This window comes from Podarcis filfolensis (assembly GCF_964270895.1).
Source record: "Podarcis filfolensis genome assembly, chromosome: 4".
NCBI lineage: Eukaryota > Metazoa > Chordata > Lepidosauria > Squamata > Lacertidae > Podarcis > Podarcis filfolensis.
In genome coordinates, this window is record NC_139607.1 from 87,346,803 (window position 1) to 87,468,698 (window position 121,896).

Genomic DNA, 121,896 nt, shown 5'->3' on the forward strand with positions numbered 1-121,896 from the left:
AATTCATCCATTGGGCTTAATTAATCCATATAGCCACTTGCACTTGGTTCCCTACTTCCCATAATAATACATTGCAACAGTAAACCTGTAAACAGTAAACAGCAAACCTGCTTCCTTGGAGGTTTTTAAGCAAAGGTCAGGTGGCCATCTGTCATGGATGCTTTAGCTGAGATTCCTGCATTGCAGGGGGTTGGACTAGATGATCCTTGGGTCTCTTCCAACTCTAAGATCCAATGATTAGGACTCACTGTTTCAAGAACTCTTTAACCAGTAAGTTATCAGCTTGAAGGTTACAATCCTATACAGTCATACCTCGGGTTACAGACACTTCAGGTCGCGCATTTTTGGGTTGTGCACCGCGCACAGTGTACCAGAACAGGTTACTTCCGGGTTTCAGCACTTGCACATGCGCAGCAACACTAAATCGCGCTTTGCACATGCGCAGAAGTGCCAAATCGCAACCTGCGCGTGCACAGACACGGTGGGTTGCAAACGTGCCTCCCGCACGGATCATGTTTGCAACCCGAGCATCCACTATACTCACCTAGGAACAAGCCTCATTGAACTCAATGAGACATTTGAATGAGCATATAAGAAACTGGCAACAGCAAATTTCAGGCACTCATGTCCTTTTTATGGCCTTGTTGCCCATTGTGTGTGAGAATAGGGTGCAGGATTGATGGGCATTTGGTCTGATCCTGCAGGGCTCTTCTTCTGCTCTTATATAAGGTTTGTTATGATAATTTATGCAAAAGTGACATTTAATATAAAAGGCATTTTTGTACACAATGCATAGGGTTTCATCCATATAATACCCCGCCCCTCCCAGCCAAAAATTAAGCAAAAAATAAGTGTTATGGCAAAGTGCTTTCATGGATGCGAAGTGCATACTGACAAATAACAGACGATCTCTGAAAACAAGGAATCGGAGTGATGAAATCTTGCATATGGTCTCAACTATTAGATGCCTGTGTTGGGGGGAACGAGAGCCAGGTTTGAGACAGCTGAGAGGCGGAGATCTTGCACAGGCATATGTCCAAAATGGCTTGGATGACAATAATATGTATTTTTTAAAGACACAAATCCCAGCGAAGGGAATGCTAGGGAAGGACCTGTAAGCACCAAAGGGTTGTCTGTCCCATGTCTAATTTTTGCCTCAGAACCGTGCAGAAGGAGAAACTTCTCATGTCGTAGAATGTTCCTGCCCCACAACAAACCCACCAAGAAAAAGATTCCCACACGGGGGGGGGGGGGGACACAGCATCTCCAAGAGAAAGGTAGGCTAAATCAGGGTTGAAAACCACGGCAAATACAACAGGAAATGGGAACAGAAGATACGGTACTGGGTGCGAATCAGTGAACACATAGGTAATAAGAAAAGAACTGTGGAATATTATTTTGATATATGATGACAGCGGAAAGACTCTTCTGTGGACAAAGATGGAAAGACTTATTGTTTTAAGGTGCAGGAATGTTGTTGAAGTTACTGGAGACAAAGCTGATACATGAAAGCTGACTCGCACAGGGATTCTTCCCCATTTTTGTTCCATTTACAGATGTGCATAATGTCAGCTTCTCATACTGGACTCAAGTAAGACATGTCATCATACTGAGGCCAATATTATATCTTGTTACTGGTACCAAAATCTCTTAACAAACCTGTGGGTGGCCGTATGTTTTTATACCTATGCAGTTTGTTTCAACTCGGACTCTCAGACAAGTGTTGGTAATATGCAAATGTATCCCCATGTAATCAGGTAATCAATTAGTTGTTTGAATGCCAGATAATGAATCCAGCGACGGACCTACATTTTGGGCGCCCTGAAGCCCAAACAGTTATGGGGGCCCCTTCACAACCAGCAACCAGAACTGGGTAATCTTCAGTTACGTTGTTCCATGACAGATCACCACATTTTATTTCCTTTTTTAATTAACTACAACAACTCGGGTTTTGATTGAAATTGCTAATACTGGGTTATCTCACCGTTCAAAATCACTGCTGTGAATAAATAGTTCCTATGCCTTATAGTTTTCAAGTTATTGGGGGGGTGAAAATTAGGGAAATGTTATATACACACATGACTAAAGTCGCTTCTGGGGCCCCTCTGGGATTAGGGCCCCCCAAATTTAAGCTTCTTTAGTTTCACAGTAGATCTGCCCCTAAATGAATCAACTTAAAGCTCTTTAGTTGGTTGGCAGCCATGCTGAGAACTCTTTTAAGAGGTATGCCACACAGAAAAAGAGTCAACAATATCTCTTTTGGAAGCCTTATTGATATTCTCCTAGGTCAGCCTGCAAGATCTATCCTGAAAGTGATTTGCAGTCTGTTAAAAGTCAAGGGCAGTTTTACTGCTGACGTTCCCCATCTGCCTAAATTCAAGGAGGATTGCTCAAGCTAATGAGGTCTGATTTATTTATTCACTGTTGCACTGGCAGATTTGCCACGGAGATCTCCCCCCCTGCTTCTTCTCCCATTTATATTTTTAGCTCATTGTGCCACTCACTGCTGCCTGGTTATCAGAAGCCTGATCTGTAAAACAAGCCCCTGTTTTGCTAACTGTGAAAAACGAATTTAAATTTCCAGTAACCCGGCAAAAGGGTTACATTTCCAGCACTGGTGCTATCAATATACCGTATTTTTCGCTCTATAGGAGGCACCCAACCATAGGACGCACCTTGTTTTAGAGGGGGAGAACAAGAAAAGAAAAATCTCCCCCTCTCTGCTCAGCGCCCCTTCAGCGAAGCGGCAGGAGAAACGGAGCCCCTTCCATTTCTCCTCCCACTTCACTGAAGGGGCGCTGTGCAGCTCTCCCTCTCTGCTGAAGCCAGGAGAGTCTTGCTTTCCCGGCTTCAGCGAAAGGAACCCGAAGCTTATGGAGCACAGCGCGAGTTCCCGCTGGGCTCCAAAGGCTTCAGGTGGCTATCCCTGAAGCCTGGAGAGCGAGAGGGGTCGGTGCGCACTGACCCCTCTCGCTCTCCAGGCTTCAGCGAAAACAACGTGAAGCCTCCGGAGTGCGGAGGGAGCACTCCCTCTGCGCTTTGGAGGCTTCACATTGCTATCGCTGAAGCCAAGGAGCCTGCAATCGCTCCATAGGACGCACACACATTTCCCCTTAATTTTTTGGAGGGGGAAAAGTACGTCCTATAGAGCGAAAAATACGGTAAGCTTCCAATCTTAAGCAGTTCTCTCAAGGGCTAATCATGCTTTTCTACAGTCAATATGGTTTTTATAAAACCACAATTCTTCCTTCGGCTTTGTGGAGAGGAGGCCTAATTGGGGGGGGGGGGAATCGTTGCAGGACAGTCTGTACATAAATGCAGATAGCCTAACACGTTTAAAGTTTGTTAAAGTCCCAAACCTACTTTGTAAGACGGGTTTTCAACCTTTTTGGGTCCACAGCTCCCTTGACCAACTACAGTGGTACCTCAGGTTAAGAACCTAATTCGTTCTGGAGGTCCGTTCTTAACCTGAAACTGTTCTTAACCTGAGGTACCACTTTAGCTAATGGGGCCTTCCGCTGCCACTGCACCAACATGGCGCAATTTCTGTTCTCATCCTGAAGCAAAGTTATTAACCTGAGGTACTAGTGCTGGGTTAGCAGAGTCTGTAACCTGAAGCGTCTGTAACCTGAAGCATCTGTAACCCGAGGTACCACTGTACATTCTTTGTGTGGCACCCCTGTGGGGCTCAGGAGCCCAGTTATGTCACCCCTTGCCTGTAGAGCTGGCAGCCCCTCACCATTTTTCAAACACCCTCCCTTGTGGAGTGTTCCCTCAGCCTCTGCACCCCTCTCCCTTGGGAGTCCTCTGCTGCCCCAGTCTCTGAGCGACCCCTCTTCCCTAAAGAGAGGTGCCTCCTCACGCTGCCCCACAGGGGCCTGGGAAGCACCCCCTCGGCTAGCCCCAGAGGCACCATTCACCTGCGGAGCTTGTAGCCAGGGCTGCTGCAACAAACAGCTGTGCAAGCCTTTGGGAGGCAGAGACGTGAGAGGGCATCAGAGCAGGGAGGGAAGGGAAAAGGGACTGTGATAAGAATTTAAAAGTCTTAGATATGTAATAAATGTTAATAAATGTACCAACCAAGCACGTATGTAGATCAGCACAGGAAGACCGACCTGAAACCATTTTTTATTCCCAAAATGACCAGATGTTTTCTCTGCAAGGTCAAAGGAAAATGGAAAAGCCTCCCCATTGTCTTTTCCTTCACATATCCTGTCTTAAGGGTATGTATGTGTTTGAATAGGGTGAGCCTGTGACCTGGCTCAGGAACTAAGTATTTATCATTACAAAAGACTGGCCAGGCTTCCCAGGGTATCTAGTCAAGTGAGCGTTAATAGGTAACCTGTCAGACGAGATAAACAACGCACTCAGATTTCTGCTGTGTACCGCCTTTTCTGTGATATAGGTATGATGTATCTGGGGGGTGGTCTTAGGTTACACCCCTTCTGTGATGTATGTATGATGTATGGAGGGGTGGTCTTGAGCTCCAGGGCAGGGAATTTAAAATGTCTATATAAGGGCAGGCACACCTTGGTTCTGGGTCCTCCTCCTTTCCTGTCTGCGAGGGGAGCACCCTGTTGCAACAGATCAATAAAGATCAGGCTTACTAGCTGCTTTGCTTCTCAATATTCTCTGGTTGGCCTCTGTTATTTTCTCCTACCAATAGGGAACCTACGTAAGGACTCTATATGGGCTCTTGGATACCCCATAAGGGGGAAAGGGCAGATTTTGTTTAGAACAGGACAGAGGCCAGTGTTGCCCATGGCACCCCTGACCATCATTCAAGGCACCCCAGGGTGCCATGGCACACTGGTTGAAAACCACTGTTGCAAGGCATTGGCCCCACTGAGCTCAAAGGAAAGATGTATAGGATTGCACTTTTTTTTGTTTGCTTCTTGATGACTAGTTGGACAGCAGTTCTGGCCCTGACCTTCCAAAACAAGTTCCCAAGCCTGGCATGTAGCAGAGAAAAACCCCTCTTCTGTTTTCTGCCCTGGCATCAGATTATCATGTGACCGAGAGATTTGCACAGCTCCCCGGTGCTTGCTGGTTGTCTCTTTAGCTTTGATTCTTCCCATCGATGCCCAGCCTCCACCTTGCACAACAGAGAAAACCGTTGGAACCTCTTTGTGTAGCAGGAAAACCCCAAGGTCATTTCAGTATCTTTGCTCTTAGACCAGACAGCAAACACAAGGCCCCAGAGCGTCAGTGTTGCAATCTGTTGCAAATGGACTAAATTACGCCTCATTTGCATACCGTTGCCATTGGTGTTATTTCTTTTTTTTTTTTTTTTTTTTAAATAATATTTATTAAAATTTTTCAAAAATACAAAAAATATCACTTTACGGGACTCCCCCCTTCCCCCACCCCTACCATATTCCCCTTTCATATTGTTGGCCAAACAAGTTCCCCATCCAAATTGAAACTTAATTTGTTTTACAATAAAAAAAAGAAAAAAAACCCAGTGTTCTTTCCCCAAGACCCACCCCATGTCATTCCACAATTTCCATTTTTTAATAAAAGAAGCACCCCAGATAATAGAAACAGAAAAGGTAGAAAATAAAAAAAAATATAATGACTAATAGACCAATTCAGCAAAAAATAACCAAGTTGGCAAGCCTTTGGAGTTTTAGTTCTCCCCCCCCTGTCCCCGGTTTAATTTCCCCCTGACCATCAACCCCTGGTATCTGCCTGGAATTCTTAAGGCCATAAATCACAACTTTTCCCCAACTCCTTGCTGGCTTTTTCTTTTTAAAATTAAAAATAAATTTTTTTGAAAATCAAAATTATTATTATTATCATTATTTTTCAAAACTTTAACTTCAGTCTTTAATAAAACTGTAATAGAACTCCCTCCATTGTTCTTTCCAGGTTGTAGTCTGATTTCCCTTTGTTCCGCTGCTAAAACGTTGTAGTTCGAAAGTTTGGTAAGTCTGCAGGGATGGTTGTTATTCAGGGGCAAAACCTTACGTTCAGTCCCTTCCTTTCTTCAATAGAAAAATCTATTGTCTCCTTTAAAAAAACAAAAAAGAAAACACCCTGAAGACGAGATGTTATTTCCGTTTTGCAGCTTTCCCAGAAGATAACCAGTCCTGTAAAGTTCCATTTGGTGTTTTTCCACTTTCCCGATCCTTGTAATGTCCCAAAGCTCCTCAAGGGGGATTGTTGTAACTTTGTTTCCTCTAATCCAAAAGTCAATTTGTTATCCATATTCGCCATTTTGTATCCAAATTTTAACAAGTTGTAGCAAATTGTATCAAATTTAACCAGCCAAGTTCTCATAATAAAATCCACTCCGCTTTTCGACTTTGACAGCTATTTTGACAGCTGTCAAAATCTCCGACTCCTTTCACCAGGCTCTCTCTTCAGTCGCCCCGGTTCCCAGGGGGGGGGGTTGCGTTTCCCTTCTCCAGTTCCTCCTCCAGCACAGTTCTTGTAGTTCCCCATCGTGAAATTTTGGATTTTTATCAGCAATGCAAGCCTTTTTGGGTCTTGGTTTCCCCGTCCTTGTTTTGGAAAGTTTACAATAGGGAGGGGACTGACTTCCTTTTTGGATCCCCCCCGCTCGTATCCAATTCGAAAAAAAAATTTTTTTCCTCCTTTTGAACCCGATTTCCAAATTTACTCACGGGTTGTTGTTGAAAAGTCCGAATTTTCAATGGAAGAAGTCAGCGCTCTCCGCCGGATGGCATGCGGCTTCGCTCAGCAGGGGAAGCAGAAAACTCAAGGCACCACGCTTCTCCCCGGCACCCGATCCGTAGCCTTTAAAAAGGCTCCTTCACGAGTCGGGAGGGCGCTAACGGTGCAAGCCGAGTCTCCATGTCCACGGCCTCCGTGGCCGTGGTTTCTAAGGGTCCCCGCATCGCCGGTGCGGTAGAACCCAGCCCCTGCCGAGCAGACTCCCTCCGGAGCTCGGAGGGAGTCCGCCATTCGGCGATGGCGCCAACCCGGAAGTCCCCATTGGTGTTATTTCTTTTTCTTTTTCCCCTAGTAGAGAATTCGCATTGAGTGTGCACAGAGCATAACAGGCCCGGCTGCAGCTACGGAGAGCCGACTCTCTTCCTAGGGAATTAATTAATGTTTGACTTGAGCTTCAAACAAAGTGAAGCACTCGTTCCTAACGCTTTTGATAACCTGTTGAGATTGCTGAATACTGTTATTAAATTCCTGCTAAACCAGAGTATAATTCATACCAATGCTTGAGGAGTATAGCCAAACAGGCTGGACTCAGTGTAAGGTTTTTGCTTTTGCTTTTTATTTATTTTTTTAAAAAGCAGATATTTGATGTCTCAGTTCTGCTTTGAGCATCGTATCCTTTGGGACTTTCGAAAAGAAAACGAAACAGAAAAAGGCAGGAGAAATGGTCACAGCAAGAAATTATTCTTCTTCTCTTAAAATCCCCTGAGCAAAGAACTAGGCTGAAAATGTTATTTCCTACACTAGTACACTAGAGATATTATTGTACAACAAGCAGTATTCACCAAGTTATTTTCTGCTTTGTTTATGTTTCCCCTCCATAAAAGATGCATTGAAATGAAATAGATAGTTCATTATGTCACTTTTGGCAATAGCGGATAGTGAGACAAATAACATAGGTTTTAGCAGAAGCAAAACTGTAGCAGAACGGAAACAAGGGTGGTTGCAATGGGCACGAGATGGAAATTGCTACCTCCTTGCATCGTTACCCACTGGTGTTTGTGGAGGGCCAGACTACCAGAACAAACCTAGAGCACCCTTGAGCTAATCCTGTAATGGAGGGGCGGGGGGAGAGAAGGTCACCACCCTGTTGGCATCTGTGTCTGACAAAGGGGAAAACACACAGGCAAGTGAATGATAGTTGGATGGAATAATATGAACCATTCATGCACACCAAAGGCTTTTTCAATTACACAGGAGGAAGATTTAGGTGTCGTGGTGGACAGTTTTACAGAGCAGTACCGCTGGTGCTCTGTGACAATCGAACAAAGCAAGAAAGGAGCAGCTAGAATGATGGGTGGCAGACAGTTATATAGATGAATTGTTTGACCTCGCCTTGGAATCTGTATTCACAGGCCTTTGGGGAGGACGTAGGAAAGAGGTCTCATCATTTGACGGCTTTCGCCCAAAGGTGTGAACAGGTCTGTACTGAAATATATAGTTTACATGTGAAATACAAAGTACATGTGAAAAGGATCTAGGGGTCTTAGTACACGACAGGCTGAACACGAGTCAACAGTGTGGTGCAGCAGCAAAAAAAAAAATCTTAATTCAATTCTAGGCTGCGTCAACAGAAGTCTAGCGTCCAGATCAAGGGAATAAATAGGGCTGCCCTATTCTGCCTTGGCCAGACCACACCTGGAATACTGTGTCCAGTTCTGGGTGCCACAATTTAAGAAGGATATTGACAAGCTGGAACGTGTGCAGAGGAGGGTGACCAAGGTGATGAAGGGAACTGTTGGAGGAACTGGGTATGTTCAGCCTGGAAAAGAATAGGAGATGTGAGAGCCGTCTTCAAATATCTAAAGGGTTGTCGCTGTTGGAAAATTCATGGAACTGTTGCGTGTCACATGTCTGTTTACATTCCAGCACAGTCTGCTGGGGACTTCCATTTGTGAATAGCTTTTATTTTTCTCTGTCTCTCCGAGAAGACAAAGAGAGAGAGAGACGACATGTTTCTTTGTCCTGATTTATGATTAATAAATCCGCAGTTGTAGTATGCTTCCACAAGCCTCACGCCTATTCTGTATGTGCAGTTCGCTCTGCTGATATAGTGTGTCCTGGCTTTGAAGCCTGGGTCGCTGAGCAGAAGCCGATGGGTCTTCACTGCAGGACGGCTGGAAGGAGACGACCCAACTGGGGCTAGCTAGCTGGCCTTGAGATCTTCTGCATGCTGACAGTCACATGGAAGATGGTGCAAGTTTGCTTTCTCCTGAACCAATGCCCTGTCTTCGACTATTGCTTGGACTGCTGCTTCAAGTCTGGATAACCTTGCCCTTCCTGTCACCTAGCCTCAGCATAGTGACTCACTACCTGTTGTTGAGCCTGTACCTATTCTCTCCTCGATAAAGATATCTTCCTTGATCTTAGGTAAATGCCTCTGTTGTCGTGGTCTGAGTGGGAGCCAGGACAAATAAACAGGTTGTCTGGAAGTGACCCATGTCTGCTTTGGCCCCAAGTGCAAGAAACTGTCGGCATTACTGCAGGAAAAGCAGATGATAAACAGCAGTCTTGAAAAATGTTTTTAACAGCCCTCCACCTACTAGGGATGTCAGAGAATTCTGGCAGAAATGGAAATTGCCAGTGTTTGCTTATTCATCCCCTCTCAGGGACAAAAATAATTCCAGCGTATTTACTCTTGTCGCTGCTGCAAACGACACAGAACTGATTATGTTTCCTGCCCAATTGCACCATATTTCCTTTTTGCTGAAATGGACAGGGTGGAACAACGTGATCGCAATGTAACTTACACAATTAATTGCATACGTTACATAATTTCGCCCCGGTGTACAGCGAGACGAATAATGTAGCTTTTGGTGGAAGACGAACTGCAGCAGAATGGAAACACTGCTGCATGCAACAGGTACAGGGCAGAATGGAAAATGATAGCTTCTTAGACTCCTACCTGAACTGCTTATAGTCATTATCAACGTCTTCATTTGTATTCTGGCTATTTTCCAGTCACACCACCATCTTGGCTCGCAAGATATTTACACTTGGTGATAAAGCTGCAACAGCCACCCTTGTATATTTATGAGATTTGTCCTTCCTCTCCAGAGCCTGCAAAGCATGTTTGTATTGATTTCCTTCATTTCCTTTCCTTTTTGCATATGCTCCTGGAACACAGGAAGATAGGAAGCTGCCTTATACCAAGTTGGACCATTTATCATAAGAACATAAGAAGAACCTGCTGGAGCAAGCCAATGGCCCACCAAGTCCAGTATCCTATTCTCACAGTGCCCAACCAGAAGCAGAACTTCTGCACCAGAGCACTCTCCCCTCGCCTGGTTTCTGGCAACTGGTATTCAGAAGCATACTGCCTTCAACCCTGGAGAAACAGCATAGTTGTCATCAGTGGCAGATTAATGGGCATGCACAGGGTGCACAGAATTAGGCCCTCCACCCTTGCTGCAGCCCTCCACCCTTGCTAACTGAGAGGATGCCTTTGAAACATGGCAACAAAGAATTGCCATTGACGAATTCTAGCACAGTGGTACCTCTGGTTACGAACTTAATTTGTTCCATAGGTCTGTTCTTAACCTGAAACCGTTCTTAACCTGAGGTACCACTTTAGCTAATGGGGCCTCCCACTGCCGCTGCGCCGTCACCGCACAATTTCTGTTCTCATCCTGAGGTAAAGTTCTTAACCCGAGGTACTACTTCCGGGTTAGCGGAGTCTGTAACCCGAAGTGTTTGTAACCCGAGGTACCACTGTATTCTAGTTGTGTTGTTTCCACTCCTCAGTTCTCCTACGCCTCAGTTAAAGTCAGTGGAGCCTGATCTGTTAGGGTAGTGGCCACCAGCCAAGTGCACATAAAGGCCTTTATGATAGCTCAGACTCTGATCATTAAAAAAAAAAAAAGTAAACCTCGAGAAAGAAAAGAAAGTTATGAAGCATTATGTGCAGGCAATCTTCTAAGCCAGCGGTCACCAACACGACACAGGAGAGGCAGGAGTGTAATGTTTCTTCTGACTGTGCAGCCCAGACCACTTTCTGGAGTTGGAAGGGTCTGTTGTCTTCCAGCTCCAATTGGCTACGATGTTCACTTCTCCCCTCCTTTCTGGGGGTAAGGATTTCGCCTGGGCAGTTGTTGTGGGACAAAGCTGGAGAGCTCTGCAAGGAGAGGTCGCTTGCAAACGTGGGTAGATCGGACAAAACTGCATACAAAAATGTATATGGCAGGAAAGATGTGCACTGAGATGCTGACAACTTTTCACGAGGACTTCTCCTCCCCCCCCCCCAAAAAAAATTAAATCACTAACTGATGTGGAAATGTGGCAAACTGAACTTAAGCCTGGGAAAAATGCAAAACTGAGGCTAACCCCAAAATTGCCAGATATGTCTATCTGAGGGCCTTGCTTCTAAGTAGAACTTCCAAGCAGAACTTATTTTCCAAGCAGGCCTTTGCACATGAGCATGCTGTAAAGCTGTGGAGTGACAATACCATACCGCTAGGCCCCAGAGCTTGCTCAGACAGTATTTCATTGTTGCTTTCTATACACTGTGAGCCTAGTCACTGGATTATTTTTCCACGTCTTCTGAAGCCATTCAGTATTGGAAAGATTCCAGATCTGATTAGCCAGAGAAACCTTGGGCCCATCAATGTAGTTTGTCTTTCTACATCTGTTTTTGGTAGTGCTGTCCGCTTGTTGTGGTGAATAGCATTTTGCTATTCCCCAGCCAGTCAGTTTGCCAGTCCCTAGCAGCTTGCAGAAAGTTTGCTTTGTTTTGTTTTTTGAAAAAGACAACCCCAGTTGGAAGGGTGGATTCGCCCTCCCCAATTAAAAAAAAAACAATTTTTAACCAAGACACACACACACACACACACACACACACACCCTTTCTTCATCATCTCCCTTTCTATGATCGCGTTGTTGTTGGTTGTTGAATGTTGCTGCTGATCCTTCAGGTTCTGGCAGACTGGGGCTGGGGGTTTATTTTATGAAAACACCATGCTTTCAAAACACACACACACACACACACAGTGTGGCTGAAGGAGAGGAGGGAGGAAGTGAGATGTTAAGGTTGCAGGGATCAAAGGGACAACCAAAGTTGTTAACTTTTTTTTTAGGGTTGAAATTGTTGAGGATTCAAACATTGCAGATTTTGGATAAAATGGATTGTTTCAAGAGGTGGCAAAAAGATATATCTAGATTTGTCTGGCAGGGCAAAAAGCCCAGAATAAAATTTAAGATACTAACTGATGCAAAAGAAAGAGGGGGGTTTGCCCTGCCGGACTTAAAGTTGTATTATGAATCAGCGGCTTTCTGCTGGCTGAAAAGTTGGCTGCTTCTTGAAAACACAGACATTTTAGATTTGGAAGGGTTCAATAACAGATTTGGCTGGCATGCATATATATGGTATGACAAGGTTAAAATTCATCAAGGTTTCAAAAACCATATTGTTAGGAAAGCATTATATAATGTTTGGATTCGTTACAAAGATTTGTTGGAAAACAAAACCCCCAGGTGGTTGTCACCAATGGAAGCTAAGGAAGTGAAAAAACTTAATATGGAATCCAAATGGCCAAAATATTGGGAAATTATAGAACATGAGGAGGGAAAAGTGAAATTGCAGAGCTATGAGAAATTGAAGTCAAAAGTAAGAGACTGGCTTCATTACTATCAGATAAATGAAGTTTTTAAATTGGACAGGAAAATTGGCTTCCAGGTGGAGAGGTCGAAATTAGAAACAGAGCTTTTAGAACCCAGTACTAAGAATTTGTCAAGAATGTATAACTTGCTGTTGAAATGGAATACACAGGATGAGACGGTTAAATCAGCTATGATTAAATGGGCACAAGACATTGGACATGATATTATGTTTGCTGACTGGGAACAGTTATGGACCACCGGTATAAAATTCACGGCATGTAATGCCTTAAGAGAGAACATTATGAAAATGATATATAGGTGGTACATGACCCCAGTCAAGCTGGCAAAAATTTACCATACGCCCAATAACAAATGTTGGAAATGTAAGGAAACTGAAGGTACCTTTTACCACCTTTGGTGGACGTGCCCTAGGATTAAGGTCTTCTGGGAAATGATTTATAATGAAATGAAAAAGGTGCTTAAATGCACTTTCGTGAAGAAACCAGAAGCTTTCCTCCTGGGCATGGTAGGTCAATTGGTGTCAAGGAAAGATAGGACGTTTTTTATGTATGCTACAACAGCAGCAAGAGTACTTTTAGCAAAGTATTGGAAGACACAAGAACTACCCACACTGGAAGAGTGGCAGACCAAGGTGATCGACTACATGGGACTGGCGGAGATGACTGGCAGAATCCGTGACCAAGGGAAAGAGACGGTGGAAGAAGATTGGAAGAAATTTAAAGTTTATCTTAAGAATTGTTGTAAAATTAATGAATGTTAAAATGTCTTGGGTAAAGCAAAATAGAATTGCAGTGACAAACATGGATATGAGAAAAAAGATGTAAAGAAAGTGCTATAAGAAATTGAAATTAGGGGTTGCTGGAATGATTTAAAACAGGGATGCAGAAAGGGGAGGTATGGGGAAGTCGCTGAAAGAAGGTTTTAGGAAAGAAAGGTCAAGAAATTATACGTGTTTATATGTTTGTTTGTTTATGTATTGTGTTGTATTGTCTTTTAATTTGTGTTGAAAAATCAATAAAAAAATTATAAAAAAAAGAAAAAAAGAAATTGTTGAGGATTTTACCTCAGGAAATAAACTGGATTAAACCGACCGGTGGAAATGGACTTTCGACATGCCTTCCATAGGCACTTCAGGCTTTCTGACTGCTCTTCTTTGAAAAAAATGAAGAAGGGGCTGCAGTTCTGCTTCAAGCAGCTGCTTCCTTCTCATGCGTGTGTATTGCTCTGCAGGGTCCTGCAGTTTTGCAGCCTTTGGAGGTAATCAGAAAGAGAGATGCATCCACACACATACGTGGAGCCTGGAGACACTGGCTAACCAGGTCCATGGAAAGATCCTGCCGGGAACATTGTAGCAGGAACCCCCCCCCCCATCATTCAGTTTGTACAAACTTCACACACACTCACACTCACACACTACATACGCTACACTTCTGTTATAAATTCATAGAAAATCAACCATACATCGGATTTGCACTATTCCACTTTTATTTTACTCCATGAAGGAAGGACTACAAAATGGGGAAGGTTTGATACAGGCCAGCCATAATCCCTTCACCATCCCAGCACATCCACAGGAGCCCTGCCCAGTTGCTATGCCAACCCTGATGGTCCTAGACAGAAGACAATCAAGATCACAAAGAACTTGCATATGGGAGTGGATTCAGCATGGACTGAAACAAAGGACAATGATCAGATCTTCCCTCTGGGGGCAGGAAACTGCCAACTCCCCTTTGTCTCCTGGAAGTGACTCGTGGGGAGGGGGAGAGAAGGGAATCAGCCAGGTGACAGGACACTCAGGTTACCACCACAACTCCTCCCTCAACCCCTCCTTTCTGTAATGTATGCATGATGTTTCTGGGGGTGGGCTTGACCTACAGGGTGGGAATTTCAAAAGTTTTTATAAGGTCTTGCACACCATCTTTCTGGGTCTTTCCTCTCACCTGCAAGTGAGGGGAGCACCCTGTCGCGACAGTCTTTCTTCAATAAAGACCAAGCCTACAGGCTGCTGATTTGCTTCAATTTACTCTGGTTGGTGTCTTTACTTTTTGTCCAAGGGAGCCCTCAGATTTTTCCGGTAACAACATTAAGGGGACTAAGCTAGTCCCACTACTCCACAGACTGCATGCCACTGATCTACAGATATTCAGTTAACTTCTCCTGACTCCTTCCTCTCATTTCTTTCTGCTTCTGTCTGCAGCATCTTCCACACACAGCCCATCTCCTGCCAGGTATATAGCTGTGTTTTGACAGCGGTCATAAAGCTCTTGACGCACCACCACTCGTTTTCTTTATATGGCCAAGCCAGTTCGCAGCACTGAACCAGTTGCAGAAGCAATAAGTACCATGGTCTCTGTAGGATTGCCAACTCGTTGGTTTTAACCCAGCTCGAGTCCTGACCTAGATCGGTTGCCTCCCAAAGGGTTTTATTTTTAGTTCAGGATCTGTGCAAGTCGATGAGGGATTTAAAATAGTGAGCGCCCCTGTGCGTACGTATGCATGCGAGAACCACTGAGTAACATTCAAAAAACTTCCGATTAATTAACAGCGCAATCCTAGGCGGGTTTATTCAGAAGTAGGAGAAAATTGATGCCGTTCTCACTGAAAGGCAAACCTACCTAAACTGTGCTTTCTGAACCACAATGTGACCCAAAATGCAGCTGTCCTTGGAAATTTGCGCTTTGTCAAATTTCAAACTTCTAACGCAGTGTGATGTGTTTATATATATATAAAAGGCCTATTGTTACAAAGGTTGGGTGCCTGCCCCTCTCTCTGCCAAGCGGTGACAAAAGTCCATGGGGTCCCAGGGACACACACAGGGTCTGTATCCCTTGGGAGAACAGAAGACACGGCAGAGACTGTCGTTCTTTAATAAATATGGTTTATTCACTTATTTACACCTTCAGTCTGCATTGAGGAAGTCCAGACCTTACGGCATGGTCAGTTCAAGAGGAAGTAGCAGAAGAATCCTTGTGCTTCCCTCACCAAGATGGATCTCTCCCCATCTTCCTCCTCCTCCCTCCCAGAAACCCCCTTGCCCTCCCCCAGAGCAGTTACCCTGGCAACCTCCCAAATCCCCAGTCTCTGTTCATACCTGGGGGCAAAAGGGAAGTTCCCTTGTATTGTTAATGGCCTCTATTGTTCTCTTGATAGCCATAGCTTGTAGCTTGGCCAGGTTGGTTCGCATAAGCCAGCCCAGGAATTCCCTGTCTGGCACAGTTCTGCAGTTTATGTTTTTAATCCCTACTCCAATTAATAAAAATCCTAGCATTTATTCATTGCTAGGGTTTGGGGGGATTCCCCCCCCCCACTCAGCCTATAACAATATACTGTGTAAAGTGTGCCTAAAAATGCATATTTCTACTTACAGGTAGGTAGCTGCATTGGTCTGCTATAGTCAAAACAAAATAAAATAAAAAAATTCCTTCCAGTAGCACCTTAGAGACTAAGTTAGTTATTGGTATGAACAGGTACCTGAAGAAGTGTGCATGCACATGAAAGCTCATACCAATAACTAGCTTAGTTGGTCTCTAAGGTGCTACTGGAAGTAATTTTTTAATTATTTTATTTTATTTATTTTATTTTGTTTTAAAAATGCATATGTTAGTGGAAATAACATACCAAATTGCACTGCATATGGGGAAATTGCTTTTCAAAAATGTGTACGCTAGTATATTGGGAGAAACTCTTGCTGTAATATTGATGGGTTTTTCTGGAGGGCTTTTAACAAGGAAATAAATTGCAAAGTGATTGTGGAAATGTGAAGAATTTAACTCAAGACTGGGGGTGGGGGGAAGAAAGCGAAAGAAGTCAAATTTGACAGATTTACTCAGAAGTAAGACTCTCTGTGTTCAATTATACCTACTCACAGGAAAGTGAGCACAGGGTTGCAGCCTTCAAATGTTAAGCTTATACATACATATCCCTGGTCCTATTTTCTTATCGTTAGTGGCATTTGATAATGATAATGACACCAGTGGCAATTGATAATGACAAAGGTCTCAATGCTACCAGTCAGATATCTTTGACCTGTGAGTCAACCAAATATTTAAAGTGAACTCTGAATCAGATGAGGTGCTGGGTATATTTGCATGACGGATTTTCAGTGATATGTCTGTCACTTCACATTTTTTAAAAATGCATCTGAAAGTGCTCACGAATTTGTCATTTGCTATTTAGCATGTATTTATTCAGGGTTATGCAACTTGTTTTTGTGTCTTTCGGTTGGTGCGCAGAATGGTTCCATGCGACCGTCAGTCATGGTGGAACCAAAGGGATCTGCTGCAGCTCGATGTGGAACCTTAACTGATCAGAAAGACTGGTGTGTTGAGTTCAGTGGAGCTTATCACCATTTAGGATGGCAGCCATAATAGAGTTAGCTCCAGAAGGTCTCAGATTCAACACCCAGCACCCCTAATTAAAAGGAGCATGTTGCAGGAGATGGAAAGTCCTCTGCTGGAGACTCTGGGCAGCTGCTGTCACTGAGAGTATTCAGTACTGGGCTAGCTGGACAAATATTTCAAGGCAGGAGTAAGGAACTGGCTCCAGAAAGCAGGCCAGATCCTTATGTCTCCACCCTCTGTGGCCAAACTTTGACAGGTGGCCAGGACCACTTACCTGTCCATCAGTGGATTACAGTTACAGTTACAGTTTTATAGGGACAAGGAGGACCAATCAGGATAAGGACAGGCATCTTCCACCTTCAGAGTGGGGCTTTGTGCCCACCCCACCCTTGCCATCTGTTCTGGGGGTTTCCCTGTCCTCCAGAGCAGAGTTAAGGGGGCACATGGGGCGAGGAGAAGCCTTGCTGCTCAGGTGGAAGGTCCTTGTGCTAATGGGCCAACTTCATTAGACGCAGCCCTGCGTGTGTTAGAGATGTGTGGATCTGTCCGTTTCTGATTTTCTCAGTTCTTCATTTTTCATCAGAACATAAGAAGAAGAGGAGGAGGAGGAGGAGGAGGAGTTTGGATTTGATATCCCGCTTTATCACTACCCTAAGGAGTCTCAAAGCAGCTAACGATCTCCTTTGCCTTCCTCCCCCACAACAAACACTCTGTGAGGTGAGTGGGGCTGAGAGACTTCAGAGAAGTGTGACTAGCCCACCCAGCAGCTACATGTGGAGGAGCGGGGAAGCGAACCCGGTTCACCAAAATACGAGTCCACCGCTCTTAACCACTACACCACACTGGCAGAAGAGCCTGCTAGATCTGGCCAATGGCTCATCTAGTCCAGCTTCCTATTCTCACAGCGGCCAACCAGTTTCCTGTGGGAAGCCCAAAAGCAAGACCTGAGCACAAGACCACTCTCCCCTCCTGCATACCCTCCAACATTCTTCCAATGAAAATTGGGACGTCCCATTCCATAATGACAATTTTGCTATTTATACCCGACACATCTTATTGGGTTGCCCCAGCCACTCTGGGCAGATTCCAACATGTATTAAAACATAACAAAACATGAAACATTAAAAAAAAAACAACTGTGCCTATACAGGATTGCCTTCAGACAGCTTGGGGGTTGGATAGCTCCATACCCTCCAACAATTTGCAATAAAATAGGGACATCCTAAGGGAAAGAGGGACGTTTGGAGGGTCTGTTCCGGTGGTTTCCAGGAATTGGTGTTCCTGAAGCATTACTGCCTCCAGCTTTGCAAGTGGAGCAGAGCCATCAGGGATAGTTGCCATTTTTAAGTTCAGTTCGCCACATTTCCACACCGGTTTGTCATTTGTTTGTCTGTTAGTTTGTTAATGAATATGAATATTCACTAGCTAATTTATGCTAATATACGCATTTTAAAATAAAATGTTCCCCAATATATGTGTTTTTGTAAAGCATATTTCCCCCTAATATTTACAGTTTCCCTTATACAATGCATTTTGTATGTCATTTTCACTAATATCTGCATTTTCATATGTGCAAATTTTTGCACACATTACCTGACTGCAGAGCAAAATGCAGAGAAGTGTTAATTTCTTCTTTTTTTAGAAATTATAATACTTTATTTGCACATTTAAAATTACAAATAAGAACACACACAAAAAAGAAAAAGAAAAACACAAAACAAAACAATAATTTCGTGGGGAGGGGGGACTTGTCAAAATCATACAGTAATTTAAGACGTGGTAATTTCTAGAGGTGGTTGTGCTACAATTCACATATTGTTCCGCGAACTGCAAATTAGGCAAGTCTGTCTTTCGAGGCGAACGAGATCAAATTCCTCCCCTGTCTCTGGTGTGCAAGTGTTTGCGTTTCAGAGAGGGTGAGTTTTTAATGCGCCTCCTAATGTGAAAGGATTTGTATCCTGAAAGACAGGCTATAAATAACTGCAATCAACAAACAAAGGAACCCGGGAGAGAAATAAGGTGTGTTTGGACTGAACATAACAGGAACAGCTGTTCTAAAAATGTTGTGTGCGCCTCGACTAGCTTAGTGACAATTTCTCCACGGCGGCTGTGACGAGGCATGGGACGGTGTTACTGACGGGCAAAGTTGGACTTAAGAGGATATGCAGGCTGTCTGGACCTACCGGATGGTCCCTGGCTGTAAAGAGGAGAGATTGGTAGAAGACCCTTCGCTTGCAAGCCCTTTGTGATAAACACACTATGAGCATTGGCCACAGCTCAGTGGTAGAACATTTGCTTTGCACGCAAAGGTCCAAATTCAGCCCCCAGCATGTCCAGGTGTCAGGGACTGAGGAGGGTCCCGCTTCCTGCACCTTCCCAAGAAGAGGACAGTATAGATTTAGAACAGTGGTCTGCAGAAGGTCAGAGTTCAGAGGCTGCAGAGGGGAGAAGCTAGGAAATAGTGGGGGAGCAGCAGGAAGAAGAAGGACCAGGGGAGAGACAGCTAACAGACTCAGTGTCTCTAGAAAGTATTCCTGACCCGCCCCCCCCTCCCAGGACCAGGCATGCCTTGAGTGTGGTAGAACAGAAAATTCAAAGGCAGAAAGCACAGGTCAGTCGGCGCAGGGGTGATGTAGAATAGGAGGGACTGAGGGGTGGGACTTTACTCGGAGCCTTACTCGGAGCTATAGCTTTGGGCTCCACTCTCTTGGGGGCCCCCCAAAAAAATTAAAGAGGAAAAAAACTGGATGTACATTTCCAAAATATAAGATCAAAAATAAATAAAATAAAACCTACATACAGCAACAGCGTTTTGTGTAAGAAAATACATATTTTTTTATATGCGAATAGCTTTAGATACCTATTAGGTCCATAAATTACAGGAGTCAGCAACCTTTTTAAGCCGTGGGCCGGTCCACCGTCCATCAGACCATGTGGTGGGCTGTACTATATTTTGAAGAAAAAAATGAACAAATTCCTATGCCCCACAAATAACCCAGAGATGCATTTTAAATAAAAGGACACATTCTACTCATGTAAAAATACCAGGCAGGCCCCACAAATAACCCAGAGATGCATTTTAAATAAAAGGACACATTCCACTCATGTAAAAACACGGTGATTCCCGGACCATCTGTGGGCCGGATTGAGAAGGCAATTGGGCCGCATCCAGCCCACAGGCCTTAGGTTGCCTACCCCTGATTCAACACAAAAAACAGCAACAATTTGTTGTAGACAAAGGACAGCTGTACATATAAAGGGCCCCATTATCTTCAGTAGCTTAGGGCAGGGGTCAGCAAACTTTTTCAGGAGGGGGCCAGTCCACTGTCCCTCAGACCTCATCAAACATAAATCCGGCCCTGCTTGGAGCAACACCATTATCCAAGAGAGACCGCATTCCTTCATCTCTCTCTGTGACTATTGAATAAACTACTTGGTAAGAACTCTTCTTGTTTATCAGCTTCTTGGCATCCCACCAGGGGAGGGATAGGATTCCCTGAAGCTGGGTGTATGATAACCTTGGACATTAGCAGTAGATTTGTTGGGTATCCAATGAAGCTGAATGTTGTAGGATTCAGATACATAAAAGAGAGTAAAGGTAAAGGTAAGAAGAAGAGTTTGTGTAATGGTTATAGGGGTTGCTCGTGTGTAAGTTGCCGCCACTCCTGGCTAGGTTGCCTGGTTAAACCTTTTCTGTCTGGACAGCCCTTCACTTCGTGGCTGTTTCAGTCGCTAGCAGAATCCGTCAGTGGGCGTTTCTTGAACTTCTTCCAGCAAATAAGTTCTTTGACGCCAAGTCTACGCCTACTTTCCCTGCGCAGAAGGGTGTGGGTAGCGGAGGACCCATGCTCTCCCCGCTGGTCTCCGGCGAGGAGTCCTGGAGCCCCCTCACCGATTCCCCCATCTGCCCCCCTTTATCCCTGGTGTTACGCTGATTTCCTTCCCCAGCCGATGAGCTCCCTCTCTCCCTGCTGGGCCCTTCTCCAGCATCGCTTGGGAGCCTTGCCTCCACCTCTGGCTCCGATGTCAGTTCCCTGACAGTTTGGATTTGATATCCCGCCTTTCACTCCCTTTAAGGAGTCTCAAAGCGGCTAACATTCTCCTTTCCCTTCCTCCCCCACAACAAACACTCTGTGAGGTGGGTGGGGCTGAGAGACTTCAAGGAAGTGTGACTGGCCCAAAGTCACCCAGCAGCTGCATGTGGAGGAGCGGAGACGCGAACCCGGTTCCCCAGATTACGAGACTACCGCTCTTAACCATTACACCACACTGGCTCTCAGTGTGTAAAGGTCCAGTCATGGACAACTCTGGGTTAAGGCGCCTATCTTGCTCTACAGGCCGAGGGAGCCACTGTTTGTCCGCAGACAGCTTCCGGGTCATGTGGCCAGCATGACTAAGCCACTTCTGTTGTTGTTTTTTTTAAAGATATTTATTAAAGTTTTACAAAAAGAAGAAAGTTACAGAATAAAAAGAAAACAAAAAGAAAAGAAAAAAAAATACAAAATACAAAAAATACAAAAATACATAGAAAAAAGATACAAAATACAGAAAAAATAAATAGAAAATAGTTAAAAACAAATCAATCTTTTCATATCTTAAATTTCATTTACTTATTTCCCCGACCTCCTCACACCTCCCTTTTTTGTATTCCCGTTCACATGGTTAATTCAGCAAATCCTTACCCTCTTTCTTTTATCTTAATTCTATATCTCAACATATTATAACTTTATATTTTCATCCATTATCAATCCATTTTTACATATTCTTATTAACCTTGTTGCTAAGGCCGCTTGTTTTCAATCCAACATCATTTTAACATTCATTAATTTTACAATGTTTCTGCAAATAGTCTTTGAATTTCTTCCAATCTTCTTCCACCGACTCTTCTCCCTGGTCTCGGATTCTGCCAGTCATTTCTGCCAGTTCCATATAGTCTATCACTTTCATCTGCCATTCTTCCAGGGTGGGTAAATCTTGTGTCTTCCAATACCTTGTGATGAGTATTCTTGCTGCTGTTGTAGCGTACATAAAGAAAGTTCTATCCTTCTTTGGCATCAATTGGCTGACTATGCCCAGGAGAAAGGCCTCTGGTTAAATACCTTTTTCATTTCATTATATATCATCTCCCAGAAAGCCTTTATCCTTGGGCACGTCCACCAAAGGTGAAAGAATGTACCTTCATTTTCTTTACATTTCCAACATTTATTATCGGGCATATGACAGATTTTTGCAAGCTTGACTGGTGTCATGTACCACCTGTATATCATTTTCATAATATTCTCTCTTAAGGCATTACATGCCGTAAATTTCATACCTGTGGTCCACAACTGTTCCCAGTCAGCAAACATAATGTTATGTCCAACATCTTGTGCCCATTTAATCATAGCAGATTTAACCGTTTCATCCTGAGTATTCCATTTCAACAGCAAGTTATACATTCTTGAAAGTATCTTAGTTTTGGGATCTAACAGTTCTGTTTCAAATTTTGATTTTTCCACCTGGAAGCCAATTTTGTTATCCAAATTGTAAGCCTCCCTTATTTAATAATAGTGGAGCCTGTCTCGCACTTTATCTTTTAATTTCTCAAAACTCTGCAACTTCAATTTGTCTCCTTCTTGTTCCAAAATTTCCAAATATTTCGGCCATTTGGCCTCCATATTGAGCTTTTTTTGAGCCTTTGCTTCCATCGGTGACAACCACCTGGGGGTTTTATTTTCAAGTAGGTCCTTATATTTTATCCAGACATTAAACAATGCTTTCCTGACAATATGGTTCTTAAATGCTTTGTGTGCTTTAACCTCGTCATACCACAAATATGCATGCCACCCAAAAACGTTATTAAAACCTTCTAAATCCAAAATGTCTGTGTTCTCAAGAAGCAGCCATTCTTTCAACCAGCAGAATGCTGCTGATTCATAATAAAGTTTAAGGTCTGGCAGGGCAAATCCACCTCTTTCCTTTACATCAGTTAGTATTTTAAATTTTATTCTGGGCTTCTTGCCCTGCCAGACAAATCTAGAAATGTCTCTCTGCCACTTCTTGAAACAGTCCATTTTGTCCAAAATTTGCAATGATTGAAACAAAAATAACATTCTTGGCAATACATTCATCTTTATAACAGCAATTCGACCTAACAAGGAAAGCTTCAAATTTGACCATATTTCTAAATCCTTTTTCACTTCTGACCAACATTTCTCATAATTGTCTTTAAATAAGTTTAAGTTCTTAGCGGTCATATTAACCCCCAGGTATTTTACTTTCTTAACCAATGTTAAACCTGTCTCCTTCTGAAACCTCTCTTTCTCAATCGGTGTTAAGTTTTTCTCAAGAACTTTAGTTTTTAACTTGTTCAACTTAAATCCTGCCACATGACCAAATTCTTGAATCAGTTCTAATACTCTTTTAGTACTAGATTCTGGCTCCTGTAACGTCAGTACTAAGTCATCTGCGAAAGCTTTCAATTTGTACTGTTTAGCTCCAACCTGTATACCTTTGATCAAACGGTCCCTTCTGATCATATTTAGCAGAACCTCCAGGACCGAAATAAAAAGCAATGGGGAAATTGGGCAGCCTTGTCGTGTCCCTTTCTCTATCTTAAATTCCTCTGTCACCACATTATTAACTATTAGTTTAGCCTTTTGTTCTGAGTAAATTGCACTTATACCATTTTCAAACCCTTGACCAACCCCCATCCCCTGAAGATTTTTCTTCATGAAACTCCAAGAAATATTATCAAAGGCTTTCTCCGCATCTACAAAGATCAAGACTGCTTTAGTGTTAATGTTCACTTGCAACTTCTCCAAAATGTTAATTATATTCCTCGTGTTGTCAGACAAGTGTCTACCTGGGAGAAAGCCAGCTTGGTCTTTATGTATCTCCTCCACCAATACTTTTTTTAGCCTTTTAGCCAAAATATCTGCAAAAATTTTGTAATCCACATTAAGCAGGGATATGGGGCGGTAGTTCTTAAGTTGTGTCTTTTCAGACTCATTTTTCGGTATAAGTGCAATATAGGCTTCCTTCCACGACTCTGGCGCTTTTTCCCCCTCCAAAATTTCATTGCAGACCTCCTTTAGTGGTTGAATTATCCAATCTTTCAAAGATCTATAATATTTTGAGGTTAAACCATCCGGCCCTGGAGATTTGCCCAACTGCATATTCTGGATGGCACCTTCCACCTCCTGTTCTGTTATTTTATAGTTCAACATTAACTTATTTTCTTGAGAGATTTTTTGTAGTCCATTTGTTTTTAAGAATTGACTAAGCCACTTCTGGAGAACCAGAGCAGCGCACGGAAATGCCGTTTACCTCCCGCCGGAGCGGTACCTATTTATCTACTTGCACTTGACGTGCTTTTGATCTGCCAGGTGGGCAGGAGCTGGGACTGAACAACAGGAGCTCACCCCGTCATGGGGATTCGAACTGCCGACCTTCTGATCGGCAAGCCCTAGGCTCTGTGGTTTAGACCACAGCGCCACCCGCATCCATATAAAAGAGAGTACTTATTTACAAATATGTGCTCTCCGAAGCCCACATTCCTAGCATGTTCATGCTCCCGTCTCAGCGACGTCTACGCTGGCTTGGTCCTGTCCACAAAATGGAAAATGGCAGGTTCCCCAAATATGTGCTCCACGGGGAGCTGGCTTCAGGCACCAGGCCAACTCTGTGTTACAAATATGTCTGCAGACGAGGCACGAAGGCTGGCAACGTCAACCCCACCGTGTGGGAATCCCTTGCAGATGATCGCAGTGCCTGGAGACAGACAGTCAAGTTGTGTATCTGTAGCAGCAACTGGAGGAGGAATGACTGTTGGGAGGAGCACGGAGAGAAGAAAGGCCATGGTGCATCTGCAGCAGCTCAAACCGGATGCCTTCATCTGCCCCAGCTGCAACAATACATGTCTCTCCTGTATCAATCTCTACAGCCACAGCAGGCACTGTAACTCTCCAATGGTTTGACTTCACCCCCAAAGCCATGCTCCTCCGTTGTCTCCTGAGAGAAATACGTTGCCAGCAACGTAGTTAAACTGTGCACCGTGTTCCCACGGGGGCAGTGATGGTCACCCAGCTTTAAAAGAAAATGGGTCATTGGCCTGATCCAGCAGAGGTTTTTTAATGCTCTTAACAACAAAAATAACCATGACTGAAGGGAAGCAGCTTCGTCAATATTTTTCAAGAGCCTGGGAATAAGATTAATTTGCCAGGAGTTACATCATATGGTTGCTGAGGGTTTGTTTACAGAACAAAAGCTTTTAGAAGAAGCAACTGTTCAAAGCTGATGTTCGTAAGTTTCTATATCGCTGTGGTCTTGGGAAGGTTGGTATTGCCAGGAAAGCTATCAATATTTATCTTAGGAGCACAAACTCATGTGCACATATGCATGCACACAAACAGACACACACACACAGACTTGTTTCTTTGACTTCATGCAAATGCTATCAAACAGTGGCTGGAGACATCCTGTCTGCGCAGCAAGTGCAAAGGAAGTGCACAGATCTCCCCCCTTCCCCCCTGCTTTGCACTTTGCAAGCAGCTCCGACTTTGCTAGGAAACAGCCTGGGTGAAATCTCAGCAGTTATCTGATTCATTCTCCCTGCTGATTGGTCACTTTCCTTTACCACTGACATCATCTTGTTACCAGGCTAAAAACATCTGAAGCACAACCCTTGATGTTGTCTTCGGTGAGCGGGTTCGGAAAATGACTCCGTTGAGCTGATTGTTTTTGCAGTGGGGGAAAGAAATAGAAAAATTAGACGGTCGCCTAGCAAACAGCTTAGGAAGTTAATTGGCAACCTGCACTTTCTAAAACAGTGGGATGTGTTGTTGTTTTTTTTTAAATGAATACATTAGCTACATTCTTGTTTCGATTGTTAGCAACACCTTAGACCACCATCTGTGGTTATAGCATTGCAAGGCTTAAACTTAACTCAGGCTGCGTACATTTTAAAGCACCAATTTTTTTTTAAAAAAAGAATCATGGGAACTGTAGTTTGTTAAGGGTACTGGGAAGTGTAGCTTTGTGAGAGGTAAACTGCAGCTCCAAGGATTCTTTGGGTGGGGTGCTTTATATATATGGTGTGCTTGCAGAATGAGATAGCTTAGTCGGAAAAGCATGAGACTCTTCATCTTGGGGTTGTGGGTTTGAGCCCCATGTCGGGCAAAACATTCTTGCACTGCAAGGAGTTGGACTAGATGATCCTCATGGTCCCTTCCAACTTTGCAATTCTATAATGCTACGATTCAAACCTCAGCCTCTGATTTATTTCCATGGTGAAGGGAGTGAGTGAATTATTACTTCTGAAAAGTACAACCAGTGCTATAGCTGCATGATAGAGATTCACTTTGAGCTAATTTGCATGATCCAAAAACAGTCCAGGGCCTATGCTTGCATTACAGAGATCTTGCCCAACCTCTTAATTTTTTTCCCTGCTAGCCCCCTTAGGTACTGTTTTACAGGAGGGATTTTTTAAAAAAATCTCCCCTACCTCTTTTCAGTGACCCCCAGTATCCCCCACTGCAGCCCACGCCTGAACCTCTTCACCATTTATTTCTGTGGCTGGATAAGTCTGATCTCTCCAGCTCCGCATTACTTTGTTTACTTGGGCTGCTGATCCAGAACCACCCATGGTCTGTTTCCAGGCCAGGATCTCTCTTTTGTTAGCTGGCTGCCTGCCTGCTCTCTTTCCCTGTGTACTTGGCTCAGTTGGATAGAACCTCCTGTCAATCAGAGGCTACATTCATGCCGTACATTTGAAGCACCATGATACCAGTCTAAACAATTGTAGCTCCCTCTCCCCTGCAAACAATTTTGGGAGTTGTAGTTCACTAAAGAGTTTGTTGGAAAGCCCCTATTCCCCCTCCCAGAACTACAACTCCCAGGGTGGTTTAACAGTCATTCCCTCTTCACAAGGGAACTCTGGGAATTGTAGCTGTGCGAAAGGGGCTGGTGTCTCCTAACAACTCACAGCTCAGTTCCACGGGGGAAGCTGTGACGGTTCGAAGTGGTATTGTAGTGCTTTAACTGGATGGTGTGAATGTGGTTTGTTTCCTGCAGCAGTCCAGGAGCCCAGCCATCACAGAGCCTAGGTCAGAGAAGGAGGAACTTCTTTTTCCATCTTGAGGGTCACACCCGTTCTGGACAGGCAGCTATGGGCAGAGAGAGGAACAAAAGCGGGCGAAGCAATGAATGCAAACGTTACCTTTATACAGTGTGCTAGCTCCTTCATGCATTCGTACACCTCTCTCTCTGTTCTCCCTCCCCGGCAACCACTGCCAGAGTCCAAGGACACATTCCAGGAAGGCATTTTTTTTATTAAAAAAAAGATCTACTCAAGGGCATGAAATAGGATGGGCAAGGGGTGTACCCTGAGGATTGGGTGTGTGGCTGATGAGAATATGTTGGCTGGGGGAGAGTGCTAGGAACCAGACAGAGAGGCCAGGAAGATTGCGTTTGCCATCTCCCTGGACCTGAGTTTCCTCTATGGCTGAATGAACTTTCGACCCTTGTAGAATTAACTTTTAAAATGTACCTTACTCGTCTAAGGCAATATCAAGATTCAAAGATCCAAGCAAGAGAGGGAGCAGCCGGGGACTGTGGGGAGTCAGTCCCAAATGGCAACAAGGAACTGCACAGAGGAGGGCTGGATTTTCTGTCTTGCAGGTGGGGTTATTCCATACCAAGTGTCCCAGAATGATGAAAGCCAATCAGCTTCTGATTTGATCCTGGAATGCCCCTATTCCCCCATCAGTTCCACTGCTGCTGAGTTTTCAAAGGGATTTGGGTTTAATGGTTTGGTTTATAAAGAGTGTTTTTCCTATACTCCAAAGGAGGGCAAAGGTGCATTATGTGATAGTAGCAGGATTTGTGCTTCCCTCCAGCGGTGCTTAGTACAAGATTCACATGTGGGATGTTGCAAAGTGGGGTAGATCGTTGTTGTTGTTTAGTCGTTTAGTCATGTCTGACTCTTCGTGACCCCATGACCAGAGCACGCCAGGCACTCCTGTCTTCCACTGCCTCCCGCAGTTTGGTCAAACTCACGCTGGTGGCTTCGAGAACACTGTCCAACCATCTTGTCCTCTGTCGTCTCCTTCTCCTTGTGCCCTCCATCTTTCCCAACATCAGGGTCTTTTCCAGGGAGTCTTCTCTTCTCATGAGGTGGCCAAAGTATTGGAGCCTCAGCTTCACGATCTGTCCTTCCAGTGAGCACTCAGGGCTGATTTCCTTAAGAATGGATAGGTTTGATCTTCTTGCAGTCCATGGGACTCTCAAGAGTCTCCTCCAGCACCATAATTCAAAAGCATCAATTCTTCGGCAATCAGCCTTCTTTCTGGTCCAGCTCTCACTTCCATACATCACTACTGGGAAAACCATAGCTTTAACTATACGGACCTTTGTTGGCAAGGTGATGTCTCTGCTTTTTGGTTCCCAATTAGGCAAGTACTGCTAGTTTTTGTTATGTGAATGGTGCCGCCATACCTTCCCAACATGTTCCAGCACAAAACTGGGATGCAGGTTTTGGCTGCTGTGATCTCATGTGTTTTGGGGTGCTGTGCTCTCATTTAAAAGCATGGCCCCTCAAAACAGGATGTCCCGGACAGCTGTGGTTATGTGGATTCCCTGGGGTCTGCAGCCCCCCCCCAGCTTGGAACTACTGGTATAGATCTCTAGTCTTAATGGGTCCTGGTAAGGTCTCCTTAGTCCTCTTGCACTCAAGACTTCTTGTGAGCTTCCTGGAGGTGTCTGGTGAGAACAGGATGCTGAGTTTGGTGGGTGTTTGGCCCGATCCAACAGGCTCTTCTTGTGTTCTCATAATGCATGGATGGTATTGTTCCAACAGCTGTCTTCACAGGGCTTCCTGTATGGTGCACAATTCCTCTATCTCCAGGGTGAGGAACTTGTAGTCCTTCAAACGTTCTTGGGACTATACCTCTCATCATCCCTGCTACTGACCATGCTAACTCGTGCTGAGTCTCATAACTCTTGCTTGGAGGGCTCTAAAAAGCCAATTAAAACTGTGACCTGGGTGAGGCTTCGATTAGATGGGAACCAGGTAGTGAGCAGGATGTGTACACATTCCAGAGGCCCCATGTCTGGTGGGGAAAGGGTGGGGATCATTCTGGTGTAGTTTTCAGCGAGGAGCCTTGCTCTGCATTTGGATTTTGTCCTATGCGGCTAAATCCTTCCTAGCCCTCCTTTACAAGCAAAATAAAATGCAAACAGAAGGTGCTGGGGGAACACTCAAAATAGCGGAGGAATCTGCTAACTTGGCGACATTCCTTTCCGTAATCCTTAACCGACGTTCCCTGCACTCGGACTCCATGCATACCATGTATTTAAAGCTCATTTGAAGCATATGACATTCCCCACAAAGAATCGTGGGAACTGAAGTCTACCCCCTAACAGAGCTATAATTCCCAGCACCCTTAACAAATTGCAGTCTCCATGATTCTTGGGAGGAAGTCATGAGCTTTAATGGTATAGTGCGTGTGCGGTCTCAGAGTCAAAGGCTATCCACAGTGGGCCCTTTGAACAACCTCAGTCTGGACCTGTTCATCTGGGTGTTGGTGGTGCCACAGGCCCGGTAGATGAAAAAGCTGGGAGACAGGAGACTTGGATTTGGTTGTTTGCGGTGCCACTGCTCAACCTTCTGGCCTTTGGTAAATCGCTTTCCCCTCTAATTACCCTACCTGCAAAATGGGGATGATGTCCTGCATGCTCACGAGTGTCAACATTGCATGTGACACTGTGTCTTGGCGTGAGAACTGGTGCTTGTCATGACAGGTGTTGAAATACAAATGCACAGACAGTCCCTCCTTTAAATTGCTTCTAACCACAGAATTATCATCTGCATCGGGAGTGCAAAAAATCCATGTGACCTCGTCAAGTTCCTTCTTTTAAAAAGCTTTTTATAATCTTCTTTTATAATCTTCTTTTCATTTCGTTTTGTGTTTTTCCCCATCTCCCTCTACTTCCCTATGCTTTTCTCTGCCTTTCTGCCCTTCCTGTTGTGTCATACAGTTTTAGACTCAGACAAATGCTCTCCTTTCTTTGCTTTTCTGCAGGTTCACTGGTTTAGGTTTCATTTCATTTTCGCAGTTTTGAACATTATGATTTTGTGCAGCCTCGTAATTCCAGTTGCATCACTAAAAACGATTTTTTGAAAGAAAATATTTGACTGTTGTTGTTAGCCATGGCCTAGCAATGATAGAAAACCATTTATTAACTAATTAATTAATCATATACAATCCATGCTCTAATCATTCCATGTGTGCTTCCCTCAGTTTGCATATTTTCCTGGCTGAAATGTATCCTTGGATTCCGATAATGCTTGTTTCCTTCCTGGATGGAGAAGCGTGTCCTTGCTTGTGTGTACAAAGGCAAGATTTACACTCATGGCTCCACCCACTTTTGCCTATGTCTCCGCCCGCCACTGCCATATTGTCCTCAAGAGGCTGCCTAGAATGGAACTCAACCCTTATTTTTTATTTCTGGCATTGTATCTTTGTAGACGGCTCAGAGACTACTGTAGTTAAGTAGTATATAAATTAGTTTATTATTTCCACTAAAGTTTATTATTTCCACTAAAGGCCATGACAAACTTGTAGCAATAGTATTAATAATACAGAACATCCATCCATAATATAAGCCAACATCCATGATGTAAGAGAGGGAAGATTCCAGAGACACCAACAAGATTAAATCTACCTTGATTTTGGACTTAACCTCTGAGTCACAAGAACACAATTTATAGCGATTTCACCAAGCTCCTTTTTCCTTATTTTTGTTGTTGCTGTTGTTGTTGCAGCCAGTGCATAGAGGGCCACTTTGTGTGTTACGAAGCTGTTATTAACACCCGAAAGAAACTAAACCTGAGGTTGATCACAAATACAAAGTCTGTATGCGTTGTTGTAGCATCCATCCAAGACTGCAGTGGGCATCACTTGGAAACACAGCTCAAAAAAAGCATTTCTTAAGGAAACTGATGAGAGACTGGCCAAGAAACATGATATACAAAGGTGAAGTCAGAATCAAAGTTAGCAAGGCATTTGTCTAGAATTGGGATCAATAACAAATACTCTTGTGGGGTTAGCTCTGGAATATGACGACTTTTCAGGCCCTAATATTAACCTGCAATAGCATGGTTTTACAGATAACTGACAACAACAACAACAACAACAACAACAATAATAATTTCAATTTATTAGTTGCTTGACACATATGTAGTCTCCAAACAACTTATAAAATTTAAAAGTATAAAGGATGGCGTAACATCAGAAAAAGAACAATGCATTAAAACCATACAATTATTTGTGAAACAAAAACAAAACAGCAGCTTAAACACACAATCAACAGACAGTAGAAATAATCACCACCATCTGTGAAATGCCTGGGAGAAGAGATCATTTTCTACTTGGATGTTAATGGTGGTGCTAAGCGGGCCTCACTGGGGAGAGCATTCTACAAGCTAGGAGCCACAACTAAAAAGCCCCTTTCCCAGATAATGGGCAGCCAGCAACTGTAATGCAGGGATAATTCAAAATGCTACCTCCCTCCTGCAGTTTGAATTTGTACCGTACAGGGAGGACACAGCCACACATGAATCACTTCTCACCAGAGTTCTTGGGCTAGACTTGGGCCTTAGAAGTCCTACTGTTCATAAGAGAGAGAGAGAGAGGGAGGGAGAGGGAGGGGAGGCGGCCTGGAAGGGCAAAGGTGAGCCGTGGGTAAAATATAATCATTTATTTTGCAGGACACTATTTACAGTATATGTTGCATGCTATGTGCAACATTTAAAAGGATAAAGGTGGAAATGGGCTTCAGTAATAGGAATCCTTAGAATGGTAAGAAGTAGCTTCTCATTTTTTTCTGAGCTGGAATATCTAACAATGCTCCCCGGATTAGTCTGTATAGTGTGGTTTTTTTAAATCTTTCCTGTACAACAGTAAAGGAACTGCTCAGCTTCGCAAAAGAGAATGAAACAGAAGTACGGGGCTAGCTGGCTTTGCACATCCGTGCAGAAAAGCCAGCTAAACACATTCCACTTCTGGCTAACTCAGCCAATTCTGCATTGGCCTGCTGGAATCCCTCAGTTTCGAGGACTCCTCTGTTTGAAGGGCTATCCACTCCCATGTCCAGTTTAAAGATTTATTTTAACCCTAAGAAAGGAGAGCAGAGCTTCCAACATACAGTGGAGCCTCGGGTTACGTTGCCTTTGGGTAACGTAACTTTCGGGTTGCGAACGTGGCAAACCTGGAAGTGTATACTTCTGGGTTTCACCGCTCACACATGCGCAGAAGTGCTCAATCGTGCCATGCACAGAAGGGAGCCTTCAGTTACGAAGATTTTGGGATATGGCCAGGCCTCCGGAACGGATCCCGTTCGTAACCGGAGGTACCACTGTATATTAAAACATAATAAAACACCAATACCTATATAGGGCTGCTTTCACATGTCCTCTAAAGGTTGGATAGTTACTTATCACCTTGACTCAAGGGTCACATAACTCCATACCCTCCAACATTTTTTCTTATGAAAATAGGGACATCCTAAGGAAAAGTGGGACATTCTGGGATCGAATCAGAAACTGGGATGGCTTCTGTAAATCCGAGACTGTCCCTTGAAAAGAGGGACACACACCTGGAGGTTCTGACATAATGATAGCTTCTATATAGTCTAGTCCAGGGGTCAGCAACCTTTTTCAGCAGGGGGCTGGTCCACTGTCCCTCAGACCTTGTGGGGGGCCGGACTATATTTTTTTGGGGGAAATAATGAACAAATTCCTATGCCCCACAAATAACCCAGAGATGCATTTTAAATTAAAGGACACATTCTATTCATGTGAAAACACACTGATTCCTGGACCGTCCGTGGGCCGGATTGAGAAGGTGATTGGGCCGCATCCGGCCCCCGGGCCTTAGGTTGCCTATGCCTGGTCTAGGCTACTGATGAGGGGCACCGAATTGGCTCTGTGGATAGCCAACATACTTGCAAGCAAATTCCGATGAATTACACTTCCCATTGTTCCTCCCATTGCTAGTTGGACCTGGTGGGAGCTGAAGCCCAACAACATTGGGAGGGCACTATGTTGGCCATCCTTGCACTGTAGAACATAAAAATTCGCCTCTGCCTGGCTCGGTGGACTTGAGCTCTGCCTTCGTCCTAATTATATGCTCTGTCTAGCTGTGCATTAGCACAGAGACAAGTAGCCCTGACTCATCGTTTTTTCACCATCCTCGCAACCCGTGGCAAACAGACTTCGCTGCGCACTCTCCAAACAGTCCCAACTTCCCCTTGAGCAAATATCTAATCTTGTCCTGCCTTGCAGCACCGCTGTCTTGTTTCTACATGTGCAAGCAAACTATCCCATCGCTGGGGCTATTAATTAATTGTTATTATTTTTTTGCTGGGGGCAACGGCTGTCCTCCTGGAGGAGCACCCCAGCGACAGTCAGCACCGTGTTTTGCAGACGTGTGTACGACTTATTTTCCTTCCACCCTGCAAGGTAATTGGCCTTTTGCAGCTGGATGTGGCGCTGATGACAGAGCCTTGAGTAGGAAGATGAAACGTAAGATTGCCTGATTCTATGACCTACTATAGAGCCTGCTAGGTAGACTACTTAAGCCCTAGAAGGGTTGTGCTACAGCTGTGAGCAGACGACAAAATCTCTCAACCAATGGAAGCAAGGCATGACCCCCTCACCTCGCAAATACCAGAATTTTGGTTTGTTACTAGTAATAAGTGACTAATTATTAATAAATATTATTCATTATTACATTATTAATAAATCTCAAGGAGACTTGGGGTTTCGTGGAGAGGTGAAGGGGGAAATCCTCAACACACACACACACATTGCCTCCAGTTCTGGTCCCCCGCGAATAATAATACCAGTGACTGCATTACTAATTAACCATTGCACATGATAATGGTGTCATGTGCTATGGGGAGGTGAGAGAGACCAACAGCATCCCGGTAGCCTGGGTTGTGTCCAGTTTTAGTTATACTCAGTGAACCCATTGAAAGTCAGGGAGGTTATTGGTTTCGTTTTTTGTTTTATTGTGTGGGGTCTTTGGATGAAGGGCGGTATACAGATTTAATAAAGAACAGTAATGTCAATCAATTTATAAAAATATTTCTGTACCTCCGTATCGTAACGTATCACGGCGCTGTACAAAAACAAAACCCCGTTCAAACAAGCGATCGTCAGAGTGTCTGGCTGACCAGTTTAAAGAGCTGCAAAGGCCTGTCGCCGTAAAAGAAAAGTTTTTAGGAGCCATCTAGTGAAGGCCAGCCTCATCCCATCTGCTTCCAATGCCAAAGGTAGGTCCTTGTGTTGAGCTTTTACTCATCGCTTGCTAACTTGCATTGCAGACGGCAGATATGGTGGCAGCACTGGCTCTCCAGTCCCACATTGTTCCTGACATTTTTACGTGTGACATGAGCAAAAGTACTTCAGAGCTATCTACAGGCCATGTGTGCAAAGGTGTGAACGCAGTTTTAAATTAAGACAAAATGCATAAGAAGAGCATTCCAAAACCATACATGTCTCAAATTCTTCCTAGACTTGATGCTTTCCTTACAGCTGTGGAGGGGGGTGAGGGGAGTGACTAAACCCTGAAACATCATCTGTGAAAATGCCCTTTTGCTTAAGCTCCCACATTTGAATTGGATCTGAAATTTTGAAAACACCCTATTTTATTTAGTTATTTAAACCATTTTCCAGCCCACCCTCCAGCATTTCCACGGGCATCTGGGTGGCTACTGCAAGAACAGAATGCTGGGCTGGATGGACCATTGAACCCTGATCCAGCACAGCTGTTTCTATGTTCATTGCTGTTCTAGGGGTAGATAATGAAAAGCAGCTAATTAAAAACAACAGGCCAACTGATTAAAAACCACAATAAAGCAGTAACAATGGAATCCTATGTGTGCTCTCACTTGTAAGTTTCCCTGTGTTTCAGTGGGGCTGCAGTCCTACATTCACTTACCTAGGGATGAGTCCCACTGCACGCAGTCAGACACATCCAAACAGTATTATTATTATTATTATTATTATTATTATTATTATTTAATTGCTTTCTCTTGAGCAAGGCAACCCAAAATAAACAAATGAAAAACCCCACATAGCTACATTAAAACCAAGGGAGGAAATAATGCATTTAAATATTCCCACCCACTTCTAAAAGGCCACATAGCTAAAGGCAGACCTGGTTATAGAGAAAAGTATTTGCGCCAGGCAAGCCTCCCTGGGGAGAGCATCCCACAAAGAAGAGCCGCCGCAGAAAAGGCCCATTCTTGCGTTGCCACCCTCTGGACCTCTTGTGGCGTGGGCACACAGAGAAGGGCCACAGACGATGATCGCAGGGTCTGGTTCTGTAGGCATATATAAGGTTGTGTATTGTTGACTATTCAGGGCCATCGTCTTATACAGCATATACAAGACAATACGATATCTTTATTGTTATTGTCCCATATAGAACAATGAAATTGAAAAATCTACATAAGACATTCAAACCCCCCTAAAAACTCTGAAACCCCAGTTTAAAATACAATATGCTATAGAGACTCCTTATGCTGCGTTTAGAACCAGAATTGCATTTGCGTAGAAACTGTTTCTCAGGCGGCTAGTCCTGGTCTTTATAACCCTATACCTTCTTCCAGAAGGCAGAAGCTGAAAGAGATCATTTCTGGGGTGCGCACTATCCTGCACTATCTCTGCAGCTTTCTTATGGCACCTGACAGCATCGATTTGATCTAAGGTGGGAAGAGTGCAAAGCAAGAGGAAGTTATGTGTTTTTAAATACTGGCTGGTTTGTGGAGGGTGTTTGCAGAAGAAAAAATGTAAATGTAAAAGCAAAACCAGTTAATAGATTAATATTTTTGGGGGTCCTGGGTCCCGGCCCCACATTGGGCAAAAATATTCCAGCATTGCAGGGGGTTGGACTAGATGACCCTCGGTGTCCCTTCCAACTCCACCATTCTATCATTCTGCCTCCCTTTCCTGCGCCTTCCAAAGCAGCAGCAGCAGTAAGCACTGAGAGACGGGGGCGTGACCACCTCGTGGGTGCGTTTCCCCCACCTCCAGCCCATGGACATGGCCCGCGTCCCATTGGCCGAGGGAAGCCCCGCCTCTCGCCACCTGGCCCCACCTCCTCCGCCCCCTTATAGGTTGCCGAGAAGCTCCCTTCTTCTCTCCGCCCCGTTTGCGCGACGGCCCCTCCTCCAACTCGGAGACTGCCCGGAGATGGGGAGCGGGAGAACGCTCGGCCGATTGGCTGGCTCTGGCCGGCGCCTGCGATTGGCCAGCCGGGGGTTGCGGGTAGGCGTGGCCAAGGCGATTCGATTGGCCGCGGCCGAGGGGTGTGCGCGCGAGGGAGAGCCGCGGTTGGTGGGCGGGGCGGGGATGGCAGCGGCTGTTCCTGAGCGGCTGAAGCCGAAGCGCTTCCAGGGGGGCGGGAGGGGGAAAGAGGAGGAGGAGGAGGGGAGCGGCGGATGGGGGCGGCGGCCGGAGGCGCTGAGCGCTGAGCGCAGGCAGTCGCTGCAGCCAGTCGCCTCCCTCTGCCCCCGCTGGCTCCGGCAACCATGAACAGGGGCGCCGCTTCTTGCCCTTCGTCCGTCCCCGGCGGCAGCGGCCACGGAGAGTGCCGGAGGGTCTGTAGCAACTGCCGGAAAGTGCTGAGGCAGGTGGGTGTACGTCGACCCCCGTCACGTTCCTCACACAAACACACACATACACCCCTCCGCGCGTGCGCGCGGTGCTGTGGAACGTTGGGGAGCAGCGCGCGCGGGGATCGGGCGGTTGGTGGGGGGGGGGGAGCCCGATCGGAAGAGGCGACTTCTGCCCGAAGGCGCTCGGAGATGCTGCTCGCCTCTCCCGATTGCAGACCGTTGGGCTGCTGCGCTCGGGCCACGCCCCCTCGGCCAACTCTTATAAAGGGGGGGGGGGGGAGAGGGAGGCGCGCGCCCCGCTGAGGTGGTGGTGGTGGGGCTCTTTCACCTTCGCGTAGGGCTGCTTGTGTACGTGTCAGTCAGTCAGGGTTATCCTAAAGCATATATTATAATGAGGCGTTATATGTGTGTAAGTGTGAAATCTAGTGTGCCTGTGAGGTACGTTGGTAGCTCCTGTTCTCCTCAAGAGTAGACCCACTGAAGTCCCATGGGCATGGCTGACTTAGGTCTGCTGGTTTCGGTGGGTCTGCTCTGGGGAGCAGTTAACTGGGATACAAAACTGTAGCCCTCCTCAGAGTAGACCTACTGAAGGCCCATAGGCGTAGCTGACATGGGTCTCCTGGTTTCAGTGGCTCTACTAGTGAGTAGAACTTGGACAGCGAGGGGTTGCCTGCAACTAACTTCTAGGACCCTCAGAAATGAATGTATCCAGGTTAGCCATGTCCATTAATTTCAGTGGGTCAGCTCTGAGCAGGACTTAGCTGGGATACAACCCAATAGCCCTCCTCAGAGTAGACCCACTGAAGTCCCATGGGCAAGGCTGACTTGGGTCCCTTGGTTTCAGTGGCTCTACTTGTGAGTAGAACTTGGACAGCTGGTGTTGTCTGCAACTAACTTCTAGGACCCTCAGAAAGGAATGTATCCAGGTTAGCCATGCCCATTAATTTCGGCGGGTCTGCTCTGAGCAGGACTTAATTTGGATACAACCCTATCTCTAAATACATATGTATATATCAAGAGAGCAGTTTGTGTGTTTTCCTATCCAGTAGTAAAGATGTATAAAATAGGTATGATTTGCATAGTACAGCTGTGTAAAAATAATAATAACCATATCCAGCTGGATGTAGACTTAACTGCAATCCTAACCGTTTTTTTGCTCACAAGTAAGTTGTGCTGGTCCCAGTGGGGCTTGCTCACAGGTAAGTGGGGTTGGGACTGCAGCCTTAAGTTAGCCATGCATTAGCCCCATTGCAGTCCATGGGACAACTGACAGTCCTGTCACCACATTTACTTGGGACTAAGCCCTGTTGAGCTCAATAGCACTTACTTCTAAGTAGATGTGATGTGGTTAGGCTTGTGGTGTTAATTACGACTAAGAAAAGTCCAATCATTTTTAATGAGGGTAAAGCGTGGCTAAATTAGTCTGGAGCCAGCCCACTATTTTTATATTACAAAGTGTATTGGGCTGGCTGCTTTTAAGTGCTAGCTATATTAAGGTTATTTGGTTGTTTTAAAAAGTTTTAAAACTGTGTTCTTTTGTTTATAATGTAAGGTTGTTTATAATTGCATAGTAGAGACTTCCGGGTTGGCGCCATCGCCGAATGGCGGACTCCCTCCGAGCTCCGGAGGGAGTCTGCTCGGCAGGGGCTGGGTTCTACCGCACCGGCGATGCGGGGACCCTTAGAAACCACGGCCACGGAGGCCGTGGACATGGAGACTCGGCTTGCACCGTTAGCGCCCTCCCGACTCGTGAAGGAGCCTTTTTAAAGGCTACGGATCGGGTGCCGGGGAGAAGCGTGGTGCCTTGAGTTTTCTGCTTCCCCTGCTGAGCGAAGCCGCATGCCATCCGGCGGAGAGCGCTGACTTCTTCCATTGAAAATTCGGACTTTTCAACAACAACCCGTGAGTAAATTTGGAAACCGGGCTCAAAAGGAGGAAAAAAAAATTTTTTTTTTTTTTTTCGAATTGGATACGAGCGGGGGGGATCCAAAAAGGAAGTCAGTCCCCTCCCTATTGTAAACTTTCCAAAACAAGGACGGGGAAACCAAGACCCAAAAAGGCTTGCATTGCTGATAAAAATCCAAAATTTCACGATGGGGAACTACAAGAACTGTGCTGGAGGAGGAACTGGAGAAGGGAAACGCAACCCCCCCCCCTGGGAACCGGGGCGACTGAAGAGAGAGCCTGGTGAAAGGAGTCGGAGATTTTGACAGCTGTCAAAATAGCTGTCAAAGTCGAAAAGCGGAGTGGATTTTATTATGAGAACTTGGCTGGTTAAATTTGATACAATTTGATACAACTTGTTAAAATTTGGATACAAAATGGCGAATATGGATAACAAATTGACTTTTGGATTAGAGGAAACAAAGTCACAACAATCCCCCTTGAGGAGCTTCGGGACATTACAAGGATTGGGAAAGTGGAAAAACACCAATGGAACTTTACAGGACTGGTTATCTTCTGGGAAAGCTGCAAAACGGAAATAACATCTCGTCTTCAGGGTGTTTTCTTTTTTGTTTTTTTAAAGGAGACAATAGATTTTTCTATTGAAGAAAGGAAGGGACTGAACGTAAGGTTTTGCCCCTGAATAACAACCATCCCTGCAGACTTACCAAACTTTCGAATTACAACGTTTTAGCAGCGGAACAAAGGGAAATTAGACTACAACCTGGAAAGAACAATGGAGGGAGTTCTATTACAGTTTTATTAAAGACTGAAGTTAAAGTTTTGAAAAATAATGATAATAATAATAATTTTGATTTTCAAAAAAATTTATTTTTAATTTTAAAAAAGAAATAGCCAGCAAGGAGTTGGGGAAAAGTTGTGATTTATGGCCTTAAGAATTCCAGGCAGACACTAGGGGTTGATGGTCAGGGGGAAATTAAACCGGAGACAGGGGGGGGAGAACTAAAACTCCAAAGGCTTGCCAACTTTGTTATTTTTTGCTGAATTGGTCTATTATTCATTATATTTTTTTTATTTTCTACCTTCTCTGTTTCTATTATCTGGGGTGCTTCTTTTATTAAAAAATGGAAATTGTGGAATGACATGGGGTGGGTCTTGGGGAAAGAACACTGGGTTTTTTTCTTTTTTTTTTTTTTTTATTATTATTAAGGGTAAAACAAATTAAGTTTCAATTTGAATGGGGAACTTGTTTGGCCAACAATATGAAAGGGGAATATGGTAGGGGTGGGGGAAGGGGGGAGTCCCGTAAAGTGATATTTTTTGTATTTTTGAAAAATTTTAATAAATATTATTTTAAAAAAAAAAAAATATATATAATTGCATAGTAAAGTAGGATAATACTGTACATACTATATGTATATATTGTATATTAAAATTGCATAAAATATGCATATTATCATTTTAATACAATGTATGCATACTTTATTATTTGTTCATGTGCTTTTAGTGTGACTTGTTCTTGAAAGGTGCTCAGTGTGGTTACAGTTGGTACTGAACCACTTAAACAAAAGCATAATAATAATAATAATAGCAATTGATAAAATTTTATACAGCCTGGCAACATCAAAAAATAGCTGATCATGTTGTCAGTAAAAGAAAAAGGGGTCATTTGGTGGTGGATTGGTTTCACATACCATCTAAATGAATATAGTGCAATAGGGTGTGTGTCTTTGTGTTTGTGTATAGAATATGGGTGACATCTGATTTATACAATTGCCCATTGAGTTTTTAATGGGTCTCCTCTAAGTATAACAAATACAAATTTGCATGTTTACTTGAAAATAAAGCTTCACTGAGATCAGTAGGCCTTACTTCCAGATAAGAAAGTATAGAATTCCAGCCCTGGGGAATGTTGTCTTCTGTTTGTAATCATTGTACTGAAGAAAAAAAAGGTTCAGTGGGATATGTCAGAAAATATTTACCAGTAAATCTCAGAGCTAACCTAATTGCCTTAATTAGGTTATATATAATATGCCTATATATTTCCATTGCTTAGAAGTAAATGATGTGCTAATGCTAAAAGCGCAGGTTAATGACTTGCACATTTCTGACATTTACTGTGGGCAGTCCTCCAAAAATCTTAAGAATTGCTAGTAAATGCTAACATTCACTAAGTCTGACACTTACTGTAATAAGTGTATACTTTTCTTTCTCTGTGTGATCCTGTTAAAACAAGTACCTTTAAACAGTATGGTAAAGATAATCACCTTTAAACAGTGTGATCCTGGGTGGGCAGGGCTGAAAGGAAGGGAACTGAAGGCAGTTCATCTACCTCCTGGATTCTCCAGTGCCCTGAGAACAGAGGACGGCTCTTGCTCACCTTTGTCCTTTTCTGTTTTTTCTACATCCCCCAAAACCATTCACCTCCCATGGGAAATAAAGGGAATGAAACTCACTGTTGTATGTGTGCTCCTGGTTTGGAGGTGTGCCAGGGGAATGGGAAGGCGTTGGATCTTTTGGATCCAAGCACACCCTTGGCATGCCCACCCCTTTTTTTGCTCTGCTGAGATCAGTTCTGACAACAATAGAGGAAGGGCTGTGGAAGGTTCCATAGCAATGGCGAGGTGGGATCCAACACTGGATCTCCCTCTCCAAGGTTGAGGAGTTTTCTTTCTGTCCTTATAAAGGGTGCTGCAATGATTCCTATGACCCCTGGGATATCCTTCCCAGGGTTTCAGTGTCTAGTGAAATCAGTTAAAGGGGCTTGACTTTGGCAGGGTTGTGCTCTCTGTACTTGGTGTGGTATGTGTCTGTATGAAATTCTTATTTTGCTGTACCTTTGCCTTCTGTATCACTACTTCACTTATCCATTGGAATTTTTAAAATATGTCTTGTCCCTGAAGTCTCAAGACCTTCAAAAGAATAAGAAAAAACACTGTCTAAATTCTATATTTGGTTTGTGCACCCTCGTTCCAAAGGCGAAAGGAAGCTAGAATGTGGCTGAAGCTCAGTGGTAGAGCATCTACTTGTCCCAGGTTCAATCCCAGGTGTCTCCAGGTACAGTTAGGAGAGACTCCTGTCTGGAATTCTAGGGAGCCGCTACTGGTCAGTCTTGACAAAACTGAGCTAGATGGATCTGACGGTCTGACTCAGCAAAAGGCAGCTTCCTATGCCCCCTCCCTTTTCATAGCTCCAGGTTGAGCTTCCTCCTGCCACCCAGAAGATGCTCAAAAAAATTCCACTTTAATATCAAGTGTAGCATGCATGTACTTTAAAGACAAATATTTATATATAGGTGTTTTCATGTGTTTCTAGTTTCTCTCCTGCTTTTTGCTTAATCTTAATTGAGAGGTCTTGATTTACTTCTAGAAGAAATTCAGGTTTTGGCTGTGGTGTAACTTTGTGGGAGGCTGCAAAACTGATGCGTGACGAGACGATTTCTCCTTGCATTACTGCCCATCAAAATATTTAATGCCTAAGCTTATGATGTTGACTGAGGACTGGAGTAAATTGAAGGAGTGGATAATGGTGGTATAGTTGATGGTAAGGTCAGACTGACTGAGTGGTTTATCCTCCTGGATATTGTTATGAGCGCAAAGCCTATGGGATAGTTTGCAGAATAAATATAAATTTTATTTGTGCCGTAGACTTGACAGTCTAACTCAAATTGCTCCCCTCTTTATTTATGACAGCTCTGTCCCTTCTAGTTAAAAAAAAGTGAGGGGGGGGGATCTTGCAATTAAATGACCTAACTTAGTCATACTCGTTTTTTCAGTGGGTCTGCTGGGTGTAAAACTTAGCTATCATAGTCTCCCCGTTACCATGGAAATAGGATATTTGCCCCAAGTAATCATTGAGCCAGACTAGAACCCTTTTTGGGGGGTTGGGGGATAGATTGTAACTAGACACATATATCAGACAGACACTGAATATGCTTCATCCTGTAAGATTGCAGCCAATACCAATGATGTCGCTAAGCAAACCAGGGTTTTCATTGGTTTCAGTGTTGTCAGACTAGAATGCAGAGAATACCCTCCAGCCTTAATGTATGATTGAAGCAGAAACCTCCTACCTTCTAACTATTTCTCCCTTTTGTATTGATATTGATTCCTGTTGGTTTTGCCTCTGCAACACTAAGCCTCAGTTCTGCATATAATATCTTATTGAAGACATGCTGCAGGAGAGAGAGAAAGAGAGATGGACTACATCTCATCTTCCTTATCTCCACCCACATCTGACACACATTTTTGCAAGGAGCACTGCCCTCTTCATAACCTTGACTTCAGTGTGTGGGTCTGCTATGAGGGTGAAGAAAGAGAAGGGGAAGGAAACTTTTATCTTTTGAACTGTATCCTCTCTGTATATGTAGAGTATGTCAAAATAAATGCCTCCCAACTCTATATAATCTCCCTGCTCTTTTTTATGCTTACACTTTCTGTAGCAGCTATATCTGTATTGTGTGTCTGATTTTAGATTTTGTCTCCATGACAAATCTCTTATTATTAGATCCCCCTCCCCTTTCTGTATATGAACATCATGTCTGTGTGTGTACTCAGAAAATCTGGCTTTCTTGGAAGCTTATTGGGGGTTCCTCAGTAAAATTACAACAGTAATGCCAAGCAAAATTCTCTAGAAGATATCTTGCCCACATCTTCTGTTGAGTGCTGGGTATGTTTTACTGGCAGGGTTTTTCAAACATGGGATTCCCCTTCTAACTGCTCTCTTCCTCCTGCCTTCTACCAGTAGGCATCTCTTTGGTAAGTGAATGAATGGGGGCTCCTTGCACACAGCTACATGCATGCAGTAGACCGGAGCAGTACTCCAACACTGGCATTAGAAGAGGGCATTTCAAGCTTCCTTGTGAATCCAGCCAGCCAGGGTACAAAACAGGAATGGGAAGAACACCTTTGACTAGAAGCTCCCATGTGCTGCCTGCTTCTCTGCAGCTGCCATACTTAGCAATTTGAGGGCTGCAAGCTAATCCTCTGTTGCTGGGTGTGAAGCATCTTTGGCCCTACTTGCTGCAAGATTAGCTCCCTGCCTAGAACTTTGCAGTTCCTTCACCTCAGTGTCTATGTCTCTTCCCTTTATGGAGGGAGGACTGTACTGTGGCACAGTGTGCATTTATACTGGCCAAGTGGCACCCAGCAAGGGATAGGGGAGAAATTCTGTTTGCATTTTAAAGCAAAACTACCTTATTTGTACTTCCCGCACCCCTCCCAAATGTGAATCCAAATGAAGCTATCCTTCAAAATGTGCACTTTTCTGAATTTTGCAATTCAGTTTTCCAATCAGATAATGTGCACAAAAGCATGTGCATAAAAATGTATATATTGGTGAAAATAACATAAAATATGTTGGGGTGTATTAGGGAACAAAATTACAAGCAGAAATGTATATATTAGGAGAAACGTACAATAAAATGCTGACAAATTATTGTGATGACTTTTTTTATTAAGGCGGCTTGGTCAGGATTCCATACATTTCATGTAAGGTCCCAGAATACCAAGTGATGTGTGGAGATTTTGAGATGGATATTATTCAGCAGATTGATGCACTAAGGGTTACTGGATGATGGAAAAAAATGGTATGTGAAAGATACAATACCCCAATTCTTTGCAGTTTTAAAATTATGTAATAATGTGCTCAAAAGAGGACCAAATCCTGCTGGTCACATAATCTGATGCTAGAATCATGAATCATTGTCTGTATGTAGGAAGGCTCCCTTGTTAGTGAGAATCTTGATTCCTAGTATGAATTCCTTAAAATGCAGTTTTTAAAAAAATGGTGTATGGATGCTGTTCAGATGTAATAAGTAATATAAACATGGCTGTTTTTGCCTGTATAAGGATGTTGCAGAAAGTAATATTTCTAGAGTGAACTCCTACCTTACCTGGGAAGTTGTGTGTTTGGGGTGATGAATGAGTATATTTTCATCCTTGGATCCCTTTTTTAAGGAATAGTTTAACTATTTTGTACTGTTGAGGTGATTTCTGATTTATTGAGATGTGGGTAAGTAAATTCCTATGGCAACACCTCTCTGATACTTGATCTCTGTGTCATGTACATTCTGTTTAAAAAGATCAATATTTATTATAGGCTGCCATTCAGGTGTTAAACCCTTCCCCAAGCTTCCCACAACATATTAAAAGCATAAAATTCATAATGTGATTATAAACTGTGAAACCACACAATCCGTAAAACACTAAAACAACTAAAAATATTATAGCAACAGCAATAAACAGTATAAAAAAACAAGTGGCACAGCATAAAGAGTTTTAAAAGAACAACAGCTGTGAAATACAAAACAGCTAAAATAGCAAGTGAAAGCATTTTGCAACAAAAAAGTCTTCAGGCTGTTTTACAAGCCATCAACATAGGGGCCATATGAATATGCCTAGGGAAGGGGTTCTGTTAACATGGGACCACCTCTGAATCAGTGGTACAGTTCGCATCCTGAGAATATCGTTCCTCTCTTTCTTGAGGTGTGGTTCCTAGCCCTCATGGCTGTGAATAAGAGGTTAAAAATAAGCTGACTGTGTTTGGAAAATAAGCCAAGAATTGAATAGAGGCCAGTTGGCTACCTGTTACTCCCCCTCCCGCTTTTCTGTGTGTATCCAAACTGAATGATGCCTCCTCCCTTTTCCTACGTGCCTTGCTTCTGCAGTCTTCGTTACCACAGTATGAGTAGTCAACAACATGCTCCTTTGCCTAAAAGGGGGAAAAAGTATTTGAAAACCTTCAAAGCCAATGCAATCAGGCAAATTAAGTTAGTTTCCTTATTTTGATGGGGGGGGGGGGGGAGAAATGGAGGTTGGCTAATGATTTGGGTGCAGGTCATGCACAGCTACTTTTCCTTACCCTCTTGTGGCAAAGTTATCCATGCATCTCTTGTCACAGTATATTTTATTACACAGTTTATTTTATTACATTTTTATCATGCTTTCTACCCCTGAGGGAGATTTGAATTGACCCTAAATGCATATAAAATTCATAAAAAGATGAAAAAAGAGTTTAATATAAATGCCAGAATCTTGGCAGCAGCATTAATACTGCTAGTCTTTTTGGCATTAAATAATAAAATAATTTAAATGGTTTTCAGAAGGCAGATGAGGACCTTTCCTCATAGGAAAGCTCTTCTGAGAAGAAATGTGCCATATCTTAGAAGGCCCTGCTCCCAGTGGATACTGGCTTTACTTCACATGGAAGTGTTTCCTGGAACAAGACCAAAGTGACTGAAGAATGGGAAGGGGTCAATATGGGGAAAAGCGTTCCCTGAACTAGTTTTAGGCTTAGGCCATTTAGTTTTAAGTGAAAGAGCCAGCAACATCTAGAAAACATGTTTTTTATTTTCTTAAGACTGTACCTCAAAAGTGGAATTATATGTTGCAGTGAAGATGAGGCTGCCGCTGAAGACAGCAGTTGCATGTTGAATTTCCCACCACCTTCCATAATAACAGCTAATTCAATTCTCCATGTGTGCTGACATCCTTATGAAGAAGTGTGTTGCATTGCCCCGCCAGTAATGGCAAGTGATTTGGAGGGGGGTGGGTTAAAACACTTCGTAAAAATTGGGACACATGGCTAGTGGGTTGAAGGGATCTGGTCCTGGCTTGTTAAATGACATTAAACCAGATTTCCCTGATTCAGTCAGAATGCAGAATAATGCAAACCATAAACTAAACTCCAAAGTGATGTACAAGGAGAGGGGAAGCCTTTTAGATAAGCATTTGAGTGCAACGCTTGTTCACCACGTCAAAACCTTGGTTTATGGAGCCCTAAGCTGAACCAGACACATCTGCCACTATTTCTAACGATACTAGCTATCCAGCAAGCCACCCTTCAGGAATATTCTGATTGGTTTGCCTCCACTCTGTACATCTGATTAACTGAGTTGCCTCTTGTTTGTCCAGCGCAAATGAATTAAAACTGCTGAGCTGGGCAGATCTATCAGCTTGGAGCAACTAAGGCAAATGCGCTGTGTATGTGTATGTTTGGCAGCCTCTTTCTAATTATATCTTTGTACCAGGATTTTTTCTTGTAAATATGAAGAAAGCATGTAAGTCATTGCGCTCAAATATTTGCACTCTTTGTCCCAAAGCTGTTATTCTTTTTCTTTTTTTTTTCTTGCTCTGTGGGTCAGGCCAAGTGCCAATCAAAGTTGTTTTTCAAGCCATGCAGTGAAATTGTAGAACAGCTCCGCCCCCCCCCCCCGCCCTGCTGTCTTCCAAAGAAGGGTTTGGCTTTTGGAGAACTGGTGTGGGGGAGGGCTGGGTAGGATAATACACACTTAAAAAAAAAAGTTGACTGTCTGTAGGCTTATAAAAATGTGTTTTGTGCTAACAAATGTGTATGTTTGGTACGTGCATTTATTTATCCCTCTCCTCCCCCTCTTCTAAGCTCTTGGATCATATTATACATCATACTTGATGTTTCTTCCTGCTTTCTAATCTGTGAGAAGTTTCATGGATTTGAGAAGCACAGAGCAATACCATTGGATTTAACTGTTGCATTTCTGAGCCAGGTGTTCCTGTTGAGTGAGTTCTCCCCATCACTCTAGAGAAGCCTTGCTCAACTGTGTGTCCCCAGGTGTCATTGGACTACAACTCCCAGCATCCCTAGCTAGCATGGCCACTGGTCAAGGATGATGGGAGTTGAGAAAGGCTGCTCCAGAGTATTGTGGTTCATATTAGTTCTGCCCCATCCCCAAACATGGGTTTTGCAAGAGGGTGGAAATAAGCTGTGAGTCAGGGAAAGTCTTGCATACTAGCTAGATGGTCTTATGAAGGCCCACCCTTATTATAGCCCTGTCCCAAGCTGTAGTTTGGGAAATACAGCGCTGCGTTAATTTGCAGGGTTGTTCTACAGATCACAGAGTTAATGGGAACAAAGTGATCTCAAAACTCCCAAGGCAATATATGTTTTCTAAATAGTGGTGTTACTTGATGTGATCAAACCCACCCTGGTATATTGTCATCTATTTTTGTGGGCATTTCTAAGTCACGTCCACACCATGTATTAAAGCACATGGTGTTCCCCAGATAATCATGGGAACTGTGGTTTGTTAAGGGTGCTGGGAATTGTAGGCCTGTGGGGATAAACTGCAGTTTCCAGGATTCTTTGGGGAAAGCTGTGACTGTTAAAGGGGTATGAATGCACTTTCATACTGGTTTATAAATGTCACGGTTCCAGATTGAAGACTCCTTGGATGTGGAGTGCTGTGAAGTGTTGAGGCTATTCTTAGCACAGAATTCCCAGAACCTTCACAAAAGCCATAATTCCTCAGGGATCTTTCTGGGAAGTCTTTTTTGTGAAATTGGTTCTAAACTGCTTTAAGATGTGAAGTATAGATCTGGTGGTCCTGTTTGTCAGACTTGGCTGGAAGCCCTGAGTATGTTTGCTTAAGAGTAAACCTCATTAAACTCAGTAGGATTGGCTTCTGTGTAAACATGCGTAAGGTAGGTTTGCACGTATTGGCCAACTTTAGAGTTGCATAGTGAGAGCTTGCCTTTCATGTTTCATTTCTCAGCTTCTCACTAAGTAACCTGCAGGCCATATTGGGCTTTCTGAAGTCTCTGCATCTTTGTCACTCCCTAAGCCATCAGTCCAGTCTGGGCTGTCAAGTTTTCTTGGGATGCACTGAAGAGCTAGAAAAATCATACATGTATGAATTGGGCAGTAACAGCTAGTGTGAGCATCAGTTGCAGGGAGCGACCGTTTTAGGCACGTCCGATATGTGTGTGACCTTGCTGAACCTGAAAGTGACCCAAAAATGTCACAGAAAGGGGCGGAACAGGGTGTTTGCTGGCATTTTCAATTGTGTTTCAAATATACATGGTACTTTGGAATGTTAAAGGTAAAGGGACCCCTGACCGTTAGGTCCAGTTGTGGCCGACTTTGGGGTTGCGGCGCTCATCTCGCTTTATCGGCCAAGGGAGCCGGCGTACAGCTTCCGGGTCATGTGGCCAGCATGACTAAGCCGCTTCTGGCGAACTAGAGCAGCGCATGGAAACACCGTTTACCTTCTCGCCGGAGCAGTACCTATTTATCTACTAGCACTTTGACGTGCTTTCGAACTGCTAGGTTGGCAGGAGCAGGGACCGAGCAACGGGCGCTCACCCCGTCGCGGGGATTCGAACCGCCGTTTAGAATGTAACCCCTGTGTAAATTGGGAGTTGTCTCTGCATACAAGTTCCATGCCCCATCCCTGCACATAGAAGGGTTAAAGTAATCTCCCATTGGGTGATGCATTGTGAGTTCAAGTTCCCATGGGGAACTTGATCCCACAGCTGATCCCTGCCGAAAGCAGCTATGTCAGCCGTATGCTTGGGAGCTGAGAAGTGCTGACCACAGGGCTTGCAAAGCACTTTACACAGTGCTTCCCAAATTCCCGACAATCAGCTGGTTGCCAGGCGTTTGGGAGTTGCTGAGCAAGGCCAGTGCTCAGAGCTTCTGAAGTGCTGGGCGTAGGACTGTCAAACCCCCTTGCTATGTGGTTCACAATGTTGTCAGGAGTTTGGGAAGCACTGCTCAAGGGGACTTTGCCAGGTAGGTGAGGCATCACGTGATTGATGCGTGGGTTGTCCCACCCACCTGTCAGAGTTGACCCGCAGGAGTGGCCAGAAAGGTTCCTCTTCCCTGATCTGAGGAAATCACACATGCACGAACGGGGTGCTAGCAACTAGTGTGAATATGGCTTGATTCACAACTCACATGCCATTGTAAGCCAAATTATGGTTTATTGGGATCGTGTTGGCAAGTGGCTTCCATAGAGGTTGCTTTGCTCCTCTGTTTTTACTCAGCATGTCATGGTAGTAAAGAGGAATGGGGAGGAGGTGGCTAAGGGCTTCTCAGCAGGAGCTGGCGTGTTCACACAGTTCCAGGAAGCCAGAATTAGGCCTGGTTCACATGCCACTGTAAGCTAATCCCTTGCAGGGGATAGTGGCAATCTCCAGAATAGCGAGTCAGGAGTCAAGCTGCACTTAATCTATGGGGGTTGAGCACTAAGGGCAATTCCCAGCATTGCTGTTGGGAGGGGTAGTAGTGCAAAAGAGGAAGTACCTCAGAGAAGAGGTACTTCATAATACTGGGGTATAGAGTTACTGTTGTGGCCTTTAAAACAAGTACAGTCGTACCTCCACTTACGTATCCCTCCAGTTACATAAACTTTCGGGAGTGTAAGCAGCAAACCCGAACGTATATTTCTGGGTTTTTGCCGTGTGTGTGCATGCAGAAGCGGTCTCTCCGATTGCGAAAGCCTCGGGATCCGGCCGTACCTCTGGAACGGATCCTGTCCACAACTGGAGGTACCACTGTAGAAGCTTTACCACTCACCTAGCTTAGCCACATGGGCTAGGATGGGGATTAGTGTTGAATATACAGTGGTACCTCGGGTTACAGACGTTTCAGGTTACAGACACTTCAGGTTACAGAGTCCGCTAACCCAGAAATAGTACCTCGGGTTAAGAACTTTGCTTCAGGATGAGAACAGAAATCGCACGGCGGCAGCGGGAGGCCCCATTAGCTAAAGTGATACCTCAGGTTAAGAACAGTTTCAGGTTAAGAACAGGCCTCCGGAACGAATTAAGTTCTTAATTCGAGGTACTACTGTATAGATTGTATGTGACTAGGGTTCCTAACTCAAGAGTGCAATACCAAACCAGAGAATGCCTGCAGATAACTTTTTGTGACATTAAAGACCAACCCAAAAAATTATTGCTCAGAAGCAAATCTCACTGAAATCTTTAGAAATTCAGAGTAAATATGCTTCAGATTGCTCGGTGCTGTATGTCCTGGTGATGTTATAGTTCTGAGCTGGGATTTGATGCCAGGTTTCAACAATTGTCTTTTTTGGTGACCCTGAGCAAGTTGCTGTTGCATTTGTTTTCCAACTGCAAAATATCAGTAATTGTGACCTCCCTCACAGGGTTATTGTGAGCATAAAGGAGGTGATGACATATTTGTACCCACCCAGTGCCTTGGGGATAAGGCATGCTATAAATCTAATTAGTGAAATATGTTTATTTGCTCCAGAAAAGTAGGTTATATAGAATGGGACAAACATGGGGTGACATGCAAGTTCTAATAAACTGGTGTTTTACTCCTGTCCAAAATTAAAATTAATTTTATTTAGATACTTTATTGCCTTAATATAATTTGTACAGCACCTAGCACACCATCTGTACTGTACTTTAGTAATAGTAACAATAGGAGTGTCTCCACACATAATTTTAGCAGTAGTTTGCTTCTAATTCAGACGATGCTTTGACTTTCCCAGGGACTATTTATGGATTGCTACGCAAATTACTGCTGTTCATGCAAACCATTGGAGGGTTATGATTGCAGGTTGGATTGCAGTGTGCAATGTCTTTTTAGTTACCACATTCCAGGTGACACAATTTGTATAATATGGAAATCCTGTATTAATTATGCAAAGATGTGCTGAATTGGCATCCTGATTTCCATGGTTTCAATATGCAATTCTTCTATAGTTCTGCCAACTTCCAGAAGTAGGGATGGCTGTTTTATACATTACCTGGCTTTGCCTCTGACCATACTCTCTACCAGAAGCCATAGCAAATCCTGGCTGTCTCTAATCGTGTGTTGGATGCATGTTTTCAGCTGCTGGTTTGTCACATTCACACTTTATGGTTCCAGCTGCTGGCATGAGACTTAAGTTTACCCAAGTATGTACCTTAAGCATGTGTGAACAGGCTGAGAGAGAGAGGAGATTGTGGAAGGATTTCTTGCTTAATCTTTGTTGCTGCTGGGAAGAGGGGATTCTTGAGGCCTTGCTGCTCTACTTTAATGGCACAGCAATGTTTGCTGAAGGTGTTGGTTGGTTCAGTTTCCCCCCCTATTTTTTCTTTACTTTCCCACAGTCCAGAGTCCCCCACCACCCACCCCAGTCTCTTCTTGGGCATTGAGTCTAGCTAAGTATCTCCTCAACAAGCTTTGTTGAAGCAGTAGGGTGGGCTAACAGACTGTTCAGTGTCTGGTGAAAACTGATAGGCTTTTGCAATATTCATAGTGGTGGGAGATCAACACTTGATCTCAATCCCATATAATCTTCTTAGGCGCACACACACACACACACCCAAACCTGCCTTGAGCGCAATCTAGGAAAGCTTATTTTCAGTTACCAAGGACCTGGCAATTACAAATACAGTGGTACCTTGGGTTAAGTACTTAATTCGTTCCGGAGGTCCGTTCTTAACCTGAAATTGTTCTTAACCTGAAGCACCACTTTAGCTAATGGGGCCTCCTGCTGCCGCTGCACCACCGGAGCACAATTTCTGTTCTCATCCTGAAGCAAAGTTCTTAACCTGAAGCACTATTTCTGGGTTAGCAGAGTCTGTAACCTGAAGCGTATGTAAGCCGAGGTACCACTGTACTGCTTAAGTAGCATGGTGGGCAGAAACACTGGCATCTGTTTTTTCATCACGAGGCCTTTTGAATGGTTGATCAAGAAAGATAAGACATTCTATAAGGATTAACTGATTGAATTTGCCTGTTCAGAGTAGGCTGTGTTTAGAATCGGGAATTAAGAATGCTGCCAAATATTTTACTGTTTGGCCACCACCTCTGTCATCAAGGGATTACATGATATACTTTGTTTTAAATGTGCCAGGAATTCAAAGTGCTGCTGAAATCTAATGAAAGCTTAAATAATTAAGTGTTCACCACTAACTTTATTGGTCGTCTTCATGCCGCACACCTGATAAAACACCTATGGCTTCTTTGACTGGAAAGTTAGTTGTGAAAGCTTCTAAGATGCTTTTTAAAAAGATATTAAAATAGGCCCATGTGCATAGATATATCCTTGAATTGATATGTACATAACATTAACTGATAGGGTTTCAGTGAAACTGAGGAACTTCCTGGTTCAAGCAAAATAATGTGTTCTTACTGATAACCCATGGAGTGCTCTGTCAGAAAATATAGTTGTGATCAATGGTGCAAATGCAAGATTTCAGGTCTTCCCAATGTATTGAGTATTGGAAAATGGGCAGCATTTGCATCCTACCCCTATTAGTGCACCTGAGACTGCCCACTTTTTGAGACAAGGTCCTAGCAAGATGAACAGCTGATTGGACTCGGTTGGACGTTGCTGAAAACATCAGTTTGGTAGAACAACAGTATAGAGAATTACATAGTTGATAGAGCACTGTCTCCAAATAGTGAGCCACTTTGAGACTCAGATGTGATGAAAAGTGCAATACAGTCTACCTTTTTAAAATAAAAATAAAAATTAATGACACCAGGCAGCTGCTATTATAAACTGCTTAGAGGTTTTATTTACAAGTAACCAGTACACAGAAGCCCTTGTATCATTGCTCTCAAGAGGACCATGGGATGCAGTAAAAAAGAAAAGAAAAGAAATCTGCCGCTTATACAAAGGCATTCTTGACTTCATGGAATATTTGACGGCAGTCAAGTAATATTTCGGTCAATTGACCAGCATCTCAACTCTATGTTATAAATAGATTTGCAGTTTATTTCAGGCCTTTGGTCAGAATCTATATCTAGCATGGCAGAATAAAAAACTGTTTTCAAGTTTCTTGTTTGAAAAGTTTTGAGAAAGTGTACAAGACTTTCTTACCAATGGGGCCTTAGCTCAGTAGTAGAGTATCTGCTTTGGGTACAGAAGGTCTCAGGGTTCCATTTCCAGGTGGGACTAGGAAAGACCCATTTCTGGAATCTTGAAGAGCAGCTGCCAGCTAGCATAAACAGTGTTGCGCTAGATAGACCAATGGTCTGACTTACAAATTATTTATTCTGAGCATGTCTGTTTGACACAATATGGCCAAGCTGCCATTGTACCATAAGACCCCTTAACATACCTATAAAGCACTTCTTTTATTTTCTCTCTTTTCTACTTGATTAAATAAATGAAAACATAATTTAAATATAGTTGATTTAAATCATCCCAACCTTGTTGATTCTCTGCTGAAAATAGTGGCTGGAACAGGATGAGAGAGTAGAATGATCCTCCTCATTATATAGATGGGCCATTTCCTGGTTCTCAGGAGTGAAAGAGAGAACTTTGCATAGTTCTCAATGGCGAATTTAGAAACAATTTTAGTTTCTTACTACATCTGTGCCCCACATTTCCTCCAGGAAGTCCAAGGCTGTGTTCATGGCTTTCTTTTCCCCCTTCCTTTTTATCCTCACAACAACCCTGTAAAGTAGGTTAGATTGAGATAGTGAGTGCTCCAAGGTCTCCCAGTGAGTTGATGGCTGTAGTGGGATTTGGACCTGGGTCTCTCCAGCCCAAGTGTGATACTCTATAACCAATTCACCAGGAGATTTGCCCACTGAGTAAAGAATTAATGCAGCTGGGATTGGGCACAAGTCTGTCCAATGCCCACCCCCTCAAAGAAGTAAAGAAGAAGAAACAAACTCCAAAACAGCCGTGAGGATGGAGCATGCACATTGAGCACAGAATGACTGGAGAGGAAGGGAAATGAGGGGGTGGATGAAATGAAGTGGCTAGAAACCTGAGCCAGAAGCACTGCGTGCTGCAACATTTTGTTGTCGAGTGATGCTGGTGTCTCTGCATGCTGGATACTGGGGACAGATAACAGAGGAAGGCTTACTGACCTCATGCCCTGGTTTTAAGCTTCCCAGCAGCATATGGCTGGTTGCTGTTCCAAACAGCATGCTGGATTTGAAGAGCTCGTAGTCGGATCCATCTGGGCTCTTGTTATTTCTTAAACCTCCCATCAGCCCTAAAAGACAGAAACAGCTGGAAAGGGATTGGGTTGGGCTGGGCAGTGTATCTCCACTCCACCCGCCACCAGCTACTAATGGTCTCACCCAGGGCTCATGCTGCCATAATTCATCTTTCTCTCTCCGACCACAGACTGAGGTTCCGAAGCCAAGCAACTTGAGCTGAGCATTGGGAGAGCCAAGTTGAAGGCAGAAGAGGGGTAGACACTGCCGTAACCAATCAGCTCCTCCTTTCCCAGCAAAACCTCTCAAGGTTCCTGAGCCAAACAAGCACAAGCCCTGTTGTGGTCTGGAGAAGGTGGGTGTGGGTGTCTGCACCATTCACCAGCCGTTCCCAGATTTTGAGTGTCTGGGACATAGAGATCAGACCATAGAGATCTTCCATGCCTATACAGCCTGGCTGAAGCTAGACAGGTGGGAACACTTTATGGCACCAAGCCTCCAATCTTCTCAGGCTACAATAGCAGAATAACCTCCCAGTTAGCTGTAGCATTACTGCTTCGCTGTGCTTAAACAACAAAAATTATGATTAGCACACCCAGTTAGCGTTAAATGAATATTAAAAGATTAACTATATCATTCAGTCCCTGCCTTTTGCCGCTCCTTTGTCACACCCTGCCCTCTCCATATAGGTGTTACCCATCGGCATCCATGCTAAGTTAAACCCTAATTTCCCAAGGCAGGCCAAGGTATGGGCAGCAGGCCAGGCCTCTGTGCATCCTCCATTTGCTGCTTTGCTGCTGCCTCCTGTGCCAATTCAGCTACTTTGTTAGACTGAAAAGGAGGAGGAATAATCACACTGTCATTGCTAGGCAACTCAGTGTGTGAGCCCACAACCAGGTTTGGTTTAGATGAGGGATGTTGCAGGGTTCTGGAATCGATGCCAAGAATCTGGCAGAAGCATCAACCCACCCAGAGCAGAAACTCAGTGTGCTAGAATCTGGCAAGGCTCTTCAGTACCTTCAGTGTCTTCTCAACCAAAGTAAATCTCTGATGCCTTTGGTTCACTGTAGGGCAGATTATTTAATTGATCCAATGCCACAATGAAAGCTGCTTACATGGACACCAAGGCCTAGCAGGTTTTTGGGTGCACTAGAATTGATATATTTTGGGATCCAACCACATTTACCAAAATGGGACTACGAATTGCTACCTGGCCATAGAGGTGGCTGTTGTGTTGCATATTGTGGTTTCTTTTACTGCCATTTTAGGATTAGCCATTTCTCTGTTTGGTCCATGAGGTCCTCATGCGCTTTACCAATCTTAAATCCACAGAATGTTTGTATAGCCCCTGGGATACTTGGTTGGTTGTAGTCAACCAATGTTTACTCAGAGTAGACCCATGGACCTAAGTTAGTCATGGCCATTAATTTCAGCGGCTCTGCTCTGAGTAGAAGTTAGTTGAATGCAACACATTGTCGTATCTGAATGAAGAAAGGTGATCATTATGTGAGAACAAGAACAATATTGCTTTGTACCCAACATGATGCTTGGATGAAGGAAGAAGGGATAATTTTCTATGTTACACCGAAGCAACACTGAGTTTTTCACAGTGTGTGCACTCAGTAGGGAGCTGAATTCAGTCGTGCTTCTGGGCAAGTGTATATATGCATGGTATGTACTTGAGAAATTACATAGGGCATTTACATAAGAGGGCCTTTTCAGTAGTGGCTCCCTGTCTGTGGAATGCCCTGTCCAATTAGGCCTGCCTGGCATTGGCATCACTGCCTTTTCAGCACCAGACTGAAAATTTCCACCCAGGCACCTGCCTGTTATTATTTTTTCTTTCCTCCTATTTGACAGTTTGTTTCAGTCTGCTGTTCATGGTGATTGTACGGAAAGCTAGGATTGGGATGTTTAAATTGGTGCATGATCTCTTTTTTTTTTTTTACTGTTGTATGTAGTATTTTGTGCTTTGGGTTGCCTTGAGACACTTATAGTATAAGGTGATGCATAAGTAAAGTGGCAAAGATGGTAATATTTCTTGCACTCATCTTTTGGTTCAGGGTTGGGGAACTTTAGGCCTGGGGCCAAGTGTGGCTCTCCAAGCCGATCTGGCTGTTGGCATTATCCCTGCCCCCTAGGCCTGCCCCTCACTGGCCCTGCTTTGTACCCTCCTTGAATGCTTTTGCCTGGCTGGAATCATAGAATTGTAGAGTTGGAAGGGACCATTAGGGTCATCCAGTCCAGCCCCTGCACTGCAGGAAACTTTTGCCCAACGTGGGGCTGGAACCCACAAGCCTAAGCTTAAGAGTCTCATGCTCCACCGTGTCCTTAATTTCTGACAATGTCACTTGCTTGACAGGAGGAAGAGTGTATGATTGTATTAGAAATTAGCCTACAGAACAAAGGTGAAATTTACATTCCTTGTTCTGCCTGCTTTTGCCTCTAAACCCTCCCGCCACAAGGGATGTGCTCCTTGGACTGAAAAAGGTTCCCTACACCTGTTTTATCTGTATACCTGAACCATGTTTGATGTACAGCAAAAAGGTAATGTTTGAGTGGCGCCACTTTCTTCCTTTATTAAAAAACATGGCGGCCTGGTGATTGGATGCACCGTGGTCTAAGGCACCCTGTTTCATTCTGGTGCATACCATATCTTTTTCGGTTGCAAACCGGTAAGGAAAGGGTGCATACACAGTCTTTGGCTTTTCTTTATCCAAACAAGCTTTGGAGGGGGGTTGGGCTCTGACTTCTGCTTCTAATTTCCACAGAGGATAGGAGTAAACAACTGCAAAGGGATGCTGTCGTCTGACTTGCTGGGCTGAAAATCTGGCTTTAAGTGGGTGGGTCAACATGTCTTGCCTGGAAGCCTGCCAAGCTGAGCACAGCAGCTCACAACCACCAAGTTCCCTTTTCTTCCACCGCGTGCCTGTAGAATTGAGAAGTCAAAGGAAAGCGGCTATAATGCTTCTAAACTTCCCCATTCTGAAATACCCATGTGTGTATTTTTCTCTCCCCTCTTCTTCTCAATGCAGCGGAACCACATAGCACACCCTAGGTTGTCTCATGCTTAAATTTTAAGTTACTTACATTTAAATTTATGACTTACCATTGGATCTATGCTCAACCCTTGAGGCAGTTTAAAAGTCCAGCTATGATGACATGAAAGCGAATAGAAATGCAATCTAAAGGGCCACACAGAAATAATAGTAAAGAGTTACAGGAAGGAAAAGTCAGCATTCTGTTATTCAACCTAAATTTTTCCTTGAAAAATGAAAATTTGTTAAATTCAACTTCTCTGGGGGCAGAGTTGTATTGAGAGCCTGCCACAGCAAGCAAAGGTGGTCCATATGAGAATCTTATTGAACTTAGTAGGACTTAAACCTGAGTAACAGTCTACAATTTAAGTTCATGTGTCAGGATTTATACATCAAAGTTCTGAAAACTGATGGTTGCAGATGTTGCCGTTAGGGATTGGGGAGAAATTTGATTTGGTTTGCATTCAAAGGCAAACCTACCTGATTCAAGCTTTCTGAAACAACATGCGAACCAAATCATATCCATCCTTCGAATTTTGCACTTCTCCAGATTTTGCAATGCAGTTCTCCAGCCACCTAATGTGTACATAAATGCATAGGGTTCAATGTGCATAAAAATGCATATATTGGTGGAACTGACATACAAACATGCACTTTGTTAGAGAAAATTGCTTTGCAAAAATGTGTATATTAGGCAAAAATCCAAAAATAGTATGGATAGAAATTCATACTAAAATGCTGGCAAATAAGGGCTTTTTTACCAAGTTGCAAATTCAGGTGGAAATGTGGAGAGCTGAACTTGCCCAGGGAGAATAATAGCAATCTTAGATAGAGAGATCTTTCTGCAATTTAGCTACACCTGGTAGAACAACCTGATAGTGTTGCCTCTTTGCCTTCTAATTACACTCTGGATGGATGGATGTCTTGAGATCACAAAGGAATCTAATTTTATATCTTAAGCAAACACCAAACAAGTAACTCTGCCAAAAGAAACAAATATGCTTATTGAAAAGTGGCTGTCTTAATTATGTGGATTGTGTAATTGTTAGTTTCTGTTTCTATGGTGATGGTGCGGCTTTTTAAATGTCTTACCTACCTCAGATTTTCTAAAGCAGATGTTTCTCGCAGGTTTTCAGTGTCCCAGAATGCTATTGGGGTGTGACACCGGGTGAGGGACCTTTCTGGGGATATAAACTACCATTAGATTCATCAATTGTATTATTTGACTATGTAAAATACCTAGTCCTATCTGAAGAGCAGCAGGTATCACAATTATTGCAAACTGGGAAGCAGGGGAATTAACATTAGAAGAGTGGATTTTAAGGATCTAAGACATAGTTTATATGGTGAAGTTAACTAATAAGTTAGGAGAGAGGGCAGGCAACTAAGGCACCTTTTTATTGAAAATTGGAGCATGTTTGTCACATATTGATGCAACAGAATTCAAGAAATTATAGTACCATAAGCATTTTGGGGTCCACTGTAATAGGAGAAAAAGGTTATCTCATACTATTATGTTATATTGTATACATTTGATACGTACAGTGAAAATAATTTAAAAAGCAGTTTAACCTCTGTGCAAGCAAATCAGGGTGATCACTCAGTAAATAGGTTGTCAGGAGGCCCCTATAGAGAGGTGGTGTTAAATGAGAATGAATTGGCACCTTGTAGAGAAAAAGACTGGCTGCATTCTGTAGCCTGCCTCTTTGAATTAGGGTATAGTTTATGGATTAAGGGTTCAGTTCCCAAGCACTTCAACAACATGCTGTTCTATGCTGAGCATGTTGGCAAACCTCTTTTTTTCTATGGTGGTCCAACATTCCCAACCAGCAGGACCAAAGAACCACAACAAAGGGCATTGACTAGAAGTTGTGGGTGCCTGGGCATGGAGCATCTTCTGGGAGTCGCAAAGAGGGCACAGAGACTTGAGGCAATGCTGCCAAATGTACTAAGCATTTCAAAAACACTTGGTTTCAAACCTTGTGTGGTTAGCATTGCTGCTGACACTGCTTAACCACAGGCAAGACCAGCTGCAGGAAGGAGGGAGGTGGGAAGGTGCAATTCTGCAACCTTAGCCTAGGCCTAGCTACTTGTGATGTTTGCTTGCATGAATGCTTCCACCAGTGTGGCCTTGGTTATGTTTTTCTCTTAAGCTGGAAGCTGCAGTCAGGAATGCTTGCTGGGTGAATAGAAGCACTTACGTCGCTGCCTGTGGGTCATTTTTCTTAGCTGCTTTTTGCCATCTTGGGATAATGCAATTTTTGAAGAGTTTTTGTTTTTTTTAAAGTGAAGAACAGTGTGGTTGGAGAGTTGTAGCCTGTCACCTGTCTGCTTGACCATTGCCCATCTTGGCTGGTGAAATCAAGCTACATGAGAATTGCTAGTTGGGTCCAGAAGGCTTTGACTGAGAGAGGGAGATGTTCTGGCTGCCTTGAAGGAGGGAGTAGTGAGGCCTTCTCTGGACCTGTTGATTCAGCCAGCTATAAACCAGTAGTTAATCTTTCTTGGCTTTTTGGTGATAACAACATTTCAGCAGCTTGTGGCTGTTCAGCTGAAGGCATTGCTGGATGGTACAGATTTGTTTAGACCCATTTCATTGCAGCTCCCAGCCTGATTTGGGGGCAGCAATGGCTTGGGTCAGCCTAGTGAATGACCTTTGCTGGGAGAGCAACAGGAAAGTGCATCCTTCCTGGTTCTCTTAGACCTTTCTGTACTGTTCAATAGCATCAGCCAATGGTATCCTTCTGGGTTGCCTGCCCTAGATAAGGTTGGAGACGCTGTCTAAAAGCGGTTACACTCCTGTCTGATAGGTCTGTTCCAGAAAGTGGGGCTGGTGTTCAGCACAATAACTCTTAATCCTGAGAAGTACCACAAAGTTCCGTGTTTCTATGAAACCACTGGGAGAGGTCATTGGGAGATTTGGACATGGGTGTTGCCAGTATACTGATGAAATAAAGTTTTGCTTCTCAACATTGGATCCTGGTGTGTTCACATGGACTGGGCGAGGGCTAATCATAATAAGCAGATGTGCTCTTGGTGAACAGTCCATCAGTACAAGTGACTGGATTGTGCTAGATGGAGAGTCTCATTCCCTGTTCTCAGCAATTTACAGTTGTGAGTTACTCTAATGTATTGTGTGTGCCACGCAGTTCAGGCCCTCATCTGTTCCCTCACCATAGGTCACTTTCCCCTCTCATTCCAACCTTATTCACTTCAGGCACTTTATTGGTATTGAGGTGGATTTGAGGCTTGTGGTTGTGTGGTCAGATGTATGGGATTCAGGGATAGAAACTGTTTGCAAGAGAGTAAATGGCCACAGAATGATCTGCACATAGTTGCTTTGATATAAAGTAGGGGTGGTGAAACTCAGGGCTGGGGCCTAAAATTCAGCTCTTCAAAAGTCTGTCTGGATCTCAGGAGTCTTCTCCAGGCCATTTCCCCATCTATCCCAGCTCCACACCTTTTGAGGAGTTGTGCCTGACTGGAAAGTTTCCTTGAACTGTAGTGATTTCTCTTGCTTGCTTGTATGGAAGATGGAGGGGTTTTGTGTGTTTGTGTGCAAGTAAACCTCTGACTTTTTTTGTGTCTAGAATATAGCCTATTGTACAAACATAACAGTCATACTCATTGCTTTGCCCACTTTTTCCTGTTTCCCAATCCACCACTGGCATGCGGCCCTCAGAAGGTTGCCTCTGAGGGAATATGTCCCTCAGGCTTAAAAAAAAAGTTCCCCATCTCTCGTATAAAGCCATCACTGTTTTCTCCCTTTATCCCTATTATTGGGGATAGAGTACAGTTCTTGAGTTTCAGTTTGCTCATACTTAAGTTTCATGTTTTTTCTGTATTTGCTACTCTTGAAAGAATTAGGATGGTGATCCTGCTACTGGTGGACTTGGGCCATCAGACATCAAGGAAGCAAAGAGAAGAGGGAGCTATTTTCACTGCAAGCGCTCAAGACTTGTCTCGTACTCTTTAATACTGTTTTAATTAAAATGCTTGAAAATGGCAAGTAGGGAAACATTGCATGTTATGAACTTGGCCCTCGAGGTAAGGCTGAAGATAGGTGATTGTCCTAGAGTCACTCAACCAGCCCATACACCTTGTGTTAATATAGCAAATGAAGAAAATGAGCACACAAAAAATAATAATAATGCTTGAGGCGCTCTCCCTTTTTTAAAGCAAAGCAGGAAGAAAAGTTTAAACACTGCAGTGATGCAAAGAGAACAGCATTGCCATTCTCTCTATGTGACTATTTTTACAGCAAAAATGTTCTGTTAAATACATTTGTTTTAAAAATGCTTTCAATTCATTGTTTTTCACTGTTTCTATTGATAACGCTAATTGGAGGTTCTTAAGGAGAAGTTGGATGGCCATCAGCCATGGATGCTTTAGTTGAGATTCCTGCATTGCAGGGGCCTGGACTAGATGACCCTTGGTGTCCCTTCTAACTCTATGATTCTATGTAGCTTGGAGGCTTTGCTACAAAGAAAGAGAGCCAGTGCGGTGTAGTGGTTAAGAGCAGTGGACTCGCAACCTGGTGTACCGGGTTCGATTCCCCGCTCTCCCACACGCAACTGCTGGGTGACCTTGGGCTAGTTACACTTCTCTGAAGACTCTCAGCCTCACTCACCTCACAGAGTGTTTGTTGTGGGGGAAGAAGGGAGAGGAGATTGTTAGCCGCTTTGAGACTCTTTAAGTGGAGAGAAAGGCGGGATAGGGATATCAAGTCCAAACTCCTCTTCTTCTTCTTTTTCTACTACTACTACTACTACTACAATCAAGCAGAATATTATATGTTTTGTTAAACAGAGAAATAAATTCAGCAAAGGTGGAGCATCAGTTCATATCCCCAGCCCATTTTGAGGGGACAAATTAGGTTCTCTGTTAATATGAAGGGATGGCTAGTGGGAGAGCATCATCAACTATGAGTGGTACTTCATGATGGCATCATGGGAGGACTGGTAGTAATTGAGGTTCAAATGTAGCTGCTGCGTATTTATAACCCACCCCCAAATGCCTTTCACCATTTCACCACTGATAGAAGACAGAAGTTCCATTTTGGCTCAGCCCTACCTTCTGAGACAACCGCTTCACACGATGCTCTTCATACACTCTGTGACAAACCAGGTGCTGTTGTGTTTGCTGTGAAATGGTCCTTAATTACGGTTCAGAAAATATAATTGGGGTATTTTGCAGTGGAATACCTGGCTAGTTTATCTTTTGGATTTGACGTCAGTTTTAGCAGAAGGTGTGGGAAGCAAAGAGAGCTGTTGTAGCAAAGCTGAAACGATCTGTTGCCGTTTATAGGGGATTATATGGATTATGTCGTCTTTATGATCTTTTCCGTTGAGTTTTACTGCTGCGATTGTTTTGTTTTTGTTGACTTTTTGTTGCTAGCTGCTGTTGGGTTTTCTTTAAGGATCCATGTGGTGGGTTACACATTTTAAGTGCAAATTTCGCATTTTTCAAATTAGATCTATTCCATTCATTGCACAGCAACAAGCCAAGGGTTGCAGCTCTGTCTGTGTGTGTGTGTGTGTGTGTGTGTGTGTGAGAGAGAGAGAGAGAGAGAGAGAGAGAGAGAGAGATCGGCAGTGAGATGTAATAAATCTTGGCTCTCTGATGAGTGCACCTGTAGGATGATGCACGTTTTGAGTGTATATGTCATGACATATGCTAGATCTTTGCTTGTTCAACGTTGAGACGTAATTCCATCTCCCTTTCCTGTATTGAAGGCAGGGGAGGCATTGGAATCCTACCTTTTTGAATGAGACATGGCATGTTTGCACATAATGAAGGGCCCAGTTACTGTTTCCTTCCAAATGAATATATATTTGTTTGTTTGTTTGTTTGAGGCTTTCACTAACCCACCTAACTTCAATGCCGTGGCCCCAACTGGTGTTTCAGAATAGAAATTGGCTTTACACAGGAAGCAGCAAATGGGCACAGTTTTGCCCTTTCATCAGCAGCCAGTTAGACAGTTTGCAGCAGAGAATGTGACGGCGTTTCCTTGCTCCGTAAAAGTTGGCTCTGCAGCTGTGGCTATGGGGAAACTGGTTTTCCTTGGGGTGGGGAATACTGGCCAGCATCCAAAACGCAGGCAGTCTTCAGATGTGGCTGTAACATGTGTTCTTACTCTTGACACTGGCCTGAAAACAAGAAGCCGTTTGTCTCAAACAGCATTTTGGATCTCTGGTATCTCTTTGATTAAAAGCCGAGAAACGAAAAAGTAGACTTATAATATAGGACTAAAGAAACGGCAATGAGAGGATCCTTTTTCAGAGGAGACTTGTAGGATTTGTTTATCAAATGCAGTGATCAGCTTTCTCAGTGCCATTTCACTCATGGTTTTCCCAGGAAGTGTGCACTTCACAAATTTAATACAGTCGTACCTTGTTTTGCGACCGGGATCCGTTCCGGAGCCCCGGCTGCTAGCCGAAAAGGATGCAGGGCAAAGCACCGCGTCTGCACACACGCATGGAGCAGTTTGCGCTTCTGCACATGCGCAAGTGGCAAACCTGGAAGTAACCCATTCCGGTACTTCTAGGTTTGCCGCGGATGTTCGCCGGAATGGATGCTAGACGAGGCGGACGTTCGCAGAGGTATTACTGTAAACAAACAAAACTCTCTCTCTCTCTCTCTCTCTCTCTCTCTCTCTCTCTCTCTCTCTCTCTCTCTCTCTCCCTCTCCAGGGAGCAGCAGCAAACTGGGGCTTCCTGATAGGATGCTCAAGTTTAGAAACACATATTTGTAGAAATTCTGCTTTACATTTTTAGGTGTGTATTTTAGGTGTACGCCTGAAATATTTAAAGATGAGGAGTGTTTAAATCTAGGGAAGGGCATTTGCCACCCAGGTGACCTTCCAGGTGCCGGTAGGGGTTGAGGCCAGAGCCAAAAGCAGATGGAGCAATTTTACCTTCGTGGAAAGACTAACTTCCTACCCATGCACACACTTTATCCTCCATGTAGGCAAGCAAAGAGTTTCTATCCGAGTTCAAGGACACATTCCAGCCAGGGAAGAACACTTGAGCAGCATTCAGGGCAGAGTTGCTGTGGGCCGAGGTGAGAGAGCTAAGTGACAAGACAGTGAGACCTTTGGACTTCAGGTTCCCTGTCCCTAGTCTTAACGTTTGGCTGCCAAAGTGATTTGTGGCAAGTGGGGGAGAGATGTTCAACTTGTATCCCCATCCTAAGCATGTTTCCTTGAAAATCCCTTTAATTTCAATGAGGTTTTTCCCAGGTAAGCTTGTTTGGGGTGCAGCCTTAGGATGGGGCTACAACGGTACCTCAGGTTAAGAACTTAATTCGTTCCGGAGGTCCGCTCTTAACCTGAAACTGTTCTTAACACAATTTCTGTTTCCATCCTGAAGCAAAGTTCTTAACCTGAGGCACTATTTCTGGGTTAGTGGAGTCTGTAACCTGAAGCATCTGTAACCCGAGGTACCACTGTACTTTGAAACAAAAACCAAGACTACTGCCTCACACTGCTGCTTCTGTCGTTATATTACTCTAGAGAAAAAATTAAGCATTACAAAAGAATTCTGAAATTACCTGCAATGTAAAGCTCAGCCCTTCCTGTGACAACTAAGCCAGGTTTCTGCTGGCAGAGACAAAATAGGCTGAGTGTGTTGGGAGAGTTCTTAAATGTCCGTGCTCTAAAATCAACTTTCAAGATACTGAGCAGTCTACACTCTTAAAACTTTTTGTATCTGTTTCCCGGAGAGCTGCGTAAGCATTCTGTGCAGTGTTGGTAGTTGCTGAAACAGCTTTAAAATAATGAGTCTTCTGAGTTGATCCAGAAGCGCTTGACTATGGCTGTCATACAGCATAACTCTTTCTCTTTGCAGTGCTCCTGTTGCATCAGTTTTGTACTGTTTTTGGCTAGAAGTGCCTACAAATAAGGCTCGGGTAATCCTGAGCAGTGTGTTGGGTTGGGTGGGTATGCAGCCAGCACCTTATCAGATCTTTTGAGCTGCCCAGTTGGAAACTGGGCAGAATTGTCCTGGGTTTTCTTTCAAATAACCAGAACATGAAGGTAGGTTGCGCCCAAGGGCCTAGACATACTACAAATTTTTATTGTTCTTTTAGTCCTTTTCACAGCTTCTTCCAAAGAATTGTAGGAATTCTGGTTGATGTCTTTGTTTTGATGGGGAAGGGTGATTTTCTATGTGGAGAAGCATTAACATGGTGTCACGACTTACAGACTTTTGCTGCATCTGTAGTTGCAGCCATGCCAAAGGGTTGGCCCCCTATCTAAACCTCATTCCTCACTTTTATTCACTCTTGTCTTCATTTTGTTTTTTCATACCCTTCAACATTTCTCCAATGGAAATAGGGACGTCCTATTCCATAATGATAATTTTACTATTTATACCCCACACACCTTACTGGGTTGCCCCAGCCACTCTGGGCAGCTTACAACATATATAATAACATAATAAAACATTAAACATTTTTTTAAAAAAACCTTTGCTATACAGGATTGCCTTCACACAGCTCGGGGGGGGGGGCGGATAAGTCCATACCCTCCAACATTTCTCTAATGAAAATAGGGACGCCATAAGGAAAAGTAGGACATTGGGATCACATCAGAAACCAGGATGTCTTGTCTAAATTAGGGATGTCCCTGGAAAATAGGGACACTTGTAGGGTCTGCTTTTTGATTGTGCTGACAAAATCCACAGTGAAAGTGAGTTAAAGGATACCTTGGAAGAGCTGCATGAATGAGCCCTAATGGAGAGAACGTAATACAGGTATATTCGGAAATAAGTTCCCAATGGCTGCTCCGATTCTAGAGGGAAGACTGTCTGGTTGGGGATGTCTTGCCTTTTTAAAAATAGCTTGCAGGGTGAGTAGATCTGGCACAATGTCGAGATTCACATTCAATCTGTACTCTGTTATAAAAAGCAAGAATTCTGAACTTTGACCCACTTTTTTTTTTTTAAGATCCTCATGTGTTGGCTGCCCTCTAGCCAGCCTTGTACAACTTGGCATGGATCTCAGTCTGTGGTGCTCAGGACTCGCACTGAGAAAAATATTGACTATTGAGTGACTTGCTCTTCTGTGTAGAGAACCTTAAGGACACAAGAAACGCCCACCCTGTTTCCTGGTGTAGTTAATTTAAAAGCTGTAAAGATGGTAACATGTCGCTTTATTCTTCCAGCTGCTTTATTACATAGGAAATGTCAAACCAAGAGGCGGCAAATGGCTTTGATGGGTTACCTTTAATTCTGTGGCTTAGTAGTTGGAGAGACTTGTTGCCAGCAAGGGGAGCTTGCCTAGAGGCTAGGTTGCATTTTTCTTCCTTGGCTAATGTTAAATGCTTATGATTACAATTGTACCTTGGAAGTCAAACGGAATCCGTTCCAGAAGTCTGTTCGACTTCCAAAAAGTTTGAAAACCAAAGCGTGGCTTCTGATTGGCTGCAGGAAGCCCCGTCGAACGTTCGGCTTCCAAAAGAATGTTCAAAATCCAGAACATTCACTTCCAGGTTTCGATTGTTTGGGAGCCAATGCGTTCGAGATCCAAGGTATGACTGTACTGGCCCTTTCTGTGCTTTCTAGAACTGAAGGGCATTGTCTTTTAACTGACCCAGAATAGTATAAAACCTCTCTAGGACGTTTATTTGGTGCTGTTTCAATGCACACTTGGTACCTCACATTTGAACTCAGAACCCCCTGCCTTCCCACCTATCCACAGGTGCAGATTGGAGGTCAATTCATGGTTTGGCTGTAAGGAAATGAGATACCTGCACCCATGCATGGCTCTTGCACAAGTGTAGTTCTGCAGCTTTCCTGAAAAATCAGGATTCCCTTTCATCTCACACATTGGCCTTGTTTGCACATAACACACAAAGTCATGGCTTACAAATAAAGGTTTGATTTAATCATCCAAGCCTTCCCTAGTGTCTTAACCATAGTTTAGCCACAAATAAACCATGCTTGTGAATCAAGCATTACATGCAAGCTCAGCTCTTGTTGACCTAGATTTGAAGCATTAGTAAAACCATATAAGAGCAAAGGAGGTTGTTAGAATTGAGTAAATGCTCCTGCTTATGCATTCTGCAGTGAAGCAAAGCAATCTTCTTTTTAAGGTGTTTACTTCCATGTTGCTGCATTTGGCACCTTGTTTAATCTCTCTCTTTGAAAATAGTTGAAATGATATGCTGGTTAGATTTAAAACTTTGAGGCTCTGAAAGAACATAAAGCAGATTTTTGTTTCCAGCTCAACTAACAAAGAGTCTTGCTATGAGCAAGGTGATTAGAAATTAAGAGAAACCGATGTCATGCTTTCCTTTTCTAAATGCACAAGCACTGTTTCATAGTTGGAAGTAACCTAGCAATTTCATACATGTTATTGAAGGAATACCGTATTTACTCAAATCTGATGCTCGCCTTTTTTGGCCACATTATGTTGTGAAAATCAAGGTGTGCATTAGATCTGATGGCACATTTACATTCAGCAGCAAATACTTTTTTTGGTTTCAAGGTTCTGAAAATTGAGGTGCATGTTAGATTCGATGGCACATTAGACTCAAGTAAACACGACATTTGAAGCCGTTTTGGCTCAGAATAAGTTGGATGCCTTACAGACTGCTTTCACAATCAAAAATGCTGATTCCTATAGAAATGTACAGTTCATCAATGAATGTATGGTATGAGTTGCAGGTCAGGTTTCTGTTTCAGTTGTTAAATGATTTCTCCCTGCTGAGCTCCCTCTCTCTCCCTCTCCCTCCTAACACCCTGTGCAGAATATCATCTCCCACACCCACCAAGCTCTGCCAAATTCAAACTTGGACAGGCAAAACAACCTTCCAACATGATTGAATTCACGGAGGCTAAAGGAAAAATGCTCCTTCTAGTCTATCATTTATTTTTATTATTGAAAAAAGCTATTTTTCAAATGCCTTCAGGGTGCCTAACTGAACATTTCACAATTTAAAAAGGAAACAAAAATAGGAATTACCCATGGATTGCAAGATAAAGTATAGATTTGGCTCACAAATATTTTTACTTCAGTTGTTTATCAATCGTGTAATGCAGTTTAGCTCTTCTAAGGGCCCCCCAAACCCAAACCTGATTTATAAAATATTTTCACAGGCTTAGAAATGTGTGCATGTACAGAACTGTAGCGGTAAAACAGTTTGGGGTCGAAGAAAGAGGGCCTCTAAAATGTCATTTCTAGAGCACAACAGACAAGGATTGCATCACAGGATGTCATCAACTCTCATCCCTATTTATAGTGTTGCTTTTAAATTAACCCAGAATGAACAACCATATAGTTCTGGGTCTGGAGAACCGATCTATAAATAACTTCTTCCTTTTATAAAAGAGCAACTTCTGTTGTAAGTTGAGTCACCTACCCAGGGATTCTCCCAACATACAGAGGAAAATGCAGAATTGGGGACACTTCTTGTGTCCTTGGGTGAATCACTGAGATATTGTCCTGCGCTTTATACAGACTGAGGGGGACAGAATTCTGGGCTGTGCCACTTCAGACTAGAGATGGACATGAGGGTTGCATTTCTGAATGCTCATAAAGTAGCACACCAGGGAAAGAGCCTCCTTGCTCTTTGAGTTGCCAGTTCAGTGCATGCAGCAAACTTTTATGTTACAGGAAGAGTTCAGTAGGTCTCTGCTCCCCTGCAGTCTAAGGTGCAGGGAAGCACCCCAGAAGGTGCAACCCAAAATCTTGTCAGTTTAGTCCATGGGTAGGCAAACTAAGGCCCGGGGACCGGATCCAGCCCAATCGCCTTCTCAATCCGGCCCACGGACAGTCCGGGAATCAGCGTGTTTTTACATGAGTAGAATGTGTCCTTTTATTTAAAATGCATCTCTGGATTATTTGTGGGGCATAGGAATTCATTCATCCCCCCCCCAATATAGTCTGGCCCCCAACAAGGTCTGAGGGACAGTAGACCGGCCCCCTGCTGAAAAAGTTTGCTGACCCTTGGTTTAGTCCATACAATGTCTAGAACTGTTCTCTGTCTCTCCCTTCTTACTTTAGCAGAGTGATGCTGGTAAGTGAGTGCACTGCAATACCCCAAATGAGAGACTGGGCATACAGGAGGAGACTATCTTACAGCTCCTCCTCACGATGGTTTCATTCCTGGAAGCGTGGGCAACCCTAGTGTGGGAGTTGAAGTAGCCTCCTGTTGCTCCTTAAGGTATTTGAGCATGGCAGGGAGAAGATCTATCTGCCAGTGTGGTGCCAGTAGTGAAAGTATTGGACCCGAACCAGTGAAACCTCAGTCACCAAGCTCACCCAGGTAGCCTTGGGCCCATCTCTTGATCTAACCCTGGGTTTCCCAAACAGGGGTCTCCATCTGTTTTTGGACGACAAATTCCCATCATCCCTGACCACACTGGTCCTGCTAAGCTAGGGATGGTGGGAGCTGTTGTCCACAAACAGCTGGAGACCCAAGTTTGGGAAACCCTGGTCTAACCTCACCTCACAGGTGTGGTATTGCAGATAAAATGGGGTGGGAAAGAACCATGTGCACTGCCATGAACTCTGAGGAAAGGTGAGATATGTATGTACAGTAATCCCACAATTTATACAGATTTAACTTGTGCACATCAGCTTGCATGCATTCAGCTTTATGTGTTGGCAAAAAAAAAAAATTAAAATTGAAAGGGGGCTGAAAGGGGGTGGGCATTCGGGGGGGGGAGACATTTGTATTCCCACTTGCCAGTGTGTTTTGACTATTTTGGCTTCAGATGCGACCCCCAAAATGTAACCCGTGCGTAAATTGCGGGCTAACTGTATTAAAATAAACTGCTAGGAGCCACAGGTACATCACAGATGCGACCCCCAAAATGTAACCCGTGCGTAAATTGCGGGCTAACTGTATTAAAATAAACTGCTAGGAGCCACAGGTACATCACTTCCCTGATTGTCTTTAAAAGCATGAAAAAGCATATGGGCGGATGGATGTTAAATGAATCAGCAGTTCAGATTGATCTTTACTCCAAAGAAACCTGGCACATCATGGCTGGAGCAGGTTCCTTTTAAAGCATGCTCAAGCAAAGGCCATCAAAGCAGATGGTGATTATTGAAGTAAAATAATTGCAGGAGAGCTTCATTTGGGGGAAAAACAGATAAAGCAAAAAGAGGTTGGGTGTTACGGGAGCTAAACTGGGAATAATTTGCAAACATGCTTGGATTTGTTGACTGTAATAATCAGTCTGAAGGGATTGACTAGTTTTTTTAAGTTTATAGAACTGAAGATTCTTGGGACAAAGTCCTCCGTCTGAACTTCTTCATAGCTTGGATGACACACAGTCCTTTTGGCAAACAGTACAGTCACGTTTCAGAGTTTCTTCTCTTGAGTGGTGCGGTATGAAATTTTAATGCTGAATTGTCTCACTGAGATTGTGGAAGTTTCCACAGCAAGAAAAGATTTCTTTTTCTGTTGGAACCAGATATCTCCCCGTTTCAAGCTGCTGAACAGAGGCAATAAAAACAACAGAAGTCAACAAAATAAATTTGACTGTATGCTTTGCAATTGCTCCCGAGCTGTGTATTACTGTATAGGCTGACTTGCAAATGCCTCTATTGTGCCAAGGTGGTTTGTGCACAGAGAAAAGTCCTGATTACTGCAAGTTGGCATTGCTCTGCTGGATCCTAGTCTGTGAGGGCTGGGGCGCTTGTGTCAGGATTGGATAGTAAGGTGCTATAGGGTTTTGGGGTTCTGTCTCTTGTCCATACTGCAGCACTATCCCAAAGGGCAGCAGTTGACTTTTCCCCATGTGAGCAAATGGCAATCCTTCATTTATGGGGCAGGAAAGAAAGGGATGCATTAGGACACTTGGAATGAGGACCAAACCTGTTTTCTGGCCCAAGTAAACCCCAGCCAATGAGAGTCAAGCACTCCCCACTCCCCAAAAGCTTTATCAGTGGTTTTCGTTGGACACCCTATAGCATGGTAGAGAGCTGCAAACTGGCTTTTAGATTATTTCAAGTGGGACCAGAAGCAAATTTCTGAAGTGTGGAATGCTTCTGCTTAGGGAGCCATCCAGCTATGTCTTCTTTCAGGGTATTTCATTCCATTCTTCCACCCCCTGATTTTCCTCTCCTTTCCTCCTCCCCCCCCCAAAAAAAAACCATTTAATGTGCTCAGACCTCATTCATCTGTTTTGGACTCTTCCCCCACTTTTCTGTTATACAGTGGTACCTCAGGTTACATACGCTTCAGGTTAAAGACTCCGCTAACCCAGAAATAGTGCTTCAGGTTAAGAACTTTGCTTCAGGATGAGAACAGAAATCGTGCTCCGGCGGCGTGGCGGCAGCAGGAGGCCCCATTAGCTAAAGTGGTGCTTCAGGTTAAGAACAGTTTCAGGTTAAGTACGACCTCCAGAACAAATTATGTACTTAACCTGAGGTACCACTGTAATTTTTGGTACTTCTGCAAGCTTAGAGTTCCTCCACGCCTGCTGAAATCTCCTTGGTGTGTGAATGATGCCATTTGGACTACACAAAGACCCGTGCTCAGAGCTTGCTATGCCATATCTATGATTACCTTGCTTGAAACCATTGGTTCTTCAGAATATTCCTCCCAAATGCTCCTCTTTTATTGCACCTCTTGGTTGTCCCTATTTTTTTCGCTGCTTTGACATCTTTTCTGCCTCTTTGTTTTTTGTTTATGAAACCATGTTGGGAATAGTGATCCCACAACCTGGAGTCACATGCCCAGAGTGGTGGCGCCGTCGTAGCCCGTCTGCTTTGGTTATGTAGTGATGCCATGAAATCAATTCAAAGTTGAAGGCCGTGTTTCCTGAAGTCCCTCTGAATGGGTGGCTGCCTTTGCCCATGTGTGTAGTGTCCTGGAAAAAAATATATGTAAAGGAGGGTGCTTTTTGTAGGGGAGGGAGTTTGTGGTAAGTACCCAGTATCGATTTCTCCTCAGTTTTTAAAGAAAGAAGGGCAGCAGTAAAGACAAAAACACAACGTTTAAATGTCACAAGTTAATGCACTCTGTACTACATGTCGGGCTGGTGGGTGGGAAGGTAAAAATGATTTCTGGACTTGAGTCTGGCAATATCAGGCCTTCTTATAACTTTGGTTGACACATGGATTCAGCTGGCCAGGAGAAGACTCCTCAATGCCAGGAATTACATTTTGAAAGTGGATGAATGTGCTGCAGAAAGCATAGCCAAAAGGCAGATGGCTCTAATCCACCATATACACGCAAACGTTGGAAGAATTGTTCTTAATTATGCACATTATAACTTTCAAATTAACTTCAGCTTATATGTTTCCAGTGCAGTTCTTTTGAGCAAGACAGCGTGCCTGTGTCTACTAAAGAGCCAGCATAGTTTGGTACAGTGGTTTAAAACTTCTTGGCCCAGGGGGCAAATTTGGAATTTTTAAAGAATTTTGTGGGCACCAGTCACAAAATGGCTACCACAAGATGGCGTGGCTTGACACAAAATGGCTGCTGTGAGGGTGTGGTTGACACAGAATTGGGAGTACTAGGATTCCTATATAGCAAAGCATCAACTGATTGGGAGACCAGGGAGGGTTTAAATCCCTGCTTGGTCATGAAGTTCATGGGGCAATTTTCAGTCATTCACTCTCTTTCAGCCTAACCTACCTCATAGGACAGGCATGGCCAAACTTGGCCCTCCCTAGCTAACAGGACCAGTGGTCAGGGACGATGGGAATTGTAGTCCCAAAACAGCTGGAGGACCAAGTTTGGCCATGCCTGTCATAGGAGATAGTGGGGATGGGGGAAACTATGAATGCCAGCTTGAGCTGCCTGGAAGATATTGTTGGCATGCGTCTATCTTGAGAGTCAATGGAGTGCGCCTCTGGGGGTGAAGTAAAACCACTGTGTTAGCAGCACCGAAGTGACCTCCTCAGGGCACAAGCTTGGGTAGTGGGAACAGTCCTGAGACCTACAGGTATACAGTGGTACCTTGGTTTAAGAACAGCTTAGTTTATGAACAACTTGGATTAAGAACGCTGCAAACCTGGAAGTAGGTGTTTTGGTTTGTGAAGTTTGCCTTGGAATAAGATGATGTTTCGCTTCCTGTTGAGTGTGTTCCATTTGTAAATTGAGTCCCCCGCTGCTATGGGAAAGCACGCCTTGGTTTAAGAACGCTTTGGTTTAAGAACGGACTTCTGGAACAGATTAAGTTTGTAAACCAAGGTACCACTGAAAAGGCAGTGTAAAAATGTAATTAATAATAATAACAACTTGTTTCTGTCAAAATGTTTAAAAAATTACCCCGAACTTCTCACCATTATCATTAATGATTATTATTCACACGTTTTATGCATCATCTCATTTGGCCCATAGGCTGTCTCTCTGCCCTTGAAGGGTGTTTCAAGATGGGCAGCTTCCTGTGCTTTTATTTCAACAACATGGAAAAGCAAAAAAAATATGGATATTACTTTGGCCCTGCAATTGTGGTCTATGGAACAGATTGGCAAGGGCGGGCAGGGCGGGAGTTGCAGCTTTGTTCACGCTAAAGGGGTTGGGGGTGGCCTGGGGCACCGATCCATCTTCCTCCCACACTGCTGTGTGGATGACCCTTACCCAGACAGGAATGCCAGATCCCTGTGGTTAAAATAATAATGACTTGAATGGGACACGAAGGGCCCATTTTCTTCTAGGTTAAATGTGGATGTTTATGATGATCTCTGGAGCATTTGCGCAGATACATTTGCACGTATCTGAAATAGCTTTCTCGAGCAATAGCTTGTTTAGTGCTGCCATCTAATGAGCTCCCTTCAACCGACTTGCCTGCAGAATGGCTGATTCTCTTCTGTGCTGCCTGCCCGGCAGTCCTCTGTTTCTTGCCTAAACCTGCCTGAAGGCAATGTCGTTCTAAGGCTCTGAAATGCCACGTGCCTTGTAGAAAAGCCTCCCAACCAAGTTTGTGGTTCTGTTTCTGCCAAGGTGCCGTTCGCCTTCGGCTTGCATAAAGGCAGGGAGACCTAGAGTCTGCAGATGGTGTCTTATAGATTATTTATTTAAAAACAGGATGGCACAAGGACTCTAAGAGATCATACCTTGGCTCCTCCCCCCCCCCCTTTTCATAAAATGTCTTGGGATATTATATTGTGCACAGCACAGTGTTCCTCAGGGAAGAAGTCTGTATAAGGCAGGGTTTCCCGAATATGCCCCTTAAGAATAATAGAATTGTAGAGTTGGAAAGCATCCAGGACAGATTGACAGAGTACTGGTCATTATCACAATCCCTTGGTGCCAGCCCAATAGTGGGGAGGGACTAATGGCTGTGGCAAACGGGATGTCCTAATAGCCCACTGGGGTGGGGCTGGACTACCATCTTCCATGCGCTCCTCATGTGCTTCCGCCTCCCATAAAACTAGTTCTAAGTCCTTTGCAGACTAGTAAGGCACCAGGTTAATCATCTGATTTCTCAGTCCACCCCCCCCCCTCCAGATACAGTTGTACCTTGTTTTGCGACCGGGATCCATTCCGGAGCCCTGGATGCTAGACGAAAAGGATGCACAACAACGCACCACTCTGCACATGCACGCAGAGCAGTAAACCAGGAAGTAACCCGCTCTGGTACTTCCAGGTTTGCCGCAAACGTTTGCCGAAATGGACACTCAACGAGGCGGACTCAAAACGAGGTACTACTGTACTTACTGTCCATTAGGTTACTTAGACCATTAGCTGAATAAGTGTTGGCATTTCATGCAGCAGAAAGCTGCAGTTCCTACAGCTCTGTGATGTTTTTCCACTATTTCATTCAGCTCTCTAAATAATAGACACTCTCAAAAGGCTGCATTTCATTAGCGGGGGGGGGGGGGGGAACTATTCCTACCTCTTTTCCCCAACCACGACTCGTAAATGTACCTAATTCATAGGAACTGCACCAATTCATATTTTCCTGGAACAATAGCAATCAGAATGGCTCAAGCCCAGAGAATGTATCTGGAGTTGTCTGATGTAGTTCCATCTCTGAAGATATGCAGGTCTGAGCCTGGCTACTACCTGAGCAGGAGACTGTCTGGAGGAAAGGTGGGATTTAAAAGGAAATACTTTAAGCACACAGAGCACTTAGTAGCCAAGCACCTATTTTTTGATCAAGTCAATAGTTTTTCAGGAAGGTCGCTTCTAAGAAGTAGGGCTTTGAGGGACTGCTGTCCTGCCTCTAAATTGACCCTTATCAAAGCAAAGTTAGGAACAGGAGGATGGAGGAGATAAGGTGGCACTCATTTAGAGGCTAAATTTTGCACATAGGTTGCCAGTTGCCGCTAACCCCAAACATGGATGAAAGTTGCACCTCCGTAAGTAAACTTCGGTCTGAGGTTGAAATTTTATTTTTACATGTGTTATGTTCCAATCCCTTCTCAAGGGCACATAGGCAATGTTTCAATTAAACAAAGCCTCAGATATACAGTATGATTGCATGGCACGCCTTCTTTTTCAAAATCTGACAAGTCGCCAAAAAAAGAAAGAAAGAAAAAGGCCTTATTGTTTTGACCCAGGCTTGAAATCTTGTTCCAGAGAGTATCTTGGAGCTCAACAGAAATCCCCACCTCCAACCACATGTCTTCAGTTTCTGACCACTGACTCATCTTCTCGTTTACAGTGTGGAGGCTGCGAGGGGGAGATTTTCAGTGGAGAAGTGGAACTGTGAGAGAGCAGGGTATGTCATAGACATAGAATCGTAGAATCTTAGAGTTGGAAGGGACCCGAGGGTCATCAAGTCCAGCCCCCTTACAATGCAAAAATGTCAACTAAAGCATCCATGGCAGACGGGCCATCCAGCCTCTGCTTAAAAACCTCCAAGGAAGGAGAGTCCACAACCTCTCAAGGGAGAGGTGTTTTTGTTTTGTTTTAAAAGTAGATTTGCTGTGTTACAGCAGCAGACCATTATTATAGTAATAATAACCATTAAGAAATTATATACCACCCTTCTTCAAAAGGCCACCTCTTTTTTTTTACAGCATAGCAACATAAACCACCTAATGCAAATACATAGCATAATCTTCATTAAATACAAAAAGCAGAATATAATTATATAAACACGGTTCATAATAATTAGCAATGTATAATAATGCATAATGCTGAAAGAATACTTAATAGTACATAATAAGCATCAGGGTCAATTTTTTCACCCTGTCAACTTTCTTGGGGGGGGGGCGGAATTGGTGGTGTTTAATAAATAAGTCTGCCCAGCAGCAAACCCTAGAACTCTTCCCCCCTACAAACACAAGAGCCTAATAACATCGGAGGTTATTATCTGCTCATCTCAGGTACAACTAATTCACTTTAATTGCCCAGATCTAAGTTTCTTGTGTGCACTTGAATCCCTCCCACAAAATACTGGCAGTCTGAGTTTGATGCCAGGATCATGCGGAGGCAGCGGAACACAACGTGAGGTCCCCAGCTCTTGGAAACCCATGAAGGGTTAAGAAGAACGACAGAGTTAGTTCCCTGTGTTGTGAGATGAGGAGACATCTACTTGCACAGCCAGGGCAGCGTATTACTCAACGTGTTAATTAAATTAAATCAGAACTTGTTTTGAATTGAGTGGGAAAGTATCAGGCGAAGAGAACTCGAGCCATTCCTGGCTCAGTTGTTGCAAAAAGAAGCTATATAAACGGGTGGCCAGCCTACAGCTTGCTGTTTTCCCAGGCAGCAAGCATTTGGTTGTGCTTTTCTGTATGTTTCCTCGTCCAAAATCTTCACCACTTGGGAAACAATTTGCATTAGTTCTTCATGCGTTTCTGCCTTTTGTGTCCAAGAAGCTTGACATAATGTGTGTGTGTATGTGTGTGTGTGTGTGTGTGTGTGTTAACTTGGCAGGGCTTCACTTCCTTCTCTGCCCCCCCCCCCCCTTTCTTTTTGGAACTTGCTACAATATATTTTTCTGATAACTTTCCAAGAACTGCAGCGTTGTTAATGACTTTTGGAGCCCTTAAACAAATTGCTTATGTGTGTAGAATGTGCTTCTCTGCCCATATGTGAAAAAAACAAAAACCCTTTGGGTTCTTTTGTCCAGTCTTACAGCAGGCTTGCAGATGGCTTGGTCACCTGTGGCGAGTAGGATTGCTTTCAGGCAAGGGTGCATAACATATTGTTTTGCGGAAATACTGAATTAGGCGAAATTGCGTACAAATAACTGTTAGGGGAAATTTGCACAAAAATGTTGATGAATTTTCATGGGGGCTTTTTTTTTAAAAGCTATAAGCGGATGTGGAAATATAGTTAAGTCGATTTAAGATTTGGAAAAATGAGAAACTGAAGTAAAGCTAAATGGACGGATTCACCCATCCCTAATTTACACAGTGTGGTTTTGTATTAATGGTGTACGATTATCACATCTCTCTGTAAATTGCATTGGAGTAAACATTTTCCTAACAAACAAACAAAAAAGCGTATAAAAACAGATATTTAAAAATGAGTGGCTTCTTGCTGGGAACATGGTTTTGACCATGCTGCAAGCTACATAGTGGGGAGCTTGCTTGGCAAGCTGGACTGGTTTCCAGCATCCTAGGAATTCACAGTCTAGCTGTTGCTCCTCCTCTGGGTATTTTCCAAGCTCTGTCCTCTTCTAGCACCACCCATTCTATTCAGTATGTCATACCTGATGATTTGAGGTAGTACTATTTGAAATTGACATGCTGTGGGTGTTCTTAGAGGTACCACATGGTAGGTGAATCTTTGCCCCAGCCCCACAGCAGGAGGAGGGGCCAGGACATACAGGTCAGAATCTTGGAAGGGACCCAAGGGTCATCTAGTCCAACCCCCTGCAATGCTGGAATCTCCATGACAAATGACCATCCAGCCTCTGCTTTAAAACCTCCATGGAAGGAGAGTCTACAACCTCCCGAGGGAGACCGTTCCATTGTCAAAAAGCTCTTGCCGTCAGAAAGTTTTCCCCTAAGTTTAGTTGGAATCTCCTTTCTTGTGGCTTGAAGCCACTGGTTCAAGTCCTACCTTCTAGAGCAGGAGAAAAGAAGCTTGCTCCATCTTCCATGTGACAGCCCTTGAGATATTTGAAGACGGCTACCATATCTCCTCTCAGTCTCCTCTTTTCCAGTCTAAATGTACCCAGCTCCTTCAACCGTTCCTCATAAGGCTTGGCTTCTAGAAGTGTTCCATCTCTTCATACAGAATTCAGTGAAGACACAACCTTGCCCATTTTGCCTGGGAAGGGCTGTAGCATCTGCTTTTTATGCATAGGGCCCCAGGTTTGATCCCTGGCGCCTCCAACCAGGGCAGGAAATGTTCCCTGCCTGAAACCCTGGAGAGAGCTACTGCCAGTCAGTGGAGACAGTACTGACTCAATATAGGACAGGCTTTCTAGGCCTAATATTTTGAAAGCATGGTAATTCTTGCATCTGCTATTTCTTCCGCAGGAAAAGAAAATCAGAGTGTCTCTGCCTTTGACAAGAGGACCAAGTGCCTTTATACCAGAAAAGGAAGTAAGTTTATTTTTCCCACCTTAAATGTGCAATAATGATTACGGGACAGATTCCTGTTGAATGATGTTCCCCCCTGCACCCTATGTTTCTTCCTGAATGTCTAAACAGCTTTGACCCCAGGTTTATATCAGGCAGGTGACCACTTGGCTTAAATTTCTTGGATGAGAATTCCAGAAGGGAAACTCACCTAGGAAACTCACCTGTTCAGCTCAGTCACATGACCTGGCAACCTGGCATAGAGCACTGATTTAAAGGCCTGTTTTCCCTCTGCCAGGCTTAGGCAGAGCAGTAGCTGCCCCTGCCGCTGAACGGGGCTCGGATCTGGTGTAAACATACACTTACACCTGCGTTCTTTATGCCAGCTTCTTGGGCATGCAAACATGCATTCTGTTGTGTGTTTCTGGGGGTTTAATTTCTACTGAATGTTTATTTGCTAAAAAGATTTCTGGATGCACGGAATTGTTAAAAACCCTTTAATAAAGTAGGCTGTGATTATAGAAGTTTGTGCAACAGTAGATATTCTGTAGAGGCCATCTCACCAACGAGTTCTACAAAGATGGCGTAAACCACCATTTGAACTTAGTTTGTGGTTGTTATGGTTGTTGTAGTTGTTTGTTTTTGAAATGGCCATAGCTCCTCAAGGGTCTCATAAAAAGGTGTTGAATATAATAATAATAGTAGTAGTAGTAGTAGTGATACATTTATTGTCAATGTACATTCTGTGTACAATGAAATTAACCGAGCCTCCCCCCCAAAAAAACCACACTCAATTTCATTGCACTCTGTGTGCATGTCGCACAGCACACCAACCCCAAAAGTCAGTTGCACTATATTATTTTCCGTTCAGCAGCCTAACATCCCACAGATAGAAACTGTTTTTTAGCCTGTTGGTACAACTGATTATAGTACATTATAGAGGTAAATATAAGTATCCTCCCTAGCTAGCTTGTTTTGCTTATGTTCCCTGTAGGTTATCCAAGCCAACAGTCTGAATGAACGCATGCACCTGCTTGTGGAAGAATATTCTACATCGGGCCGCCTAGACAACATCACCCAGGTCATGAGTTTACACACTCAATACCTGGAGTCTTTCCTTCGCAGCCAGTTTTATATGTTGCGTATGGACGGGCCTCTTCCTTTGCCCTACCGGCACTACATTGCAATCATGGTATGTACTCAGAAACTCTACCTCATTGTTTCCTTCCCGGTTGTAGTTGACATTTGTATCCTTTCCAGTGCTTCTGCAAATCAAACCAACATTTACTTGTTTCACTTTGTGAGGGTTTAAAAAGAAAAGAAAAAGGGTGATATCTCACAAGTCTGGCATTTTTAAGAGCTTTAAATTCCAGCAGCTGGACTTGAGGCAGGATCGAGCCTGGCTTCAGAAGAAAGGCACCAATCCCAGAGTATTAAGGGATTTATACCAGAGTTTGCATCCCAAGGTGATTGACATGCAGCCATAAATGAAATTGCTTCCCTGCGATGAATTACATGGGCTATGTTCCGGATACTATTATAAAATATATATTCCACACACAGGAACAGTCAGAGCTGCACTCTGAATAAATTATATGGATTTCGTTATTCAGTAAAGAAATGTTATTTATTTACAGAATACATTTATAAATTCTCAGCAGTGATCTGCTTCCCTTGGAACCTCAGGCCCAAGGCAGAATGTGGTCCCCCAGGCCTCTCTATCTGGCTGTTTGACCTCTCCTCAAAGCGCTCCCCTTATTGGCCTTGCTTTCCACACCAGGTGTCTTTGTGTTCTTGCCTGGCTGGAATATGTCATGGCTCAGCAAGGATCTGAACTTAAACTTCTCCAGTCCAGGTCCAGCAGTTGAGCCACCACACACACCAAAATATATTACTTAGCGTTCAAATGTTCAAAGTGTTTCACATATATTAGTCTGTCAACAACAAATCTATGAAGTCCTGTAAAAATGAATCAATATTCTTATCCCCATAGTGCAGAGGGGAGGACTGAGGCTGAAAGCTGGTGGCTTTCCCAAGGCCATGTTTTGAATTCACGGCAAGATTTGAACTAGGAATTTGGCTGGGAGTGTCCTGGCAGCTCTGCTAGGGCATACTTGCAGACGTTCAGTATGCACATTTATCGCTTGCTTGGTTTTAAAAATCATGCTTTTCAAAACAGGTTTCTTCGTGTTTAATGCGTGGTTCTCCGCCTTTATGACAATGCATTTTTCTCTCTTGTGCCTGCGCTCTCCTCCTTTCCTCAAGGAGAGTAGGCAGGTTTCGATCAGCTCACTTTCATCTTTGTTTCCGACTCTAGGCTGCTGCCAGGCACCAGTGTTCCTACCTTATAAACATGCATGTGGATGAGTTCCTGAAGACTGGAGGGATCCCAGAATGGCTGAATGGCTTGGAATACGTTCCACAAAGACTGAAAAACCTGAATGAAATCAATAAGCTTCTTGCACATCGACCCTGGCTAGTTTCAAAAGAGCACATTCAGGTATTTACTACAAATGAGAAACACTCCAGTATTTGCATATGAGTAAATTACTACAATGTCTATGTGTGGGTTGTTGTTTTTTAAAGGAATTAGATCTGGGAAGGAGAGAATCTCATTCGAACGTCTTCTTTTTTAACCTGGTGAACTTGGCTTGGGTTTAAACAAAAAAAAAAAATTTTCTTTCCAGTAGCACCTTAAAGACCAACTAAGTTAGTTCTTGGTATGAGCTTTCGTGTGCATGCACACTTCGTCAGATACACGCGAAAGCTCATACCAAGAACTAACTTAGTTGGTCTTTAAGGTGCTACTGGAAAGAAAATTTTTTTTTTGTTTTGACTATGGCAGACCAACACGGCTACCTATCTGTAACTTGGCTTGGGTTTGTTTGCTTGAGTTCCTTGGAGCCAATTTCTTTGTAGGGACTTTCTTCTGCAGTGGGCCTGCCTAGGAATCCTATTTAAGCTTTTTTTCAGAAGAGTGGGGTAATGGCTAAGTAGTTTTTGCTCAAGCAATAACAGGGGGAGAGAGAGAAGTCAGTGATTTTTTAAAAAGAGCATCCAGGATACAGAAACGGCCACTTACAATCCTGGTTAAAGGCACAAGAGCCCATAGGAGCATAGGAAAGTGCCTTAGGCCAGTGGTCCACCTTGGTATATCTAGCTCAGTAATGTCTACACTGGCTGGCAGTGGCTCTGCGAAGTGTCAGGCAGGGGACATTCCCAGTCCTACATGGATTTGGTACAGATTGACCTTGCGATAATGTGTATACAAAGCAGATGTTCTGTCACTGAGCTATGGCCCTTCCCATCTGTTGCCCAGAAAAAGGCAAGGGTTGGGAAACGCTGGTAGTGCCTAAATAGTGCTTACTTGTGACTTTTTAAAAAATGTATTTTATTTATACTTTTCAGATATATACATTTCACTAATTTAACAATCATGTTGACATTTTAAAACTTGGCTTCTTTCCCCCTCTTTCTGTGGTTCCTTAAATTTATTTTTAATATCTTCTGCATATCCAAATTAACTTAACATGCTCATTTATTTATCTTCTTTATATATATACCCTTATGTCGCTGCAGGTTATTACAATAATCCTGCCAGTGTTTCTATTTGTTTACAATCCATATGTAAATATTCAATAAGCCATTTCCATTCTTTTATAAAAAGTTTGTTATCTTGATTTCTTACACTTCTGGTAAGTTTTGCTATTTCTGGGTATTCCATAAGTTTTTGTATCCGTTCTTCCTTCGCTGGGACTTCTTCTTCTTTCCATTTTGGGGCAAGTAACATTACCGCTGTAGTCGCATACATGAATAAATTTCTATACAATTTAGGTAGTTCTATCCCTATAATTCCCAAGAGAAAGGCTTCTGGGTTTTTTTTACAAATGTTATTTTTGACATCCTTTTCATTTCATTGTATAACATTTCCCAGTAACCCTTAACCTTCCTACAAGACCACCACATACGATAAAAATAACCTTCTTTCTCTTTACATTTCCAACACTCATTTGATTTGGTTTTATACATTTTTGCAAGTTTACTTGGTGTTAGATGCCATCGATATATTATTTTCATATAATTTTCTCTTAAACGGTAGCATGCTGTACATTTTATATCCCTTGTGACTTGGCAGCCTTCTGGCATCGTTTGATACTGAATGCTCCCAACTCACCCCTCTCAAAATGGAAACTTGGAAGAGACCAGATAACTGTTGCCTTCCTGCCACTGGAATATTCCGTCTCCTTCCTGTGTCTGCATCTAACATATATGCATATGTCTTCCTTTTTTCATTCATTTCAGAAACTTGTCAAGACAGGGGAAAATAATTGGTCTCTTCCGGAACTGGTGCATGCTGTGGTCCTCTTGGCACACTACCATGCCTTGGCAAGCTTTGTCTTTGGTAGTGGCATCAATCCAGAGAGAGATCTCGATACCTCGAACGGCTACAGGCTCATATCAGTTAACAATTTCTGTGTCTGCGACCTTGCCAATGACAACAACATCGAAAACGCATCCCTCATAAGTAACAACTTTGGGGTTAGTGTTGCCAGATTTTTTCTCTCTTTAATTCCCATTTTGCTTGTCCCACTTTTTTTTCTTTTTTTGGAAGGGGCTTGCAGGGTGGAGAGGAGGTGTGTTTCCTGCTTGTGGTTGAGAGATCAGCTTTTTCCTGTGTTTGTCAGGGCTGGGGAATAGGGAGCTGAAACGCGAACCCCAGAAGAATTGGGATCCGAGTTGGGTGGGGTTTTGTGGGCAGATCCGAAAGAGAGGTCAGTTGAGAGGCAAGCTAGCTCTGCAGGACAGAATCGAGATGTCCGTTTCAGGGGAGGGGAAGCAACACCGGACTGCAAACGCAGCACTAACATGAAATATATTTCTCTTTCGCAAATCTTAAGTGTGCAAACTCTCATCAGAACACCACTTTGTTACTGCTGGTCTATGGCCATAATAAACTGATTGAACACTACTTCGTTCCTCCCTCCCAGCCCCATTTCCCCATACCTTGGTGTCTTCATTGGAACCAGCAAAATGACAGGCAGTCTTGAAAAGAGCCTTATTCTGTTGCCCAGGCAGCGTCTGAGGTTGCATCTGAAAGCACTTAATAGCCATGTGAGGTCAGGAGGAATCAGTGGGTTGCTGGGAGGGGCAGACCCATGCCAGAACATGGGAGGATCATGTTTCTCCTTTCTTCTCTGTTGCTCAGTTCTTCTCCTCCCAACATCTGGATGATCATAAACATTTTCACCCTCATCCTTAGGATGACCAAATTCTCCTCTGCTACTGTTTTTATTCCAAGTGACAACAGTCTAGTTCCATCCTGCTCCAACCAGAGCCTGACCCTTTTGTATAGCCCTAAACAGCAAACCTTTCTAGAGGAAGGAGCTACAAAGAGCTCTTGGGTTCTTCCAGATGACTAAAAATTGCCTTTTCTAAGATGGCTTTCGCATTCCTTACCAAGGATTCTGCTGGCCATATAAATCATGCAATTATGTTTACGAAACGTCAGTAGGCAGAGGTAACGAATGGTTTTCATGCTGTAATAGTGACTTACTCATCAAATGAAAAGTGGCTTTCTCAAATGATGTGTCACAACTTCTTTGGGATACTAAAAAGGGGGGATCAGATATCATTGACTGGCTTAGAGTAAAGTGATACAGGTAGATTGGAGGCAAAAGTGACAGTGTGCGGACTCTTAGGGGCTGAACTGGCAAATGCACAGCAGCATATTGGATTGGAATTTGCAAAGAAGAGCCTGGCACAAAAGAACTAAAGGAACGGGCTGGGTATGGTCAGAGCTTGTGGGTTCTGCAGCTGCATTGCAAACACAGAAAGTGATTCTAGACCCAAAAACAAGCTTCCGGAGGTTCTCTGCTTTCATTTTAAAACAGAAAGGGAAGTTCCTTTCTCTTAACTGCTTTTACAATACACTTAAACATCTGTGGGCAATGCCTGCTGAAATTCCGTTAGCCAGAGGAGTGGCTGGATCAGATTGGTAGGATTCTTTAATGAGCCCCAGGAACGTTTGCATGATTTAGGCAGTTCATAAAACTTGCTTGGCGCAATTTTAAATCTGTTAGCGCATGTAGTGCACAGACCTGAGCGTTTCCCCAAAAATGTTGAGTATGGAACCGGGGGCTGGAGAGAGAATGATCTGTATTCAATCCTGAAGGATGTGATGTGTTTCTAGATCTCAGATTCTTTAAGTGAGCTGGAGGCCCTGATGGACAGAATGAAAAGGCTGCAGGAGGAGAAGGAGGACGAGGAGGCCTCTCAGGAGGAAATGGATACTCGCTTTGAAAAGGAAAAGACTGAGAGCCTCCTGGTTGTCACTGAAGGTACTGCTCCTTTTCGTTTTAGTTGCTTTCGTTTAATCCAGTTTTCAGAGGTTTTGCTGAAGAGCAAAGAACACACACAACCAAGTTAAATAAAAACAGATGGAAAGGAAAACAAGAATTCCACTTTCTGATGTTTGATTGGAGCCAAGTTATACATGCAGAGGAATCCATTTTCTCTGGAATAAAGCTATACACTAGGTCAGAGGCTGCCTGTTTCATAGTATCATAGAATTGTAGCGTTGGAAGGGACCCCATGGATTATCTAGTAGTCCAACCCCCTGCAATGTCCAATGTGGGGCTTGAACCCACCAACCTGAGATTGTAAGAGTCTCATGCTCTACCAACAGAGCTATGATTGCTCCCCTGTTTAAGAACAACAACTTGCCCATAGAAAAGTAGCTTGACAGCCTCTAGCTTAGCCTTCTTTCTGACATGTTACTGTTAAAAAACGAAATAAACTTGTGGAGAGTTTTGGAACATTCTTCAGCCTGATTAACCACCTGTGGCTGAAGCAACACAATATCTAGAAAGCTAATCCACAGGGCCTTCTTCTGTAGGTAAATAATCCTTAGGAAAGAGGTTTATTTGGGACCTTGAGAAGATTTCGGAATGGCCTTTACACACTTGACATGAATAACTGAACCATCTTTGGTGACATGTATGCCTGTTTTAACAGCATTAATATTTGCTTTGGATTCCCCAAGAGCTTATAGGCATATGTGCATATAGAAAATACATTTTTCTTACTGCATTCATGCTATAAATGTTTAGAGAAAGAGAACTTGTCAGAGCTGCAGGCAAAATGCCCATAATTGTTCAGATGTTAGTGTCTGAAGTAGAATGGTGGTTTTGACATCTGGTTCAGGTGGAGTTGACATTTATTAGCAGAACATTTGCTGGGTGGAGAGTTTGGCCTTGAATTTAACACCTTAGAGCACTTTCTCCATCACACTTCTGTGCTGTTTGAGTCCCGTTTTTCCAGGTGAGTCCCAGTTCAACCCAACACGGGGCCAGTTGAGTGATGCATTAAAATGCTGTAGCCGTAGAGGAAGGTGGCAATCTTGGGAAAACCAGAAAGGTTGGCAGGCAACTGTTGAAGACCAAAATGGCACATCAGCTCCAGAAAATCTTATGTTGGAGCCAATCCAGGCACACATGATGGTTGAAGAGTTAACTTAAAGATAACGCAAAAGATTTTAGATTTTGAAAGTGACTGGTGGCTAACACAGCCTAAGAAACTCAGTTAGAAAGTGGTCCGTTTTTTATTTTGTGAACTAAAAATCTCCTTGTGCCTCTTAGAATGGAAGAATTCAAAAGAAAGCAAGGAACTTTAAGGTGGAAATTATTTCACCCTTGACAGTCAGCATCTAATAACCTAGTCATTAAAAGAAGAAGAAGCAGGCATGGACCTCCTTTCTGCATTCGTTCAAAACAGATTGCAGAAACCAGGAGACAAAGGATAAGCCCTGGCTCAATAGCTCATTTCCCCCCCAACTGCACTGAGGACCTATTATGGTTGCCAAGCTGATTTCTTCCCACACAGATTTATGTTTTGATTGGCTAATGAGCCAGAAGAGGATAAAGGCAGCCTTTATCCCCAGGGGTAGTGATTTTTCTAGCGGTAGACACGGGACTTTCCCCACCCAGGCTCATTAGGGCTCCTGAAAGTGAGCCAAGCTGGACCATCAAGGTCAACTGCAGTAACTTTGCAGCAGTCAGCTCTCCGGAAGTGTGATTAATGCGCTCAAGCCGCTTGGCAGACAGGAGGCGACGAGGTGGAGATCATCTCTGGATGGGAGCAATTGGCCTTCCTTAGTACTGGTGTTGCTGAAGTTCTTCCATGGTGCTTGGTTACATAGCCATAAATCAACTTGCTGAACCCTTCCGCTCTAGCCAAATGGCTCTAATTTAAAGGGTTGGGTCGCCTGGATTTCTTTTTTCAGTGCATCTGATATCCCACAGTACATGACGCCAGGGTGGTTCATGATTGTCCCTTACTGATTCAACAGGGCTAACAATGATTACTGCCAGACATGCTCAGGCTGTGGCATCTCTTGTCATGTGCATGGCTGGCAATCTTGAAACCCAGGATTGGCGTCATGAGAAAGGACCTCTATCCTTCTGCAGGGGCTTTTCCCCTTCTAAAAGTGAGCCTCAGGGCTTAGGCAAACACCCCACTACGATACACAACCATTTCTGCGATTTGAGGCTTATGTGTGTATATGCCTGTTCAAGTAGCCTCTGCTTAGCTGGTCCCTATCCATCCCCTTTTCTGGACGTAGGTCTGTTTTATTAATTATTAAATGTATATTCCAGCTTTCCTCCAAGGAGCTCAAGCTTGCATGCATTTCTCCCTCCCTATTTTATTCTTGCAACAACCCTGTGAGGTAGATTAGACTTAGACACTGTGACGTGCCCAAAGTCACCCAGTGAGCTTTATACCTGAGTGAGGATTTGAACCCTGATCTCCGAGGTCCTTTCTAATCATCGAGGAGCAGGGCTTCCTTGCCCAGGCGTTGTGTGCATAAGGTCTTATTCAACTCTAAGGTTCTGTGTGCAGTGTGGGAGAGCACAAGACCCCCAAGCCTTGGTCCCATACCATTGCATGTATATACTGCACAGTATTCCTACTAACCAAGTATAATATTTATGATCACCTGGTTCTTAAATTTGACTTAAAATTTGACTTAAAACAGTTAAAACAATGTCTCTTAGAATAATAGAATTCTAGAGTTGGAAGGGACCCCGAGGGTCATCTAGTCCAACCCCCTGCAATTCAGGAATTTTGCCCACAGCCATCCCTGGGTGGGCTAGAACCACCAGCCTTCGGGTTGGTAGCCAGACAAACTGGCCCATTGCACCACAGGAGGGCTCTTCCATTCTTGATTACTTTGAACATCTCCAGTCTGTTTCCTATCGGCTCCTTGCATTGCCTCAGGGTTAGTTAGTTAGTTAGTTAGTTATTAATCTCACTCCTCAGATGTCTCAACATGATGTACAGAATGCAATGAAAATGCCAAAAAAAGAGAAAGTTTAAAACAATATAGCACAATAGGTAGGTTTAAAAGCAATACATAGTAGACACTCATGTCAGAAGCCACCTAGCTGGGAAAACTTGTTGGAACAAAAGTGTCTTTGATTGTTTTCAGAACACACAGCAAGTGGGTGTCTATTGTGGTTCTACAGAAATGTTACTGCTCAGAACAGGGACAGCCACACTATCCAATTCCGGCCCTATTCATAGTTAGACCCATTGAAATTAATCCACATAAGTTAGTCATATTAATTTCAACGAGTGAGTAGGACTAGCATTGGATTCAGCCCTCAGCCTCTATTATGTGTGTTCAGTGGGGAACAAATCTTCAGTGGTCTCTGTTGTTGTTGTTTTGCCTGGCACTGATCTTTAAAAGGTCAAGCGGCTAACCCAAATCAGAGCCATTGCTTTACTTCCGTATGTAGAAATAGTGCCAGGAAGAATAAAATGGAATGCCACTCCAGAGAATACTTCCCATTAAGTACATTATTGTTTATTTTTAATCAACAAGATTTATATACTGCTTAATTGACAAAAGAAGCTTCTAAGTGGTTCACACCTTGGAGGAGGAATGAGAAGAGTACACTTAATTGGCTTCAATATTTTCCTTTGGCAGCATTTGACGATGAAATAGTTTCCACAGCCGACGTTTCGCGCTACGTTGAAGATCCTGGCTTTGGGTACAAAGACTTTGCCAGGCGGGGTGAGGAGCATCTTCCAACTTTCCGAGCCCAGGTGCGTTTAACATGGTGTAGCTTACGTTTGTAACCCTCTGAAAAGCCAGGTGGTTTATTGCATGAGGTCAGAATGCAAAGTTTCCAGATAGCACACTCACTACGCAGTGGCTCAGATCTAGAGATAAGTGAATTTAAGGAAGTTTGTGGGACTTCCTCCCACCTGCAGCCATGCATGTCCCCCCAAAAGCCCCGGGGGCATGGGGACATTCGCTGAACAATGGGGCATGGGGGGCTGCTGAGGGAGTGGAGAATTCACCCCAAATTAGGCAGATATCCACCCAGTTTGGTGCCACCCATGATCTGATTGAGTTCAGTTAAATAAATATCACCTTGGAAGCTTCAGAAGTCCCTGGCTGTCTTGCGATGCCTTGTTAACGGTGCAATCTGACTTGGAAAAACATAAGAGCCTTTCCCCAAATTACCCTGATTTGATTTGTCATTCAAGGTACACTCAAAGCCAGTGCACACCCCTATTATCCACGTGGGTTTAATGTTCACTCTTAATATTCCTGTCAGTTACCACAGCTGAAAAGTCATTTTCCAAAATTAAGCTGCTCAAAACTTCCACGTCGGTGCAACTTAAAGTTGATTCGAGACAGGCTTTCATGACTCGCTGTTCTTTCAGTAGAGAATAAGCAAGTACATCAGTTGGGTATTCCCAAAAATCACGACAAGTTTGCTCATCTCAGAGCAAGAAAGAGGTTTTACATTTGAATTCAAAAGTTATTGATTTTTTTAAAATAACAACAATAATAAATTGATTTTCTTATTCTAATATAACTTCATTGTGTCAATTATTATTACATATAAATTTGCACTTACAGTTTATATACATTCTGATGATACACGGTTCCTACTTAATTCAATTTCTTCTCTTGATAATGCTTCACCTTAAATCACAAGTATGCATTTGGATACAGGTGCATAATCAGACTAAATTGGGACCCCCTTGCCCAGTGCATTTCACACAAGGGCACACAACAAATTGTTACCTCCACTGTTTTGCTTCAGCAGTAGAACAGCATCGTGTGTCTTCAAAACCATTCTGCAGTACTGCTCAAACATGCCATGTACAAATTGGTAGTCTTTGTGCTTTTTTGCAGGACTATACCTGGGAAAACCATGGATTCTCCCTTGTGAACAGGCTTTATTCCGACATTGGGCATCTCCTGGATGAGAAGTTCCGGATGGTCTATAGCCTCACGTACAACACTATGGCCACACATGAAGATGTTGACACAACCATGTTAAGAAGAGCTTTATTTAATTATGTTCACTGTATGTTTGGAATCAGGTATGTCACCAACTGATCTGGCTAAATAAGTGCACTTCTGGAGGTATTCTGTAATTGGGGTGCTGTTTCAGGTTCAGAATGCAGCTGTGGCTTATATTAAAGAGGCTTGCGTGTCCTTGGTTTCAGGAATGAAGTTGGGGGTTAGGATTGGCCCAGTGGTTGCATTTGCTTAGCGCAGGCCTAAGCATTCACTATAGCATGTTTCAAGTGAAAGAGTGGAGGAGAAAGAGTGGATAAAAGGGTAAAATCATTTGTCTTCCCTCCACCCTGTAAGGTGTTTGCAGTGTTTATCAGCATAAATACAGGGACAACATGGGTGATGTTGGGGTGGGCGAAGTATTCTTAAACAAAGCAGAACAGTAAATTTAGACACACTCGTGCAACATGTGTTCTGGAATCAAAGACCCTTGAGTGATTTCTCTAGGGTGCGTATAAAAATCTGTTAACCAGTTATTTGGAAATTAATTGAACAGTAATCCTCTGGGTTCCCCTTAGCTGTTCAAAATGACTTCCAGGAAGCCAAAGGGCTGTGCAGTCCATTTCCACCATAGAAATGTGTGTGTGTTCAGGATGGGAGTCGTGGTTGTCATCATCTGAAGCCCGTCAAATGTACAGTGTGAATTGGGCCCCAAGAATCTACAAGGGTGTAAATTATATTCAAATCAATTTAGCACATTATTCTTTGTGGCTTCTGTATAGTTCCAAATGTGGGTTCTGCCGGCTACTGGAAGAGCTGTACAAGTCATCCACCTGTCTTGCCCTCCTTCCTTTTGCAAATCTAGTTCAATAATACCAGCCTGGCTTTAGGAGACTTACCATCTGATCTTCAGGCAGATTTACCCCAGCATATGCTTTTTAAAAACAATTGTGCAGTAGAAAGGTGTTCTTTTTAAAGATGTGCATGCTCAGAAAAGAGAGATTCAGGCCGGCTTAATCTTGCTTAGGTATGATGACTACGATTATGGAGAAGTTAATCAGTTACTTGAACGGAGCCTGAAGGTTTACATTAAGACAGTGACCTGCTACCCAGAGCGAACTACCAAGCGCATGTACGATAGCTACTGGCGCCAGTTCAAGCACTCGGAGAAGGTGAGTGTCTCATTGATGGATGCATGAACAAGTGTCTATGTGTAAACAGGGGAAATGGCATTGTTAAGAAGGGAAGCTTCCATATCCATTAATCCAAAGTTCATATTGCATTAATGTGAAGTTCTGCACTGCACAGCCACCAAGAGCGAAACTTGCCACATCACACCACTATGAAACACCCTGGAAAAATGGACACACTGGATTCTGTTGAATGCTCACACACACACACACACACACACACACACACACACACACCGCATGACAAGGTAGTACAAAAGATCGTCTCTGCGATGGCTTGTTCACATGTGCAAGTCACTGCTGGATGCTGCAGTCTGATGAGTGGCAAACCCGTTTATCACAATCTCAACTCGGGAACAATAAAGCTGAAAGAAATATAAATGCCCTTCGGTCGACCTCATGGTGAGCTGCAGCATTTACGCATTTTTAAAAGATGCCATCATCATCTTTTGTTTGAATCTTTCCTGCAGGTCCACGTGAACCTTCTCCTGATGGAAGCGCGCATGCAGGCGGAACTCCTTTACGCCCTCCGTGCCATTACACGCCACTTGACCTGAAGCGCCGTTGCAAGCGTGTGAAGAAAGCTTCCAAACAGATGTGCAGAAACACCTGCCTATGGTGTAGCATCACGTTATTGGATTCTCTAGTGTCAAAAGCTGAAGCCGCCTTCCTAGCGGTGGTTAACGTGCAATGATCTATATATTTCCCCCCCTGTTTTCTTGATGCTTAACATTACTAACGATAGCAAAAATAGCACTGAGGAACACTACTTCTTAAGTTGTTTCCAGTTGGAGTATTGGTCACAAACCCTAAAACGGTTTGTTATATTTGATTCTTTTGCTATTTCTTCTCACACTCGGAAGAAAAACACTTGTTGGTGCATCTTCCGAGGTTCTGTTCCTACCCACTTTTTCCTGCAAATGGAATCCAGAGCGAAGGATTTTATTTTATTTTCTCCTTTTAGTTCTTTCTAGAATATTAATGCAGCTTTCCTGAATCCAGTATGTGCTGTGTTTAAACTGAAGTGCTCAACTGGCTTATTCTTAGAGTTTTCTTAGAGTTTTAGTACTTTGGCAGTAGTTTGGAGGCTGTGTGAAAGCTGATGCAACTATTGTCTGCCTTTTTTTTTTTTAAATGTGAAAAGAACTGCTGCGAATCCTGCAGCATGCTACTGAGACACAGCATTCAAATGCTTTTTTTTCTGAACGAAGAGGGTTTTCTACCATATCCATTTCAACTGTACATAATCAGTTCAGGGATTGCATTCTTCTGTGTTGCCTACAATTGCTCTTTCTGCTGACCCGAATGATGCTTGAATGGTACTTACTGCCCAGCCAGCAAGCCAGTTTAACTTGGGATATGTGAACTTGTAGAAGTTTGACTTTAAGAGTTTTTTTAAAAAAAGTTTTGAAATCCAGGTTCGTCCTTAGCTGGTTCATTGATCTGGTGGTAATGTGATGCGTGCAAATCCAGCACACGCACGCGCACATGCCGTCTGATCAAAGAAACCAAAAAGCAATCTGCAAGAGCACATTCTCTTAAAACTGTAAAGAGCTGCCTTGTGCTGAATCAGGCCACTGGTCTGTCTGTTCTGGTCCTCCAAAGTTGTGGGGAGAAGTCTTTCCCAGCCCTCTTACCTGAGATGGTTTTAACTGGAGATGGCAGGGATTGAGCCCAGGACCTTTCGCATGCAGAGCATGTATCAGTCGCTTAGCTAGATTTCCCCCTCCCCTGAAAACTTTGCTGTCTTTTACTGAGTCAGACTTGTCTGTTCTGACCAGCAGTGATTCCTTGAGGTCTTGGGTCACGATCGTCCCTAACCTTTAACTCAAAGTGTTGGAGACCGCACCTGGGACCCTTCTACAAAGAATGTGCTTTGCCCCCGAGTTGCAGTCTCGTTTTGCTCCACTGTCATCCCCCCCACCCCACTTTTTAATTCAAGGATAATTATATCAGTGTTCAGCTTAAGCTTTGGGGAAATCGATTCCCGTCAAATATTTTTCAGAACACTCTGCAATATTTTCAAGCTAAGAATCATGTTTCTATACGTTGACATGAGTGAACAAAGGAAGTGCAATATTGAGCAGAAGAGCGAGCCTTTCCTTAACCAAGTCGCTGCTGAAATGTCCCGCTCAACATGGCCGCGGTGAAAAATGGCGTCTCCTTCCCAAACTTTGGTAGTGTTTGCTGCGAACAATCGGCTCCTACCCGAGCACCAAAGCGTTGGTTTAATCGGATGTCCCCAAGCCCTTCTACACCTTCCTTCTAGCGGGGGAGACCCCATGCAAGCGCCATAGAAATGAATGGAGGAGGTGCCAGAGCAGTGCCGGGCCGATTGGCTTGTGCCCATGGGCAGATGTCATTGTTGGGAAAGAGAAGTGAGCAGCCAAGAGAGTCCTGCCCTTGCATTGCTTGACTACACTGATTACTTTTTCCCTTCAGGGCACAAATGTCTTGGTTTTTAGAGCTTTACCTTCTTGCATTAATGATCCAGTGAAGTGCCTAAAGAGAGGCCAGAAAGACAAGACATGATAGAGACTTTCACGTGACTGGCTTGCTTCAGGAAAAGCTAGTCTCAACTGAGTCCCCTTGAAATCAACACTGCTTAGGCCCAGCGGGGCTTGGAGACCACCCCTTTGTGTCCCACTGCCAGTATCTGGGATCCAGGAAAGGAACCTTAACCTGCCCTCAAGCCTTTTGGGTAGCCTATAAAACGATTTAAGCCCCAGTCTTTTCCTCTCTTTTGATTTTTACAAGACTCAGTTGTGACTGACTTCTGCTGAATTGATATTGATGTCAGATTTTGTGTCCCCCTTAATATTTATTTTTACCTGCTTTTATACACATTGGAAATGAATGAGATGGACCTTCAATCCAGTAGGCTGTAGAAAGCAATATAGAATAAGCTTGTACATTGAAGACTTCTGCAGTGGTTTCTTTCATGAGAGCAATTTTGGAAAGTAAAAAAGAGGGGGTAGAGGAACTAAAGTTTGGATGTGGTTATTTTGTTGGGTTTATTTTAATTTTTTAAAAAATTACTTGATCCTTCTCTCTCTTAACGGCTGTGATGTTGTGTGATTGTCCTGCAACACACACACCCCTTGGCTGCTGAAAAAATTGTTTGTTGCTTTGAAGAGATGTAACCTTCTGCGCTTGGAATTGCAGGCTGTTTTGACGTGGAAACTCTCCCAGACGATATTGACACTACAGATTCATATTGGCTGCATGTGTTGCTCCTCATAAAGAAGTCTGGGAATTGCAGTTTGGAAATAGTGCTGAGGGCTTTCTCTTAAAAGACACCCCCCAACACACACTTCCCACACCAGTTCAGCTTCCCAGGAAACTGTTGAAACCTGTTGGAGTCAGTAGTGTGTCTATATGTCCTTGGAAGGAAATGACTACATTGATGACAAGTTACTGAATGAGCGACGCATTGCTGCTGAAGATGAATGGTATCTCACTGCTCTGTCTGTGCATGTGAGAAAGCTGGAGGGGTGTGTGTGTGTGTGTGTGTTTTAAAAAGCCGAATCAAAATCCAGCTAAAGTTAAGCGTTTTGAAGGATGGCGTTGGATTTAACAAGAGCATTCAGCCATCTGCACCTGCGGTCTGCAATGGGGATGGCTTGTGCAAACGCTGCCTGCAACTTACCTTTATGGGTTGTGTTTAGCATGACGCCATTGCAGAAGCTGGAAGTGCACTGCCCTGACTCCTGTCCTGTCCAAAGCCGGGTTGATTTCAGTGGAAGAGTTTGAGGGCTCCATTGGAGACTCCCTGGGACTTTTAAGACGCTTAACCCTGACTGGATTTGAACTGCAGTGAGGTGCTGACAGGTCTCCACCAAACACCTCCCTGGTGATTGTGGGAGGGGGAAGAAGCAACTTCTGCCAGGGGAACTTCTGCCCCTTTCTTTCTTTCTTTCTTTCTTTCTTTCTTTCTTTCTTTCACCCTTTGCTGTTGTTCCAGGCACTTGTTTGCATGTTGCAGAGAAAAGCCAGGCAGGGCGTGGATGCAGGGAAATCGGCTGGGGAAGGACCGAGCCCTCTGGCCCCACGGCTCTTCAGATATAACATCTGTCTTCACATTTAGAGGTAGAGCCATAAACAGACTTTAAGAGCTTAAACGTTTTCTTCAGAGCAGTCGTGGCTTTTCTTCTTAACAGGGAGGCTGGTGTTCCAGTTGCAGAAGCATTAGTGCCTTTTCTTGTAGACTTTTTTTATTGTTCGAACTGAATAGTCATCTCAGTGAGAGGCAATTAGATTTTAAATCAAGAAGACTGTTGGTTTCTTTCTCTCTCTCTCTTTCTCCCTTCTGTGAAATATATATAAAGTGAATCCATTAACAGGAGCGTAAACTTGATTTCACGTGATTTCAGACCTACATGTGGTATCCAAGGTTGGGACCTGCTGTTTTGAAAACCAGTTTGTGTTTTTTCCTTAGAAATAGAATGGCAAACTTGAATGTTAACAAAATGTTTCAAGGTGATGATGTTTGATTCAAGAGTAGACATTTTATGTGGTCATGATCTGGTGCATAGCTTTATATACTCAAATGTGATGGGGTTGTGTGTGTGTGTGTACGTGTGTGTGTGTTTTTAAATGCTGACGTTCAGAGTAGGCATCCAAGTGAATATGATTGTACTTCTTTGCTTGACATATACCCCTTAAGCTCACAGATGTGCCAAATTTAAAAATGTGCAAAATCTATTTTTTTATAAAATAGCACATGTGAATGAATTGTCAAACTTCATGGATGTCAAAAACGTATATCATTCTTTTGCAGTGTAGGCATAGTTGGGGGTTTGTTTTTCGTTTTTGTTTTGCTTCTTCTAGTATGGCTTTGGATTATGTGTCAGCAACTGGCACCCTTGAGCCAAAATCTGTCCTAGTTGTCAACCAAGGGGCAAAAGAGTGTCATAGGCTGCAGCCATTGGTAGCAGCAGGACTCGGCGGCAAGGGAATCCCCCAGCAGGCTCTGTGGATTATATGGCAGGATATAAATCCCCAAAGCAAGGGCGGTGGGACTCAGGCTGCCACTTAGCGCATAAAAAGGAGGCCCCTCAAGTGCTTGTTCATTCCCTCTGCTATTTTTGCTGTGATTGCAAAAATAAAATATGGCTGCTTCAAGATCTTGTGTCAAGACATCTCCCCACCCCTCCTTTTTTAGGTGGGGAAACTGCATCAAATTTATTTGGGGTGGGAGACAGATAGGCTCACAGGTGGAATTGCACATACTTGGTAGAGAGAGAGAAGTTTCAAACATGAGCCTGCAAGTGCAGATGCAGGAAATAGGTGTATGCGTGGGGAAATTCCAGATTCTAGCTCCAGTAAAGAAACAAACAAAAAATAAATAAATCAAGGCATATTGGTCAGGGGCAGGGGATCAGGTCATTACTGCCCAGTTCCAGGGTATGTTTACTCTGAAGTAAGTCCCACTGTGTTCAGATGCCCTAATCAATTCACAGAACTGGCTTGCTTAAATAGTTTGGCGTTTGGTGTGCAGCGGGCTTCTGATTTGCAGCAGCTGCCAGGCTCAAAAGCAAATGGACTGTTATGTGATTTGATGTTAACCAAACAGGTTTCTAGGTTCCCTGCATATTCGGCCTCCCCTCTGCAAGCACAGGCACACATAGCATGGTTATTACTTGAAATTTTGCCCAAGTTCTGATTTGAGGGTCTGATAGGTCATTAGAAACCCCCCCCCATCCCATCTTCGTTTGCCCCACACTGGGGTACAGCTGTTCATCAGTGTCTTAATGTTGTTGGAAGGTGGTTGAATGATACCTTTCTTGGCTACTAGCGCCAATCCACTCTTCTCAACTGAGTCTGCTTCAGTCGGTCATTGATAAGTAGCTGGTGCCACTGTGTGAATAGAATGCTGTACTAGATGGGCATTGGACTGATGCCCAGCTCTTGTGTGAAATCCCTTAAACCATGACAGAGACACACTTAACACTCCCTGCATTGAGGAAGGCATTTACAAACCTCCTGACCAGATTTTTCAAATGAGTATGGTACCTTGCATTGTCGTCTTCTTTGGCGATCATTCACAGCCGATTAAGATTGCCTCGGGTATCATACTATTGGAAATTTGCTTGCTTAAACTGGCCTTCCAGAACTGGCCCATCTTAGTTAAGAGGGTGAAATTCCAACTGACTTTGAACCTTCTTCCCCCACCCCCCTCAAAAGAACCATTCGGTTTTTTGATATCCCTTGCTGACATTTTAAAAGAGTGCGTCTTTTGTTAGTAAGTGAAGCGTTCTTTGCACAAATAAAACAGAAAATTGGGCCTGCATTATAAAAGGAGCATAGAGTCCCATCATACGAAGAGAGATTTCAACACAAACATTTGCTGAACGGCATGGGGCCATTTTTAATGGAGATTTCTGTCAGAACGCTGTTGTTTGAGTTGGGCTATTTTGGGCTCTGCTTTCTACAGCGCCAGATAAATTTTAAAAGTTTCACATTTCCCCCACAAACCTCTTCTAGATTTGTATGCTCTCAGGTCTATCCTTCGAAAGGTGGAACATGGTCAAAAGGTGCACATCTTATGAGATGGGAATAATAGAAATCAGAACTGGCATGTGAGGTTCCTGCACAACTGTAAGGATTTCCCACCGATGTGGAGTGACATTTTCCTCTGTAATTGTAGTGGCAGGACTAAATGAAGAGGGTGCCAGACTCCTGCCACAGATGTTTGTTACAAAGCAAGGAAAGCCACACGTGGATGTGGGGTTTTTTGTATGCTTGTTTTAGGCGCAAGCTCCACAACCCTTAAGGCGCTTCCAGGCAGCCTGTTTGTTGAGCACTCATCCAGATCTGTCTGCAGAGAGATCAGACGACATTCTGATTTGCCTGCAGGGAGGTTAGATGACTATTGTGTCACAGCAGGTGTTATTCCATGCTTAGCAGTGCATTTCTCTGCCCCTTCAGTTACTGCAAAAAAAAATCTGATCCTTTTGGGAAGCAGGTTTGTTGGACAAGAGCTCTCGATAAACTTCATGAATTTGCCAGCCTGTGATTGAATCCCACCTGAAAATAACAGCCATCTTGAAATGCCTCTCCTCTGGCTTCCCTGAAATAAACGTTTTCCGGACTGAGGCCTTCATTTTCTTAAATAACGACCCTCTGTATAAATTTGGTCACAAATGGGGATCTTCAACCTGTGGGTCTCCAGATGTTGTTGAACTACAACTCCCATCATCCCTAGCTAGCAAGATGGGATGATGGGAGTTGTAGTCCAACAACATCTGGGGACCCACAGGTTGAGAACCGCTGTTCCAGAGGAAGGCATATGTCCTTACCTAAAATCCTTTTTAATTCTTTTATTCTGCTGTTATTCTGTTTTTTATTCTGCTCCCAACAGCCTCCCAAGGAATGACCAAAGGAATCCAAAGGAATGACCAGCTCCACATCTGCTTAGCTTCAATAGTTCAGCAGCCTCCCATGCCCCAAGGCAACATCCAGGAGCCCTTGCCTTTTAAATTATTGTGGAGCTTGGGAAATAAATGAATAAAACTTGTAGAGGCAGTAGAAACCTCAGCTCTGTCAGTATTCTGCTCCACGCTATTTTGTCTGAAATGCCAGCCCTCTCCCCTCCTTTCCCCTTAATTCTCGCTTCTGAGCTCACAGTAGAAAGGAGCTCCCTGTTTAAAGAGGTACTCAATTTAACTGAGCGTACAGTAGGCTGAGATACCAAAGCTATGGGCTGACCAGCCAACCATACAAGGGTAGGATCCAGCCCCCAAAGCACCTTTTTCTGCCCCCTCTCTCTTGGTAGCCCTATCAAATACATTCTGATCAACTTGGGGGTCAGATGTTTCTCCGTAGTTTCGCTTAGACGGCAGCGAAGCAATTGAATGTCCACCTAGCATTCTGCATAGATTCTCTTGGACTTGTTGCTTGCACATTCCATCCGCAGCCTGAATGACCATCTCGGCACACATGAGCCATTTTTAAATATTTTGTTCAGCTTGGTCATGCCCGGGGTGGCAGTGGTACTGAGTGTTCTGGCTCCCAGTGAATGTCTGCAGACTATGGTGACCCATAAGCTGGCCACTCCCTGGTTTACATAATCCTTTAGTCCATGCATGGGGTTCTCTAGGGTAAAAACCAAAATGGTACCTGAACAAATGCAGGGTAGCCAAGCAAATTGACCTTTTTTTTCTTTTCTTAGTTTGAAGTCCTATATGTAGCATGCTGTGAACGTCTTACCTGGTCTCTGCAAAATAATCAGTATTGATGTTGCTTTAATTCTTTCGGCTTCTTTTTTTTTTTTATACCCCCACCCTCCTTTTAAACGTAGTGTCTTTCTAGAAGCTGTGATAGGCCTTTGTGGTCCTTGACTTTGTTACTGTAACTTCTTTTTTTTTTTAATAAAAAAAAATTGTGAAATGTAGGGCTAACCCGAGTTGGATGGTCCAGTCCTCCAAGGTTGCCCATTTTCAGTTTGTTCGTTCTACATTATGGCTGTACGTAGAATAAGCTTATCGATGATGCAATTTAGGATTCGCACAGCTTTTTTTTTTTTAACGTCCACGTGTATGCATTTTGTATGTGTGTACTGCAGGAGTGGGGAGAGAAAGGTGATGTGTTTTATATAGGCTTAAGCTTTTTTGGTTTATTTCCTTTCCCTTTTTTCCCTTTTGTAAAGTAACTGACTCGGTAAAATCCATAGCCACTTAGGACTGTCCATGCTGAACAGACCTTGCTGTAGAGGCAAGATCACATTCTTTCTAAGTTTCAAATAGTGACACCCCCCCAATACCTGGGGAAACGAGCTCATTTTGCACTACGCGAGGGGAAAGGTTGTTTCGAAACTGAGTACAGTGCTCGCTCTTGAGTGGATGTGTTGAGGGGAAATGCAAAAGTCTTTGTGAATGGAGGCGATGGCCTCCCATGATCACCCAGGAAGAACCACCATAGAGGTCTAGACGGGCCAGCAAGGCAGTCCTAACTAAGGCTGAGCTCCATAAGAAGGCGCCAGGCCCATTTCCCTTGCCATCAAGGGATGCAGTTAGCCAAAGACTATCCCGGGAGGGAAAAGGAGTAGGTCAGAAACTCCAAGGGCGGCAGCAATGGACCCGACATGTTTGTGAGAGCTTTCCTTGTGCAGAGAAGCTGACTAAAACAAATACACTCTTTCCTTAAGAGTGTATGCAACTCATTCAGCTGACGGTTGCCTCGCCAATTGGCTATTGGTTGCCTGTGGCTGGGCTGTGCCATCTTGGCGACAAGGAATTTAATGGCACTGAAGGGTGGTGGGTTGAGAAGAGGCTAATAGCGTATCTTTACTACAGCATATATGTCTAGGAGAACTCTTGTTATCTCAGGACAAGTGCAGGATAAAGCTCCTCTGGAGCAACAAAGCATTTCCTACACCCCAGAAATATTTAACTCCGGGAATAGCTGGCGCGCTTGGGTGAACCCTAGATGCTACCCACCGTAAAAGCACCACACCCTCGGGGTGCAAACCCATACACAACCTGGGAGTAATCCCCACTGAGCTCACTGGGGACTTAGCTATGAGTAGACAGGTATAGAGTTGCACTGTGTGTGTGTCTCTTGCTGCAGTTGTGTCGATTTAGGACTTCTTGCGGACAGAACCAAGAGTTCAGCTAGCATTTTTCTGACATCCGTGGTTATTGGACAAGCCTATCCAACTGGATCTGTTTGTGTGACTCTTTTTCTTTCTGTTAAGGTTTTAGTTAACGCAACTTGAATTGTATCTGAACAGATGCGGAAGGAACTTTTTAGCGAGCTGAGACAAAAAGAAAAAAAAACACACCATATTTTTCAATAAAGGAATTTGTGTGTGCATATTATTAACCTGTTAACAGCAATTCATAAAATCTGCACTTTTTATGAGGTTTTGAAAAATTCTATTTATAGGTACGGAACAATGGGGTTTGTTTAAAAACTGTATAGCGTTTATACTTGCTGAAATTTCTTTCATTGTTATCGGTAGGAATTTTATTGGTTCAATAAAAACTGGCGAGAAACCCCACCCCTGTAATGTGGCGTGTCTTTCTTTCTTCTGTGCAGTGGTTTTCTTGGAAGGTCCTTTTGAAATTAATTTTATATATGGATTTGAGAACCGTCGCGCTGGATCAGAACAAAGGTCCGTATAGTCATGAGAACACGAGAAAAGCCTCGCGGGATCAGCCCAAAGGCCCATCTAATGCACCATCCTATTCTCAAAGTGGTCAACCAGATAGGAAGCCCACAAGCAGGCCATGAGTGCAACAGAATTCCCCCCAGTAATGGTTTATCAGAGGCATGCAGCCCCCAAAAGTGAAAGTAGAACATAGCCATCATGACTCGTAGCTACTGCTAGCGTTGTCCCCCATGAATTTGTCCAGTTCTCTTTTAAAGCCATCCAAATTGGGAGCCATCATCACTACCTCTGATCCGGAGCAAATTCCATAGGTTTTATTATGCACGGTGCAAAGTAGTACTTTTTTTTGCCCTGAATTTTCCAACATTCAGCTTCATTAGATGTTCACAGGTTCTAGCCTTAGGAGGAAAACTGGAGTGTGTCTGATTTTACACATAAAAATTCATTATTAAAATCCAGCTTTCCCTTCTCCAAGCAGGAAGCCAGTTGTGTGACATGAGAGGCTCACAGGCAAGGTGTGGTGCAAGAGAGCCATCTACCCTTTTTGCCCCCCCCCAAACATTTGTGAATTAAAGGTAAACCACCTCTAATCATGGAGGTATTGTGCGGCTTGTCGTGACTAATAGCCATTAACAAGGTACATCTTCCATGGGTCTATCTTTCTTTTAAAAGATTCTGGCCACCATCACGTATTGTGGTAATGAGTTTGTGTAACTCCCATGCACCTGGTGTGTAGAAGTACTCCTTTTGTCCTGAAACTTATCTCCAGACAGCTTAATTAGAATGTAATTAAACTCTGTAGCTTTCCAGAATGATCTTCCTAACGTTTCAACTTCTTGCTGTTACACAGTTAAAAAAAACCCAAAACACACAACTAACTTGATGTGTTTTGCCATGCCTACGCCTTTTAAAAGGAGGGATTCCACATTCTAACCCATGGGGTGTGATTAAAAATCCTTAACTTCGGCTGGATCATGCCCATTAATCCCAGGAACGGCAGTCGCTCCAAACAAAGGACTCAAACCAGCCAGTTAAAAGGAGATCGTTGCCTGTTTAACCTGATCTGAACACAGGGGGGCACTAAATGCTGCATATACACTTCTTCCTGGCGTTGCTTGTACCAGATACAGAAAGGTAGCCGTGTTGGTCTGCCATAGTCAAAACAAAACAAAAAAAAAAATTTTCTTTCCAGTAGCACCTTAAAGACCAACTAAGTTAGTTCTTGGTATGAGCTTTCGTGTGCATGCACGAAAAGTGTGTGTATCTGACGAAGTGTGCATGCACACGAAAGCTCATACCAAGAACTAACTTAGTTGGTCTTTAAGGTGCTACTGGAAAGAAAATTTTTTTTTTTGTTTTGTTTTGTACCAGATAATTATTTGTCTGTAACTTAGCAGCTTAAACATGGAGGCATGACCTGATGCAGAATCTGACCGTTCGTAAGAGCACTCACAGCTTTTTCTCTTCCTCCCCCTGGTCCCCAATTGGGTCCACTTATTTTGCAAACTAGAAGTTTCCCTAGTGGCTATCTAACTCTTTTTGTGGACAAATTAGGGAAAGATGGATCCTATTGGTGGTTGCCAGCCACGCCACCTTTTAAGACTGAGATGGGGAAACTCTGGCTTTCCACTTGAACTCCTGCTCCCGGCTGCACCAGCCAGTGTGGCCAATGGGCATGGGTGATGGAAGTTGCTTTTGGGCTATAGGTGCTTAAGCACAGAACTGCCACCTTTCTTCTGCCGACACCGTAGTATGTGGCAAGGGATGAATTAAATAATAAAGATTGCTGTGAGAAGCCTCACTCTATAGAGGTAGTGAAAATACTATTTATTCACTTAGGTGGTGTTTCTATACCACTCTCCCATGTGAAACGTCTTGAGAGTGGCAAACAAAATCAGAAATAAAGGTTAGCAATAAATACATGAAACCAAAAATCCAATGTAAAACAGCAGCAGAGATCAAAGCAGAGAACCAGGAACACGGAAGATATATGGGTTGGTGCCCTGCCATTCGCCATGGGGAGAGCATTCCCGAGCTGAGCAGCTTCATAGAGGGGGAAGTGGTCCTTAAGTTAAACTTGTCTCAAGCCTTTTAAAGGCTTTTTAAAGATTAAAATCGACCAGGAGCCCCATGGCTATTTCTTAAAACAAAAACAAAAAAAAACTTGTGAGGTGCTCCCTACATCTAGCCACAGATAAGAAGCCTAGCTGCCTCATTTTTCACTAAAACGGCCTAAACTGTCTTCTAGGGCAGAGCCATGTGTATTGTGTTACAACAATCCAATTCAGATGTTAATCTAAGTACAGGTTTGAAACCCAGACCTGCCTTAGAAGCAAAAGCCAGTAAGCCTCGAACACTCTGGAAAAGAACAGAGCATAGAAGAGATACTGCACTACGGCCACATTCACACCATTTAAACAGTTGTGACTTGCCTCAGAGAATTCTGGGAGTAGTTAAACATGCTGAAAGTTCTTAGGAGACCCATAATTCCCCTCCCAGAGCAACAATTCCCAGTTTTCCATGAAGAGGGGTTGATAATTGTAGCTCGGGGAGGAAGGGAGGCTAAACAATTCTTGGCACCCTTAACAAAGTGCTCCCAGAATCCTTTGAGGCAACCCATTACTGTTTCAAGAGGTATCGTAGTGCCTTAAATGGATCGTGTGAATGTGTGCATAGCGCTTGCAAGATTCAAGGTGCCTCACATACATTATGCTTTTACCTTACACACCTTCCTGTCAACATAATTATTCTCCATATTGTGGATGGAGGGGCTTGAGGTTGCCTAGTTTAGTTTGTCGCAGATATGAAATTCAACCGGGAACTTCCCAGTCCATTACTCCGTTTCTTAAACAGATATTCTACACCAGTATTGACCAGGTTCAACTAACGAATGACACTAGCAGAACCTCACACAAGGGCTTCCCCCGTGCCCCCTGAAATTGGCTTGAGGGGGTTGGAAGAACCCCAGAACAGCACACAAGGGAAGGGGAGATTGCTCCATCAGCGCTAGATTGAATTCCTCCCTGTAGGAACTCATTCTTCTACCTTCAAAGGACAGCAGTGGATGACCTGCCAGCTGAAATGCTCTATGTGAGTCATTTTGGACTCACAGCTGTCCATGGAGGCGCAGGGGTCAATTCTGTGTCCAGGGCAGCTATCTACCAGCTCCATCTGGTACGCAGGCTGAGATCCTACCTGCTTGCAGATTTTCTTCCCAGAGTGGTGCATGCTCTAGTTATCTCCTGCTTGGACTACTGCCATGTGCTCTACGTGGGGCTACCTTTGAAGGTGACCCAGAAACTGCAACTAATCTAGAATGCAGCAGCTAGACTGGTGACTGAGAGTGGCCACCAAGACCATATAACACCGGTCCTGAAAGACCTACATTGGCTCCCAGTACGTTTCCGAGCACAATTCAAAGTGTTGGTGCTGACCTTTAAAGCCCTAAACGGCCTCGGTCCTGTATACCTGAAGGAGCATCTCCACCCCCATTGTTCAGCCCAGACACTGAGGTCCAACACTGAGGGCCTTCTGGCGGTTCCCTCACTGCAAGAAGCGAAGTTACAGGGAACCAGGCAGAGGGCCTTCTCGGTGGTGGCGCCCACTCTGTGGAACGCCCTCCCATCAGATGTTAAGGAAATAAACAACTATCTCACTTTTAGAAGACATCTGAAGGTATGTATCCCTGTTTAGGGAAGTTTTTAATGTTTGACGTTTTATTGCATTTTTAATATTTTGTTGGAAGCCGCCTAGAGTGGCTGGGGAAACCCAGCCAGATGGGCAGGGTATATTATACTACTACTACTACTACTATTATTATTATTATTATTATTATTATTATTATTATTATTATTATTATTATTTGCCAGATGAGTGGGGGGAAGGAGGAAGTAGTGCAAAAAAGTGCAAAAATAATTCTTACAATGAGTCAGAGCACTGGCCAGCCGAATTCTGTATCCTTTGCTTGACAGACGCTCAACTGGGGTCTCAGATAGGGGTATTTTCCAGCCCAGTTCTCTATTTTAACTGGAGATGTCAAAGATTGAATGTCGGTCCCTCCACATGCCAAGGATGCTCTCTTATCACTGAGTTAAAGCCTAAACCAAAAAGGGAAATTTGGAAAGCGACTTTCCTCTCCATGGATAATTCTTGACTTGGGAAAATGATTTCTTCAAAATCTCTAAAAACCCTTCCCCCCCAGTAAGGTTCTCTGCTTATGCTGCAAACTTACTACAAAGAGAAGTATTTTGGCAGGTTCAGTCACTGCAGAGGATTTTGTATCCACCATTTTCATATATTCTAGTAGAGAGGATGAAGGTTTCTCTCCTGTTCAGAACTTTTCCTGGTTCTCAAAAGACTTGACATGAGACGGAAAGGTCAACCAGCCACCCAAAGTGCAACATTTTACAATAAGTGAACATTTAATTTTGCCATAAAATGCCCCTTCGGGAGGGGAAGGGGGCATGAAGCTCACCCATGTTACCAGAACATCGGTTCATTACTGTTAATGTCATCACAAATAAATACTTTATAGGAACAGCAGGAGATTAGCAACATATCGGAAAGTATTGCTTTGGGTTTCTTTCCCCAGAGTTCTTCATAGCCATTCGCTTTCTCACACCGCTTTTCAGGCATCGTAAATCTTAGGAAGGAACCTTTTGGCTAAATGTGAAACGATGTAATTTAGGCCCTTCACAATGCTTGTCGTGGCATCAATTGCCAGTAAGAATAATCCACCAATACCTGAGGCGATATCTCGGAGGACAGTAGGGATGGCACCCAGGGTGTAGAAAGGGAAGGACACGATGTCTAGTATCACATTCACAGGGATGCTGAGAATCTTGTATGTAACCATCAGGACGCTGTAGATGTTTTGGGCAATTCCGTTCAGGATGTTGACGCCAACGCGAGCCACATCAACAAAGACATTCAGCAGCGCTGTGGCAATTCCTTTGATGAAGGTGAACACCCCTCCGATGATCGTCTGGATGAGGCGCCACAGGAGAGAGAAGGTGTATTTCACAATCTGGCCAACCAGGTAGACAACCAATTTCAGCAGTTTGAAGATAGGGGTAACGATGAAATAAAACAACTTCTTCAGAAAGCCACTCTCCTCCTTTGGCTGTGTGCCGGTGTGCTGGCCTGTGGTGGACTTCTTCGCTTGTGGCACCGGTTCCTTAGCTCGGATGTGTTTCACGGCATGGTGGACCTCCTCCAGTTTCTTGGGGTCGTGTCTGTCTTGGCCGCAGTGGTTCTTAAACAGTTGAGCTCCTGCATGGAGCTTCTTCTCAAGGGCTTCCACAGTGAGGTCTTCTAGGCGATTCTCAGCAGTTGCCTGCTTAATAAATCCCAAAGACCAGGTCTTGGAACCATCATCGCAGCAGGCGGCCAGCCAGAGAGACTCGGGGACAGAGACTTTGTCCTTCACTTTGAGGGTGGAAGGAATTGCTCCAGAAACAAGATAGAGACCCTTCCCATTGTCACAGTGTGGAGCCAAGGCTTGGCCTACCAGGCTCTCAATCTCCCAGTGCCATATCTCATGGAGAGGTGGGGTCAACGGCACCGCATTGGTCAGTGTGTAGGTGGCTATCTCGTGGTCGCCATTATGAAGAGAACTAGGGTTTAGTTGCGCCCTCTCGTAGCCAGAGTCCACATAGTCTGCTGTGAGGGCCTGCTTGGACCCCAAGTTGTCCACTGAACCTGTGACCTCAACTTCCGGCATCATTCCTTCCAGGCCATTTTCGTGATCATCGATCTGAAATGTGAACAAGAGAAATAATTGGATTTTAGAAAAAAGGTCACTCATTAAATTTCTCGGGCCCTGTGTGCAATTTCCTGGACAATCCAGATTCTAGAAATCTTAAGACTTGTCTAATTTCAAAAATTACATTTTGTCTCAAGCCTTTAAACAAGAACAAGGAAAGTTTGTGATTTAAAACTTGCCAGCCATTTCTCTAATTGAACACAAAACCATGGACAGGGATTCAGGTGGAGTTCAGTGTTTGTGGTATTTCTGAAGTCTTGAATTTTAAATTTGTAAAAAAAAAGTATTAACGTCAAAACCTGACATTGAAAAATTTGCAGTTCATGCAATGTAACTTAATGGTTACATCAAGTAAATAAATAAAAATACTTAGCTGACAAACGCGTCACAGATAGCTCAGTTCTGCTCCCCTAACATAAATCCTGACTCCCCCAACATAAATCCTGGCTACGTCCATGCCCTGGATTGCATTCAACTAATTGCTACTCAGAGTAGACCCATTGAAATTAATGTATGTTTACTACAGTGGGTTTACTGAATAGGACTAGCATTAGATACAACCCATCATATTTAAAAGACACACTGGTAATTACTGCTGTCTCCAAATTACAGAGATACACTTACTGTAGTACACAACATTTATTAATAAAACCTCTACGTTGATACAGTCAACAGTATCCCCAGTAACGCTGCTACCTTTTAATATGAGACCTATTCCTCACTTTTCCTTCAGGTCCTCCTGGCCTTTTGCATCTCTAGATTGTCCCGCAAAGCCACACCTCTTGCAAGGTTATTACAATAACAAAGTTATTACAATTCCAGCCAAACTGGCAGTTCTCCCTTCCCTTACAGAAGCTGATCTACAAACATCCTAACAACCTCATTTCATTGAGTAGTTGGAATATCCATAAGCAGCATTCCATGCCAACTTGGCCAATCAGTGCCTTTGCCACAAGCAATGTGGAATTTTGAACAGGTGGACACGCCTCTTACATTACACAGCTTTTTGCCAGGTTCAGATTATTACATAGGTTGAGGACGCATTTCTCCTGAGTCACCTAAAGGAATGTGCCTGTTCCAGAGGTCTCTAGTAGCAGAGTGACCGCTAGGATGACCTTTTCCAAATGACACTGTAAACAGCTTGATGTGTGTGTGATGCAGAGATTACATCAGAACCAGCTTTTGGAACAACTCAATTACGCATACAAATGAGTGGAATGTCAGGGAGTCAGTGTGAATAATGGCCAATCGGCCTCCATCCTTAGAGCCATTCCTGGAATGTGCATCATCTAGCCTTGTATTTCATAGCTCACCTGGTACTCAGAGGCAAATCAGGAATTCCATACAGGTGAGTGAGTGGTTTGGTGGAGGAAGTATGGGTCCATCTCTCACCCTCTCTCTTATTTGCTAGTCCACTTGGCTTCCATGCAAGAAGAGCCCTTTCCTCTGTGACCACCATGGAAGCCAAACAGGCTGGCAGAGGAGAGACAAATCATTCCACCCATCCCACCAGTTTGGTTGGTAGAAGCCAATTTTCCTTTTTTAACTACCCTGCAAGTAGCCCGAATTCTCATGAGGACTATGGAGGAGGGGACTTCCTTCTGTTACAACCAAAGATGCAAACTAGTAGCTTCTTAGTTGGCTGGTAAAAAAGAAGAAGCAGGCTAGTAACATCTGTGGGCTTATTTGCAAGGCTGTCATAGTCCTTCTGATGCTACTGTGTAATTTCTAAGCAGACAAGGACTGGGGCTCCAGCCATCCTGCAAACGATAGTCTGCCCACCTTGTCCTTAACTCCAGATCTTCGGCTGGCTGGCTGGGAGTCGTTGAGTCTCTAGGATGAGGATGGGGTAGGGTAACTTCTGACCTTCCAGATGTTACCGACTTCAAATTCCATCACCCCGGCCATTGCCCATGCTGGCTGGGGCTGATGGGTTGTTGGTGGCCACTGGGACATCTTGTAGTGAATTCTGTAGTTTATCTACGTGCTCCTCAAAAGAGGTACCTCCTTTTGCCTGCCCTCCTGAACCAACCAATACTCAACTTCATTTGGGTGTCCCCAAGTTCTAGTATTAGGGAGAAAAACCATCTCTCTATCTGCTTCATCCACTCCTCCAGTCTCTCTTACTGCTTTACGTATTCCAGGAGAGTGCATGGCTGTTCCTTGTCTCCAGTGCTGATTCCTAGCTCAAAAACCAAGCCCTGTCTGCTGCTAATCAGGTTAGCTCCTCTTATATTTAACAGGCGGAAGCATCCCCCTGCGCTGTGATGCCTGCAATTACAGAAGCATCTGGACAATGTTCTTCCCTTCTTCTCTTCCTAATGAGGGAGCAGGAGCTGTTTATGCCATGAAGGATGGCTCCCGATTGCTGCAGTTGCTTAACAACTGGTTAGCTGTGCTGCGGTTGCCTAGCAACCACCCGGTCCTCACCCACATCCCTCTTCTCTTTCTCCAGCTCCTGTAAAGAGGACGGCACTAAGCTTGATAATGATGGGTACCAGCTTGCTGCAAGGGGAGAATGCTTCTCAGCACCCAGAACACCACCGCCCATGCAAAAGCATGCACAGCCCCGCCAGCCATGGCTACTAGCCCAAACTGGAGTTGGATGGGCCTTTCTGTTTTACTAATTCCTAATGATATCACACTTGGTTTTCCCACCAATGAGCCCTGTGGTTCCCAAGTGGGCACTCATCCAGGCACTGTCTAGATCCAGACCTTCTTCGCTTCAGCAAAGAGGGGGCCTCATGTGCCTTTCGGACACAGCCTGCGGCTACTTGCCAAAACTGGAGGAAGGGGGACCTGGGAAGACCACACTACCGTTATTTTAGGCCCCATGTGCACTAAACATTTAAAGCAGTGTCATACCACCTTAAGCAGTCACTGGTTCCCTCAAAGGATCATGGGAAGTGCAGTTCGTTAAGGGTGCCAAAGGTTTTCGGGAAACACCTATTTCCTGCACAGAGCTACAATAGGCAGAGCAGTTTAAGACTCAAGCTCTCCTTCCCAGGGAACTCTGGGAATTGTAGCTCTGTGAGGGGAATAGGGAGTCTCTTGGAGGGGGCTACATCTGGCCCTGAATATTACTATTGGAACAGAAGCGTAGGGTAGAAATTATCTTAAGAAAGAAACACGCATTCTTGCTGCCAAAATGGAATCCTTGGGTACCACCATTTTCTCCCACTGTATTGGGAGGGGAGGGGCTGTGTACCTGTGTCCACTGTTCGCTAGTTTTATACTCATTCGCTTTTATCAGCCAAACAACAGCCTGGGATTATTCTCAAATTGCAGCCTATGTATTAGGTTTCGGATAAGTGATCCAAAGTTTTCTTCATGTAACTAAATACTTGGAACAAGGAAAATGGGACAGCGACTGCTATTTACTACTGATACTGTATATTGCTGCCAACTTTATCTCAGCCCCCTGCCCAACTCAGTCAGAAATGCAGGTAAGCGTTATTCCCTCTTTAGAGATGTGAAGCTGAGGAAAGAAAGGGTTATTGATCTGCAGCCAAACACTGAAGTCGGAGGTTTAACCAGATTCTTTTCTCCAAATCCAGCGCTTTGTCCATTGGGACACTTGGGAAGCGACATCACCAAAATCAGCATTCCCCAACCTGTCGCTCTCCTTGTTTTCAGACTACAATTCCCATCAGCCCCTGCCAACACACCGGGGCTGATGGGAGTTGCCGTCCCAGACACCTAGAGGGCAACTGGTTAGGGAAGACTGACAGAAATCATAGTTTGGAGCCACTGCTGCTTCACCAGAGATGGTTGGAGGGGGTGAAATGGGTTAAGCATCTGGAGAAAGAGAATCTCCTGGTAAGTCAGAGGGGAATGGGAAGTTAGGTGCTAAAGAGGAGGAGGAAATTCAATGTCCCTTATGTAGAGGAATATTTAGGATTCCAAAGGGAAGAGGCAATGTACTCAGAGTCTGGGACTAGGGAGGAGTTGACAAAACACAGAACTAACCCCTCTCAACCCAAGCTGAATTCCTGAAGCTTAAATAGCTGCATGCATGGCAGACATTCCACACGTTAAGCCTTTTCCCCATCACATCATCCTGACACAGGGAAAAACTTTACCTGCTGAACTCATGCCTGCTGGTGCTGAAAGAACCTGAGAGAGAGAAAAAGCAGCCCAGTCGTGCAGCCCAGTTTCAGGTTAAGAACAGACCTCTGGAACGAATTAAGTTCTTAACCCGAAGTACCACTGTACATAACACACACAGAGCTAAGCTATTGCCCACGACCCTGGATAAAAACATTAGCAACAATGTGTGTACACATGGATGTGGGTAGCTGAACAGGAGCATAAGCAAGGACATCTTATCTTGTGCCACTGCTGTTGCGCTAGCAGATGCTGTCCTTTTGTCTGCAGCTCCTGCCCTTTCCATCTTGAGCACACGGCTATTAAAAATTTATGTCCATTACTCTAGCTGGTATTTAGAAAAGGCTATTTGGTATTTCAAGGGCTGGGGTAGAGCATGTGCTTTGCCCCCTTGCCTGTAATCTGATGCGGGTCCCTGGCAATTAAAGCCTCTGCAATCTCACAGAGCAGATGGCCTGACTATGTCACTCACCCCAGCTCTGGGGCTACTTCTGCACCCAGCATTGTCATGCAGTTCCTCAGGTAGAACGGGTCCAGAACACATCCCACAGCACTCCTTTGTATCCTCCCTGATCAGATCAGACCAGTACCAGGCAGCTAGGGGTGGGATCTGATGCACTTTGTGTTTAAATGCAAACTTATCTAAATTTGCCCTTTTCAGAATAATACATGGACCAGGAAAGCACAGCCAACCTCCAAATTTCACGTTTCCCCAAATTTGCTGTGCAGCTCTCCAGGTGAGCAATGAGAGGCACACACCAAGGTAAAATGTGCGTATAAACACATGAAAACATACCCCCAAAAATGTTATATCGGGGAAATGGCTTTGCCATTTTCATAAAATGTATACACCGCTTGGTTGCGGAAAACCTCAAAGCGGCTTGCAAAAGAGGAAACTACTAGTAAAGTTTTACACCCATACCTTAAAACGTATAAAATTTAAAATACTAAATACTAAAATGATAAAGTGAGATTGGCACATTCGCCCATCCCTAGCCGCACCACCATAACGACAACCGCATCACGAATGATTGGTGACACTTTTCAGTGTGGGCAAGTCTTCTCAACTTGGAATGTGAATGCCCAAGTGCAAATCTTCACTCAGGCCTGTTTCAGACATGCCGATGTTTCCTTGCACTTAATTGCTCCATGTTTGGAGCCAATTCCCACCCTACCCTCGAATGTTCCACTGTCCGCTGAATGTGTGATCTGCCTCCACTGAGAAGCACCGGCTTTCAGGGGAGAGTACGAAAGCACGGTCCACAGCTTCTAGACATGCAAGCCACCCATCTGACACTGCAGTTATCAAGCGACGGGTGTTGCGTGCGTGTACCAGGCCACTGCCATCCAGTTTGACAGGCGGCTTGCAGCAATCTGCTCTCTCCCAGCCTGAAGCAGAAAATGCAAAAGAATGCAAGTTCAGGAACTGAAGAAAAGAGCAACCAATCTCTTCTGCAAACACACCCTCCTTGCAACCTTGGGTTTCAGCTGTGCCCTGCACCACAGCCAACGTTTCTTATTTCAAAATACTGTATTGTTTTCTGGCAACCTTGCCAGACACACCTTCCCCCCAGGGCTAGCTGGCTGAAAGCTCTCTGCACATTCCTCTATAACTCCCCGAAGGACTGAGGAAGTGGAGATTGCCTCTTAAGAACATGAGAAAAGCCCTGCTGGTTCAGGTCAAAAGCCCATCGAGTCCAGCAGCCTGGTGTCTCTGGGAATCCCCCAAGGAGAACCTGGGTACAACAAAAGTCTTTCCTACCTGGGACTGCCAGCAACTGGTGTTCAGAGGCATGCCACCTCTGGCAGTGGAGAAAGAACACAGCCATATAGTAACTGTTGATAGCCTACGGTAAAGGTAAAGGTACCCCTGACCATCAGGTCCAGTCGTGACCGACTCTGGGGTTGCGCACTCATCTCACTCAAGAGGCCGGGAGCCGGTGCTTGTCCGAAGACAGCTTCCGGGTCACGTGGCCAGCGTGACTAAGCCGCAGCTGGCAAGCCAGCACCAGCGCAGCACACGGAAACGCCGTTTACCTTCCCGCTGGAGAGCGGTCCCTATCTATCTACTTGCACTTTGACGTGCTTTTGAACTGCTAGGTTGACAGGAGCTGGGACCAAGCAACGGGAGCTCACCCTGTCGCGGGGATTCAAACTGCCGACCTTTCAATCAGCAAGTCCTAGGCTCTGTGGTTTAACCCACAGCGCCACCCGCGTCCCATGTTGATAGCCTAATTCTCCATTATCTAATCCAGGGTTTCACTAGCTGTATGGGGACTACAGTTCCCATCATCCCTCACCAATGGTCCTGCTAGCTAGGGACGATGGGAGTTGTAGTATAAAAACAAAAAAACAGCTGCAGACCCAAGTTTGGGAAACCCGTAAGAGAGCCAGGCTGACAGTGACATCACTGGGGGAGAAAGGCTCTGTGGCTGGCATACCAGTTTTGTATCTCGGGAGTTTGGCTTCCTCAAGGTCCCAAGGTATCTGCCGCTGGATGTTGCTGATGCTTCCCTTTACAGCTCCTAAGATTAGAGTGGCAACAAGCCCTTCTCCCCCCTTGGGGCTAGCAGGAAGTGCCCTGCGCATGTCCCTGCAGCTGAAAGGGCGATCCTTGCAGAGCATCATCAGCTGGCACAAGCGCATGCCTAAAAGCATCGCTGCCAAACAGGCTAATGGCCTCCCCAGACAATGCCCCTCTTGAAGCCTCTGCAGACGGCTCTGTTGCCGATGAGCAGGGGGGCCATGACAATGGGATGCGTTTGTGTGCAAAGAATAGCTGGCGACCGCCCACCCCTCTTGCCTTTTCCTTCCCTATTCATTTTTGGAGTCAAGCCTCTGTCTGTTTGGAGAAGACTATTTGTGTACCGCAGGGGTCAGGGCAGAGGTTGGCACCATTCTTGGCTCCCTCGGGAGACAGCCTCCGACTCCTTCCTGTGGGAACCACAGTCATGGTCGGAGGTCCTCCAAGAAAATCAGCGACGACAGACGCTCCTTCCCGGAAGGACAAACTGTGCACACCCCTATTTTGTCCTCAAAAGGGATATTGGGAAAGGCTCGGAAGAGGGCAACCAAAACGGTCAAGGGGTTGGAGCAGCTCCCCAAGGAAGAAAGGTCACAGTATTTTTAGTTTGAGCGGGGGGGAGCCAAGTAAAGGGGCGAAGGCATGATGGATGGGGATGGGGAGAAAGTCGGTGGATCTCTGTCATAACGCTAAATGAAGACAAACGTTGGAAGATTCAGGAAAGACAAAAGAAAGCAGTTTCTTCATGCAAAGTAGAGTTAAAACTAGCAGATTCGCTCCTGCAAGGTTTTGCGACGACCGCCAAGCTGCTATCTGGAGATTCCAAGGATTGAACCTGCATGCAAAGCATGATTCTCTACCACTAAGCTATGAGCCTTCCTCCTGGGTTCCTGCATCCAATGGTTTTCTCAAAGCACAGGAAGTCTTGACAACTACCCATGTGCATTCTTCTCAGCAAGCATGCCCAAGTCGCTGCAGCGCACACTGCAAGAACAACCCCACCCATTTCAGTGGCTTGTGTGGTTTTAACCTCTCCTCCACTGAGCCTGGGAACAGGCAACAGCAGCGAGCACAGCTCTGGAGAGGCAGCTAGGAATGTAAGGCTGGCTCAGCGCCACAGCCCGCCTGTGGTCCCGCCTACTTTCGCCCAGGCGCGCCACAAACTTCTGCAGCCTCTGTCACCTGCTGGCCCCTTGCTGCAGATTGGCTACTCAAACTTTAGGGCACTTGGCTCCGTCCACAGTGCGGTAGCACCTCGGCTTACGTAATGTAACCTTCGGGTTGCGAAAGCGGCAAACCCAGGAGTGTTTCACCGCGCGTGCATGCGCAGCAGCGCTCTACCATGCGCATGCGCAGAAGAGGTCCTTCCAATTACGGAAGCCTCAGGATCTGACCGGAGCTCCAGAACGGATCCTGTACGCAACTGAAGGTACCACTGTATACATTTAAAGCAGTGTTATACCACTTTAAGCAACCATAAAAAAGGTAAAGGACCCCTGACAGTTAAGTCCAGTCATGAACGACTCTGGGGTTGCGGTGCTCATCTTGCTTTACTGGCTGAGGGAGCTGACGTTTGTCCGCAGATGGTTTTTCCAGGTCATGTGGCCAGCATGACTAATCCGCTTCTGGTGAAACCAGAGCAGCGCACGGAAATGCCATTTACATTCCCGCCGGGGTGGTACCTATTTATCTACTTGCACTTTGATGTGCTTTCGAACTGCTAGGCTGGCAGGAGCTGGGACTGAGCAATGGGAGCTCACCCTGTTGCGGGGATTTAAACAGCTGACCTTCTGATCAGCAAGTCCAAGGTTCAGTGGTTTACACCACAGCGCCACCAGCGTCCCCTTAAGCAACCACAGCTTCCCCCAAAGAATGACTGCAGGTGTCACTGGACCACAACTCCCACCATCCCGATTAATGCCCATGCTGGCTGCTGGGGATGATGGGAGTTGTAGTCTAACAACATCTCGGAGGGGCTCCCACCTCTGGTTTAGCTAAGAGTGTCGAGGTTTCTTCTGCCTGTAGACATGACCCAAAAGGAGGAAACTGAGCTGAACTATTATTTCCCTCCTGCATAGGTGTGCAGCCATGTGACAATGCCTCTACGTTTCGATAGTTCTTTGTTGCCTGCCATACAGGTGTTGCAGGTGCAGGAGTCTTGCTGGATGAAGAAAGAAATGTTGACAACCCTGCCAGATGTGAGGGGAAGGTGGAGATCATCCCTAACAACCCTCACCCGGTTTCTTGGGTTTTTGTTAATTATACATATCAGGGAGAAAGAAGCTGTGTTCACCCAGGTGTGTTATGGGACTATGACTTCTGGACCACTGCTCTTGCTGCTTGGGGCAGATGGGAGTTGTAGTCCAACAACATCTGGAAGGCCAAAGGTCCCCCACATCTGGTTGTGTGTGTGTGTGTGTGTATGATGAAGCCAATGTTCTGCTCCTTCTGCCTGCTAAGAGACTCCATCAGTACACTTTCTAATTTCCTTCCTGAGGTAGCTACTTCCCAAAGAGAGGAAATGCAACATCATAATTAAAAAGAAGGCACAAGTTTGCATCTGCCAATTTACATGAACAGATGCAAATTTAGAAGCAATTGCTTCAGATTAAACAGAAATACAAGGCATTGTTCCACAGTGAGAAAGACTGACCTGTGTGCAGCTGCTCAATTTGCTCTCTGGGTGCTCATGGCTGACGGGCAACTTTGCGGCCTTTTCTAGGCAGCCTACACCCCATAGATATGAAGTTTATATGCCACCACCCCTGGCAAAGAATCCTGAGAACTGTAGCTTACTCCTCACAGAGCTATAACTCCTAGTACACCCATTCCCAGGATTCTCTTTGGGTATTGTATGCAGCCTTGTTCTCCCTTCTTGGGGCTCTTTATCCTTAAGCCAGGACTGGACCCAACAGCCTTTCAAACTGAAAACTGTCATCTGTAAAGTAGGAGCTGTAGCTCCCGAGCTTTTGCAGCGGGGTGTTTTTTTTTAATTCCCCTTCCTTGGGGAATCTCAAATAACACCCCAAGGCTTCTCTTTCCCATTCATCCACCTGGCCCAAGCATGGCTTTGCCAGTCTCAGCCTAGATCTCCCTGACAGAGCTATGATCCCCAGAGCGGTTTAACAATCAATCCCTCTTCTCAGGGAACTGAGGAATAGGGGCCTCCAACACCCCCGAGTGCACATTCGAGAGGCCCCTACACGGGTGTAACACGGGTGCATTCCTTGGCAAGTCGCACAATAGATCGCTGTCAGAAGCATGGGTCCAAGATGGAAGAGAGTGCCAGCATGAATAATGAACTGGGAGCCCTGGGTTCAAATCCTCGCTCACGATACGCAACGGGTGGCTTTTGAGTGACACTGTCTCTCAACCCAACCAAACTCGCAGGGTTCTTGAGAGTATAAAATGGGATTGCCATGAATATGTGCTAAATGCGGAGAGGGCCAACGAAAAAGACACATGGAGCCGCCGCCCCCCCATGTGACAATCCTCCCCCTGACATCATTGTGCTCTGAATCTCGCAGCACAAAGTAATGTGCTTTCGGATATGCTCTTGATGCGCAAGGGGAGGAGGAGGAGGAGGAGAACCTTACTGCTGCTGGAATTGGCAGTCGGAGTAGACAGGTGGGGGAGAGAGAAGAGACAAGCCGTCACTCCAGAATGCAGCAAGCACTTCCATCAGAAAGATAACACAGGTAAAAAAAAAAAGCCAGGATTGGTTATAGCTCCCTGTCTGGTCTCCAAGGTGCCCTAGAATACGAAAGAAGGCTCCGAGATCACATCTGAAGCTACGTCTTCCGCACACAAACCCAGCACAATGGTGCCGCACTAGAAGTCTGGAGTCTCAGCCAGCAGAATAATCAAGAGAGCTCTGGAGGCTGGCTTGCTGGCTTACCACATTTTGAAGTAATGGCCGTTGCCTTCTGAAGTGGGAGGGAGGGGAGCTCTCCAAGGCCATTAAATGCCTAACCTCCAATGACCTAAGTGCACCCTGCAGGGTGATCCCCTCCTGCGTCCTCCTTCCCACAGTGGCAAAGAGCAAAGCAGGGAGGCAACAGCCAATCCTCTCTCGTTTCCAACAGCAGGGCTGTCCAGCAGCATCCTCTCCTGCTTACAGGCTTGCCGCAGGCACCTGTCAAGACCAGGGCGCTGGACCAGGCAGGCCACTGGCCTCATCCAAGTACCAGGCTCTGTTCTGATGCCTAATCCCTTCCTTCCAATAAGAAAAAAAGCCATCTCCTCTCGTGGCAGCGAGTTCCAAAGCCCATAGCTTTCCTTAAGTAACAATGATGGCGGCAAACAGTTTCACAGCAAGCTGCCCTGACCTGGTGCTTTGCAAAATCCACTCCCCCTGCCCTCCCCCACTTAATCTATTTATTTAATTTGTATACTGCCCTATACCTGTAGATCTCAGGGCAGTTCACAACATAATATTGCAGAATAAAAAAACAGAAAACTGCCCAGCTTACACTGTTCCTATAATCTATTTTAACTGTTTTGAAATATGAATTTTAGCTTGTAACCCAGCCTTGGAACTGCTGGAGAAGGACAGATATTGTGTGCTGTGTGTATATATATATAATAAATAAAATGTGTGTATCGGCCTTCATCCAAAGATCACTGGGCGATTCACAACATATTAATAGAAATCATCATCATCATCATCAGTAATATCACCCGCCACTTCCCGCCTCACCTGCGGCTCCACCAGCCATCTCTCTTCCCCGCTCTGGCCGCCTCCCGTGTACAGAAAAGCCGCGTAAAGCGGGATCCTGTCCCGCGTACTGTAGAGGGTGGCGAAGCGCGGCTCTTGGTTGTATTTCTGGCAGATCTTCACGTGCTGATCCCCGGGCTGCCCCGGGAGCCCCTCGGGGGGCGTCCGCTGGTAGAAGAAGCCGTCGCAGTCTCCGAAGCCCGCGGCTTCCTCTCCTCCCTTCGCGGCCACCACCTCGCCCTGCGCCCAGCCGGCCAAGGCCAGCGCCACGGCCGCCAGCAGAGGCAGCGAGGTCCGCATCTTCACTGCGCAGCAACGAGGATTGCCTGAAGTTTCTCCCGGGCGAGGAGAGGGTGCGATCCGCTTGGCTCTTCTTGGCAGCGGAGGGGAAAGGGCGAGACCAGACGCTGCTGCGACAGAGGCGCGCGCCTGGGTGCGCGGCGCAGCCTTTAAAGGAGGGAAGTGAAACCCGAAACCGCAGGCAGGCGCGAGGAGGCTTTCCGCGCGCAGCGCCAACACGTGGTGACACACGCCGCAAAAGCGAAAATGGGCGCTTTGCACGCGCTCAGAGGCGTGCAGGCCGCCGATCGGGAAGAGGGAGGAAGGAAGGGGAGGGGAGGAAGAAATAGCCCGAGTTATTGCCTCCCTTACGTCACTAGATCAGCGCCAGGCTATCTTCCTCCTTTTTTTTTTGGCTCCGGGCCACGGCTGGTGTCAGGCGGAGGGAGAGGAAGAGATAGGATGGGTGGAGAGAGGACCGCATTGCAGTGGGGATCCCCAGCAGCACCAGCACGCCTTTCGGGTGGCTCGGCCAGAACCTCTTCCCCGCGCCCCCATGCAGCACCCTGCCCGCCCGGCCTGCCTGTCACCCACTTAGGGGGAAAGAGGGACGAGGCTGCAGCGGGTCAGTGGCTCCGGCTAAGCCGATCATGGCGCGCTTGCGACGCCCTTCTCCAGCCAGCGGGTCACAGGGAGGGGTTTTTACGCAGCAGCAGCAGCAGCAGCAGCAGCGCGCGGGTTTTGCGCGCAGTGGCTGAGCCGCAAAATGCCCACCCCCCCATCAAAGTCAAGGTGGCCCAAGGCTGGAGAAGGTGCTTTGGCACCCGAGGGAGAAAATCGCACAGCCAGGAGCCTTTTCCCTTGTCCAGGTTATAAAAGTACAATAATTATAATAAAGTAAATAAGTAGCAGTTTGCTGCTCTTGCATGAAACCTGAAATCAGCTGCTTGGGGCGGCATAAAAGGATTCTACTAAGGAAGCTGCCTTAAACCGAGGTAGCTAAGTCCATCAAGCTTTGTATTGTCTACACCATGGGTAGGCAACCTAAGGCCCGTGGGCCGGATGCAGCCCAATCGCCTTCTCAATCCGGCCCAGGGACGGTCTGGGAATCAGCCTGTTTTTACATGAGTAGAATGTGTCCTTTTTATTTAAAATGCATCTCTGGGTTATTTGTGCAGCATAGGAAGTCGTTCATCCCCCCCCAAAAAAATATATAGTCCAGCCCACCACATGGTCTGAGGGACGGTGGACCGGCCCATGGCTGAAAAAGGTTGCTAACCCCTAGTCTACACTGACAGACAGCACCTCTCCAAGGTTTCAGACAGGGATCTCTCCCAGTTCAATCTAGAGGTGGCTAGAACGGGGGACCTTCTGCTTGCAAAGCATGCAATATATTACTGGGCTGCAAGCCATCCCCCAGTATTAGGGCTGGGATTATAAACCTCAAAATGCTGTGTATGCACCATACATTTAAAGCGCATCTCCCACCCATCTCACAGAAAATGTGAACTGTAGTTTCCCCCTCACCGGAGCTACAATTCCCAGCACCCTTAACAAACTACAGTTCCCAGGATTGGTGTGTGTGTGTGTGCAAATCCTATCGCAAGTTGTGCTGGGATGAGCTGCTTAGGATGTGGTGGGTCTCTGGCTCAGTCCACTCACCCCTGGTTCAGCTGGTGTTGAATCCCGAACCCTGGTTAAGCTAAAGATACATCAGCGTATATTTATGGTGGACCATAAAGAAGGCTGATCGCCGAAGAATTGATGCTTTTGAATTCTGGTGCTGGAGGAGACTCTTGAGAGTCCCATGGACTGCAAGAAGATCAAACTTATCTATTCTTAAGGAAATCAGCCCTGAGTGCTCACTGGAAGGACAGATCCTGACGCTGAGGCTCCAGTACTTTGGCCACCTCATGAGAAGAGAAGACTCCCTGGAAAAGACCCTGATGTTGGGAAAGATTGAGAGCACAAGGAGAAGGGGACGACAGAGGACGAGATGGTTAGACAGTGTTCTGGAAGCTACAAACATGAGTCTGACCAAACTGTGGGAGGCAGTGGAAGACAGGAGTGCCTGGCATGCTCTGGTCCATGGGGTCACGAAGAGTCGGACACGACTAAACAACAACAACAACACATCTGCGTAACTTGTTCACCTGGGGCTCAGCAAGCCTGGCTGAGCCAAGGCCAGTGGAAGTCCCCAAAAAAGGAACATTCAGAGGGGCAGAACCAGAAAGCAGGGATTTAAGCTGAATCCTAAAACCATTCAGCATGCTCACATGGCCTGGCAACCTAAGAACACTGTTTTAAAGGCTTGTTTTCCATCTACCGGGCTTAGGCACAGCAACCGCAGGCACCTTGCTTGCTGAATCTGGCGTAACTTTACGCAGGTTTAACTTACACCAGCTTGCTTCACACAAGCTTCTTGTGCTTGAGATTGCTTTCTATACTGTTAAGGCACAATCAGAGCACATTCTCACCCTCAAAGAATTCTGGGCACTGTAGTTCGTTAAGGGTTGCAGGGAATTGCAACTGTGATGGGTAAACTAGAGTTGACTTTGCACCCCACCCCCTTGCAGTCCTCCCGATCCGCTTTTCCTTTTGTGAGGTGTGTGTGCAGGCAGAGACTATATTTATAAGTTCATGCAGGAGAAGAATTCAAATTGCTATTATTTGTGTGACTGGACAACATTTAGCTCGGTGAGTCTACATCTGATGAAGAAGCACATAAACTGCTTTTGGGAAACCAAAGGATTGTAATTTTACCTTCTGAAAATGTCAGGTAATGCTACATCATCATCATCATCATCATAACTGCAAAACTGGCAATTATTTTAATGATTTCTGTGCAATTTTACTTACAAAGCAAAACCACAGTATATTAGTTTAACCAGAATATGTTTTGAATTCCCAAGCCATATTACAACTTTTCAGCACCCGGCCTTTTCGGAATTCAAAAGTTGATAAATTTAACACGCCCTAATTTAATTCATTGCTTGTAAGCCTCACCGTGAGGCTTTTGGGCTGAAAAGTGGGGTCAAGTGCTCTAAATCATTATTTCCCAAAGTGGTCAGGCTTGGCCCCCTGTGGTCAATGGAACTGCTCAGGGGTGAACAAAGACTTAGAGGTTGGAAGGGGGCCAAAATGGGGAAAATGTTTATGATGTATAGTGTGAATAATTTAATTAGGAACTATGTATCTCAGGAACAGGGCCAGCCCAACCATAAGGTTTGGTAAGGTGACTGCCTCAGGCAGCAGATCCTAATGTATATTTTTATCCCTCCCTCGTTCCTGACGTAGATCTTTCCCCACCCTTTCTTCCCTGGTGAGAGGAAGGTGCAATTCTGTGGTTCACCTCAGGTGCCACAATGTTTTGTCATGAATGAAGAGCATTGGCATGTACAGAGTGCACCTCTACTGCCAATAAGAACTGCCTGTATTTAATAGGATGGTTCCACAATACAACTGCTTTGCTTATTTGTTCTATATTATGATTCCTGCTTATGATGGTGAGTGAATAATCAATGTAGATTAGATAGTGATACTTCTTGGCTTTTCA

The 121,896-nt window shown here is 44.4% G+C and overlaps 2 protein-coding genes across 3 annotated transcripts; one reads left to right on the top strand and one right to left on the bottom strand.

Moving 5' to 3' along the window:
* Nucleotides 1–36,025: 36,025 nt before the first annotated feature.
* Nucleotides 36,026–100,838, top strand: SESN3 (sestrin 3). Of its 2 annotated transcripts, XR_014547122.1 has the most exons (11): nt 36,026–36,332; nt 78,284–78,349; nt 79,320–79,517; nt 80,643–80,825; nt 82,628–82,864; nt 84,516–84,663; nt 88,314–88,432; nt 89,538–89,728; nt 90,673–90,817; nt 91,306–98,011; nt 98,066–100,838. XR_014547122.1 is itself a non-coding variant. In XM_083609960.1 (10 exons), exons 1-10 carry the CDS (start codon nt 36,231–36,233, stop codon nt 91,390–91,392), a joined length of 1,476 nt encoding a protein of 491 aa, XP_083466086.1. In that variant the 5' UTR covers nt 36,026–36,230; the 3' UTR covers nt 91,393–100,838. The 2 variants fall into 2 exon arrangements, 1 of the variants encoding a protein (XP_083466086.1); XM_083609960.1 differs by having other exon boundaries at nt 91,306–100,838.
* A 4,513-nt stretch (nt 100,839–105,351) lies between these two features.
* On the bottom strand, nt 105,352–118,921 carry ENDOD1 (endonuclease domain containing 1). Its single transcript, XM_083609968.1, has 2 exons — nt 118,044–118,921; nt 105,352–106,704 (listed from the first exon to the last, which is right to left on the bottom strand). Exons 1-2 carry the CDS (start codon nt 118,359–118,361, stop codon nt 105,577–105,579), a joined length of 1,446 nt encoding a protein of 481 aa, XP_083466094.1. The 5' UTR covers nt 118,362–118,921; the 3' UTR covers nt 105,352–105,576.
* Nucleotides 118,922–121,896: the final 2,975 nt, after the last annotated feature.

Bases quoted from the DNA above. Each gene is read 5' to 3' on its own strand.
- SESN3 (XM_083609960.1), top strand. From the start codon at position 36,231: ATGAACAGGGGCGCCGCTTCTTGCCCTTCGTCCGTCCCCGGCGGCAGC. The intron at 78,350-79,319 runs GTAAGTTTATTT...TGTTCCCTGTAG, and splicing joins CCTTTATACCAGAAAAGGAA to GTTATCCAAGCCAACAGTCT. The intron at 79,518-80,642 runs GTATGTACTCAG...TTCCGACTCTAG, and splicing joins GGCACTACATTGCAATCATG to GCTGCTGCCAGGCACCAGTG.
- ENDOD1 (XM_083609968.1), bottom strand. From the start codon at position 118,361: ATGCGGACCTCGCTGCCTCTGCTGGCGGCCGTGGCGCTGGCCTTGGCC. The intron at 106,705-118,043 runs GTGAGGCGGGAA...TTCACATTTCAG, and splicing joins GATGGCTGGTGGAGCCGCAG to ATCGATGATCACGAAAATGG.